This window comes from Xylocopa sonorina, chromosome 15 (genome assembly GCF_050948175.1).
Source record: "Xylocopa sonorina isolate GNS202 chromosome 15, iyXylSono1_principal, whole genome shotgun sequence".
In the NCBI taxonomy this organism is placed as follows: Eukaryota; Metazoa; Arthropoda; class Insecta; order Hymenoptera; family Apidae; genus Xylocopa; species Xylocopa sonorina.
In genome coordinates, this window is record NC_135207.1 from 4,221,205 (window position 1) to 4,329,788 (window position 108,584).

The 108,584-nt window shown below is 50.0% G+C and overlaps 2 protein-coding genes across 4 annotated transcripts; one reads left to right on the top strand and one right to left on the bottom strand.

Moving 5' to 3' along the window:
• Positions 1 to 33,953: 33,953 nt before the first annotated feature.
• LOC143430567 (uncharacterized) lies at positions 33,954 to 82,398 on the top strand. 2 transcript variants are annotated; one of them, XM_076906909.1, is made up of 7 exons: positions 33,954 to 34,442; positions 45,309 to 45,350; positions 64,226 to 64,316; positions 65,370 to 65,493; positions 81,217 to 81,391; positions 81,670 to 81,921; positions 82,125 to 82,398. In XM_076906909.1, exons 1-7 carry the CDS (start codon positions 33,977 to 33,979, stop codon positions 82,286 to 82,288), a joined length of 1,314 nt encoding a protein of 437 aa, XP_076763024.1. In that variant the 5' UTR covers positions 33,954 to 33,976; the 3' UTR covers positions 82,289 to 82,398. The 2 variants fall into 2 exon arrangements, with proteins under 2 accessions (XP_076763024.1, XP_076763025.1); XM_076906910.1 differs by having other exon boundaries at positions 81,745 to 81,921.
• A 3,544-nt stretch (positions 82,399 to 85,942) lies between these two features.
• On the bottom strand, positions 85,943 to 106,767 carry Daam (disheveled-associated activator of morphogenesis-like protein). Of its 2 annotated transcripts, none has more exons than XM_076906942.1 (12): positions 106,589 to 106,767; positions 98,309 to 98,416; positions 91,092 to 91,400; positions 90,803 to 91,027; positions 90,111 to 90,708; positions 89,754 to 90,028; positions 89,341 to 89,673; positions 88,772 to 89,247; positions 88,130 to 88,566; positions 87,920 to 88,047; positions 87,679 to 87,849; positions 85,943 to 87,605 (listed from the first exon to the last, which is right to left on the bottom strand). In XM_076906942.1, the coding sequence occupies exons 1-12, from the start codon at positions 106,625 to 106,627 to the stop codon at positions 87,339 to 87,341; spliced, it is 3,366 nt and encodes a 1,121-aa protein (XP_076763057.1). In that variant the 5' UTR covers positions 106,628 to 106,767; the 3' UTR covers positions 85,943 to 87,338. The 2 variants fall into 2 exon arrangements, with proteins under 2 accessions (XP_076763057.1, XP_076763056.1); XM_076906941.1 differs by lacking the exon at positions 106,589 to 106,767 and adding an exon at positions 99,197 to 99,309.
• Positions 106,768 to 108,584: the final 1,817 nt, after the last annotated feature.

The window sequence follows — 108,584 nt, forward strand, 5'->3', positions numbered from 1 at the left end:
TACGCCCTTTATTTGACTCGCCGTTTGATTTTCATTCGATAATAAACGAGGATGGCTGGTTGAGCGACGCGTATGCGTTTGTTTGGACTCACTGACGCTTAATTGCGCGATGCAATAGCGACGAGCAGTCGCCAATAGTCATTGACATTCTGAAAACGCGACAAACGAGACACTGCATCTACGAAAAAGCTGCCTCGAAGACAGACGATAAAGAGATCGTTGAATTTAAACAGCGAACCCGAAGAATCCAAGCTCGAGGATTCATTCAAAGCGATCCCAGCCTGAAGACCACTTGCGACTGCTCCCGATCTAAGCGTCAGCTCTGAAAAGCGCCGCCTTCTTCGCCGCTCTGTCATCGATAATCTCGACCGTGGGCAGCCCGTTTTCGAACGCAACCCAAGACCAAACAGACGAGATGAACCGTGGGCGGCAATTACGTTCCTCGAGGTGTGAACGGCCGATACAATGAGGAGGGGGACGACGGAAAGAAGAAGCTCGCGGCGGCAGGATCCTCCTCGAAGCAGTCAGGACGAGCGGCAGGCCACAGGAAGACCATTAGCACCGTATCGTCGACTGGCAGAAGAGGCTCGGTTCTAGCCTTTAAGCGCCATTTTGCTTTTCAATCTTCAGACGGGAATGCGCGCCCCCTGCCCACCCCCGCGTCCCAGTCGAGAGAGAATCGTTCGTCCGCCACTGTCACTAATTCCTCAATGTTCTTTTCTGCGGGGTCTAATGCCAGCTGGAGGCTACGCGGCTGCCAAAGCCAGGATATAATGCGCGTAGGAGGAGGGTGGTTCAAGGGAGAGGGAGGGTGGTTTTTGCGGAGGGTGGAAAACGAAGGAAGCCGCGTAACGCGCGCGTGTGTGACGAGCGCGCGCTGCTTCTGGACGCGAGCTGCGGGTGCTCTTCTTCTGTCCTCGTCTCGCCCGGACCAACCCTCTCGTTCTCACCCTCGCCTGGTCTCTGTCGCTGCGGCGCGAGGAACAGCGACAGACGCGAGGGCGCGTGCATACACACGGAAGGACTGACGGCCGAGAAGAAATTTTACAGCGCGACAATCCACAAGGTGCGGAGAAAATAATTGCAAGTTCCGTCAGCGACGAGGCAGAGCGAGGGAGGTCTCCGGGAGGCCGTTAGGGGCGCGCGAAGGGACAGAGACGGACGGAGCGGTTTCGAGCGCAGTTTTCTTGCCGCAGGAAGAAGCTGCCGGAGGGTTGGAGGCGCGGAAACGGCGGCGGCGCGGCGCGGAGCGGCGCAGCGCGCGATACGCCGCGTAACGCGCGCGACAGAGACGGAGAGATCCAATTAAAAATATTACACATTACCCGCTACACCGCTAAAATGTATTTACTGTTTAAAAGCGGCGGAGACAGAAGGGGCCCTGGCTCTCTCGCCTATACTCGAGATTCGCGCACATAATCCTCTCGCGCGCTCTCGCGCCTTCCTCTACTCGCGGCTAAGCGCGTCCACGCACACATTATGCGCGCTGTTCGCGTGTCACCGCCTACGGTGATGTGCGTCTACGCGTGTGTGCGCGTTTGTCGAGACGAGAACCACGCGTCGAAGTAAGCGAAGTCAATTAATTTGCCCCTCGAACCGATTTCGAAGCTCGATCACTCGTATCGATGATCCATACGATCGTTTCTCGCTCTTCTTTGGCTGAGGATTGAAAAATCTGCTTCGTGTCAACATCGAAATTCGAGATCTGGTTGGTGTATGTATGGGTTGAGAGTAGATTAACACCAATGATCAATTTCAGATGATTCGTGGAGAGTTAATACGTCCCTCTTCGTGTGAATGTCTGGTCGCGCGTATGCAATTCGAAGTAATGAAAATCCGAGTCGCGTGCACGGTCACTGTTCAAATCCAGCAGGAAGCGAAGTGAATTGGAAATGCGAGCTTCCTCGCAGACGCGTTGCTTTCTGCCGCTTCCTTCTCCCTCGTTTCGCGTTTTACTGTTTCGCGGATGCAGATACGTGCTGCAAACGAGAGATCTGTTGGCTTTGTGGATTTTTAGCAGCGTCGCTCGTCTTATTTACTCGATCGTCAATTTTCAAAGTCCCTCTCGCGGTACTGGCACGCTCAAGTGCGTGGCTGTTAGAAGATGAGACGTTGCCATCCTCCTCGCGATTCTTCTCGTCAGAATATCAGGGCGAAATTAAATCGACAAATGGCGTCTGCACAGCAATCGCGCAGTCAAACGAAATTTCTATCCGCGGCTGTTCGTTAAATAGCTCTATCTCCGCGCGTTTCCAGACGAATCTAAACTATGGATTCGTACAACATCAAATCAATTAATTTACACTGCATTAACAACGCGTGGGCACACGCGTGCAGCTCGTAATCGCGTCTCGTTAATCGCGTGTAACGTCAATTGACCTGAGAATTGGTCGAACTGCAACTGATAGTAAATTATATCGTTCGCACGAGTGAAAATTGAAACAGCGATGGCCAAAATGAACGATTAGAGTCCGCGTATGTTACACGTGAACGATGAAACGTCGAATTCCAGTCCAATGAAATGAGACTTATTCAACAGCAAGATAATTCTACACTGTGCGTCCCAGCAATATCACATCAGCGACAACATCGAAGGAAACCGAGCAAGAAGCTTCTGTCGTTCGAATAATAGGATTCGAACGCCATGGTACGCGTATCGCGAGGTATCGGTAATCCACACCGGAAGAGAACGTAATAACAGGAGGAGCCGATCGGGGAAACGAGAAATTGATCGCAATCCGAGAGGAGCCAATGAACCGATCCCACCGCGCTCTCTGTTCTCGTCTCTGATCGATTCACGAATGATTAAACCGCGAAACCGGAAGAACAGACAACAGGGGGGGCCGCTTCCCGATCTGCTGGCTGTCAAAACAGTCGACGCGTCTCGAACCGGAGGAAGGCGAGCCTGATCGATCCAGAATCCTTCTGGTGTCTCGTTTCTCTCGCGTTGTCGTCGTTGTCGCTGAGACAGAAGAAGAAATCCAGGAAGAACCGTGGACTCCGTCAACGAGATCCGATCTGAGAAACGGAACACCGTCGTCGTTTCTGCTCACGTCCAGCGAGTATCGGATCGATGGCCAGCGCCGATATTGAACGTGACATGTTTTGAAACACACCCCTTTTCATCGGTGCCCGTTTCTCGGTTTCTATGAGCGTATTTAGGAGGCGGTTTCTTCCCACGTGCTTGCCCAAGAAGGGATATACGTGTCGTGTTACCCGGTCGTGTTCTGTTGCGGCGCGAACCCGTGGCCACCGGAAGAAATTTTGACCGCCAGAAACCCGAGACTTCGATGGATGGATCCTTGCCTCACCATTTTCATCGCGATTCGCGCGTCATCCGCGACAGGATCGAGAGCTTCGATCGACTTCTGATCGAGTCGAGTCCATTGATTCGAAGCCGACTCCTTTGCTACATTTTGCTGTAAACCATGAACGAAGGTGATAACCAAGATCGAGATCCTTCGAGGAAATTCAATGGCTTAAAGATATTTCCTTTGAAACAATCCAATTGATCGTTACGAAGTGAACGATCGTGAGTTGAAGTTTGCGAGGCTAGAATCGCTTGATTCTCGAAGATTTTTCACGTTTTGTTTAAAGAACGTGTCGCGGAGTATTCAGTTTGGAAACAGCACGACAATGGTGTCCAACCGCGGAGCCAATAAAATATTCCAGTGACACTGGGTGTGTTCCAATACGTTTCAGGATGGTCGTGCGACCTGCCATGTATCCGAAGAGATCCATTTAAACGTCCCTCTCGTGTCCACGCCGGTGACATTACATATCCGGCCAGGTATCGTTTGAATAAGTTAATTAAAACAGGTACGGCTTTCGGTTTGGCCGAAGACAAAGCCGCTCACTGTCAAACCAAACCAAAATAAGAACCATTCACGACGGTCGTACCGCTTCGTGACACCCACATTTCGCTTGGAACGAGCCTCTTTTTGTCGGTGCGTGTCCACATTTATTATTTCCCATCGAGTATTTCGCCTCGCACAATTATCGAATCTGACACGCGCAAGGACGTTCCTTCAACGATCCTCGTGAACGCTGTCGTCGCGCGCTACCATCGACGTACTTTTTGCGATTGAAAAAATTAGAAAGTCCGTGTCCTGCGAACGCAAGGATTCTCTTCTCTGCGACGTGACTTAAGAAGCGAAGTTGCAAATGCAATCGATTTCAAAGGATCTCTCGTCCTCGTCAATTCGGATCGCGCGAGGCAGAAGCCTCCTGGCATTCAGGGTGGAACATCGCGTCAATTGTCGTCAAGTTAATGTCGGGGCATCAATTTTCGTATTGCCTTCGCTGGTGGCTGGGAGCAGCGCGAGCCGTAAGACGCGGTCTGAATAGGAAACGTGTCTCTTCTGGCACACGTACGCCATTTTTGAAAGCGAGGTGAAGTGTTCCATGGGGTGTCGGGCTAACACACTCCTTTTTGCATTAATTGAAAAAGCCGATGCCGCGAGATGCGGTGCAACATCAAAGAGACCTGTTTTCGCCGCACGGTCGCATCGGTGCAAACGAAATAATAAACAACATCTCGTTTCCGTTTCTAATGGGATGGCTGGGCTCGCCACCAGAGGAGCCGTGCAGCCAGAGATTCCATCAAACGCGAAAACTTTCTCGTTCCGCCACCCTTTGCGGGGCGGACAATGAAATTCCAGTTGGCCCCGAGTAATTGCGCCCCAGCCCCGTGTGTCGTATATCGAACTCATCTCCGCGCACTCGAAAGAGTTATTGCCTAGGAAAAAGTGGGACGAGTCGATCGTACATTGTTCCATTTTCTAACCAGGCGAATCCGGCTCCGTCTTAAATGCGCCTCACCGGCAGCCTCTTGGCTCGTTTGCCCGTTTTCTCATTTTTAGCCGGCAGATCCCGAGAACTCGCCTGGGGAATCGGATTCTCCCAATCACGGTGATCCGCGAAAATATTCTTCTTCTATCGAGTTCCGGTTGGACGAGCTGCCGCGTTGGACGGTGATGATCGCGAGGCGGGACAAGAAGAAGCGAGAATACGCGAGAAGAAGCGAGAAGAGGCGAAAGGAGGCCTCTCCTCGCCTCAGCATCGTGTCCGTCGGCGAAGAAAATTCGCAGGAGCCGTTAGAACGGTGCATCTGAGGTTGCATCGGGGCTGCATCGCGACTGGATGCGGCGTTCACAGCGTGGCGCGACGAGAGGAGAGCGGCGGCGGGGTTTTCGTGGGTGTTTCGCGTCTACATCGATGGGCACGAGCACCGATGCGTCGTGTGCAGGGACACTCGCACATAGCCTTGGCTAGGTATATCCACATGTTTCAACGTGTCTCTGCATACATTATCTTCCGTGGGGGTGACGTAGCGGCTCGGCAACCCCCTCGGCAGTGATCCGCAGCTCGGCGGCGAGCCATCCCCGCGTACTCTCCGCCGCAAGCCCCTTTTTTCGCGGGGCGAACAGAGAAAAATGCGCGATATAAAAGGAAAAATTTTTCTTTGCCCTCTGATTGGCGGTTGCCGTGGCAACACCCGGGCCACCTCGGCCTCTAATTATTTCCAGACACTGAGAATCGAACGAGCTCTCCCACGAGCTGCCGGAATAGCCCGGCACACACATTTTTCCACCGTATCCACCGTCAGCATCGCGTGGCACCGCGGGGAGGGCGAGGAGGAGGCTGAAACCTCCGCGCCCACCTCCTTCGCCTCACCTCTCGCCACCCTCTCGCGCACGCCAACCCTTTGCCCCTCGCGTAGCCTCGCCACTCTTCTCCTCTCCTCTCCTCTCGTCACCTCACCTCTTTCTCTCGCCTCACCCTTATTCCACCTCACTCCCTCTCTTTCTGCGAGCCACCGCGTTGCTCTCGAGGGTGTTGATTGTTGATAGTCGCACCACTACGCCGCGGGAGCGAGAGACAGAGGACGCGAGCCGAGAAAGAGGCACGCTGGGGGTGGGCCACCCCTTTAGATAGACGGATAGATGATAGACGCGAGGCTAGGTGGTCCTTACCGCGATTTAGAGAAGACAATCGGTAAGAGAGCATCGAATCGCGGATTATCGTCGTTCTGCCCTGTCACGCGATCCCTTTGCATCAGCTGCAGTCGATTTCGAACGATTCCATCTTCATCTCTTCGCAGGTAACTCCGAATACACGCGATGGCCTCGAGGGGGGTGGTTTATCGAAATTCAGAGTGTCGAAACGAGGTTGATACGAGGATCGCGATGAGGTAATAGACATGGTTAGCGAACTGACGCGAGAAAGTCGCGAAAAACAAATGAATTTCAGCGTGGCGAACAGCGACAACGGTACGTTGACATCGTATCCCTCTAATCAAACGCAATTTTCCGCATCAAAGCGAGACGGTTGAAAGTCCGCGCGAGCCGTGCAGACGATTCGTAAATGACAGAACTTTTTTACGCGGCGCATTTCCAAGCTGGAACATCAAAGCTGTTTTGTCGCAGCTCGTCTCGTCGGCTGGTCAGGTTAAAGCGCGGATGCACGGCTCGCTTATGGGAAATGATCAAGGAAACCTATATTCCTCTGCCAAAAGAACAGCGAGCCGTGAGAGTTTTTAATGGACGACAGGTCTGTCTAATGAAAAATTTCTTCCAAACGAGCAAATTGTCCGATGAAACGGACTGAACTATCCAACGAGCTTCTATTCTTCCACGATGAAAGACATCCTGGTTGCAACGTCGGGCCCTCGTCGAGATGTTCCGCGATGAAAAAAACCGTGGTGGAGAGAGACGAAAATAGAGAGAGAAAGAGAGAAAAAAAGAAGACGAAGAGAAGAGAAAATATCCTCGATCTCTCCCGGTCGGAGATGATAATGCGCGTTCCTTCCGTGTTTGCGAATCGCCTGGCTTCTCCAATATTCCCCTCGAGCAGCAACGAGGTAAACACCGGCAGTGAGTAAACGAAGTGCAACAACGACGTCGTTGTTTTCCCCGTGACGTGCTCGATCTCTCCCTGCTGGTGACGGGAGATCGTGGGTACGCGAAGAATCTGCCAAGCCAGGGCAACGTCGAGGAGGCGAGAAAAAGGAACAGTGGGAAATCGCGTGACGCGCGTGGAAACGCGAGCAACGGGAGGAAAGTGGACAATGCGATTTTTTTAGGCCTAACCGCGCAAACACGCCCATTGTCGACACGCGAATGGACGCGACGAGGTATGTCTGCGCGCTCAAAGCTCGCATCTAGGTAATTTTCGTCGCTCCTCGCAGCCGGTACCACTGTGGACTCATTGTCAGCTGGAAGAATGTCGAAACTCGCGGAACACGCGTCACCCTCGCGCGTCAACCGTGGAGAAGAAGCTACCCTCCGATCCGAAACGCAAAGACACTGGCTCTGTTTTCGATAGGCGACGCTAGTTAGGGGTTGTTCCTCCTCTCTGCTCGAGAACGTGGAAACCAAGATCCGAGAGCGCGTTCCGCGCGTCACCCCTCGCAGTCTGAATGCTCGCTGTTTGTTTAGCCAGGCACAATCGACGAGAGAAAACGTTGCACTTTCCACGAATACCAGTCGCAAACACCGCGATACCCATCGGCTAGGTGCGCGCAGGTATCCACGAGATTCCCCGTGAATGGCGACAGAAAGACTCTATTTTGCAGTGTCTCCGTGTCCATTCGACACCGTCTTCGAGAGGCGCACAAAAGGGACGATATAAATGTTTGATAACTCTGGAGGCTATAGGAGAGATCCAGGCGAACGATCTCGCGCTTTGTAACCGCAAAGTGGTCCGCGCGATTGTCGTCGCGGCGGGGAAAAACGCGCGGCGTGAGTGCGTCGCGCGAAGAGAAAAGACGAGGAGGGGTGAGAAAGAAGCAGAAAAATACACGCGACGCGGCCACCGTCAGGAGACAATTTCGAATTTCAAAATATCCCCACAAACACGATGGGTCAAGCGCGGATCACAATGGGCCGCGCGCGGCAAGAGGGGGTGGCGGAAGAATGGAAGGCGTAGGAATTGAAGGGAACATGAAAAGGCTCGCTGACAAGTTCTAGAGGCGCGGCTCCGTGGCTCGGGTTCTTCTCAAATTTCAAAACTCGATTCTTCGACAAATTAGCTCGGACATTGAGGAGGTGGCTGAACCCCTGACGGACCCGTTTTCATTCGATTATTCGCGTCCGTGGGACGTTGCCCGCGTCTCTGCGCGTCGGCCCGCGACCAACTCGAGTGGATAGATTGAAAGCGACCAGAGAACACCGTGTCACGGCCTTCTACCTGAGACAGTATCTTTGTGCACATACGCACGAGGACTCGATGGATTCGATACAATGCACCGAGGGAATCGAATTTTCGTAGTTTTTCCAACAACCATTGTGACTCCTCTCGATTCAGCCACATTTGATCATGTTTTACTTCGACGAACGACGAAACAGATTGTCATTCTATCATCCAAGGTGATTCCAGTGAAATTAAGAGGGTAGTTTTTTACGATTACCATCGTGGAATCGTAGAGAGAGGCAACGAAACGCGGAATATCAAGGAAATGTATTTTTCGACGGTTTCAGGTTGATGGAAATTGACAGCAATGGGCGTCGCGTCGACGCGATATGTCGATGAGAAAATTGAAAAATTGAATTTCCTCGCGCGACGTCGCTCGAGAGATTTCGAAGCCACTTTTGGATGCCTGGAAAGGACAGCTTCTTCTTATCGAATTTACGTCTACCGCATTAGTTCGAGCCAGCCACCGCTTTGATCTTCTCGGGAACAATTCGAAACACCGTGGAAAGGTGCGCGTCTTGAAGCGACGATCGGTGTACAGACCAAAGATTATACGAAGATCGAGGAAACTCTGATTGTCGTGTCTGCGCGCGGCTCGTCCCTTGCACCGTTAATTGCAGCAGCGAGAGCTCATCCTCTAACTGGCAATCTGCAGCGATGAATTCCCGGCTGGAAGGAAATCGAGCGTTATCAACCAAGACGAGTACAATTAACACCGAATATTCTCCGCTGATCGTTCACTCTGCCGGGTAGAATTGAAATAAATTCGGAGAAATCGAGACTGGCGAGTGCTCTCGCTAATGATTCCTCAACACGACGAGGTTTTTCGTTAGTTAAACGGTTCGTCGTAGCGCCAATCCGCATCGAACAACACACGTGCTGGCTCCGCCAGTAGATTAACGATATCGTTCTGGTCTACGTAAACGAGAATTGAACTGTTCTCATTGAGAGGCGAGATTATCGTCGGTGGTCGCAATTAATTTAGCGTGTATCGCGTAACGAAGCTCGCCATCGCGCGGTTTTCTCTTCGTCGCTGTATTTTTTTTCTTTCTTTTTTTTTGTTTTTCTTCCCTCCTTTTTTCATTTCTATTTTTTTTACATCTCTTGTAATTTGTTCGTTTTAATTAATTTCCATCGCGACGGGACGACGCGGCCACGTACAATTCGTTACTCTCTCACGCGCATTATATACGATGCAAATAAGCATATAAATAATGAAGCCGGCGATGCGCAACAATTTAATTACAACGTTCACGCGGATTTCTTCCCCCGAACTTACGTGGTGTTCCCGCCGCGGAACCGTGTAGGTACATCAGTAATTACGACAAAGACGCACAAGTGCTGCTAATGAACTCTTCATTCAGGGCCTGACTACAAATAATTTACATCCTCGGACGGAGGAGATGTAATTTCTATCACAATAACCGCTACCCGCCACCCCGCGGCAGTGTAACGCCTCGTCCGCTCGTAAATCGCGGGCTCTTACTGAATAAACATTCGCGGCCGGACTAATTGCGACGATGGAAACGAGATTTTCAACCTGGCTGAAATTTCTGTTCGACGGGACGTCGAAAATTCGTCGCTCCTCACGGAATTATTTACGACTTCGCCAAGGAAATCGTTCTCGTGGTGAAAATAAACTTTCTTGCGGTGCAAACGTTAATCAGACCTGTCGAAAATCGTACAGTTTTCACCACTACGGAACGATGAAAGAAGTGGGACAAATCTGGAAAGACAGCAGACTATTTCTTCGCTTGTTTCTGATCTTTTATTTAATCTGAGATTGTTGTCGATCTTTCAATGGTAATTATTTCATTTCGAAGAATTCGAGACGAACGATAAATGTTGCTCGATGAAAGAGGAAACAGAGAGAAACGACGGACCAATATTTTGCAATCTTTTTAGTCAGACGGCAAATTCTACTTAAACAGCCAGCAGGCCAAGTGGACGGGTAAGGTCTACGTGCCGACGGATCGCAACTCCCGTCGCGCGGCAAACGATTCTCCGTGCAAACTTCGTTTACCCTTCTTCGACTAAGATATATTAAATTTTGCGAAACCTCGTTTAGAGATTACTCGAAGAGGAGCATAGAAGTTGCCGCAGGCAACGAAATCTTCCGCGAAAAGTAAGCCAACAAACGTAATTACACGACTCGAATGATTTCTGAGAGCTCGTAGTAACGACGGTTAGAGTTAGCCTCATGAACTTTTTATATCGACTATAAAGCATGGAATCGTTGAAGATTTTCTGCCCTCGTTCGTAATCGGAACCGATAGAAGTTACTTCAATTTGCCTATTTTACGAGCACCCCTGCGAGATCACCCTTAGCGAGTCTGAAGGTCTGTCGAAGAACGAATCGAATTTCTGAAGTTCGCTGGTCTTCGTCGACAGGCCGTTTCCTGAAGTGACCGAAAATTGTCATATTTACGACGTATTCCATTATGCCACGGCGAGTTCGTGGCGGCGTGGACCGCATTGAAATCCCGCTGGACAAAAGTTGTGTGTCGTCGTCGACGTGTCCAAACATTGTCGAGCGCAGATGTCCCGCGGTCCCGGGTTTTTACAATAAGAAACATATCCATTCAGGCCGCGATACACGCGAACTTTTCTCGAAACGTACCGAAAAATATTCTGTCCCGCTGGGGTTGGACGTCGAGACGTCGAGACAGCGGCGAATCAGCGCGTTCATTCCGCGAGGAAAATCGCAATCGCTACACGCGACGCTTTTTAAGCGTCCCACGATAATCACGCGACACAACCAGCAATCGTGCCTTATATTTTCAACTCTATCGACAGTCTCAGCATGTACAGATATATAGTGCAAAGATACGAATGAAAGCGTAGAAAATTCAAAGCATGCGTATCCCTAAACGCGACCTTTCCCAGGATCTAGAAACCTTCCCTGAAAGCCCGTGAGAAAACGTCCCGAGTCGGGTAGGCCAGAGTCTACGAGAGATACGAAGAATTAAAGGAGAACAAGAAGAAGAACAAGAAAGGTGGTGAGAAAAAAATGAGATAAAAGCTCGAAAACAATTAGAAGAAGAGGAAAAAAAACGAAAAAAGAGACGACATACCGATGGAAGGATCCGATGGTGTATCAGGCGGCGATCGACGTGCCCCTTCGCGTGTATCGTCCGTGCGAAGGAAAGAGATAAAGGGAGGCGGGAGTGCGGAGGAGGCGATGCGATCGAGAGAAAGAAAAAGCGAAACCGGCGTGTAAACTGCGTAACCTGACGCCACGCGCTGGTGGCAAAAAACTAAACGCAGAAAAGGGCAGGAGCCCGAGTCCGTGACGGGGCAGCGATCGTGAACTATTTCGAAAACCATGGTCCCTGCGTGTACCACCGATCTCTCACTCCCTTTCTCTCTCTTTCTCTCTCCCTTTCACGCCTACCACCGGTTCCCGTCTCTCTCTCTCTCTCTCTCTCTCGCGACCTCTGTCTCGTTCCCTCTCGTCCGGTTACGACCCCCCTATCAGTTGCCACGTTTCCGTCTCCGTTTGTCCGTTCGAGCGAATTGGTATTATGGTGCGGCCCTCTCGAACGAACGGCGATGCAGTTCGATTCACGCGCGCTGTATTTACGCGCGACGCACATTTGCACCCGATGCTCTCGCAGCCCCGCGCGACGCGGGGCGCAACGACGCGCGTTCACGCGGAGGCGCGTGTGCGTGCGCGTCGATACAGACGCGTTAATGCATCGAGAAGGAGGCGGGAGGAAACGGTAAATTTCGATGGAAACAGAGGGAAAGGGACGCGCACGGGGTGGACGGAGCGAGGGGTGGCGTGGAGAGGGTGCGCGAGTTTGGAAGGTTGCAAAGGTATATAGAAGAACAGCGCGAGAAAAAGCACGGGGTGAGAAGGAAAGAGTGATAAAGAGGCTCGAACGGCGCGAGCGGCGGCAAAGAGGGGGTGAGGAGGGTAGGGACGAGAAAGAGAGAAGGATACGCGTCTGCAAAGGAGAAATCATTAAAAAAATCCGAAAACAAAGGAGAGGGGGCGTGCCTCGGGCCAAGATGGCCGTACTACTGGCGGCCCGGAGGCAGGAGCTTTTAATTAATGCAAAAAAAGCAAGGGGCGCGCGGTAGGAAGGGGTGGCACACCGGCAAGGGAGTCGGGTAGCCGTGAAGCACGACGCCTCCCGATTTCTCCAGGCCTCTCCCTTTCTCTCTTCCTAGCTCTCGCTCCTTCTTTCTCTTTCTCTATCCTTCTCGCACTCGCCTCCTTTATTTCCCTTTCTCACTCTTTTTCCGCTCATCGTGCACCGATGCGGTTTTCAAATAAAGTCGAAAATACCGATCGGCGATGCTCGAAGTCGTTCGACGCTATATACCTGGCCGCGCGACGCTTTCGTCGGCGCGAATCGACCGAACACAACGTCTCGCTTCACCTCGCCTCGCCTCGCCACGCCGATAATAATCGCGCTCGAAAGGGCTGCCTCTTTGCGTCGACTGTACCGTAATGGGGTAGATGTGTGCTTTGTGTACACCAGCCCTTCGGGAGTGTTACAGCTGGTGGGGATATCCAAACAGGAGGTGGGGACATTCGTAATAACTCTGGCTAGAGTCCCTGCCGCGCGAGGGACGCCCTGATCGCGATGAAAAATTACTGCTCGACGCCCCCATTTTTTGGAAAACCACCCCACCGTCGCGAAGTGATAGTCGATCGTGGAACGATCTGAAGGCGATCGCGTATACTTTCGAGGGTTTGGCGGTTGCGCGATGGTGAGCGTCTCTTCGCATGCAGGCACCCTTCCGCCCGCGCAAAAATCAACATGGCAGGGAGGACGCAGAGATGGCGGCTCTGCGGGCCGACTCTCGCTTCGTTTCGTTTTCTCTCGCCCCCTTCGTGGCTAGGGAATCCGATTATCAAATTTAAATGCGAAATCGCGCGGCCCGCGACTTAACCAGGCCCGAAAAGTAAGCGGTGGGACCGAGCGGGAGCGTAAATCGCTGGTAAATAACCAGCTAACGAGCCGACTTACGGGGGATTCTTCATCGTCGTCCGCGAAAGCCGGCGACTTCGCCGTCTCCCAATCTTGCGAACCGTCGAATTTGCATGGAATTGCTTGCCCCGATACGATCGACGGCTGTTTTCTCTCCCGTTGGACAACAGAATTCAAGACTAATCACGCGAAACAAGTTTTCTTTATCATTCACGAGCCAGGGATGAATGTTCTCCAGGCTGAAAATGGGGATGCTTGAATTGTTCGTGGGCGACGTAAACAGATGACAGGGTGCTTTGAAAAATTCTACATCCACTATTGCTAGCAATAATTTTAAAATGAAAGATTGTTTTGCGAAATGTACTCTCTGGTATTCGTTACTGATGGATAATAAAATCTGAGCAAATCGTTGAGAAAAAGCGATCATTGACATAAGTACTGCAGGAGAATTTGATACTAACTGATCTTTATTATAGAAAAATTTTTTCTTCCCGTGTGTAGCCTCAACTTTTCGTTGCGTAAATATCTCCGATATCGTCTGTCAATTATTTGTCAAAAAATGTACCATCGATAAAGTATGTATACGCGTATCAATCTTGACGAAATAAAATAAAGTGCTACGAAAACTGAACGCGCAGCGTCGATTTATACCGAGCGAATCGTTTTGAAATTGCTGCTACCACCCTAACAGAGGTTCCATCTTTCCTCGGAAAGGATTGCTTCGGAAGTATCTGAAAATTTTGTCCAATTGTTGCCGCGATATTGACGGGGACGCATTTGCAGGAGAACCATGTCTCCCTCGGAGGCGTTCCGGCGTCCTCCATCTTTCTTTCCTTCCGGAGGAGAACGCGTTCGCCGTATTGCGACCCTCGGTCTACGCGTTTACCATATACCATCAGACTCGCGGGGGTTGTTTTCACGTGACCATGTTCAATTACTTACCGAGCGTACGTCGGGATCGACAAGGGAAAGGCAAGACTTCGGGAGGAAGGTGGCTGCTGGCGTCGAGGGTTGGTAGACCGGAGCCATTAGTAGAAAAATATTTTCCAAAGGGCCATTTCGAGTGCGACTAGCGTAAACCCTTTAGGGCTGCTACAGAACGACGGGGGTTATAAATGACTTACGTGTCCCGTGCTGAGAGCTTAATGACAAAATGGCGACATCGCCAAGACGCTCGGGGTGAAAATGCTTGCGAAGTTAACGCCTTCAACGTCGTACAAACAGTATTATACGCGTGGATAATTTACAAATGGATATATTGAAATTAATCTATCGAAAGCTATATAGTAACTTGCATCTTGTTCTAAATAGACGGTGAAAATTTAATTCGTTTGCACGAGAAGAGGATCCGTTAGAGATTACGCTGAAGAAATAGAAGTTCGCAAAGGTTTCGAAGTCACGAAGCGTTGTTTCACCTCGCAAACCGTTTAATTTGTCGATAACGCTGGAAAATTAAGATACCAGCCGCGAAACCACCCTGCGCGAACTCTTAAGTAGAATCTTTTTTCAAAGCGGAGCATCTTTGACGCGGCTAGCCTTGGCAAGAACACACAGAGGAGCGTATGCATAAACGATGATCACACGCGGCGGAGGTACGCGCGTTCTCAAGATGGCGACTGTCGAGCCCCTCGAGTCGCGGAGGACGCCCACGGGGGGAGGAAGGATAATCGAATGCAAAAATAGGGTGCTCGGGGCGAGATGGTGCTCGCGATGAAAATTTCAAAGCGTGCCAGGCCACGATGCACGCGCAAATTGTTGCAGATACCATTAAACGTTAAACCAGTCGGTTTGACGCGACCCCCGGAAATAATGACGGTAGCGTACTTAACATATGCGCATAAATCTATTATTAAAATTCACGTCCTTTGTACTCGTAGCGTGACGACATTTTTATTTCCAGACCCTAAGCGCGGCGTACATATGGAGCCTTCGTGGAATCTGAGAGGCGCATTAAAATCGTCATCCGCCATCCATATGCCGTTGTGACTCTAATCATAGCTATTATCGCGAATACGCCACGACACCCCCGCCATCCACCCATCCTTTTAACCCGCGATCCTATTCTTCTCGCAATGCACGGACGTACAACGTTAATGACCCGAGGCGCGTTACCACCGACAAGAAAAATCATGACCGATGGAGGTGCTCGATATATATAACAGCATCACCTCTCCCCCTGGTTTAGTTTCGTTCTCCTTTCTCTAGGTTTACTCGCAATGGCGTGCTGTCAGTTGACTCATAAACGAAGACAAGGGAATCGTAAATTTGCGAATATTTTTTAGGGTGATGCGAATCGAACGGACTTGCGAGAGAACGTCGCGATGAATGATCGTTCTATAGCGACCTATGGCTAAGTTAACCACGGAAAGTAATATTTCGATAGCTTCGACCCCGTTCGTAAAATTCCGTTATTCCGTGGAAATGTGAAAGGTCATTAGATTTTCTCTTTCTAAGTGTACAGCAAGATAGAATCGACGTTATTTCTAGGATTGCGTATCGCAGTTAAATCATGGAAAAGTCTCCCAGGAGGACAAGCAACCGGGGGTGGAGGAGGCGGAGAAGGGGAAAGAGGGAATGTTCGTTCGCGGGATATCGAAGAGTACAACACACAATTTTCTTCGAACCACTAGCTCGCTACAAAAGATGTCTTCTGGTTCTGACAAGCATTCAGTGGAAAGGCTGGCAGGGGGAGGCAGAGGGAGGAGGAAGTTCCTTGCGGAAGCAAAAGGACATCGTAGGACAGCGTGCAGGACGACAGTGCCTTTAGGATTCTCGGACGAGGGCACTTGACAATGGCCAGGACGAAACGACTTTTCCTCGTCGGACCTTTGACAAGACGAGGCTCTCGCCGGGTATATACCGCATCACCCGCACTCGTTTTATTCTCGTCCACCCGCCCCCTCTCGAGCCTTTATTCCAACGGTAGAACGCGCTCGCAGAATCGCTGATAGAAATTTTAGCAATTTCCTAAATGGTTCCTTTCTTACGGAGAAATCGAGCGGTCAATTAAAAGGAAGGAAAAGGACCGCGGTCCTTCGTACGAAAATGGGGGCTGCGGGTGTCCCGCGCCCTCCTCCGAACAACGAATTATATTCCAAGTCGTTCGTCTTCGATTCAATGCCCTCGACGCGATTTCTGCTGTCGTTAAGAACCGATACCTGCCAAGAACCATATCCATCAATTCGAGATTATTCTCAGAGGAACCTCAGACAGATAAGACGTTGTCTTTATCTTATTTTCTCTAATTTGTATCCCAACTGTACATACTACATTTTTACGAGAGTATATCACGTACAAATACGAACAACAGTACTTGTATTTATACTTTCTTCGCTCGTCTACGCTGTAAAGTACGAGGAAAACCTTTTAACAGTGGACGAAAAACATTTTCGAAGTTCTCAAGGGCGTGGTGAAGAAAAATTGCCAGAGGGTGGAAAGAACGGTACAGTAATGGCTTTACTGTTTGCAGCCAACGGAGCATACAGCCATTTTCTATCAAGAGTTAGCTCGTTAGCGTTTAAGCGTAATTGCATCACTCGTAACTGGTGTGCCCCGAGGGGGCCGAATCGCCTTACAAAGTCGCGTGAGTCATTTTGATTGGATCCAGAAATTAAGGGTGGTAAAATGGCGGCCGCACGAAACTGCCTTCGGCGAGGAACCAGGGGCCACGACAATGCCCGGTATCAAATATCACGGGCGTCTTGTAACTTTTCTAATTGCAACCAGCTAACGAGTGAGCGAGGCGCACCATCGACGACAACAACGACGACGACGACGACGACGACGACGACGACGACGACGACGACGACGACGACGACGATGGTCTCATCGTTTTAATTTATAATTGTCGCTGATCTAGTCGACACCGTCCCGCCGATATTTTCGCACTCTCGATACGTTCCGACGGCGACAATTGCGCAATAATTATAGATTTCAAGTACGATCGTGTTTTCCAAAGAGAGATCTCGTTGGAGTATCGCTGAGCCGCGAAACTCGCTGAATCCCACGGATTGACGGATAGATTGGTTTACTCTGAATTATATTTAGAGCACGACTATTCTGAAAGTTCAACGGGACGCGAAATACTAATCGTCTTCCGTAGCTCGAGGCTACGCTATAAACCAATTTCTATTTCCTCGATGAGATACCTCTGTGCTTAGTATTTTCTTCAAGGATTCTGTAAAACGTATTGTTTAGAATTAGAAAATTTCGCTGAGTACAAGACTTGCAGAAGTCCGTTTATAAACGATAGAAAATGTTAAGAATGAAAGTAAGGCGAGGATAATCGTAACGAGGCACGACGCGAATCAGCTTAGCCCGTTTCCGATCTTGCCCCGTTGACGGGCAATCGAGCGGCGGAGTAATTCTCGAATTTAATAAGGAACTCGATCGAGGATCGTTAATAGAATGAACAGGGCGAACGGTGTCCGCGGCGTGACGGCTGAAACGAAGTAAAACGGGACGCGGCAAGACGTCGACGATTCGCCGATATCAACGAGATATCCTGGTATTTTATCTCATTCGATTATTAGGCACGCGGACTCGCGGCGTTATCGAATTTATTATCAATTTTCGGCGAACGGCAATTTCCTACGGGCAACGAAAGCCACGGGTTGCCGCTGCCAGTGATTCCCACCCTTTTTCAACCGGGGGACTCCATTTCTATCTCCAGTCGACCGGAAGTCTCGCGCGAATGGCTGCTCAGCCATTTCCGCACGAAGAAGAAATCAAATGAGCGAACGATGGAACCCGCCGGGTATTGGAAGGGGGGTGTTAGGGTGATGTACTAAAAAGATAGGCTCGAAGGAAGGGATAAGGGTCCCCTTCGGCACTCTTGCCGTACCCTTCCAATAATTTTCGAGAATGTTTCAACGTTTCTTCTTTCTCGCACTGTTTTCATTCCTCCTCTCCCCTCCTCGTCTTTCTCCCTTCGCTACCTTTTTTGCTTCCCTCGCGTTTGCACTTACCCTTTCTCTACTCCCGTACAATGCGTTGCGTGTCCGGTACAGCGAGAAATCCTTTTTCCCATCGTTAAGGATAAACGTCCTCGCCTTTCTTCGATCGACGTTCTCCATGCGCCGGACTCGCGAGGGCCACAGATTTCCGCTGACTGAGCGACGTAACGAAATTCACTTGCTATTGCTCCGTCATGTTCGCGATTTTTTACCAGCCGTCATTGGCTAGCTTCAGACACGTCACTCGGCCATTTCTCAAAATCGAAAGGCGACGTTCGTCATGGAAATAGAATGCGAGGAAATTTTCACGTCGAGGGAATTCGATTTGTATCTTTGATTCTCCATCTTCGATATCAATTTTCTCCCCTCGCGCTTCCAGTCAGCTGCCAGGGAACTAAAATCACGCGTGTCTCACGGACGAGTGTTATTTAAACAATCTTACGCGAACTTGGGCTTTCATTTATCCCGATAAAGGATTATTACTCGTTCCCAGTATTGCTCTTCGCGCTTGAATATTATCGTAGAATAACAGAAACTGTGTTGCACAAAATGTTACTCTCTTAATTCGTCTTCTTTACGGACAGCATAAAAAATTATAAACGTGTAAAAGGAGAATTTGAATAATTCAAATGTCAGCGATAGCTATGCGGAAGAATGTCTAGAAAATGTTATCGATATTAGTAACCAACAATTTCAGTTGCATCTGCGATTATTGTACAGCAATAATAGATACGTTCATTTCGTTGCACGGTTATTAATGCGTGTCGATTGCCAGTGAAATGTACTTCGTTAATTTCCCAGTGAGCGCAACATGAACATAGTTATCCAACTAGGGTATCCTCATCTAACAGGTCACGAATAAGCTACTGTGAACTTGGCTTTAACGAGAATATCAGACAGACGCGTTTAATAAAATTCATTAGAACAGGCTGAAGTTAAGTTGCTCCTCGTTTATTTCCGCTTAAATACAATTAAGGAACTTCTCGTAGCACAGTGTGGGGGGTGGGGAAATTGCTTTATTTGCTACGAGTGTCATCCGTCTACAGAGAACGCTTCGAGCAGTTCATATCGTTAGGAATTCGCTAAATACTTGGACACGTTTCGCGTTTCATCGCTTCCAATATGTTTTTCCTCTATTACGATGCTCGATCCGCACAACCGATGAACCAGAGTTCCGTTTGTCCGATTTGAAACGACGACGAGAAACTGTAGACGAAAATCAAGCCGACCCAGCGAGGGACCAGTCATTCAGTTTCCCGATCATTCAATCCTATCGCGATCAATACCAAACCCTCGGAGTATAAGCCTCAATGAATAACGAGTCGATATGATTTCGCGACAAAAACCCCAAAAAACTGCCAGTCGAGATACTCTCACGATATAAGCGAGACTGACTTCGTCTCGATATTCCATCATCGATAGCCAGCGGATCGACCAAGAGGTATGTATCGTCCTCACAGTCAATGATATCGGGAATCGTGCGCGAAGACGGTGCAACCCCGTTCCACCCTCTTGGCCGTTTCCTTCCTCCTTCGTCCATCCCTTATCTAGCCGAGTTACGAACTGGCATGAGAGGAAAATGAGAATGCGAATGGTCGACGCGCGTTTCCTTGTGCACACAGGTGCGGATGATAAGTGCGCGTAAATGACACACGTGTGTAGGCTTGGTCCGGGAGAAACGGGGTGGGTTTCAGATACGCCGGGAAGAGGGACGGCGCGAGATGGCAACGGAACTACCGGCGAAAGGGTGGTGTTCGTTGGCCAGCGCGGGGGGTAAGGACGCGGAACGGGGATGAACGGGGTGTTATGGCTGTGTGCGACGTGTGCGCGACGGGTTGTAGCGGGAATAGGAATATGAATATTCGTGGTGTTGGCACAGCCTGCGGGATATATATTCAGCAGCGAGTCACCCCGCCCGCGGAAAAAAAGTCGACAATGCACCGAGGGGTTGCGATTTAAATGCAGTCAGCGGCGATTGGTGAACCAGCGGGGTGGTAGGCGTGGTCGTCGTGCCTTATGATTTTATATGTAGCCTCTTGATAGCTCCAGCTGGCCCCCCCCTTACCTCCACCTCCACCGACGACTATCCGACACCCGACCCACGAAGTCATCCCCCTGCCCCGCTCGCGAGGAGTCTCTTCCACCCCCGCAATCGACGCATCGGGCTGCATCCGTTCGAATGCATAAAATACACGTAAGTGCGAGCTCTCTCTCTCTCCCTCTCTCTCTCTCTCTCTCTCTGGCTCGAGTGTAACGCGCATAATAGATGAAGAAAAGACCGGGAGCCTCCCCCTGTATACGTCTACGAGAGGGAAAATGGAAAAATATTTTTCCATTTCACCCTTCTGACGGTGGATACGCGCTTCTTGCCGGTGCTCAGACGTGCACACGTGACTTACCACCGCCCACCGTCACTCCACCTCCCGAGGGTCAGTTCTTTTTAGGCGTCCATGCAGACGGATTTCCTCTCCCCGTCCCCCTCTCGTCGGGGATTACGCTTTCCTGTAATGAGAAAATGTTCGATCAGAGAGAAATCGTTTCGGTTAGCTGCCGTTCGCGCGTGCATCGCCAACACGCGTTACACCGCTCGAATTGTTTTCGCGCCCCGAGTCTGTCTTCGTTAACGAGGGTGCATCGAACCGATTCCCAACACCGCCATCGAGACTCGACACCCGAAATCGGATTCGAGATTTCGTGATTTTAGGTGGGGAGAAGAGGTGAGCCTGGCGAATATCGTTCGAGTAACATCCTTGAATGCAAATTGTACGTTTCGATCCGACCGCTTGACCTCGAGAACGAGGTAACGTCCTAATGAATTTTCCGATCGTGGCGGCTCCCTCTTTTTCCTTGACGCGGATGTAATCTGGCTACAGATAACGCGGTCGAGGAAGCCACGAACCACGTGGCCTCGTCGCTCGATGCAGATTGCAGGCTGAGGATTAATAGATAGCGAGTGTCGAAGAGCCCTCCTGCTTCTTCTGTTTAGCTGTTTCAGCACATTAATATTCATACGGCTCTGAGTCCCCTGCACCGATCCTCCTTCGTCACGGGAACCTCCTCCGTCCGCCTGTCCCTTAGAAAACCCCCACGAGGAACCGTCACGTACGAATGTCGATGCAACCGCACTTTTCGAAATTCACCCGAAGTGCACAAACATTTTTCCCACTCTACCTGAGAACGGTGAGCATCGCAAAATCGCTGCTCTGTCAAAAAGGGGACGAGAGTGCGATCCTGAAGGGCCTGTCTGCGATCAGGCGCCATCGTGATTGTTTCCGCGTGTTTCAGATCAATCGAGACGAATCGATCCTCGCGCGACGATCCACCAACGATTCATCTGGCGTTTAAGTAACGCGTGTCTCGCTGGAAATGTTCGTGTTACGCGTAACGAAGAGTACAGTGCCGACTGTTGAGTCGCACGTTCGCGGAAAATCTCCCTCCCGACTTTGCATTCTTCGCGCGTTTTCATCAGGGGTGGAAGAAGAGTTACTAGCCTAACTAGCGTTCTTTCATGTATGGCACTACACGTGCTGAGGCCACTAGAGCAGAAGTGCCACAAGATTCTCAGGGTTTGTTAGTAGAGGCCTGTTGCATCTTCGCTAGCCTCGGGCCAGGCTGAAAAATCTCTGGAAACCCGGTTTCACGAGGGGGAAGAAAACGTCGAGGAGTGCCAAAAGCGACAGACTACTTCTTTTCCTCTCAGGATTCTCGAGACGCGCGTCCAAGATTCTAAACCGCGATACTGCTCGAGTAATGTCAGCTTCTGTCGAGTGCCCAGTCCCCTTTACGTTTCTCGTAAATACGAGCAATTCTCGTATGTTTAATCGTCTAACATCTTCTACTACGAACGATCCTAACGTAACGTCAAAGGTGATTACTGATTCTGTCACAAAATCGCCACTAATTAAACTTTTTATGTTTCTTCTTCGTCAAGAATAAAAACCATTTGACTGTACGCGATCGACCTAAGAAATCAACGAACGATCGACGCCCCCCAATCAATCTGCCGATCGATCGGATAATAAAAGAGCTGTATCATCCAGCAGCGAACGAAATTTCTGTGGAACGATCGCGCGAACCCTATTCAATCGTCTCCCACTTTCTAATCGCGCGTCGAAAGTCTCGTCTGAGGCGGATCTGCCGAAAATAGAAAACAGGAAGAGCGGCCATCAGCAACTCTCGGTCGCCTTTAAATGACTAATCAAGTGGTCGACCGTAATTACGTCTCAGCGAACCTGTTACGAGCCAACCTTCCTCCTCTCGAGTCCTTATCGCGTCAAAAGTATCGTCAGACGTCGATTCGCCTCCCATATGTCTTCGACACAAAGTTTGACGTTTGGCATTGACAGCAACAATTACAATTATCAAAGAAGAATCATCTACCCTTGGTTTCTCTAAGAGGTAAAAGATTGAAATCGTTCCTCTGCTACCATAACTCATATTAATATAATTAAACGATATTATAGCATTTTCATATAGAAATTACACGCAGTTTTAATAAATCCACATCCACCGCGAGCAACCTCGAAGCCTCGAATTCAAAAATCCTAGCTGGCACGCAGATTTCTCAGGCATCAAAGGGCGAAATGACGTTCACCGAAAACGTCGACGCGCTTAGGTGGGAGGCAGATTCGATGCATTCGCGCGTCCTTTTTTCCAAGGAACTCGAGGGAGCCGTGAGCGGCGCGCAGATTCGCACCTGGCCCCGTACTTTGATCTCTGGACAAACATGGCTGCTGTAATTTCGTCGTTAAGGGGGCGTGGCACTTGGCGATATCATCGGCGGTTTGCGATGGGGGTCGGTGCGAGCAAGAAACGCGGACTCTTCGGGGGTTCCGTTCACCCCTTAACGCACGGAGGAAGGTCCGAAACCGCGTTGGGGAGAGGACCACTGCACAGAGAGACGTGTCGGCTCGCCGCGTAGGTGGTGTTGGTACCTGCGCCGGGCAAGCATAATTATTTCTTAGCGGTGGCGCGGGCCCATTGCTGCAATTAAAACGGCGAAGAAAAAAGAACGAGATGCGGTAATGAGAGCGGTCCGGGGTGGTACGCGACGTCCCATTAGATATTCCGATGTGTAGCCGCGGGAAAATAAACCGAAATCGTTACGCGAATCATTATGGTCGGCCCTTTTTACCAGGCCGCCACGGCTGTGCGCGCTCGATGGGCGCAATGAAAATAATATCGCAACCCTACCCATTTCGCCCCCTCGAATCGCTACTAGAATATCGAAACGAGAAGTAAATGCGTCCCCTTTCTTCCTCCTTTTCTTCCTCCTTCCTCTGCTTTCGCAAGGACAAACAATGAGGAAGGGACGATGGCTCTTCGGACAGGCGTACGATTCTCTTCTCGATTACCGTCGCTGGTTTATACGGAATTAAATATTCGATGAGCAAATGTACGAGTCAACGAAGAAACGAAAATGATATCACTTGTCGTGTGTGCTTCGAATTCGTTCTCAATACGAAACGCGAACGATTCTTCGCGAGATCTTTGTCGAGCGACAATGAAGAGATTACCACCATTTTCAAGATTGAGTATCAAGCGACAAAGCAGAGTAAAGCGCGAAACGGTAGATTTTCGAATGGGAACCGGTTAGTTTCTCATCGCTGGAAACTCGTGACGTTATTGCCGTGACGAATTCGGGTGGCCGCCAGCGGCGAGCGAATTTCGAGGGAGCAAATTCGCGCGTAAACGAGGGCAGCGATTTAATAAGCGGGGAATCGTGACAGTCAAGGAATCGGTATCGAATGATTCCGAGCCATCCGAGCCCGGAGGCGCCCATGGGAACGCGTTGTCTCCGAATAGGGCCAATCACGCGGACAGAAGGACTGTGACTGTTGCCGTGTTGCAGCCTGGCCTTAATTGGATCGTATAATGAGCGAATGACGTGCCAGACCCATGGCCAATACCGGACGTGCTTAGACCGAGATTTGACACGGATGACAAATCGAGGCAATTGCTTCGACCGTGTGTCAAACGATATTTTCCACGTCGCCCATGAACTCTGACAAACTCCTTGGTCGACTTGAAAAGAATTGAATAACACCAGTTCAAATGTAATATATTCGAATTAGATGCCGGGGGTGGGAAAAATGTTTTTATTATACCTCGCCAAGGGTAGGATCCACCGTACTTGAATCAGAAAAGGGGAAACTCATTCAGCGTTTCATTTGGAGAGCGTTGCATCTCCGCAGTGCATCCAAAGCCGCAAATCGGTTCCTTTGGCGTGTCTGGAATTGCAGCCGCTAATCTCCTTTCAGACAAGATCGCAACGCGTAACCGCGACACGTAACAAAGAGCCCGGTTGAATTGCCTAAATATTTCGACAATGCGCTACAATCAGTTAGGGCAACGAAATCCCCATCGTGGCTGCTGAGAGCCAAGGAGACAATAAGAAACGTGGCGAAACTCCGCGAGACACCCCCTGGCCATCAGCGAACGCGTTAATTTCTCTTTCACGGTTCGCGAGGAGCTGCGACGATACAACACGGGGTGGGTCGGTGGGTGGTCGCGGAGGGTCGGGACAAAAAGACGAGGCTCTCGCAGCAGAAAACTCATAAGTATTTCCTCCCTGGATGGTTTACACGCCGGATTGGCATAATCTCTCAAATGTCTCGTTTCCAGCGATCGCGAACGATGTCGTTACGAGAGAGAAACGAGAAGGAAGGAAAGACGCCAGCGCCGATGTGGAGGTGTGTCGAGGCAACGGTATGCGTGCGCCTCACCTCTGTTCCTGCTCGTCTCTCTCACTCTCTCTCTCTCTCTCTGTGCACGCGCGTCCGTGTGAGCGTGTAAAATCGACGAAGCTCCGTCGTGGAAAAGCGATCCTTAAAGTTTAATATTTAACGAGGACTCGTCCCTCGCCTTGCCACGGCGTAGTCGACGGTCGTCGCGTTACTTCGCGACCAGCCCGTCGAAAAAGTCGTATTACGTAATTCCTTTTGAAGGCGTATCCGGTGCACCATTAAGGGCAACCGGCCGCGCGAGCGCGCCCGATCTCTTCGAACTTTGATAAATTCGAGAAATATTCGAGCCAGGAGGCGGCTGTTAACGGGCCGCTGTTCTGCGGGCCGCGAGCAGATCGCCAAGGCCCGCCTCGTCGATCAAAGGATTAACTCGGTCCGATTTTCGCTCGCCCGCTGGTCCACCGTGGATTTTTTGATTGAAAAATGCTAGAGGGCCGTGGTGCTCTCGCCTAGCCAGGTTAAAAGGGAAACGCGGCTTTTAGGCGAAAGTGTATCGCAGAAAAAATCGACGCCTCGCAAAAGGGAAACGAGTAAATAAAGGGATCGAGAAACGAGCCATTGACGTTGCTTGTCCGATTATTTCTAAGATCGTTGCAGTTCGATTTTCTGTGCAATATAAATCAATCGAAGAGGGGGAATCATCGAGGATTGGATGAGAATGTTCGTTTCCATGTTCGTTTCCTCATTGGTAGAATTGTTCCGTCGCGAATGATTCCCCTGCCTTTGCATTTGTCAGCGGGGAGGGGGCACAAATTTCATAAGTTTTGAACGTCAATTTTTGAACGTCAGCTCTGAAAGTATTTCACGTACGGCACGGTTTTAAAACGCGAACGAGCTCGGCGTTCAGTCGATTTCGAGATGGAAATATTAAAAGCGAGCTATTAAAACAATTTCGCGTTTGTCCTCGCGAAAAAGCGCGCGCTAAAGTATTTATAATAACTCGATGATTCCGGGTGAACGCGATGGACTATTAACGGGACGGAGTTGAGGAGGGGGTGGTCTGGCATCAACAATGATCAACAAATCACGCCTTTTTACACACTCGAGAAAAATTTCATCCGACTGCGCGCCATGAAATGCGAATAACTTTTACAGGAATGCAGACGAGGCGAGGTCAACAGCTTCGATGTCACTTATGGGCCCAGAAAGGGTGTTTCGTTCGTCGTGAATGGAAGCAATACGAGTGGCGATTTTTGTCAGTAAAAATTCAGGCGTACTCGCGACAAGTCTGCGATCTCTGCGTCTTACAAATGCTTTTTTCTCTTTCTTTTTCTAAGCAAAAGATGCGTGCGTGATTCGACGGTATCGCAGATGGAGCGAGAACGACGCGGCGGCGATCTTCGCGATTCAGCCAACTGTAGACGTGCAAAATGGAGCTCCCGAAGATTTCAAGGAACATTATTCTCCCCCCGGAAGGGGAGAATGAATTGACCGGAATTCAGTTCGATCCCCGGCGCGCAGACGGCAGCACGTTCAGAATTACCGACTAGATGCATGCTGCCATCTGTTGCAACCCCTGTGAACCCTGAAATTCCCTAGAGATTTTGAGAAAAATTACTAGATTTTCGAAAAAGCTACTTCCTCCCAGCAAGTGTTCGTCGCTGCGCGACAAGCGCGAGCATCGATCGCGATTGGACTCGATTTAGAGCCGCTTAGAGGCCTCTAATCGCCACCGTCAAGATGGTTTCGCCTCGTCGAAATCGGTAGGAATTCCTGCGAGAACTTTCGCGAAAATGGTGTACAGTTCTCGAGTCGTTACTCTAATAATCGAAGCAGACCGTTTTCGTTCGTCCTCTTAAACGTCGCGGTGGTAGAAAGATAAAAACGTCCCTTGCTATCACGGAGGTAAATGTCGCGTGGAATTAAAAATGTCAGCGATCAGACTCGCTCGAGATAGAAGGCGAACGGATACGCGGCTCTGCGGGATCAACCTTATTCCACGTCTCACAGAGGAGAATGCACCTCCGTGCGTCATTTAGACGCATTTAATGGAACGCATCTATCCTGGAGGAGCGCATAGAAACGGGGGATAACCAAGGCGCCGGTCAGAGCATTGTGAGAAACTCGAGTGCCCGTGGATACTCAAGGGCTCATGGAACGGAGATTAAGAGAAGGACTACCAGTTAGAGGCGATGACTGGCTGACTTTTTTGAGAGCCAGAAATTATCTTGTCGTCTTCCTGACGAGCCTTGGGTGGTCCCCGTACCATCCACTCGGAATACCACGAAACACCGCTGACCGTTAACAAATTGCCAGGGAAGATGCTTACGAAAGAATCGAGGCGAGAGTCGCGGTTTTACCGTTTTCACGCGAAAGGGTGCAATTTGTCGTTGATACGGTTACTTTCCATTCTCGTCGACTGTTGTATTTAATATTTAATCGACGAACGATGAATTTCTCTCTTTGCACGAACAATAATAATCCAGAGTGGCGCGCGGTTACGGCGTCCATCGAAGCCAGGATCAGGATCGAGATCAGCAGATTTTAATGGCGTCATATCATTCGCAATAGTTATTCAACTTAAGGACGGGCTAAGCCGAAAGAGATCCAGCTCGTTCGCGAAGACGTTCGCGAAGAGGGAATGGATGGCAGCCGCCCTGCCTTCGTAGAAGGATACTTAGGATTAATCAGGAATGGTGTAATTGAATTTAACGTCCGAATTGAGTATTTTCGCTTACAAAGAGCCGAAAGAGAACGAGAGGGGCAGGGGGCGAGAAGATGATCGGGGGTTGGCGGGTTGGGGGGAGATGGCGGAAGGTTTGAAGGAGCCTGGCACAGAACGAGGACGAGCCGTGTAATTGGAAAAGCTTCGGATTAACAATTTTGCAGGACTCGGCGAAAATGTTCCGGCGAAAAGAGGATTGCCGGAGCAATGAGATCCTTTCGTTCGAGTTTGCAGATAGGAAACGCGACCGACGAAGGGCACGGTCGCCGTTTATCGATGTTAGAAGTGGGCCTCTCCGAGGAAATCGGGTTTGAGAAATTAATTTACTAGCATTATGCATCGATCGAGGCTTCCCTTACTTGGGGCCACGTTGGCTGTTCCAAGAACGCCTTGGAGCGCGCGATTTTTCGGACATTCTGCTCGTCACCCCGTTCGATACACTGCGAACGAGTATCGTTGTTGCAAGAACTGGTTACGCGACGATGCATCGCATTTTGCTCGCGTATTATCATCTTCGATTGACAATTTCCACGTTGAGGTGTAAATTGATTAACGCGAGTAGGAAACGCGTGGATTGGTTAACGGAATTTCGCTTGGTAGTTGGACGAACAACGCTCCTGAAAACATAGATTCGCCGAATTTCCGGGCATCGTTCACCATGTTCCAGTTAATCCACGCGGCGAAACGGGAGCTCTCGAGCTACAGTTACATCGTAATATCGCGAAATTTCGAGGCTCCTAAAGCATTGCGACTAATTTCATATTTCCCAGCGGCGCTCGTCTCAAATTTCCTCTCGTACGGGGGATAAATGATCTCGACTACTATCGTAATTAGATAAATTAACAGAGCGTGAGTTGAGGCAGCCGTGTTCCGCGCGCGGGAACACAACGCGCGCCACGGGAACGAGAGTGGTTTGAGGTCTAGTTAACCGGAACTAGGATCGCTGCATAGTGCATCGACTAATTGTAAATAGCGCGAGCCGCGAAATAAATGCTCGTTAGCGTGCCGGCAAAAGGAATTTAATCAATTTGCGTTGCGCGTGCTTGCGGTGCAACGTTCCTACGTTTTCGTTTCATTATACAATATATCTGCGAGCGATTCGTCCTTTCTTCTCTCATCCAGATCATTTTAATATCGTTCTCATCGCCATCCCCCTGTGTCTGTCGCGAATGTTAATTGCCCAATCTCAACTATTCTCAACTTATTTTACATCTTCTCGAAGCTTCTGCTATGCTTTTCATCGACCCTTCCAGTTCCGCGAGGACATTTTTTAGGAGAGCAGACATAAACGGGTTGAACTCTCGCAATTTAGAAATTCCAGTCGCGCTAATTGCGACGAGAGTCGAGGAACCCAGCCAATACGATACATTTCCCTGACTTTTCCAACCGGGTGTGCCAAGCGTGCCCCCGCAGAGGCAACGTTCAGAAGCTTCTCGTTCAGAAAAATGCACGATCAGGGCGTGGAAGCGTGTGTGCCTAGTCGCCCGCTCGGAATCCTGCTGAAGGAGGCTTAAAAACTCGCGGAGAGAGCCGCGAAGATATTTGCTGTTCTGTATGCAGCTGATTCCCGTGCCCTTACACGACCACTGCCACCGCACAATGCGTTGAATTTAGAAGTACAATAATCCGTTAAGTTAAGGAGCGTAGCGCGTGCTTCATCTGGAGTCGTTGAAGAGAGCACGCGGTATGTAACGGGCAGCCCCCCATCTCACCCTTCCCAGCCGCGTCCGTTCCCAACCAGCCGCGGGATTCGCTCGAGTTCGAGCGTTTCTTTCGAATCCTACGAGATTCCACGGGAGTAATTACAATTTCAGGGATTCGCCGGCTTTTCGAGCCACGCGCTACTTAACTCGCGCCGCGAGACGTCGCGCTCGCGTGAATGGAGACGCGGGGAACGTTCCCATCGCGACGAAATTTTGAGCTCTCCGCGACCAGATTTTCTTCCTGCGAAGTCTCGATAAATGGTTCGTTATGCATAGTCTGTCTTTGTGGATATTTATGAGAAGATCGTTTTCTGGCGCTATTTGAGAGGAAACAAACGTTTGAATGAATCTAAGATTAACTTTCCATCATATTATATGATTTGAAGATTATTTTTTAAAGTCGTTTCTACTTATTATATTTCTGTGTTACTATATTATTGTATTTTGTTATTACATCGTACGCTTTGTGTCAGGAAGGCCAATTATAGTAATCGTTGTTTCTACTTTTTACATTAATTTGAAACATCGTTATCAAGTACAGTATCTTTGTCAGATACGATTAAAATTCCACTTTTGGAAGACTTTAATGTATCGTATCATCGGCGCAAAGAAATTCTGTCACGTTCAATTGATCATTGCACATTTTCTTCGTAGAAGCGTCAGAAACGGCACCCCTGAAAATGCACAACAATTTCTTAATAAAAGGAGCAAACAAGCGAGGGTTGGAAATGAAGAGGCCCGGCTCTTATACTTTTTCTTTCGCTGAGAAGATGAACGCAGGAGCTTCGAGATATTTTACTGAAACAAAGCAGCGAGCAACAAAACCTCCCACTTTCCCTTCCTGCTTCTTGCGTCTCGCGTTGCAAGAAGATGCGCCAGCTTTTCGTCCATGGAAAACAGCTATCTCTGTGTGTATTGTGCCTCTTTGGAGTCATTGCTGGCAAATGTTAGACGAGCGTAATGTAAGGGTATCGCTGTACTTTTCGTACACGAGGACGCCAGTGATAAATTTAGCTGACGACTCCCTTTTCCACTGAACACGTTGATCCAGTTCTTCTTTCAAGTTCGATCCTTTGCTCCATTCTTCTTCGCTAGTTTTCGTCTTCGTAACAAACAGTTCCTTACAAATTTGCATTAGAATCTCGTGAAACCCTTGCAAACAACCAATCTCGAAAACCAGACATTTCATTTCATCTGCTCATCTCACATTTATTATACGATGACGGAAAATTCTATCAGCGGGCACTCGTTGTCTGTGAGAATATAAGAAATCCACAAATTAGTGGATTATTGAAGCGTAAGTAAGACGTCCAAAAGAAAAGAAGAAAACGCAGAGACGGACAGAACAGATGAAGGCGGTCGTGGAGGAAGAAGACAGGGGGCGAAGGAGAAGCCTCGTTTTCGAAAAATGGCTCAATTTCTAGCGCGGATCCGACCGCGGGGCTCAGGACTCTTTCAAAAAAATTCTCTTCGACGCTATCAGGAGACTTGCCGGCGAAGATCATGAGTTTCCACACCCTTTCTGTGTTCGTACGGCCGTGTCAACCCCCGCCACGACGGCCGCCACCACCATCGACGCCACCAACACCACCACCACCGATCTCAAGTGGAATTGGCGGTGTTGAGCGTCACGAAAGGCATCCGAAGAGAGTAGACCTTAAGCCGGGCGGCCTTAAGGGCGTGTTTCCCCTGTCCGTTGTGGACGGGTTGAGTGATAAATCGATTTACGTCCTGGCCAATGAGGGTTGAAAGTGGCGCTATCTGATTGGCCCGTGCCTAGACCACTCCCCCTGTGTTAATAAAGGTTCTAGGCGAAAGCCGGTTTCACCACGCCACAATTCCCGTCTAAGGATCTCCGCTTCGCGATTCGCATCGCACTGGATGCCACGGATCGCTAAAAAATTTGTCAAATAGCTGTATCTTAATTATCCTTTAATCCTTCGCGTCTTGCTGACGAGTAACGAAAACTTTGGCATGTTGCCATTGAGTTACGCGATGCATTTCTCTTATATTAAAATACAGACCAAATTATAACTAAAAAATTCGACTGTCTCGATTAAAATTCTACTCTATAGTTGATCCATCCAAAGAATATAAAAATATTTCTCTTTCCTGTTTCAAGTATCTGATCCTGCAAGTAGTTAACCTCGCAACGATTTACGAACAAATCGAGCGCTTCCAGCATCGACGCCAATCAATTAACAATTCAACCATGCCATTATTCGAAGCGTCGCAACGATCCAACGCGAACAAACCAACAAAACGTTCAGTCCCGCGATCGCAACAGCGAGAGAGCCAGGTCGACGATCCATCGCGGGGTACCCACGACGGACCAAGTCCCAGGCTCCAGATCGAAGTCTTTTCCCCATGGTAAACCGGTCTGTCGTAGGCGTATCCGATCGAGGCGTCGACATCGGCAGACCCCACCTTCCCGTTGGTAACTAGGGCTATGTCTACCCGGCTGGCCGTCTCAAAAAACCGACCAATCCGCGATGCGAGTCGGCCACTGTCGGCGCGCAAAGTAGCGGAGGCGCCTTTGTTGCGAGGGGTCGACGACGAGCGCGGAAAAGAAGGACCGAGAGTGGGGTTGTGTGCATGCAGAAACGGGGAAAAAGGGAGGCAAGCCGGTGGCTGCGAGGGGAACCAGGCCCGTTCGCCAGAGCGAGAGAACGACTGACAGGACGCTCGAGGAGGGGGTTCACGCGGCGCGCCGGAGGGGGTGTGTGGGTCGGGTAAACGCCACCCTCCGCGGATAGGGTAGGTGTGTGGGTGCGTGTACGACGCACAGCCGCCCCCGGGGGTTTCCCTTCTTCGTTGGGTATCGCGCAGTCGAGCAACCCCGTGCTGCTTGCCAGCTCAGTTGCCCATCGCCGCGACGACGACACGGTTGCGCCACGACGACAGCTAGACGTCACCGTACCGGGACTACCCCGAGAAGAGGCACGTTGCTTCTCTCTCTCTCTCTCTCTCTTTTACTCTCTCTTTCTCTCTCTCTCTCACTCACTCTCACAGACACACACACAGACTCTTTCTTCCTCCCTTTCTCTCGCTCTTTCCCATCGCTGGTGGGTATTTCGGTTCGAGTTCGGGTCGAGTTTCGAGGGACCCGTCGTAGCAGGCACCCGCGAGAAGGGCCAGCCGTGAAACGCGACCACCAGTGGGAGCTCGTCGCACGCAGTTTAGTACTGGTCGGGTCTTCGTGGTAGCCGTGGTGATGCTGTCGGTGAACTGGCTCTCGCGAATCCGACGGTCCTCGTGATCACCCGGGCGCATCGATAGTTACTCGTTCGTGGACACGAGGTGACCACAGGAGGAGACGCGAGGAACCCTGAGGACCTGTGGTAAACGAAGTGCCGACGTGGGAGCATGGGAGAGGACTCTAAGCGCGCGAGCAGCGAGGGAAGATCGACCGTTCCGTCGATCGTGGCTTGATTCGTAAACGGGCGAAAGGGGATCGTTCGACGAGTGCCTTTCCAGTTCCATCGAGGAGGATACAGCAAGGAGGAAGACGACTCCCCGTTGTCCCTGAAATTCAATCCTGCCCGCGCGAGAAGAATGAAAGGAAACGGTTCCACGAATTTCCATGCTCATCGCTGAGGTCCGAGGAGAGTTTTGTTCGGTGGCCAGGAGCGATGAATGAGACCGTCACGTGCTATCGGGATAGTGAATAGAATTCCTGGACAGAGATAAGCTTTATGTACCGATTGTCTTCGAACGAGCACGGCCTGGGCGGGCGTCTATGCCGGTTTGTTCTCGCGGGAATCCGTACCTGATTACAACGAAACCGCTATTCAACGAACGGACTCGAGGAAAGTGTGAGGTTAGATCGCGTAGTTTAGAGACGGTAGATGTGTTCAAGTGTGAAAGGAAAATACACGGGGTAATAATACGATCGCTGGGAGGAGAGGAGCAGAGATACGCCTCTGAAATCGCCGCACAGGTTTGCCGTCGCTCGCTGGAAGCTGCCCTGGAGTTTCGTCGCTCGACCGAGGATCGGTTGCCACCTTTACAACGAAGATAAGTTGCGAATACACAGCACAGTAAGCTTCCTAACACTTCCCCACGACCGAGAAACGTTCACTAACGAGACATTACCAATTATGGAGATCTATGAGAACACTTAGGACCGCCGACGGGTCCATCGCAGTCTACTCTCGATTTTCGTACAAAAGATAGTTTCGTATATTTTTCAAAATCGATCGAATCGACCGACTAGCAATCAAGCTTCGTAGCAGGCCTACACAGTAGAAATCAGCATCGAGTCTAAGGAAACTATCGAAATCGACCGCGACTGCTGGTCGCAAACCGTCGGATCTCGAGCAAGCATTATGCCAAGGCCTAGCCGCGAAACTAGCTTCGTTCGTTTCTACCAATTTGCACGGCCACGCACAGACGCGACCCGTAATTTTTAATCACGCACGCGAGCATCGAGCGGAGTCCCGACAGAGCCCAACGAATTCAGCCTTGTCTGCTCGAGGTGCCCCAACCCCTCGTGGAATCGCTTAGAAACAAAGTTCCTAGGAATCGAGCAGTGATTCCAGTGAGTCCGAGAAAGCAACGAGCAAACTGTTCGAAACAACGATAAACCTGCGAATCTGTCGTCTCGACGACTCTACTCGACATGCTCCATTAATCTGCGCGGTAGCCAACGGGAAACGATCGACGACCCTCTGTGCATCGTACACTAAAATCGCAAGTGGACGATGCCTGTTTGAACGGGTGAACGCGATCCAGAAGAAGAGAAGAAGAACAGTAACAGAAAATCGCAACAATGCCGCAGCGATCGCCGTTCGCGATCCAAGAGCTGCTGGGGCTGAACGGTACCGGAAATGGAAGCGGTACCGATCGCGGCTCGCCCCAAGGATCACCGCCGGCCGGCGTCTCGGCCGTCTCGTACGCGCCCACGGCGCCTCATCACAAGCTATGGGACTACATGCCCAGCCTGACGAATCATCTGGGCAATCTCGGGAATCTTGGGAATCTGGGCAACCTCACGGCCTCGCGGATGGCCTACCTGAATGCGCAGGCGGCCGTCGCGGCTGCCTTCCTGCCGCCGCCCCACCCCCACCCCGCGCACCACGTACCGCATCATCAGGTACATCAACCGGGGCAACTTCCGGCCTCACCGGCCGGCGTCAACGTGCATCCGGCTGCACACGCGCAGCACGTACTTCCGGGCACCGCGGTCACCGCTAATCATCATCAGCACAGTCCGAATCAGCACACGCCACCTCACGGTGAGTTGATCCTTCGTACGAGATCCATCTCTCTCTCTCTCTCTCTCTCTCTCTCTCTTTCTCTCTCTCTATCTTTCTCTCTCTCTATCGCTCTTTTGGACGCGTTCATCTCAGGGGTGTCTGCAAGGATGGACATCCCGTGGCACGAGCGAGAGGTGCTAATTAGCGAGAGGTTTAACGCGTGCGTGGAGAAGATTGTTGGATCGTTGAATGGACTTAATGATTGCGTATCGATGGCATGGGGTGAACGCGTAGGTAGACGCGATTTAATTGCGAATGTCATCGGTTAGTATCGCTACTTTTCACTTTGTTTCGAAGGTACGAGGTGTGTTTATAGATCCTGTTGCCAGCAACGCGCAACGTTACTCTTAGTCGCGTAATTTTTATAGACCAGCGGATTGTTCCGATATTTAAATGCCAGTAATGTATAATCGACCCCGCGTCTCCATCGCGTTATTAATTATTCCCGTTTAAAGGGAACTACACAGCTTTGGCACCGGGGAAACAGTTCCGTCGCGAATTTCTCATTGCTTATTTCCAACGGACCCGGGCGAATAGCGTTCTGCCGCTTGGCGAGCGTAATGCGTCATTATCGTTAAAACTCGCCCCGTTTATTTATAGATGGCGATTAAGATGACATTGTTTCCATCACATCGTTCCGCTCGCGAGACGTGGCCCATTGTGCTTCGACAATTATAACCGTATCATTTATTCCACGAATGGCGCCTCTAACTGTTTCTTTCATTCGAGGAACGCGGGCGCGGCAAGGGGGTGGTGTCGTGGCGAACGAAGGGGGGGGGAGTAGGGTAGGGGGTGTGCTAGGGCGCGACGAAGAATTGATAATTAATTTTACACACTCATTCAATTTTAACACGTTCGTTAAGACCTATATCTCGACGAGGCGGACGAAGGTAGAAACAACCCCCAACGCCTTCCCGTGAAACGAAATAAGGATCGCGTCTCGCCGTGGTGGTATCGTTAGCTGGCTGCCGCGCAGCTAGACGCGGATCTTACAATAGAAGTGACCTGCACATTTCAACGAAAAGACTGGAACGCGTTTGGTTACGCCGCTATACAAGTCGCGTTTCCTTTCAACGCGGTGCTCCTTGCGCGGAGTCTAAGCGGGCTCGACCAGGGGGCAAGAAAGACGCGAGAAACCAATTAAAACGGCAGCCTCGATTTGCCAGCCATTGATCCCAACCCGTTAACGAACGTCCCCAACGCGTTTCGTTACGCGAGAGGCGACGACTCGCGTATCCGCTGTACGACGACGGGTCGCGACAAAACGCATTGATCGGACCAGTCATCGAGATTGCGTTTCAATCTTTAGACAAGGATGAACCCGCGACCCTCGCGCCGTCACGAACGTTCGGGTAAATTAATAGGCGTATCGTCGCTCCCGCCGTGAAACGAGCACTTAACGTGCCACTTACGGCTATCACTTAACAGAGAGCCACTCAAGATCGTGTTACCGAAAATCGACGCTCACCTTTCCTACGCGTATCCACGTGCGAACTCTCCATTGTGCAGAGAGTTTTCGCCTCGTTTCTGGGGCAAACACGTACGATGGTACGCGCCAGCTGACCTGGCTTCACGCCTCGTCAAATCGTTCCCGTTCGCTTACGCGCAAACAGCTTCGATCGCTTGACCAGCTGCGAGGTGCGACAGATTTTGGGGAACGCGACGCGCAAGGTAAGTTTCAGAGGAAACGGAGGAAAATTGCTGGCGATTCGTTTCAAGGGGGGCATTCGACGTCAGTTAGATGAGTCCAAGAGAAAGAGCGAGGCGGAGTAAAGGGGTAGGGTTGTTGGGGTGAGTGCACTGTGGGAATTGAATATTTTTGTCAGAATAATCCCTAACGTTATGAATAATTAGTGGTATAATGAGTTGAGTGTCGGGCAGACCTGCAATGTCTCACCAAAACACAAAGAAGCTCGACAAAACGTAAAAATGGCCGTACTCCGGCAAACTGTTCTCAACCAGAGCGGAGAGACTCCCGTTTTTATTCCCGTGAGAATTCGATTGACCTTCCCCTTCTGATTATACACCGTTCAAGCCTTAATCTAGTTGTTAGTCAAGATACCAGTTACGAAAGATTATAGAAACTACTTTCGTCCAGCAATTGCTTCAAAATCGTTTCGTTAAAGAATAATTAACTCTGAGCGTCGTCGATCTTTTACAACGCGGCAAGTTCGTAACAATAGCGAAGAAACTTCGACGAGAAGAACCGAGAATATCGTGAAAAACATTGAACGAAAAAAAAAAAAAAATGGACAGAGTTCTTATAAAAAACGATATTACCGTAATAACACGATATCGCGAGCAGAGCGTAGATTTTATCCGTCTAACAAATTTTGAGAACGATTTTCGGGTGTCGGGTTCCCGGTGCAGCACAAAGGATCAGCCCTTCCATTCAAACGTCACTCTAGCACCTCGTCTTACAGTACAGCATTTATTTGGCGCACTTCATTCGTTCCTTTTTGTCTTAAATCTTAGTTGGCGGACTTAAAGACGAGAGCACAGACCAACCGCGGGCCAACTGCTCGATTTGCCCCCGATAATAATTATATCGATCGCCGTGAGATCGATTACGCCTCGTGTCGTGACGCTGAAAATCTCGCAGGACTTGTCACGTGGGTACGGCCATTTAAGACCGCCCGGTTCCACCCTCGATTAAGAATCTTTTGTTCCGCGCGCATAATAGAGCCGACGAGCACGAAAATTTTTACCCAAGTAGGTTCTGACGTTGTTCGCGCGCGATTCGTGGAAATCGGGAATCTTTCACTTTTCACCGTCGACTGAGTGTCGCGTTGGTTTTTCACGCGCGATTCAATGAGACGCTCGACCAGGAGGAACGCGTCTGTTGCACGAGTGTCTGCTTGTACGCGCGTAATATGTATAAACAGACGGTGAAAGAAATTGGTGGGACTATATTTCGGTAGATTAAGTAGTAAATAGACGGATAGCGCGGGACAATGGACGCTGTGGGGGATGGTAAATGGAGAACGCGATCGATTCGCCTGGCACCGCGTTAATCGGTGGCGCGAAGGGTGGAGGGCCGAGATGCAGGAACCGTGCGGATCGCATTGTCTAAAAATTCCGAGATCCGCGCCGGTTCGCGTCGAGCCTTTGCCTTTCCAACGGCTTGTATAGGATCTCGTCTCTCGCCTCGCACCGCTTTTTCGGTTCGTTTGAAGTTGGCAATCAACTAGATTGCCTATCAACGCCTGAGAAGTCTCCTTGCGCACTCCCGTCGGTCCACTCCTTTTCTTGCACTCGCGCTACCACCACCCCTCCTTCTCTATTACACCCTCGCACACGGCCACGCGACAACGTTGTTCTTCGTTCGTTTATTCGTTTCTTTCCTCCGCGTTGCGTGCTCGTTTCCTCTCTCTGGCGATCTTCTGCGTTTTCTTCGTTGCCTCTGCGCCCTCCTTCTCACCCTCTTCGACACCCACTTTTCTTTCTACCACCAGTGTCTTTTTCTTCTACTTTCTTCCGTTACCTGTCCAGCCCTTACCTTCTCGCTCGACGTCGTTTGTCCTGGTAACGCATCTCCGCGAACGATTCCGCAAAACGCGACGCGCAATCGGTCCACCATTGTTCCCGCGTACCCCTTTCATTCGAGGGACGACGAAAACGCACGGGTTCTCGCGCTGCTGCCATTCGAAGGATACCCGGTTGTAATCGTTGACCATTATTTTCTCTACGTGGGGCGATTAAACGGGAGGCTCGCGACGTTCTCGAGCAATGCCTCCTGTTATAAGTTCGCGCGAGATCGACGATTAACGCGCCTGGATCGCGACCCTCGAAGGACGTTGCCGGATTATCGGCAGGGTTAAACGGCGGGTGAGGATTCGCGTGGTCGATCCGTCACGCCCCTGACGGGGACGGTTTTTGCCGGTGGAAAGTCGTGGAACGAGAGGGAATAAAGGAAGGGAAAAAAAAAGAAAGGAGAAACTCTGAGCTAGCCGAGGAGAACGCGGAGAGGCGATAGGAGGAGTGGGCGGGTGAGGCGATGGTGGAAGCACGGATAAGGGGTGCGGCCTGTAGGCGCAGGTCGATACTGATTAGTACTTCAAAGCGGCTTGAACGCGAGCCCCACGCGCTCCGCATCGACGGTGGATTTGCGACAAAGCAAGCGCCGGCACTCGAGCAAAAAATCTTGAACAAATTAGCGGATTATGAATCCGGCCGGCTTTGTTTCCGGGAAAGTGGTTTGCAGACGCGTACAAGAGACTCGCGACACGAATACGTAGCCGGCCCTACGTTCGCGCGCCTATCGCGCCTACTGTCTACGTGTACACGGCCGATTTTGCGCGATCACGTGTGAGTAAGAGCCGCTGCAATTCAAATTAGCCTGGCAGGCTCGTTGAAACCGATACCGCGCGGCCGAGACGAGAATCGTGAACGGTTTCCACGACGCCTCTTGCCCGGGCCACTCGAGCATCCCCTAAAAATTCAGCTAACGGTCCAGCCACGGTCCTCGTCATGCTAATGCACCTTCCACCCCGTGGCGCTATCGGAAACGTCTGTACTCGTGCGCGAGGGACTTCGAGATGATCGAAAAATTGCGAGAGAAAAGAAACACAGAGGGAAATTCAAACGAATCCTGTCCATGATCGAATACGCGCTGTGTGGACAGTTAATCGATTCGTCTCGAAGTGAGAACGTATCTCAGAGCTGGCTAGCAGACGCGGTGGGTTATGCAATTGTGAATGCAAATTAAACGAAATTAAACAGTTAATTAAAGTACCGGCACCCCCCGGGAGAAGTTAATTGAGATTCTTGGGAGATTTGTCGCGCGGAATGTCTTAATTTAGTCCCTTAAGCGCCCTAACTCGCCTTAACAACTTAGAATAATTGGATAACACTGCCAAGGTATACTCGCCCGTCAGAAGTAGGAAAATTCAGTCTCTCGCCGGGGCGAGAGGCGACTCTTTCCCTTATTCTCCCTTTTATACCTTTTTCCTTTAAACGCGTCACGATTCACCTGCATACTTGCTCGCAGCAATATTCTCTAGCGTTCCCTCCCTGTGCCTTGGCTTCGTTTACGAAGCGACATGTGCGGGGCTTGGTTAATGACCGCGTAATCCGCCACTTTTACGGTGAACTTCGAAAAACCCACGACCTTGGAACGATCGTAGAGCTCGTACTCCTGCCCCTGCACGCGTACGTGCGAAAGAAGAGACTCTCGCGTTCCCATCGATCGGCTGACCAACAATTTCCCGGCTCGGTCAGAGATGATTTTCTCTCATTACGCTCTGCCCGCGGTGTCAATCATGCGACCCACCCTCCGCCTAATCGTGTAATCCGCTCGAACAAACCAATCCCGGAATGCTGGATGCGAGGAAAATCTCTGCCCTGATATTTTTCGCCCGATTGCGCGGGGAAAATACAACACAGTCGATTCGAACGCGTACAACCAGTCCCAATCTATCATTATCGTTATCAATCGAGATACGCGCGCGCAGAAATTCCATCGAGATCGTTCTCCCGATTCGACGCGCGTCTCGAAACGGTAACGACAAAATTAGCACGCGATCGACGAACGAATCCACCCTGCGAACGCGATTAATCACCGAGAGGCAACGACAGGCGACATTTCGACGCGAGCAACGCGGCGCGCGGTGTCTATCTAGCGATATCCGGCTATCGCGTAGGCGTAATCGTGACTCAATTATTTAATTTCGCGGAGCGATGCACCAGGGGGGTGGCCCGTGTGCGTGCTCGATGGAAAATCCGTGGACGGGGCACGATTATCGACAGACAAACGGTATCGATCTACCCCAGCGAGCAAAGTCATGCGCGCTAACAGGCTGGGTAAGCATGTTCCACCATAGCGTGAACTCGTCGACGTTATTTCAAGGCGGCACGTAGGCGTACGTAGACAAGGGAAACGACGGTGCGCCGGTACGTAACGTGGGTACGCGCGTGTATATATAGGTAGAAGACAGGCTAGTCGACTATCAATCGGCCTTTTCGCGGGCTGCCACTCGGCTCGTAAATTTTCACCCTTTGACACGCGCCTAATACGAGCCCCTTCGGGGGCTACCAGCGCGAGTGTCGCACGATGGCGCGCAGCGATGCTGCCGGGGTGGACGAGGCCTGACTAACCCCCGCGGGAGCTGCGGGACGTTAATGAAATAACACGGGAATTAGTCTCGGACATTACCAGCAAACTATGTCCATTAACGTGTGCCCCGCTCGCAGTGCACACGCGTAGCCGTGGAAGTTGCTCAGCTCGATATTCCGCCATCGAGTTTCCGGCCACCGTTTCTGCCAATCGTGGCGGAACCGTGCGACAGGATCGGTAATTAGCGACGCTCGATCGGTTGGATCGCAGCTGGGTACGTTGTCCTCTCGATCGAGGCCCAGCGCGTCTCTTTCACCCCCTGAAAATTAAAGGAAATTGAGTGTAATCGCAGTCATCGAGGATCCGTTTGTCACCAGCGTTCAGCGATTTCGTCAGTGGTCCACACTGTGCGTATCGATCGCGCCCTCGTGTAAATCGGGACAGGGGTCGACGATGGTTAACATTGAACGAGACGCTGGCGCGTCACTGGGTCAAAGTAATTGAAAATACTGGCCAGACCCTCGAGTTTCGAGACGCTTAACGCGGACTACGTTCTATATGCCGCATCACGTCCCTCACCCTCCACGTGCACGTAACTAATTTCACACTCTGGCTGAAAAAAAGTGGAAGGCGTGGGCGCCTCCTCGTCGAAGAGTCTCTTTTGTCTCAGCGAACGTCCCTCCAGGAATTCTGGTATAAATCTCGCTACGTCACTCGGTTCTTTGCTTTTGGTAACGCGTTGCGTCGGTCACGAAAGTGGCTTCAGTATGGTCAAACTCGAACAAGTTTAACTAGGAACAATGGACGATCACTAATCGTTACCTTCTTCAACTGGACGGGAATTTACGTTAGACGAAACCGACGACTGATGCTGGGGAGCAGAAAAATATTTGCATCGACCCATTTCGCGTACAAATGAACGTTCGTCCAGAGGCGAAATTATACGGTTCACCGTGTGATTGGACAACGCCGTTGTCGACTCATCGGAATTAAAGGCAAAACGAGCTGTGTAAATCGATGCGTCCAATCAAACGTAATTTAAATTGTTGTTCGAGTAAAGCGAGCCGTAAATAAGCTTAAATGATCTTGTTGCGCTTGGAAAGGTTCGTCGTTGCAGATTCTCCTCGTACATGTTACGCAGAGATTACGATACACGAATGTATAGGGTTCCACGTAGTTATCCGTAAGAGATTCGCGCGGATCGGTTGACCCCGTAACGGGTGGAGGAAGAAAATGGTCGCGTAAAGGGACAAGGCGTTGGCGCAACGTATCGCCGCGTCGCGTTCGCGCGTTTACCTCCGGATGCGTGCGTTAAAACGCGGCGGTGCGCACACCGTCGCCGCGTAACTTGGGTGTACGTGGCGTGCGTGTATACCGTTGCTGGCTGGTGTACCGGGCTTTCAAGCGAACGACCGTAAGTCGCTCAAATTGGTATGGATTTCCAGTCCAACACCTCGATTGTCCCCTGTGAAGAGTGCTTCGCGAGCATACATGAATTCACGCCTGAAACACACGCGCGCCGGTAGTCCTCCGGCTTTCCCTCTCACCCGTTTCCTCTCCCTGGCTCCTTGCTCGCCTCTCCTTCTCGCCCTAACGGGTAGTCACCCCGTGGGTTCCTCCACCTCTCGCTCCCGCCCTGTCGTCCCTCTCGCACCGTGTGGAGGAGAGTCGCGAGCAAATCTTGCCGGTGCAACGCTATGAATGGGCACACGGGAACGCGCGGGCTCAGAGGCGTGTGCACGCGTGTATACGTGGCGGCAGCCACGAGGAGGAGCCTTGATTGCGTGCCGGTGAATGCGTTTCTACCCGTTCTCTCTAAGTAGCAGCTCATTCCGCGATGCTTGCTCTCGCGACTTGGAAAACGAACGTACCTTCTACGCGGGTAGCGGAGCAGCTCTTCGAGCCTACGAGTGCGTTGGCGCGTGCGTGCGCCCTTGCCACCGTTTTACACCGGCGGCGTCTTCCTCGCACCCCGTGCAAGCCACCAGGGTGGCCTCTCCGCGCGATAGAGTTTTATTTTCTCACCCACCCGTCCTCGCCTCGCTCTTTTCACCGACCACCGCGATATTCTTCCTTTTTGCTATTTAACCCCGGTAATTATTTGTCGTCGAGTCAGCAGGCCCGATTGCAGAGTGCTCGTTACCTACCCTGGGCCATCGAGAACGTCCCGACAACCACCGCCCCCCTCTAGCGCTCGCGAAGGCTAATTACTCGTCTCGCGTCTCGTCTAATTCGGAAGCCCGTCGCCACGATTTGGACCTCGTGGCTGAATATTTTTACACAAGCTGGCCGAGCAACTCCTGGAAGGGGAGGAAACGGTCGTCGAGGTTTCCGACTCGACTCCGCGTCGAAGGAAATTGCGGTGTTGAACGGTCCTGGGACACGGTCTCGACCGTCCCCTGAATGGGCGAACGGGAGAGCAACGCGCATTCGGTTACGGGCAAGAAAGAGGCTCCGTTGAAGAAGGCGGAGGGCAGAGGGAAAGGACGTCTTTCAAGTAGTAACCACAAATCCTAGTATAATACTAATAGGCCCATAATGGAGTCAATAGGGCTTAGCCGCGCGACGACAATGAGATCCTGTCAAAATACGCCGGGTAACACGAGACCTAGGAAGTGGATTTTTCTCAATGGAGGGGCCCCTGTCTTGTCACCAGTGGCGCGGGCCGTGCCGCGGTATTGTCGAGTTTTCAAAAAAATCCGAAACCTTCCACCCGTCCACACGATTAGGGTTTAAGTTTCACCAGCGAGCCGGGGACATCGGATTCCGTGAAAGCCGGAACGAGGAAAGCAGGAAAAGCTGAATAATGCCGGGATATAATGCGCTCTGACACGCGTCCGTTCTATAGCGCTCTTAAAGTGAACATCGCTCTGATCTCGCGATCTTGCGACCCTAAAATGTATCCTTTCCCATTCCTCTCGCTCCATCTCTCTCTCTCTCTCTCTCTCTCTCTCTCTCTCTTTCTCTCTATCTTTCTCCCTAAATAACTGCAACGCTTAACAAAATTGCCAACGTTCACGCGAGCGAACGGTGGCCCCGCTTGAACGAGCATTAATCACCGGTGAAGTATCAACGGAATCCCTGCTCCACATTCGCTCGCTCCTTACCGCCGCTCTAAGGCTTGTTAAGCGTTCCGACGGCGTAGCATACTTTTCTGGGTTAATTTATCAAACAAACGCGCAAACTCCGCACAAGCTCGGCATCCCCATTTTAAGACGGCGGCTCGTTAAAGTCGTTTGAGGGTGGAGTCCCGCCGCCCCCGTGGCCGCTGGCAGCCGCCAACGCGACTACGACTACTACGAACCCAACGGCGAGTTTTCGCTATCCCAGGTACACCACCCGTACACGCGCGCGCGCGCGCGGCCTCCTGTTCCTGAAACGCGAACTTTGCGTTCATCTCCCGGCCCCTCTCACGCTTGCTCTTTATCGCTCCATCGACCGGAGCGAACGAGCCCTAACCTTCTTAGGAACGCGGGAATCTTTTTCAACCCCTGTTTTTCAACCCCCGCGGTGCGGTCCGTGGCAACGAGGACGACTTTATTAGAAAATGGCCGTAACGAAACGTCTTAATATATACGCCTGGGATGCCTGAAAAGGCTGCTCGTCTCCGCGTTTCACTGTCGTCGAGCGACCTGCCTGGGTTTTGAGGGAAAAAAAGAAATAAAAACGCAGCGCGGTCGTCGGCCGCAGGTGCGTCGACAAAGTGAATCAGAATCCCGTGCGCGATTAACGGGCGGATTTGTTCTCTCGCGCGTTGGGCAATTAAATCCGTAGGGACCGCGCAACTAACGAGTGAAAACTTCAACGCGCGAGCAACGAACCGACCCGTCGAATACGAACATCTGCGCCTGGCAAGGATCGCGAGATTTTCAAAATTGCCTCTAATTACGTAGTATCGTCGTCGCGGCCCTGGCGCGCGAATATTTGTCTCCCATTCGGCGGGAAATTATTCTGTAATAATTAAAATCGTACGCGTCATCGCCAGCGCGTGCTTCCCACTCGTTCAACATTTCCGTTACCCAACTGGGATACACTCGCATTGAATCGTTTAGGATCAAAGGTCTCTAATTTAATTGAACGTCTTCGATTCCGCCTTAACTCGGTAACGCGAAATTACAAGCTTCGTCGATAATCATTCTAACGAGGTGACCCAGGTCACGCCTGGTCCCACGTGAAAAGGGGCCGCAATGTGTGTTTTTTTCTTTTTCTTTTTCTTTTTTTATCAGATTTTAATTAATTAAACTTACGGTTAATTCTCGTCGAGTCATTAAGGGTAGCGCATTCGAGGCGAGTCATAATACGCATATACGTGTCTCACTCCGGGTCTCAAAAGCCATTGAAACCGAATGAAAAATGTCTTACTAGGCACTAATGAAATAATTGTCGAGTTAATTTCGCGATGTCATTAATCAGGGTTGAGCGTCGAGGCAGCGACGCACCACCCGTGCGCCACCCCCTTCGAAACGCGTTCCACAGAATTCCAGTTAATTTTTAGATAAAATTTCATATCGCTATTGCGCACAACGCCTGCACTTCATTTTCTTTTTTTTTTTTTTTTGCTTACTTTTCTCACTTTTTCGCATCTCTCGATCCTGGTATTCGTTAGCATTCGTAGTGAATAATTATTGCAGTCTGTATTTTCCAGTGCGATTTGCAACTCGAGATACTCACCAAAATTTCTATGGAATGCTCTGAACGTTGCATGCAATGTACTGATTTAAATCGCATTTTTAAACACTGCTTTCTTTTGGATACCATTGTTGAATAGAACGATGCAATTTTTGTTCCAGGTTTCTCCCAATCGAAGAGCTCGTTTTCAAACACCAGTCCAGGTAAAGATTTACCCTAATAATACTCCAATGCGCAAAGCCATATTTTAGATTATCGTCTCGAAGTTGCCTTCGGAATTCAGTCGTCTCAGTGGTTTCACGAGTTCGAAAAGAGAGGAAGAACTCAATTCCGCTCATTTTCATTCAGACGATAGAGAACACTTTTTAGAATTTTACAGGCTGAATCCATAAAGACGCGCAAACAACCGTGCAGAGGTTACGACGCTTTTCGCTCGAGTTCTTCTCCGCAGTCTACTTCCGGCGATGCACTTCCCAACGCTGGCGTTACTCGATATTTATCGGGAATCCGATGCGCTCACGAATGGCCATGCACTTCTGAGGAACATGCGCCAACTTCCAAGGAGACTTTACTCCTTTCGTTCGAAGTCGAGCGGGCGAACCGTATCCGTGTTCCTCCTCTGTCGTCGCGGTGAATTCTCAGGCAAGAAATTTGCAAAATTGAGCGAAACGTCGACTGCACGACGATTCGTAAAGACACAGACTCCCATTAGGGTACCTAACGAGTATCTCGGTCGCGATGACAGGGCTACATCGTTCACACGATGACGTCATGCGGCGAAGGACGAGCGGGGAAACTGATTACGTATTCATGCCAGCGATGATTCCGATTTTTCCGAGCCATTAAGCGCCTCTTGCTTGACCTGCAAAGCAATGTCGCTCGAAACAAGAGACGACAGGTTGGAAATGATTACCATGGATGAGCTTAGCGTTTAACGCCGCTACCTCGCTCCACGCACAGTGGCAGCAGCGGTGGCTTCGTCGTGCATCTTTATCGATTCGACATTCAGAACTTTTTCGAAGCGTTCGTGTGGCTCGAACAGGACGACGGAAATTAAATATCGTCGGTGGTTCAGCCCTCGCAGGTATACACGAGCGATCGTGTATAATTCCTCGACGGTCCCAAGTTTTCCCGGCGTGGTCGATATTAAATTTCTTGTCAAAATATTTCGAGAAATCGAGGGTGCCGGCCACACCCACCCCTATTCGATCGCTAATCGGTAACGGGAGACTTTCTTCTCCAGAAACACGATTCCTCCTCCACGCCCGCCGCTAAACTCAGAATCGTTGCTCCTGGTCGATCCATAGACACGATTCTTCGAAACCCACCCCTGAGACGGTCCTCTCACTAGACGCCAGTCAATTACAACGGAAGCCACAGTTCGAGATACACGATCCACCCAAACCCCCGCTTTTACTTCCTTCGAACGAACCGCGAGACACGCGAAAGAGTTGGCGAATGACGAAAACGTCCCAATTACGAGGGCAGCCTCTCGGCTACGTGGAAAGAAACGCTCGCGAATCCCTGTTGAAAGTGCGTCGTTAAGACGACACCACGGGGAGGGGCAGGGATTTTATTGGCCCGCGTTTCCGTTGCGTCAGCAGGAAAACGAACGGTTTGCCGTCAGGATTACGAAGGATTCCACAAGGAACCAGAAGAAAGACGAGGAGAGAGAGAGAGAGAGAGAAGCGTCTGTAACGAGCAGCTTTCCGACAGAATTGGTTGTTTTAACAACTGCGCGCCACTTTGAGCCCGCTATAGGCGAGAGGAGCCGTGTCGAGGGACCGTGGAAAAGGGTACGAACCGGAGACGCGATGGGTTGCTGGCGGATTTGGGTACTGGGCCGGGTGACGAGGGGCAGGGGGCGGGAAAATACGCGGTTTTCGCGAGGACACGGTCGCTGAGGTACGAGCCCCGCGTAATAGTCCAATTTGCCGGCAAAGGAAAATACCGGAGGATTCTGGGGAGCAAAAGGAGACTGGCGTAGCCCCCGGGGTTGTACCAGCGACGTTCAGAAAAGCCGGCTGGAAAATTGGAGACGCGGCGAAACACGGGCCGAGGGAGAGCCTTTTTCCCTCCGTGGAGGGCCTGTTTTCCGCCAGGGTGCCACCTACTTTCCCTCCGCCGCCTCGGTTTACGAGCTGACACGATGTCAATTATACGCGCCGCTGTGATAACAGAAAAACGCTGGTCCGAAAAAATGGGCAACGGTGCTTCCGGCTGGAGCGCCCCGTATTGTGCCGGATATTTCTCGCCTCGAACGGGGTGAAACACTCCTCCTCTCGCGTTGGAGAACAGGCGCCGCCACTTTGCCTGCGAAACTTCGTCCGCGAGCGAGTGAGAACCGAGATCGTTAGACGGACTCGAGTCTTTAGAACCGCCGGTTGGAAGACGGTGGCTGAGACTTTCCTCCAGTGAAAAGTATCGTCGACATAATATAGTCAGCGTAAGACGGTGGCAAAACGCCACCACGGATCTTGTTCTCGAATAGGATTAATTAACGTAACCGAAATTATCGATTGAAATTCATGGACGAGTTAAGAGGAAATTAACGAGGATTCATCGTGGAAACGAGGAGGGAAATAATAGGATAAATAATCCCGTACAGAGTTCGCTGCGTCGAGCTGAGACGGGACGCTCCCTATCGGGTCTCCTGGAACCTTCAGCCGTTACGAAGGTATTCCTGGTGTCCGATCCAATCATCTTATTTCCGGCGATATCGATTTCACCGCCCGCTAGAAATTTTCTCGGTGAAAAGAAACGTCTAAGACAAGCCGATGAAGTGACTGGCTTGCCTGAGAGGAGAAGCAGCGGGACGGGTGGTACAGGCAGAGGGGGTGGGAATTGAGGAGACGGCGGAAAGCTTATGTAAATGCTTTAAATTGCGCTGCCAGGTTGAAGGAACGGACGAGGAAGCGGGTAGAAAAGGCAAGTGGTGGAGTCTCTATAATCAGAGGCAGCGGAAGACAAAGTAAACGAGGTCAGTAAATGTGAGCCACTTGCGGCTTTTTTTAGCGCGGCGATGAAGCAAATAAACTTGCCGCTAATGCCTTCGGTTAAGCTGCACGGTTAAACGCTGGGCGGGGACGATACGGTGAATTCAGGCGCGATAGGTATCAGCGGAAACGAATGGAATAAAATAGAAAGAAAGCACGGATAGCGCGGAGGATCGCGCAGGGTGTGTTCGTGCGCGCGAGCGCGTGGAGAGAAAAAGGAAGGGTGAGAAAGTCAAAGTTGAGGGCGACGAGGGTTCGTAGGAAAACCGGGGAGTATTTTTCTTGGATGAAAAACGTAGTGCATTGAACCGGGAAGGAACAGGCGGTTGATTAATAGGACCGCTCGAGACGGCAGCTTTACAGTCATTTTTGTCGTAAAGGGCTCGATTTCAAAGAACGATATCGGCTGAATGCTGGGCACCGAACGTTGTTGACTATTCGCGAAATAGTACGCGCGCGACGCTCGCTCGAGGAAGCTTGAAAGCCCCCGCTGGCTATTACGATTGAAGAGTATTTGCCGGTGAAATCCCCGGGTCGAACAGTAGGAAAGTTTCCCGAGCGTGGATCGAGCCTGAGGGTCGAACTCGTCTCGCTCGAGCAAAGAGAGAGGCCCTGGCCGAATACCTGCTACTCAGGTTGGATTACTTTTCTCCGCGCATCGGAACGCGGCTCGTGGACGAGTGCGCGGCGGCTGTTTCGTAATTAATTGTCACTCGTCGTTCAAGGAGCGAAAGGAAGCTCGAGGAAACAATTTAGGTGTGCTCGCGAGAAACTGTTCCAACAACGTGGAGGGGGAGGGGGGTGGTGGCAGAGGGGCGGGGTGAGAAGAATCGCGAGGGGTTAAGCGACAAAGGGGTTAACCAACGATTTCTCGATTCGTCGCGAAAGAGAGACGCTCCACGGTTGAACACGCGCGTGCGGTAAATCGGAGGAACGCGCTTCCTCCGCGCGGGTCCTTTCTTCGCTTTCTTCTTCTCGTCACTCGTGACCGATTGTACCTATCATAGTGGCTGCGAGGTGCGTGTGTGTTTCCATACATCTCCTTTCATTCGAGAGACTCGAGGAGAGAAGTGGGTGGACGGTGCTCGCTGGGGTGTCGCTAAAGATAGACAAAGAGGAAGGGTTGAACGGGCGCGAGGTAAAGCGAGATGAGACGGACGGGGGACGAGAGAGGTGGATAGTCGGGGCGAAGGAGAGAAAAAAGAAGCGAGAAAGCGGTGGTGTTGCGGGCGGTGAGAAGAAGCAGATGAGAGAAAAAGGAACGGGGTAGGGCGATGAAAACAGGGGGCGAGAAAGGGGTATAGAGGAAGAGAGAACGAGAGAGAGAGAGAGAGAGTAGGAGAAGGTAAGAGAACGAACGAGCGAGAAATGGGTGCCGAGGGCTGCCACGTCGGAGGAGGTAACAAAGATATTAATTAAGAATTAACACGCGTACTGAAACCGCCCTTAATTAGTAACAGTCAGTGCCTGGAGCAGCGGTTTGTCTGCAGCGAACCTGTACCACCGGGTGCAGGGTAAACATGGGGAATGAATTGTAATCAAAAACATGTCAACGGATAACATATTGATACGCGAGGAAATAATTTTGCTTAAAATATTCTGTAGGCGAAAATTTGAAACGCTGTAGCCGCGACTGGGGTGGCGGAGGAGGAGGAGGTGGAGGAGGGTGGAAAAGAAAACGGTGGATTTCGTTCGATCGGTCCGCGATCGACGCGCGTTGGGCGCCGCGCACGACGATGGCGTTTACATGAAACGAAGTTTAGAGGCGAGGATAAAAATAGAGGCGAGCGAGTCGCGCGACGAAGGCCAAACGACATAAAGGAAAAGCCTTCAAACGGTTTTCACTCGTGTGATGAAACATTTGCTTTGATCGCTAACTGGAGCTCATTAGCACCGGTAATAACGTGAAACGGGTATACGACCGAGAGGAAAATCTTAGAAGCGGGGCAAAGTACGGAAAAAGAATTTCATTTTAAAGCTCTAGCATAAAGACACTTCGCATCGACTTGCCACGCTCTATCGATGAGAATATCTACAAGTATATCAAGGCATACACGCATATCTGTTCTCATCTAGTAAGTAAATAGGATGAATAGTTGCAGAACTCTATTGATCGGTGTCCGATCTTTCTGCTATCGATCGCGAACGAACATCTGCTCTGCGTACCATTATCTTCCTTTTTTCTTTCATTCGCAACGAGACACGCGAAGTGGCGACGTGTCACGTTCAGAACAGACCAGGAGAATCGAGGAGCGAACATCTCTAGCGCTACTTACATTCAGAGCGCAATTATAGCCGGTTAGAATGGAACCCTTTCTAATAACCGGTTAAATTCATCTTCCGCATTGAATGGCGGCGGAAGACTTTGAGCCAGTGAAAGGACGCTTATTTTTAATAGGAACTCGTTACTCTACACGTTCTTAGCCAGTGAATTTAGTAGTTCCAGCGGCTTTGAGCACGGCCAAAAGCGCTCGCGCACCTTTAATACCGCGTTCTGAATAGAAGTCATTAGCTTCGCTACGCTCGCGATCGCCCCGTGGTCCCTACAAAATTTTCTTACGACCACGAAGAGAAAAAGAGATCTTTGGATCGCGGTAAAGAGGACAGGAAGCAGAGACACGGAAGGAATTTTAACCGCGTTCCCGTTCTCGTTGTCCTTTCGACGCGTGCCCATTGGCCAAAGCCAGAAACACGTAGCCGGGTATCGATGCGTGTGTACCTATTGCGTGTGGAGCACGTGAAATGGTGACGTCACCGGCCGGAGGCCATTTTGACTCAGCTGGTCCCGACAAAAAGCGGCTCGAATGGCAGGACGCCATGTCCTGCGAGCCTGACAATGCAACGAACAATGATCTCTGCGCTCGTGTGCGCTCCACGAACTCACGGAAATTCGTCGCAACGACTAACACTCTCGTGGAATTGCCAATGGGAGACCTTGCTAGATTAGAACGCGGAAAGTTTCAACCCTTCCTCAGACCAATGCTTTTCGAACGTGTCTCCAAGAAGAAAGACGAATCCTGAAAGGATAAAGCATCGCTACGATCACGAGGGAACGAGTAGGAAAAACAGGGGGCTTGATTCGTAACCGGGGAAATGTTTTGACAGGAATGGGCGTGGAGGTGATGATGGTTACGATGGTATAAGAGACCAGCGACGGTCGCGCGGGGTTGCGAGCGGTACGTTTCCCTGCGAGGATCAGACGATTTTCGTTCTTTCTTCGTCGCGCCCCGGGACGGGTCTGAGAGAGGGTTTTCGGTTTCACCGGTGGCACTTTAAAGCGATACAACTCGCGGACGAATAAATATTATGCGGCTGAAAAATGTGCTTTCGAGCACATCCAGGCATCCTCGACTCCTTGCGGCAGGATTGTGCGGTTGAAAAGGGTAGGCGATGGGGGCGGTCGCGGGGGTGGTTGCGCGCGCGAGAGAGGAGAAGCCCTCTCGCTGCCGTTCGCTGCAGATACAGTGGCTACATTGTGGGTTTAGAGGCTCATTGTGCGACGCCAGCACCGGGCATTGTCGTCCTTTTTCGAGGGCCGGAGATTCACACCTTTTCACCGGTGCGATTTTCCACGATGGGCGCGTTCCATTGAGCGGAAGAGGGCGAGCCTTCCGTGCCTAGTGGAAGGGATGACGGATCGACGGGGGAGGGCAGAGAGGAAACGAGAGAGAGAGAGAGAGAAAGAGGGAGAGAGATGGGGAGAGAGGAACGAGAGAACAGATAAGAACTAACGCCACGGAATACGGAAGCTCGTAGGATCCTCTCGCACGGATTTATCACGCGACACGATGGGGTTACACGAGCGTCTTTCTTTCGACCGGCGTTTCGATGGGTCGGTTGAAATGAGAAAGACAATGGTGGCTGTTTAAAACGGGGTGTTGAGAATATGAGAGCTCTTCTGGATTAAATTTCTTATGGTTCTACGTTTGAAAGACAGCTTTAGGAGGAGTCTTGCCGGCGGGCTGTCGACGCGTTCCTTCAATTAAAGAAAGAGATCATCGCTTTATCACGCGGTTGCACGATGATGGTACGCGACGCGTTATAAGGGGCGTCCAAGTCCGTTAATATTCGCAGGCTCGAATCCGCGTCCCCGCTGTAATCGATGCGGAGATCGATACCACGAGCGGTGCCCAGGCTGTTCTCTCTGTCGCGTCCACCCTTCCGTAGATCATCCGGGAAGCCGGTAATTGCACTAATTTCAATGAATTTCCTTCGAGGAGCGGTGTATCCGCCGAGAACCTCATGAATTTGTAAGCAAAGAAATCTGAAAGCTTGCCAGGTCTCTCCTCTGGAAGGGACAATTAGACTCTTCTCGTCGGCCTTGAGGGGAGTCAACGAGACGTTGAGGAGTTCGTCCGACCAATCGTTAAGTTAGTGCCCGTCCCTTCCTTCGCTGACGACCTTTGTCAAGATTAGAGAACTTCCCGCGCGACGCTTCAAATAATGCCACCATTTACCAATTCATACTCGCCCCTGCACGACTCGCCTTCGACGTTACTCGTTTTACAGACAGAGAAATTTCTATAATCCTGAAATCAATTCCTCCCACCCCCTTACTACTGGCTCGCTGATTCTTCGTTGTCTGTCTCCTGTTCTCTCTCTCCATCGCGTCGGACGTTTGTTTCGTAACAGAAGCAATCGAACGCGCAGACACTCCAAGCTTTTGATACACCAGACACGACTGCTGAAAGAACAGAATTTCGCGGTGACAGTGGTGTGGCAGGGCGACGAGTAGTTTGGAAACTAAATTTAGGTCGACATGTGCGGACGTAAGTTTGTCTGGCGCCAAAGAACAAAATATGTAGTTGGGCCAGGAAAATATTGGGTTACTTCGAAAACAGCCGGCAGTCAACACTTTCCTGAAGCGTTGCATGTGTCTCGCCGACTGGCTGGCCTTTTCGTGGCCGAATTAAAAGTAACTCCCAAGAGTTACGTACCCGTCGTGGCGTCTCTTGTTCGCGCGCGAATAAAGTTGGCAATTTATTAACGCGATCCCGGCTCGATTGTCGCCGAAGCAAGAAGTCGAACAATTTCCAGGGGCGAACGCGATACCTGGCGCGGTGTTGAAGATCTGTGAAATCTGCACAGTCACGGGGCGATTAATTGCGTCATTGAGCGAATTGTATTGCCGGTATTATTGAATCGCGTATAGCCCGCCACTCGGAGCATAATTATGAAATCATTCACTCGTGGAACAATTTCAAGCCGTGGAGCTCCGCTTTTCATTTAATTCCCGATGTTTAGTCGGTCTATTTTCAAAGGGTGCTTGCGCTCCATTGTTAACTCCGCGTCACTGAATCGGTACGAACGACAGAGCCTTCTTTGCGTCCCGCATTGAAACACAACATTACGCAAATTATGCCGAATATTGCGCGAGCCGCGCGTGACGTGCTGAAAATCGTTTCGCGGCTCGAATACTTTCCTCTGTCCTCCATCCGGCGACAGACCACCGATCGTAACGATCGCGCAACGAAACACGTGTCGCGGTTCGATAAGCAACATTATATTTTCGTCGAGGAGTGACGGAACGTTTGCTTGGCGCTCTCCAATTATTAGAACCCCAACCAGTGCTGTAACAAGTTTGCGACCCTCGCGTCTCCATTGAGCGCGGATTTGGGAGGGGTTCCCTGAAAACTCGCACCGCCGCCACCGCGCGTTACATGATCGCGTGCGACTCTTATGAATACCGTAAATTTTACGCGATGTTGCCGACAATTTCGCCGGGCTATCAGCATAAAATCCACTATCCCCATCGAGGGGGGGTCCAGCGGGCTGTTCGCGCTAGGTGAAATGAAACCGGTAGGACGCGCTGGCTCGATTTAGTGGCTCGCGTCGGCGCGACTCGCTGTCGCGGCTTCGATCTCGATCCTCCGGGCCACCTTTTCGACAGCGTACCGCGCGATTGTAGGCGGCTTCCACGGCGGACAATTATTCACCGGCGGTTCGGCCACTTAGTTGGCGAGCGCTCCGTTAACGAGTGAGTTTTGTCCCGTCGTGTCTGGGATTCTTTCGCGATTCTCTAATTAAAAGCCGCCGCCGCTCGTGGCCGCGTCGCGAGCGTTTCAGGGTTTTGTGACGCGCTAATAGTCGCGGCTGGAGTGGCTCGAATTAATTTGTACACATTTTTCCCGCTAGCCGGTGGATAGTTTTCCCAGCGGGCGTTGCGCTTCAGAAAGAATTCGTCGTTCCTCGACGGAAAGCCGCGCACGGAGTGCACCCTCGCGATGCGACGACCGAAAAAACGCTCCCTGTTTCCCCCGGATACGTGGTCGTGGAAATAAAGCGGAAACGACACGGCGTAGCCCTGGTATCGACGTCCCTGTACGTCTGGGCTGGGCGGGCCAGCAGGTTCGCTAAATATTCCACGATGCCTGGCAGCAATTTCAGCCGGTCATCGGCGTAAAGTCGATGCTCATTGTAAGCCCTGGCTGGTTCACGAGGATGCTAGCAGACAAGAGTACCACCGACGGTAGGTGGACAGCCAGCGAGGCGGGGGGCGTGGGTGGAGGTTGCTGGGCGAGGGCACCAGAGAGTGGAGTTAATGGGGACGAACTGTAGAAGTGGCTATAGTCTAGAGCCGTGTTAGGGCCAGGGCCATTAAGCTTAATGACATAATGAAGTAAATGGCTGTGCATGCCATGCCACGCCGGAGACTATAGCTTATAACCGCCGGGCCTCCACCCCCGCGCAATATACCGCGTGCCAGGAATTCCTGACTTATGCCGGTACTGCCCAGTCGAAAGGGGTAGCTAGAGCTATAGGGTGCACACCCCGCCTCTCTTTCGTTCGCCCTCTTTCTCTCTCTCTCTCTCTCTCTCTCTCTCTCTCTCTCTCACTCTGGTACTTTTCTCCTGTCCTTCTTGTTGGAACGTTCGGTCTCTCTTTCAACCCTTCGACTACGAACTGTATCCACGTCTTCGTCGCTCTTTGTCTCTCGATCGTTGTATCTCTCTAGTCAAGTGTCCCTGTTCGTCTATTCTACGAAGTTCCTTCTGCTGCTGGTCCGTATATTACGCAAGGGTTGCCGTGACGCGTAGTTGCACCGCACACGTGCTGAAAGCAAATTTGGTCCGGGGATTGCCAAGGCGTGAACAGAGTTTCTCTCTTTCTCACTCTTTCTCTCTCGCTGTCGGTCCTTCTGGTCGTTCGTTTCGGGTGCGTCCCTCGTTTTCCGGGAGACGATTCGCTAAAAACCGCGGTCTGCCGCGTTGGTACGCGGCGGTGGCGCGGTGTCCGCGCGCGCCTTCTCTCTAACCCTCTTGAATTCCCCGCGAGGACTCGTAATTATGCGTTTCGTGTGTCGGCTGGGCAGCGGGAGTAAGGTCGCTCGCGCCTCTCTCTCTCTCTCTTTCTCTCTGTGTGCGTTAAGTATTTAATGTAATTTAGTAAAGGCGAGGTGGTAGACAGCGCGAGAAAGCATCCTCGCGGTGAAATTGCGTGACTCATCTCTCTTGTTTGCAAGTTCCCGCGTGCTACTACTTTCCTTTCACTGGATCCGTGGCCTTTTCTGCCCCGCCCCCCTCCCGTCACTTTTAAGAGCATCGCTCGCGAGGAACGCTCGCGCGTTAATCACGCCAAAGTGCCTAGCGCGTCGTCTGATAGCAGCAATTTCAGTATTAATTGGACGCGTGAATGGACCACCGTGATCTATCCCTCGATGTTCAAGCGGAACTCGCCCTGGTGGCAATTTTCTGCTTTCACTCTATTCGCAGTCGTACCCAGTCGCGATTCGAAAACGAGAACCACGCTAGCTTTCTAAAATTTCTGAATACCTCATCCGGATAGTTCTCGATATGGTACACAAGCATTTACCCTGAATCGATGGAAGAATTACCCTGTCCGTTTTTCTGATGGACAAGCACGGAGTCCTTGAAGATCCTACGACGAAGGACTATTCGGTCACGGGCACCGTGGAACAAAGTACGGTCGTGGGGGTAAAAAAAACGCGTTGTTTTCGGGCAATCAACACTTCGCCCATTGTCCCTGGCTGGCACCTGAATGCGTGGCCATCATAATATTCACACCATTCGCGGAGGGTTCGAATTTCGAGCATGGCCACCGCGGCCCACTGAGAATGGCACGGAGAGGCTGGCGCGTGAAAACACGTTTCTGACCACGAGGTGTGAAGCACCGTGGAAGAAAAAGGCACGGAGGAACCGTGCAGGGTAGTCGAGGGTAAAAGAGTCGAGAAGCGCTTCCGAGAAATACGCCCGCGAATTCGTTATTCTTTTTTCTTTTTTTTTTCTCTCTCTCTCCTACGGTCGCGTCCTATTCATTAATTATCGCCATTGAAGGGGGCCAGGGCCTCCTCTGATTGTAAGATCCGGGATCGATGAAACGCGTTTCGCGGTAACCGTGATTAAGCCGTCGAGTTTTCGCGAAATAACCGGTCGGGAACTGGTTTCACCGGAGAACTTAATTACTGCTGTATTATGCGCGCTCGATGCGCGAATCGGTGGCTCGAGAAACAACGTAATTCCTGCTGCTTAGAAGAAAACTCGTCTCCCGCCGTGCCGTCCTCCCGAACGTTAATTATACATCTTCGTTACCATTGTCAGCCGCGAAACCCTGTGACTGAAATAATTATCACCGTCTATCCTCGCCAGCCATGCAACCCTGCAATTTTAACTTGTTAACGATTATTTCACGGGCAACACGTCATCGCCAGGCACACGGGACGGCTTCCATTCGAGACGCGGACGAAATTTCATTGATCATGCCAGAGAGTGGAGAAACAAGAGAGGGGGAGGATGAGGAGAATAAAAAAAAGACGCGAACTAAGGCAAAACGCACGAGGCGAATCGATCAAGTCTCCAGAGAATCGACGATCGAACCAGCCAAATTAATTCGACCCCGAAAACATCGTCGAGGCATTAGCAGCTTACCCTAAGCTGCTGCCGGTCTGTTACAAGTGTTTTACAGCGTGTTACATGGTGCAGCAAAACTACCCGGGGTTGAGGGTCCCTAATCTACCGAAACATCCCTCGGGATGTATCCAAGCATCGACTGCACTCGGATACGCTCCATTCGCCCTTTCGGCTATGTAAACGACCGCGTTACATGTTTCACGCGCTCGATAAATAATTCTCAGCCTGATGCATTTTTCAAGTGCGCTGGTATTTCGCACGGGTGTGCCCTGGGGCCCCTGTAACGAGCGTTCGAGGCGATCCGCGAATAGCGAAAAAACCTTGGATCTCGTCGAGTTTCGCATGATTTCGATACAGCTGCTTCCATCGATTCTTCGTCGTCGCAGAACAAATGTTGCGTTATTATCGAAAAAACGAGAAAAGTAAAAAAACGAACGCAGCTTGGTTGATGCTCTCGAATTTGTTTTCGACACGTACGCGTCCGAGACCGAGGTTTTACTTTCCGTCAACGCGATAAATTCGCTGGAAACTAGCGTTGCGTATTTCACGACGATTTAATAGTTCGAAACGGCAGCCGGGACGGCGTATATTATTTTTACTTTTCACGCGCTGATTCGTGCGAAGGATGGGCACAGCGATGTCGAGGCTGGCGTATCAAATTGACGCGTAACGTCGTTTTCGCACGCGGGAAGGGTGCTGCGAGGCTACGCAATCTCTCGTCACGGTTTACGGATGCGACCTACGAGAACCACGATCGCCAATCGATTGCACTCTGTCAAAGGCGAAGCTACTCAACGTGAAAATAATTAATTGCCAGGATCCCTCGAATAAGCAGTACTCGTTAACGTCATATAATTCGACACTGATCCACGCAGTCTATTAGTGATTACACACGTTCGAACGATTATCACGTCGACTATTCAATTCTCCGTTGGCTTTCATTCGACCAATGCCAAGAGCGTTCTCTCTGGTATCTAATTTTTTCCAACAACGAACGCGATACGTTAAACACGCTGGTAAATTAACGTCCGCGAGGTTAATCATTACGGACTCGTCTGTCCTATTTATGTAGTTTCCGTTGTAAAATGGCAGCCAGGCCGGAACGGGGAGACCGCGCGTCTCGCGGAGCGGGTGGCCAAGGAGACGGCGCGGCGGAGTCGTCTCATTCACCCGGCGACGAGGTAATTTCTCCCGATGAATCCACGAAAGGGCATTTATCCGTTCTACGGGCCGCGAAAAGGGGCGGAAACGAATTTTCAATTACCACGCACAATGGCCCCCGGGTAATTCCCCGGGTTTAAAACGTCTTCGCGGCGCGCTGCAGGCGCGGGCGCGACGCGATGAAAAGATTTTCAAATTAAATTTCGGGATTAGTACCCTGGTTTAATACGGACAAGTGACGGCTGAAGACGTCCCAGGGGTGTGCTACGTGCTACCTTCGCCCTCCCCATGGGATCGTCGTGTGCACACGGGACACTGTGTAACGACCTGACGACGTATCTGACCCACCCCCGTAACACTTCGCGCGTTTCCATTTGCTCGATGTAAACTCGTCGTTCCGCAACTCCCCCTTTTTCTGTGGACTTGGTCTAGCTGGAGATCGAGTCTTCTGTGCCCCGTGTCCAGTCGAAAGCAATCTTGGCTGGTCACGGGTCCAAAGGGCTGGAACCAGCCCTATTTAATTCGTCGAGCAAACCATGCGCGATACATTTCTTGTTTAGCTGAGTGTTTTGGGTGATTCGTAAGGAAGTATATCGATATTTTTTACTTTGTGTTTAAACGACGATTGGCTGGATGGTACTTATACGTGAAATTCATTGAACGATCGAATGTTTGTAATAAGAGAGCCATATTACTCATAAGTCGCGATTATCGTACGGTTACTCCACTTACAGTTCGATGTTTCACCTGTCCTCAGGGACCATCGCGAAAAGAAGTTCTGCTGTTCCTTTATCAGGAACAGAAGGGATACGTGACGCGAGATGGACGTCGTACTCCGGGTGTTGCGCGAGGTTAAACGCGACTCTCGATCGGCAACGGTCAGAGGCGGCATCGGGCAGGATTAGAATATCAATTATCGAAGAAACACAGGGCCCCCAGGTTCCAAGAGATTCTATTAGGTGCGAGTAGTCTGGCGCAAGGCAGCCAGCCAAGCAAGGCCACGGGTTTAAGGTCTTAACAGCTACTAAAGCGAAAGCTCCTTCTGTCTCGCTCTTAAGCACGGAAAACAAGCCGTGTTAGACGAAGGGGTGTATTGAGGGCCGCCATTGGCTATCCACGCTCCTTTATTGCCGGTTGCCTGGTAACCGGCCTGCCACCGACACACACCGATGGCAACCACCCTGCAACCACCCTGAAACCCGACAGCGCCGCGCACACCCTCGCTTAGGAAACCTCGCAACCACCACCACCACCACCATCACCACCAACGCGTTACCGTTTCTCTCTCTCTCTCTCTCGTCACCCTCTCCCGCGATGCTCCACGAGCGAACGTGCCCACGCTCGCACGCATATACGCATATACGCACCCCCAACGGCTCTCTCGGCCTCTCGTGGCACGCGCACGCACGCACGCACACACCCCTAACCCTCGTATCATCGAGTCGTGAACGCGTGGGGACGTGCGATGGAATCTTCGTGTAATCGCTCAAGGGCCGCCGGTGTGTGGGTACGCGAAACAACCCCGCCAAGGCAGGGAGTGTACGTTCGCATGGCGTGAATATATTTAGCGAGGAAACTACCACTGTTTTCGCGCGAGAGGGTGTTTCGAGAGGCTGCCTCTCTCCGGCCGCCTCTGTGTGTGCACAAAGTCTGCGCTCCTGGCCGAGTAGACCACAAAGTTTTCTCTGAAGCTGCTGGATTTCTTCCTTTTATCGGCGCTCCTCCGTGGGGTGGATACTTTCGCGGATGATTGTGTCCCGCTGGTCGTAATCGCGCGTAGGACGATCAGGGCTGGCGAGAGGCGGGGGATTTTTCAAGTTGCTCGGAGGGGGTTGTGTCTCCAAGTCCTCGCTTAACTTCGCCGCGTTTGATGTACGCTTTCGTCGCCGGCTGTAACTTTCGAATTGATATACTTGACGCCCCGATGGGAACGCGACGAAATTTCCATCGCAATTTCCCATCGAATCCTCGTCGACTCTCGAGACTACCACGTTCGAGGATCGTCCCTCTGTTAACGATCGCGAACGGGTTTGGCGTGCGTTTTGACGCACAGATCCAAGTCGCCTAATCGACCTCTTCCGATGTCCTACGTCAAATCGAATAAAACGAATGCTGGTCGATTCGTTGCTACAACCACATTTACAAGCACGTAATCTTGCCAGTTCTCTCGTCGAGAAGATTAAAAACAATTGCTTCTGAAGTGGCTGTACGCGCAAACACGGCGTGTCTCCCTAGCCGTACGTCCCGAGGGAGGTCGCGACATCCCACGATATTCGAGGGCACTACGAACGGATTAGATTCAGGACAAATTAGAGGAGAGAGGGGGAGAGAGAGAGAGAGAGAGAGATAGGTTGCTTGCCTGGAACCCGGGAATATATCGGGGGTAGAGGGCAAACGTGTCCCCGCTGGTCCCGTAACAGCTAACTGGATTTGATTAATCGATTCGGTTACAGCCTCCTACTTAGCCATCCTGACGCTTCCTGCCGCGTCTAATATCGATCATTCTCACGCGGATGATGCCTCGCCGAGCCTTCGCGACGGAAACGAGACATGGCTGAGTTATGGTGTCGCGCGATCACTAGCCTTTTACTCCTTTTCCACGATTATACGTGGCGATCGACTCGAGGAGCGTTGTGTTTTGCTTCGAACGGTTTGTTGTAGAGGAAATCGAGCTTGTTCGCAGTCTCTTCGTGTTAGAGAAGAAATTTCGATCGAGATTCCTCGCTGTCCTCGACGAGTATATGTTTCGTAGAAAAATAGAAGAGTAATTTGAAACTTCGTAGTTGCGTTACTTCCTTCGATTTATTTTCTCTATGTTCGACGAATGGCGAATAAAATTAGACGACTTGGCGTGATCGCCATTTCTCCATTTTTTCTCTATTTATTCCATTTTCACCACGTCATTAGCATCCACGGCAGCCACTTGCATCCACGTCCTCCGACATGCGAGGCGATTGGTTCGGTAGCTCACAGTAAATAAGCGTACTTAAAAAGCTGGGAGCAGGAAGCAACGCGAAGCCGGGGTGGCGTAAAGAGGCCTCTCTACGATCTTGTAAAACAATGCATCGCGCGAACTCTGCGCTGGGTGTCTTGAGCCTGCACAGTCGAGCTTCAAATATTTATTTTCCATCCGAAGTTCGCCGTTTTACGCACACAGACAAGTCGTTGCGTAATTTCCCCAAAATATCAAAGGATTAAAATATTTTACGCGACTTTCGTAACACTTAATTCATTATTATATTAATTATATTATTCTTTTCACTCGTCGTGCGGTTATTATTTTGTTTCAGTTAATTTCGTTTAATTCTGAAGGAAACACCGTTTCGATCGATACTGGCGAGGGCGTGTTACACCAGTTTCGGCTAGATTGATTTAATAAATAGAGCAAAATTTATTTGACGCTCGACTCGCAGAAGACTCGCTGGCGGACTCGGTATAGAGAGGCGCGTATATGCGCCAGGAAGAAATGTTGGATAAAATTAAGCCGGCACGCGAGAAATTTGCTTGAATCGACTGAATGTGCGCGACGCTTCCTCATTAAGTTCTTCGTCTTCGTGACGACCCAGCGGAAATACTTTCCTCGCCGTCGACCGTGCCAGAGACGAGAGCAACGTCGACGATAGTTTTCGTCGAACAACTACGTACCACAGACGGTTCGAAGCTGGAAAGTTCCTGGCGATGATATCGCCTTGAATGCGGCTCGTTCAGGTAATCTACTGATCTCGTCAATAGAAAAAGAAGAGAAAGAAAAAAAAAAAAAAACAACACTGCGAACGTTGCACAATGCACTTTGGAGTGTGGAGAACGGCACGGTTTTCATTTCTGACTGGTGGCTTTCCATTTTGAGCGAGCTTTATCAAACGACTAGAAAGCTATTCCCCGCGCTTTGGCTTTGGGGAAACGTTTTGAAAAAGCAGTAAAATGCAACGCGAGCGAGTGCACGAGTGCGGAAAGCTCGAATGCGGGAAGAACAAGGAAGAATTAACAATGCTTTTGAAAACCAGCCTTCGCTGTGCCGGCGTGCCATGTGTTCTATGACGCGAGCGCGAGCGCGCGCGCGTGCTCGCGTTCACGAAGCTGCTCGACTCGAAAATCGTCGAAATCCCTCTTTCTTTCGTTCCCTCTCAAACATCTCTAAGCTTTCTCGATGCTCACACACTCGCGAAACTAGCTAAGTTGTGGCTCTTTTCTCGCAAAGGTGAAAGACTTTATTTACCGCGTCGCTCGTAACAATTCGTTGCCAGATTATTTTATCCACACCCTTCTGTGCGACGCACAGTAGAAAATAGTTCCACTTAGGGTATTCATGTGCAGCCAGCTAACGAACAATCCGTTTGTTCCTCGCGAGTGCCGCGAAACAAAAGTTGCAAATCTTTCCTGCGGGGGTGGTGGTTCTTTCTCGAATTCATCCGTTGTCCTTTCGCGAACTGCGTTTCACGCGTTCCCTTATTACATCGTTCCAAGCGAGATTCATTCCGTCGTTCGCGACTAACGTTAATTTCCAAAGCGATGGGAGGGAAAATAATTTTAGCGGGGAAAAAAAAAATAGGCGGCGCGTGGAATAATCGTGCGCGCGTGGCTGCGTGACGTCACCAGTGTGTTTCGTGGGTCCAATTAGTCGAAGAACACGTATAATTGGAATTAAGCTCTTAATTAATAGTTAATTAGCTGCCGGTAGTAGCGGCACCAGCGGCTGGCAGCGGCAGCAACAACTGTAGTAACGAGTTAGCCCCGGGGAGAGGGTTTCATTGTGGAGCGGCGCGCGCCACGGAGACGGCTTTCGCTCGTTAATTCGAAATTAATTTATAATTGATAATTATTTTTGGGTCATGGTTCCTGTCCGCCTGTCCGCTCGACGAACCTTTCTAATTTCCTGCCGCTGCAGCACGCGGAAAATTGCCATTTACCACGCGACGCACGCGCGAGTCGTTAAGTCGCGAGGCAGTGCGTTTGAAAAACGAAGAAAAAGTGTTTTCCTTTTTTATTCCTCTCCCTCTGTATCGTTCTCGCGCGCTGTTAGGTCTCCCTCTAATTGGGGAAGTTAGATTTTTTCGACGAAAATCGCAACTTCCTTTACCCTTCTGTATTTCTATTTTCTATTCTTTCTTTTTTTTTTTGTATCTTCCACGGTAAACTTTTCCACGACGCCTGGAACGGTTCCATCGAACCGCTCGAAATTCCGTTAACGGTAATCAATTTTCCAGATATTTCGCCGGAATATCGAGTGTCAAGTCCCCGCTGCGACAGTCGATATCGCGCGCGGAAATTGTGTTCCGAGTTTTTCCTAGATCGAGGCGCGTGCATCCTCCGCCCCCGTTAATCGCGTTCCTTTTCTTTATCCCCCTTGTCTTTTTTTCCTTTTTATTCGTACCAACTGGATAATGCTTTAAACGCGAGGCCCTGCGGACAAAGAGCCGAGCGATAAATGGAAAACTAGAACCGCATTACGTTTCTTAGTTGCGTGTCGATGCTTCAAAGGGTGAAAATTGGAACGCGAGTGCCGGACGAAAATGTTACGAGAAATTTAGGTTCCGCGAAGGCCCTATTCCCCGAGTTTCGATCCATCGTAACGTCACACCGACAACCTGATTTCTTTGACTCGCCAAAAGAGCGCGAGCCTCCTAATCCGCCCTTAAAAGCTTCGTTTTCCTTCGTCGACGCACGCGTTGGAGCGCGTAACGAAGGGAAATCGAAGAGGCGATGCGTGGACTCGCGGAATCTCTCGTTCCGTATAATTTCCATGAATACGCGTGGTTTCGATTCATTGGCAAGTCAGATATAATGGGTAATTTGATCCGCGATATACGCGCGGCGCTCGAACAAAGCGGCGTGTATAATTATCAATTACAGCCAGTGCTATGAAATAATGAGCTTCGAATCCAACAGGATCCGTTCGACCGTGTTTAACGATTAACAGTTTCGAGGTGGAAAAGATAGCGTGGATCATTCGATCTGTATCGCGTTGGCCGCAGCGTGTCACTAACTTTAAGGACATTATATTTGTCGTCGCATGCAGTCTGCTCGAGTTTAATGAATTTCATGATCCTGTTGCAGGTGTCGGGCATAATATCGAGTCGGGGAAAGACTTCACGGTCGACGGCCTCTCTGGTTTCAGTAAAAAGAAGAAAAAGAAGCGCCGTCATAGGTGAGTGTCTCACTCGAATTAGAACCGTGCTAGTCGAATATTTAAGTTAATGTTATTCCCACCCCCCCACATCGTTGCATCGAATTTTTCGCCGCCTCTCATCCAGCCGACAACAGTGCGCCCGCCATTAATTCCGTTTGGCGAGGGAAAAAAAAAATGTTGACTGGACCGTAACGCGAAATCAGCGCGATAGAAACGCGAGACACGCGTGAATAATTAATAATCACTGGCAAAATTTTCGACGCAACGTCGAGAGCTATTCTTCCGCATTTTCGCCTGATTATATACCGTTTTGCGCGAGACAATCGTTCGCGTCCCGTTGATTTCCGCGTCCCGTCGATAATGATAAATTTATTCCAAACGAATATGTATATCATTTTAGACTTTTCACCGTGTAACCAGCGTGGCAGCCCCCGCCGCCCCCGATAATGAGTTCCCAGCTATTTTCAAGTGACAGACAACCCGGAACGCAATCACCGTTCCCCAATAATTGCATGCTAGATGGACCGAATTCAGGCTCAAATTGCTCGTTAAAAAATATAATTATCAGTAGAAATCGATTCTATGGAGGCGTTCGAGGTTACATCGGTGACGTTAGACAAGCATTTGCCGCGTGACGCCCGGCGCGAGAGATTAAACATCGACTGTCGCGACTCGATCGAGACGGGGGGGTGTGAATGAAAAATTATTACAGTTCGCGGATTGGAAATTTCTCGCGTCTCCTGGCGAATGTTTCGCGTTCGAAAATTTTATTAAATCCGTTTTAAATCCCACGGAAACGGACTAAGGACGCATTTATCGCTGGCCGATTCGTTCGAAATTCGTTCCACTAAAATGTATGGAACTCAATTCTGCCTGGGACGCTGGTAATCGACGAAATTGTTTCTCCGCTATTGTCCAGGCGACGAACCTGTTTCTCGCGGGCATTTTTACGCGCGAAATTTCTCTCTCGCCACCGTGATTCGTTCGCGACTTACCTCAGCCGTGTGTAAGCTAGCTTTAAGGGAAAAGTTGTAATGGCATATAACTAGGTTCATACGGTTGTTGCTCCAGGACGATCTTCACGTCCCAGCAGCTGGAGGAGCTGGAGGCAGCATTCAAGGAAGCCCATTATCCGGACGTGTACGCTCGCGAGATGCTCAGCCTTCGAACAGATCTGCCCGAGGACAGGATACAGGTGAGCAGAAAATCAAAAGACCTATGAAATACGACCTTCTGACCTACGAATCGGATGGGCCCCCGATACCGCCAGTTCCTTGTGTAATTCGCGACTCAAAGATATCGCGTTTCGTCTGCGTGGTTCCTCGTAAATCTGCTCGAATTGATCAAAGGGCCTCTTTAACCACTGACGTCCAATTAATCTCGACGCGACAAAAATCTCGCGCGATTAAGAAGCCAGGCAACGGCTCGAACGTGTAATCTATAGTGTCGCGCGATTACGAGGCTCTGGGGGCTTGATTAAATTAATTAATGCAAAAATGGGAATCGTCCGTGGAAACAAGGAATGGAAAATGGTGTGTAGTAAATGCGATTAAATGGGTCCATTTTCAGCCGCGAATCGCGTGAATTACAACGCGTAAATTGAAAGTGGTTGCTTTCAACGAGGGTGCAACGTTCCACGTGCTCGCCTCGTTTTCATAGTTTCGCCAAGTTTAATTAACACGCAATGCGATTCGTTTCAATTGAGCTGACGAAGAAAAGTTTCGAAAGATGCGACACCGTCCAGGCGAAAATCCTTGCCCGTTGCTGAACGGTACGACGCTGTTGTACAGTTTCAACTCGCGATTCGCTATTCAAAGCCACGATCTACATTAACGATATAATTTTGTTCGTGAACGAGAATTAACAACGCGCCGCGCGTTCTTTGAAAATTGAACACGTCGCTCGCGAGGATCACGCGGCACAATCAGCGAAAATATAAAGCCCTAATACGTTTTCATTCAATTAGGTGGCAACGCGTGTCGTTCTGTCGTTGAAAATTTCGCGCCCACCGTTACAACGGGGGTGAGAACGCTTTTTGCGCACGGATTTAACGCGATGTCCGTTCGTCAAAGGGAATCATTATCAATTAGCGTGCACACGGTATTACGTTCGTATAAATTACCAAGCAATTAATTCCATAAATTCGTACATTATTAATATAATGATATGTCAAAGAAACCGTCTAATTTCAACCCTTAAACAGATTGATCGAATAGCATAACGTCGAGGGAAGTCTATCATCATCATTTATAATAACTTCGACTAGCAAAACTATGGAACCCTTTCCTTTTTACCACTTCAGAGATCAAACAACCTCGCTCTTCTTCGATTCAATTTGCTTACAAATGGCGCGCTACCGTTCGCGCTATAATCGGCAATAAATCACGAATAGCGAATTAACGAGCCGTTCTCTGATTGAACGAGCCGCAGAGCCTTTCCTCCATCCGGACGTAAATTGCGGCTCGTTCGATGCCGCGGAGATATCGCGCAGAATTATCGACAGCATCCATATAAAGCAGCGAAAGAACAGTCGCAAATGAAAGAGGCGAGGGGGTGCGGCGGTGGTTAGTTGTCGGGGGTAGAGAGAGAGAGTGGCAAGACCAAAAGGCGCGACTGTAAAAGGGAGAATTTTCCCGGGCTGACGGTTAGTTACCGCGAACCCATGGAGTACTAGGCTGAGATAGGTTTCCGCATGGCGGACCCGGGACAAGCTTGCCTCCCCCTCTCCCTCCCCCTGTTTCACTCGTCCCTCTTCCTCTGGTCGCGATTTAACCCCCTCCGTCCACGCTGTGCAGCCTTTCTCTTCTCTCTGTCTCGCGTTTCTCGGTCCCTCGCAGCACAGCGTTTCCTTTTTCGCGAACGCGTCGAAACGCGGCGAGCGTTCGCGCGAGGAGCGCGTTCCGCGGGAGTCCTGTTTCTCCAGAAAACGGGGCGCGAGTTCGCCAGAGGACACGTGGGTTCGCGTCCACGCGTGTCCGTTTCACAAGCAACGCGAGGACGCACGCGAAACGGAAAGTGTTGATTGTCGTTTCGATCCGTAACTTCGAGAGATGAGAGTGGCAGAGAGGTTAGGGGCTGAAGGGTGGCAGAAGGGTAGCAAAGGTGCCGAAGGAAACGTTAGAGGAGATGACACAGAGGGCGTAGAGAAGAAACGACAGGGTTGAGAACGATGAAGACGCGTTGGTTATGTCGAGAGGTGAGAAGAGAAGGACCGTAAGAAAGAGAGGGAGGCAGTGGCGAGCGCGAGGGTGAAAGGGAGCGCGAGAGGGAAGGGTAGGTAGGTATATAGGTAGGCACGGTCGAGTCGCGCTTCACGGGGTTGTTGAAGCTTCGTGGCTGAAGCGTGCAGTCGCGTATACAGAGCGAGAAAGAGACTGAGTAAAGAGAGACGATGGAAGAGAGAAAGAAGCATAGCGAAGTAGAGAGAGAGAAGGAGGGATGGAGAGAGAAAGAGAGAGAGAGAGTGAGTAGCGGCGCCGTGGAACGACAAAGCGGCCATTGCAGGATGGGTGCGGTCCCGCGGGCCAATCAGAGAGACGAGTCGCGGACCGGTCGGCCAATCAGGCCGCGCCTTCCACCCGTCTTTTGTTTCTAAATTTGCGCGCGCGGCGGGGACACAATATAACGAGCGCGCGGGACGAAAAGAGGGGTTGGTAATCGTTAACGGTGATATTTTTGTGTGGGAGTGCTGGCTTTCTTCGTTTTCTCTCTGCCTCTTCTTTCACTCCACCCAACCCCCTGGCATTTCCTCGTACCTACGCCGCGCGATCCCACCCCGTGCCTATCCATCGTCTACTTCCCGCCTGGGCCTCTCTCTGTCCGATTCGTAGCCGGCTGGATCTCCTTCCGCTTCTCGAACTAGCGCGCGCGTCTCTCCATCGAGCTTCCTCGCGTCCCTTGCTCTGTTTCTGCCTGTTCCGCGGCCACTCTCCGATCCCCTATTTCTTTCCTAATTTCTTTGTAGCTCTCCTGTCTACCCGGGCCCTTTGTCTGTCTGGCGTCGCGCTCGTGTGCGCCGCCACGGCGGCGACGCGTGTCGCGGAACGACGCGAGGAAGACCGCCGCGGCCCGGCCAGTTTTCATATCGATTAGGGCCATTTTGCGCCGCTCTATGAGCTCCGTCATCGTGCTCCGCCGTCAGGCAAAACGTCATCGATTTTTCCGCCCCGCCGCGCGAAACGCTGGACACGTTTTGTACGCGGACTTTCGAGGAGAAACGAAAAATATAAACTAGCTCGTGAGAACTACACTACTCGGAAACGATCCCTCAGCTAGATAAAAAGTTTCGAGGGGCCCAACCGTCCGTTCGAACCGTAACGAACCGTTAAACGCCAAAACGAGAGACGGCCGGAAGGGGCTGCTTCCGCTATCAAATGAAATTATCGTGTCTACTGGACAATTTCACTGTGCCTCGTCGTCTGTCAGGTCTCGCGCCTTTCAAGTGTTATTATTCGATTAAATCAATGGGTTCCGCTAGGCCTGCGCGAACAAATTAATTAGTCATGCCAACGCGGGCCCACGCCACTCGAGGTTTCGCAGAGTTCTTCTACGAGTCTTCTGACGCGGACTGGGTTCAATCAGAAAAATACTGAGGAAACGGTCGCGTTCCCTTTGACGAGACGTTGCTTGATTTTTGGTATTGAGAAGCTTTCTCATTTCGAACGGGGACAAAGGAGTACAAGAAGAATGGAAAGCGTCTTCTTTGAACGAAGGAAAGCGCTGCGAGTATTTCCTCGTACTCTCCTGGCAGTGAAATGAGAAACTTGCGAGACCCCTCTACCCGCGGTAGGTATATTCATTCCGTGGACAATGGGGATCCCGAAAATATACAGGGATTTTTAATATACTTTAGCCTGTCGCGATAACGTTTGCGTCTCGGTGTGGATCGTAATAACCGTCGATCCTCCGCTCCTTGAATTGATCGCGTCGCTTCCGGGGTACCTTTCAGAGCTCGTTACACGTCCAACGCTGACAACGCGAAGAAAGAAAGGCTGGGACGCTCCCGCGGTGAAGTTAATCGAAATGTCTTCGCCAGATCTCCTGTCACGGCTGCTCCCGTAATTGTACACGTGATTCACGCGTGCGGCTACATAATTGAGAGTCCCACGACCGATTCCAGCTCGCGGAAACGAACGTTCTTCTTATTAAAACAGTCCAGCGCCAAGTACGTTCTTACTGAAGCCAAAAAAATTTTCCTCGCTTTCGTAAAAATTACTTCATAATCATTCGAAGATATTATGCAAGATTTTCTTAATTTTTTACCAATCGCAGTCAGTTATTCTGTTCGCGAGCTGCTTCGAGGGTTCGAACAGAAGTCACTCGCACGTTCAGCTCTGTCGATACGAATGAAAAATTCTCGATAGAATTCTTGTCGCGTGATCGTGAAAGAAACTCGACGAGATCCAAGGGGAGCGTTTGATTTCCAAATTCACCGGTTCACAAGAAGAGGAAAGGACCGATCGAGTTGACTACTCGTTATCGTGATCGCTCTCGCGATGAGGCTGCGTCTGATTGGTGCACGGAATCGCGCACAAACGGACGTAATTTCGGTGGTCGGAGGGTTCACGGTTTCTTATGGGGGTGCGAAAATTACAGGCTGCCTCGCGCGTTCTTCCAACGTGATCGATACATATACATATATACATATATATATATACATCCCACTGTATATTCTCGCAGGAGGGAGTCCCGCCTCGCGAAGTGTTTCGGACAAAATGACACCACGAATCACTGTTCAATTACCATTTAATTCCAGCGTCGACCGCGCGTGCGGCCGTTTAATAAATCGCGTCTGTGCAGCGCCTGGTGCGCGATGCTGGGAGTGTCCTATTATTAATCGTCGATCGCGGTTGGGATATACGATTTTAATTTGCCAACGCGCGCGGCCAGTTCCGAAGCGAGGGGGATGAAACGAGCGAGCGTGACGGATCGGCTCGAGTGTACACAAGGCAACAAATAGCTGGGCAGAACGAAAAGGAGTCATCTTCTTCGAGCAGGCGGACGTTTCCCGGTTGAAGTTATCCGGGTAATGAGGCCCGTGACTCCCACGGGCTCGTTCGAAAAAACAACACGCGGTATCCAAGCCATAAGCGGCCCATTAGCGAAGAATTTTGACGTGGCTCACACAATGGCGTTGCACGAGCTCGTCGCGAGAGGAACGGAAAGCACGGCTGGCTGGCTGGCTGGCTGCGTTTCACTGAAAAAAATTGACTTCAAGTAGCGGCGAACGGCTACGCGAGACGCAAGTCATCTGCCAGTGTGCCCTCTCTGGAGGGTTCTCAGCCAGGAGGCTTCCACGTTTCCTTGACGAAGGTTCCACTGAAGGAAGCCCCCTTCCTGACAACAGGGCCCCATTGTCAGTCCCCGCTTCAACCGAGGCGCCATTGAGGATTCGTTAAAACGGCCTGCCAGGTAGGGACGCGTAACCAGGAACGCGAGCCTTCGACATTTCCTTTCGATCGTGCACGATCATTCCCGGCCCTTCGCTTGATACATTTCACAGCCGCGTAATTACTGCTTGGAACCGTCCGTTCGTGAAATCGGGTATATATATATACGTGTACGCAGGTATATATAATTTAGAGGTCCGTGATTAAATACGTGGAAAAAGCACTTCGAACTACGCTGCTGCTGTTGGTTCAGTTTAACTTGACTCGTCGAAAGAAAGCAGTCTTTATTTTTTAACGTTTGTTACAACGCGTTCTTTCCTGGTGGAATTAAAAACGTTTTACTAGCACAGAAATTATGGCGTACGAAGGTAGACGAAGGAGGATAAGTATCTCAGTTTCTCGCCTGGTCGTTCGTTAATACGTGAGTTACCGCCACGTTGCTGGAATACCGTAAGAATAACTCGTTGGGCCGAACAAAATGGCGTTCCTTCCGGGAGCCTTTCAAAGCGGAGCCCGGGCAGCGTGAAGCATCCCTCGTAAAGCCAGCTAAGAGGCTCGTTCGAATTCGATCTCGCTCGACAAAGATCCTCGATTCTTCAATTGCTTTCGCCCAGTGTCTCCACGAGGAACGGTTCGTTCTTGCTACTGAATTATGTGAGAGATTGACCCAGCTGTAAACGAAAGGTTCCCTTTCTCAACGACGCCGACGAGAACGGCGAGGACAACGCCGTGAAACAACCGACAGCAATGGAATGGAAAACAAAGATGTCTCCGATAACTTTGAACCTTCCACTCCTGACGACGGTAACAGTGTCGACTATCGCGAATCTTCCGCTTTCTAATTACTTCGAAATTGAAAACAGCTTCTCTGACAAGTCCCGTTTAAAAACCTTGATTTACTTGCGCCGTTCTCGATTCGCTGCGAGGGATGAGACTGTGCAACGAATGGAGAAAAAGCGCGCGTAATTCGCAACAATAAATCCCCGACGTCGGAGGAAATCGTCTTGAACAACGGGAACGATCGCCAAGGATAAGCAGAGAAATTAAGGGCGTGATTCGAGGAGGAAAGTAATCGTTGAAATGAAGCATAATCCCCGAGGGGGGACATTAGGAATTTTCATTTTTAATCCACTCGTCTCAGCGCACAATTTGCCAGGCGAGAGTGGCGCATTACCGGACGACAGGAACAAAATCGTTCCGCTTCCCTCTCGACCGCTACCAAAATGGCTCGCGACAATCACGTGTCGTCGTTGAAGACGCGTGTCGGCGGTCCCAGCGACTCGTCTAGCCCCGCGGTTGCTCGCGGACGAATGGGATCGACGGATACGCGGGGCTCCTCGATCCGTTCGGTCGTTCAGACCGGATGGACAGGAAGAAAAGGGAGGAAAAGCTGAAAGTTTGGCTCGTTTCGAGGATATAATCTACCGCGCGAGGAGAAGAAAGTAACGAGGAATCGAGTTACGTTCTCCACCCTCCCCGTGCGGCTGGCTCGCTCCTCTTCAACCCTCTTCCGCTCTACTTCGATCTTTCTTCGGAGCTCCTCTCCGTCCATCGTGGCCCTCGCACACCCGCAAAGAAGCCCCGGCTAAGAAAGGGTAATGGCGCGGAAACGGCTCAAATGACCCGCGAATTTTCACCGGACGAGACTTCCTACTTGCGTTTATGTTTAATAGGCGGCCAGCGTCGTGAGTCGACGTAAATCCTGCAGGGGGGTATTATCATTCGCACGACGGATTTATGGTAATTTCCGACTCGACTCCAGGCGGTAATCTAGTCCATCGCGTCGAGCGTGTGGTAGCTCGTTCGCAAGGTTTCAATCATCGACAGCGTTTCGATCAATCAACCGTTTCCTCTGTTACACACGTACATAACACAATAAATGTATATTCGACTCGCAGAATGGGAAATTGATTTTGTTTGCTTTCAAAATCTGTTTGTTTTCCACAATTACCAGCCGACCGATCGAAATTATCCACTTTGCGAGAGGCTGTCTTGTTATTTCGCCTTGGACGGGGCAACGATCGGCTGGGTCGGTGTTTTCTGAAAAATTCTGTTCCTTAGCCGCGGACGGGACACGACAGGTGGATATCCTGGATAAAAGGCTGAGAAAGACTCCAGTTCGAGTGCCTAGAGAAGACGTTAACACGTTCTAAAGGCCGCGCTAACGCTGTGTAAACACCAGCGAGCCCTGAAATTAGCTCTCCTCGGACGGGTAAAATAAATATTTTCGCGTCGGACCATCGTTAACGGATTATGAAAATCCTTCCTTTTTTATTGTACCTGGTGGCTCAACTGGAGAGTGTCAGCGATGATTCGATTTCAAATTATATCGTCGTTCGTAGAACAGCCTGACGCGCGTGGTGATTCGTGCTTTCGTTGGTTTCATCCTAGCGCTTTCATATTTTCACGTACAATTTTTTCGTTTTCACACTGCACAGATTGAAACGTCCGCTGGTCTGTGAATCGTGGAATTCCAACGGTAGAAGCAGATGTACGCTATCGAATTAATATCAGTGGTCGTAACTCGTGTAAGAATCGAACGAAACCAATAGGCCAATAAATTCCAGGCATCCGTCGAATGAATCGCGGTGCTAGTCACTTAATTAAATTTCCCCGGACTGCGAGGGCAGCTGAGAGCCCCGAAAGGATGCGTCGCGTGCTCGAGCCAGGATCGAGGCGTGATTACGCATAGGCCTCGGCTAGAAAATCGTGGGCAGGAAATTTCGTGGCTGGTCCCCGCTCAATTATTGATTTTGTCTTTTCGATGGCCACGTCCGCGACAGGAAAGCGATGCACGCGCACACTCGCGGCGAGTGCCGTCTACGCACAAAAGGGCGGCCGCGTGTGTGCAACCAAGCCGGAGGGGGTTACAAAGCTACGAACGCATTAAATACTCGAGAGCGCAGTGTCCTCGGATGAGCTTTACGTGTGCCAACACGCAAACACCGCGCGTGCACGCACACACACACACGCACGCATGCACGCCCACCCACGCACAAAGACAGAGGCTAAATTGATTGCGTCTAAAATCCAACGAGCTTTCTCGGCTTTTCGTTTTCAACCGCGAACCACGCCGGCACCGAGTGCGAAGATGGCGACGAGCGACCTTTGTGGCGCAGCGACGAGTGCGTTTCACAAAAATATAACCTCGCAAAGAGGCTTTCTCTTTTCTCTCTCGCTACCTTTCCCTCTTTCACCCGTGCTCTCTCCGCCCTGGCCTTCCTCTCTTCACTTTTCTCTCTCTCTCTCTCTCTCTCTCTCTCTCTCTCTCTTGTCGTTGCCTGCGAGTGCATACGTCTCTGAGAACGGATCGCCCTCCCTTCCGATGGCTTGGCGACTCCGTTTCGCGTCTCGCCACCACGATAAATAAGTTTCTCGCCGAAAAACGCCGCGATCAGAAAGGATTTTCCGCGCCCCTGACTCGAGCCGAGTCAATGGAGTCCAAGGAAATGCTTGTCGAAGAAAATTCCGGAGAAACGAGACACCCTCCAAGCTCCAATCTTTCAAAGTGACTTTGACCGAGTTCCGTTTGATTTGGGAAATTCTACGCGAACGATAACTGGAAATGAAATTGATCCGTCAAAGTAGAGTCGTACCGATGTCTACTTAAAAGAAAGAAAAGAAAAAACTACCCTTCGGACGGCTCGACGAGCGATGGCAAATAAGACTGTTAATATAAAACACTGGGCGGATGCTGATCAAAAGAAATTTTCAACGCACCAGTAATCGTGAATCGTGAAACGATTCGAAAATATGCCGATTTAATGGAACGTGTAATCTCGCGTGACCGCTTTTTAGATTCCAGGCATTTTTACGTATAATGGCGCGCAATTACGTGACAATCCCCGGATTTTCCGCCAGTGTCGGATCCAGTGTGTTTCCCGGAACTAATTGATCGCGAACCAATCGCGGAAAAAACGTTTCGTCCCGTTGAACAATCAGCTTTTTTTCCCATCGAAACAGTCGCCCCGCTGTGTTTCCACCCCCCCGTTCCGTCGCTGTCATAATTGTCGACCAATCGAATTAAACTCGAATTATAGGATTCTCGCGTGTGATTCAGCCGCCAACAATTCCCGCTGGGGTGGAGACAGGCGATCCTAATCCCGTAGTAAGAACCAGCCGATCGTTCGCGCATAAAAGCAGCCCTAGTTCCACGGGTGGTGCACCAGCGACCTTCGAATCCAATAGACCGTGGACCCTGCAACCCTCGTAATAGGGTTCCGTGGCCGGTGGTGGCCTCGAGCTCATGAATTTTCTATCGGTCGTCGCCGAATGATTAAATGATCTTCACCAACAGAGGGTGGGGCCCTTTGACTTTTGCGTGTCTAGATAGACACTGACAAGTGGCGTTCACCCCCTCCAGTGACACGGATAAGCATCCCCTAGGAGAGGTGTTGCAATATTCGACGAAGCCACGTGAAAATTTCATCTCAATGAGTCGTCCACGCAATCTTATTTTGAATCGAAATTTCAGTCACTTTCTATGGAGGAGGATCGAGAAATCAGGCTGGATGGTTCACGCGTCAACCGATAATTTAGCGAACGACTGTATGCATCAGACAGTTTCTTAGGTCGATGATTCTCGGTAGCGAAAGGAGGCCGGTCGGAGCTCGTAAAACCGGCGGCAAACAAAGCGATGAATTCCGGTTGGCCGCGTTCCACCCCAAAAATTGACCAGGAACGCGCATCTCGAGTGTACCAGGCGCGCGGCGCAGCCGGTGGCGCGCGAGCGCCCCGACTGGCAAATAAATAAGGGACCCTTTCTCTCTCTCTCTCTCTCTCTCTCTCTCTCTCTCTCTCTCTCTCTCTCTCCTCGACGGAAATCGGGCTCACGGAATATCTAGCAATTTGGGCGTCGTAGGATTGTCAACGGGACCGCTTATAAATTCTAATAAACCCCCGTTGCGCCGCGGCGAAATCTGAGAGGGAGGAGCGGGGCAGCGGTGGCAGAGCCGGTGGCGAACGTTGGATGCGGATATAAATCTCGACTAACCGAATTAAGTTAGAAGCATGGTCCGAAGTTTCGCCACGCCCTCGTCGCCGATGAAACGCTATCGAGACCCGGAGTCTGCGTGGTGAAAACTGAGGCGAGACGTGAGAACTGGGAACAGGTCTGCGTGCACCGGAAGTGGGATAGGAGTCCGTGAATCGGAGACGAGCAACGTCTTCGTGTTAATTAATGCGATCTCGACCGGACTACTCTCCAAACCGAACTGGAAATTAGTCCAAGAGAGCTTTTGGCTGGTGATATCGTTGCTGGTCTCTTATCCGCAATGCGTACACGCATTATGTTCTTCCAACTTGCAACTAGACGCGAATCCTTGAATATGGCGCCTCGCACGTTTGCTTCGACCACTGTGCGACGCGATGTACTTTGCACGGTTGAATACGGAAACCATCGCGACCCCCTGTCTGCGTTAATGCAGTCCAGAGCTACTGGATGTAAACCACGACCAATAAGACTTGGATAATAACGTTGGTTAGCGTAACAGCTTGGATAGGGTTCCCTGTTCCGTGGAATTGATCACCCCAATCAGGTGATCCTCCGGTAATCAACTAATCGATACCTGGTGCGGAGGGAAAATTGAATCATTCTGGATGGTTAACTTGGGATAACACCTTTTGAGAACGATGTAGGAATTCCAATATCTCGTATTATACGTGCGACGTAATTTTGAACCTTAGAAACGTCCAACCCTTTATCGTAGGGAACAGTGCATTGGGAATTACCATAGGTTCTCCATACACGATCAGGGACTGGTCGTAATCGAAATTCAGTTTATATTAATTCACTCTCCTTCAGGGGGAACTTGTCTAGTCGTCGAGGCTAAGTCATGATTAACGCTGGGCACCCTCTTCGTGGTCCTTCGTCCAGCAAGTGTCCCACCTAATGATCCATCCGGCGCGTGCCACTTCGCAGCGTGGGGTCCATTTCCGCGGACCCCAGCCAGTCGATGACCGACAAAGACGACGGGACACGGTTGTTCGCGCATTCAGCCGCAAACAAGTGACAGCGTTTTCCTGGAATTAATGCGACGTCCTCGCAGGTCCACCACGAGAGCGTTACCTATCGGTGGAGATTAATTGGTTTAGCAGCCGACTGGCTTCGCTCGTGGGAATCCGGAGAACCGTTAGTCGCGCTGGCAATCATCGTACATCATATCAAACGATCCGTACAAATATTTGATATAGCACGAGTCGATGGTTTCGTCGAGCGTCGTGACGGCGGCAACGACCCGTGTCACGCGCTTACGACGAGTCTTCTTCACCAGCGGGAGTCTTTCTTCGGATAGAGCTATCACGATCCCGGAGATACTTGTCTCGAGGATCCTCCGCGGAGTCGAAACACGATCGTGCTGTTGCGACGCGCAGGATACCGAAGGGGGTGAATGAAGCGACGAGGAGAAAAAGGAACGAAGGAGAAGACGCGATGAGTAAAGCGTGTTTAATAAGTACGTAACGGGCACCTAATACATCCTGGCATCGGTTTGAGCTTTGACGACACGGGTATCTCGCAGGGGTTGGATAGAGATCGCGCGGCGGTGGGGCGGTGATGCGGTGTAGCGGAATAGGGAGAACGAGAACTCGATATCTCATTATCGGTCGATCGTAAATTGAAGTTACCGGTGGGGAGTAACGAGATCTCCAATTATCCTTGGGACAGTATCAGCTTGCGGGGTGTGTATAGGTGTTAGCGCCGCGGCGGCGACGACGATTGGGAGGAGGACCGTGTTCGCCGATAGATCGCGTAGTTCTTGGTCCGTCCATCCAGGAGGGGGATGCACGGATTGCGAAAAACAATACCCAGCGAGTTCCTGAGAGAAAAATAACGGCCCCGTTTCCTCGCGTCTTGTTGCAGCAATTCCGCTTCCTCTCGTTCTCGCTTCGCCCACACCCTCCGCCTCCACCCCCACCCATCTTGCTAGCCGTTCGTCCATCGCGCGAGGTATTCCTGGCGGCCGCCTAGCTGCCTCTCTTCCCAGTGGAAAATCAAAAAGCTTTCGGTTAAGTAGACCTTCGAGGACCCTTGTCCTGCTGGTACCTGACGGCGACTCTTCAGCCTCAGTTTCAATACATCGCGCTGGCATCGAGCTCGAGTGTTGCAGCAAGAAGCAGGCAGGTGGGTGCCGTCGTCGACTTGTCCTCTCTATCGGTGTCTCACCCTCTCCCCTTGCCATTCCTCGGATCCGCTCCCCCCTGTACCGACACACAACGCTACTCTTCTCGTTCTTCTTCGACGCCGCGTTCAGTTACTCTCTTTCGTCTGATCGTTGGCTATCCGTGACTCCGCGGCCGTGCCACCCCGCGTATCGATGTATTGGTAATCCATAGGAACCCACCGCGGGTCTTTCTGTTCTCCTCCCTAAGCGCAGCCACCCCCAAGGCATCACCCTCCTCGCTTCGCCTCATCTCGTATCTCCTCCTGTACCAACACACTAACCCGTCTACTAACTTGGACGCCGTTGTAGTATTCGCCTCGAGTCCTTCCCTCGATCTTCCTATCGATGTCCTTCTCTCCATCGCTGTATCGCTGGCTCCCTCTGCCTCCCTTCCATTTCTCTCTCTCATCTCTCTCTCTTTACATCCCTCCGTGTGCTTCCCTCTCTGCCCCTTTCCACTTTCCCTCGACTCACCCCGCGTCACACTTTATATATATATGTATATATATATATCGGCTATCCCTCTCTCTTTATTCTCATTCCCATTCTCATCCTCTTGTTTTGGTCCAATAGTCAGTCGCCGGTCTGATCGATGATACGCCAACAGCCAGTACTGCGCATGGCCGACTAAATACAAACTCACTCCTTATTATACCGGGTGTGCCAATAAAGGGGGTGGCGGGCCAGAGAATGGGAAGGACGCGGCGGCCGCGGGAGGGGCGGTAGGCGAGGAGCCCACCGTCGGAGTTCTCGCTCCTTCGAGTCGACGAACGCCGCGCCATAAAGGATCCTCTTCCTCCTCGTTGCCGTTGCTGCTACCGGCTGCTTCTGCAATGCAGCCCCCCTCGTACCCCCGTTTCTCGCACTCTCCCTCTTCCCAGCTCGCCCCATCCCCCTCTCTCTCTATATATATCAATTCTGCCAGCGGTACTTCGCTGTCTCTTCGTCTCCTTGGTAAGCCATTCCAAGATGCCGAAGGATAATCCCGGTACGCGATTTCCGATCTCGAATACCGCCTCGAACGACTCACTCGCGACGGACCTGGGTGTAGTTTTCACGAACTCGTCCAAGTCTTTCTGTGGACCGTTCCCCAGCCTCGTTTCCGCGAGTTCCAACCCTCAAAAGGGGTGTATCGGCGCTTAGGTCACTGTGGTTCATTGTCGTTCCTTAGCGGTTCTCCATCTTTTCTTAACGTTCACGATATCTTTATCAGTAGAAGTTTTAGATACTTTATTCGCGGTTACGAAGAAGATACAGCCTGCGTTCGCCTGGAAGTAGAAGTTGAAACAGGAACTGGAGAACGGTTCGAGGACGGGAGCAACGGAAGTCGAGGGACATTCGAATTCGATTCGTGGTACGAATCATTGGGCGTGATCGACGTCGAAAAATCGCACTCGAAATCGAACAACAATTACGCTTTGGACAACCTGGACGATCGTAATTTACGCGCGACGTGAATGAAACAGCTGTCCCCGATCAGAGAGATTTCCTGCAGGATCCTCATCGTTCCGCGCGACCATTACAATTTCCGCGACGCAGCGCGAATCCCTCTCATTCCTCTGCGTCCTACTCTCTCGCCTCTGCTTTTCCGCTTTCATCTTTCCGGGATGACGGACTACTACGTTTGATTATGCGGTCCCTGGCTCTGAATCGCGAAACAGTCTCATCCTGGACGATTGACGGACCGTCAACGATTTCGCCAGGAGAAAATTATAAAACGCAATCGCCCACTGTGTCTGAACTCCAGTCTGTCGTAGAATTAACGCGAGCTTTTTTCGAGAAAGGTTGGGACACGTGCCATAAATTGCAGCTTCGAAGAGATCGTGAAAGATCGTCCTCGTTTTTTCTTATCCAGGAAACGGGAACGTTCTTCGTTATCAGATAGATGGGGCGCCATTTGCATGACGCTTGGAAGGCGAGGGAGAGAGGGAGGGGGTCGAAACGCGGGAAAAAAGAGCGGGCGGCCCGTTCAAACCTAGGCGGAAGATAATTTCGGGGTGGCAGCGCAAATTGACAGGGCAACGCGTTCCCATTCATTCGAATTACGTTCCAATTCTGCCGGTGACTTTGGCATTGTTGCTACAAATTGGTACACGCCCTGGCCTCCGGTCCTGGGCCACCCCCGCGCGTGTTTCTGCCTCGCACACGCATCGTATACGCAAATGATGCGTGTACCGGCCTTTTTAAATAACAACCACGTACGATCACGTACGCCGGCAGCGACTGCGAGAAGAATGCGAGTAATAGACCGATTCGTGTCGGATGAAATAGTTTGCGCGCAGATTCGAACGGGGTGAGAATCGAATTGCTCCTGGCGTTGTTCCGCTGGCACTCACTTCGCGCCAGGCGACGACTATCTACCTCTTTTCTGAAATAAACAGAAAGGTAAATTTAATTAAATCAGTCTGATCAAATGTTTCCAAAATTTCTCCTTTTCCTCTTGCATCTCGTTACGAGTCATTCAAGTATTATTCTGAACGTAATATTTCATAAACAAATTGATCGCGTAGAAACTTGTGGTATAATCGGATAATTCTGTCACTGAACGACATCAGCAATGAAAATAACGCGAAGATATCTCGTATAAATAATTATTCATCATCCATTGCATAAGAATATCATTTTTCTGTGAATAACGTTGACAGCTGGAAACACTGTCTCAAATTGCAGATAAATATTGCAAATCATCACTGTTAATAAATACCTGGCTTTCCAGTAATATTCCAATTTTCCATAAATTACAGTCGAAGATTGAAAAATATTATTAAAAGCCTCGTACTCCGAAAGACTGATAAAAAATATACTTTCTTACTTTTTCAAGGAACAGTCTGCACGTTACGCTGTTACTAATCTCTCAGCCACGATTAGTTTACTTAGTTTAGGGAGGGTAATACGTGAAACTTGTTGGAAATCGAGCTCGTTAAAGTTGAAACTGGTCCGGGGTGGCGAGCGTGACCGAAGGAGCCGACACGCGGCTCCGCCGTAGGTGGTCCGATGATCAGAATCGTTAACAAGTAGCCTAATGGGACTCTGAACCGCGAAAAACGGGATAACAAAGCCCGTGCCGATCGTTTAAGCGTAATAGTTAACTAGGAGCCGGCGTGGAACCGCACGCACGTAACCGATCGCACGCCAGGCGGCTCATAGCGCTCCAATTAGGAGACAATGATCATTAAATGGACAAGTGAGTCAAAAATATGGTCGCTGAACTTCTGCCGGATTTAGGAACTTTGGCACCATAGCGAGCTGCTAATAGGTACTCTTCTGGTTGGTGCGACTTCTGCAATTAGTCACGGGTCCCCTCTTCCGGTTACCTCGTAGATGGCGCAACGGAGAGGCGAACGTAACGCTGTAAATTTTCTGTTACAGGTCTGGTTCCAAAACCGGAGAGCAAAGTGGCGCAAAACGGAGAAGTGTTGGGGCAGAAGTACCATAATGGCGGAGTACGGACTGTACGGCGCGATGGTGCGGCACTCTCTACCGCTGCCGGAAACCATACTGAAAAGCGCCAAGGAGAACGAGTCGGTCGCGCCATGGCTGCTAGGTAAGGATTGTCGAATGTTTATTCTACGGTAGATGCTTGCGAACGAACGAAAACATTAAGTTTTGCTAACGTCAGAGAGTTGACTCTTGAATCGTTACTTTTAACAAAACGGAGAGTACCGATAGAACCGCGGAGAGAGCGGATCTGAACATGGCTGCTCGGTTTTGTTAAAAGTAAGACTGTTGAAGGTGCCTCAGCAACGCTTAATGACCAAAATGCCCGGCCCTCGCAGAAAAGTATACAAGTCTCGACTTTGTTTTTCTGTTCGTCTCTGTCAGCTCAATCATCTAAGACGAGCAGCTTTAGTCAAGATATCGAAAATAATCAAGAACTGATTGACTGTGGCCCCGCAGGGATGCACCGGAAGTCAATCGAAGCGGCGGAGCATCTCAAGTCCGGCGGAGAGGACAGCGGAAACGATCACAACGGGAGTGGAAGCAGCCCCCATCATAATCATCACCAAGGAGGACCCACTAGCTCAGAGAGTGGACAGGAGAGCCAGGACGGTATGGGGCCTTCTTCGTCGACAGGTAATGACCTACCAACTCCAAACATTCTATCTATCCAAAGAACACTCTACCATGTCTTAACCTACACAACGCCTAGCGTTATCGATAGCTATCGATAGTTAAAGATTATTCGTTGAAATGAAACCGGCTGAAAACGCTAAAACGCTCGATTGCGCGTGGAATCGATGGATTACGATTAATCACGCGAATACTCTGTTTGGTAGGGATCGTTCAGGACACGGAGCAGCTAAGGAACGAGAGCATCGCCTGTCTGAGGGCGAAAGCGCAGCAGCATCAGCTCCAGTTGAGCCTACAGCCCACAGCTGCGCCTACGAGCACCTCGTACCCTGCTGGCCCCCAGTCGAGCACGCTTCACGCCTCCGTTTAATCGCCGTTCCGACATTCCTTCCGCGAATCACCAAGACCAGAGGACCTTGTTCAATACCTTCTAAAACAGCACATTCCGATCGATCGATCGTGGAAGAGTCGGTGACTCGATCTCAATCATATATATATATATATATGTATAGACGCGCTATACGTTCCCTGCGAGGAACGCTGCGAGTCATCCTTGCGATCGAGCCTCTCGAGAGGCGATGGAAGTCTTCTTGATCTCGAACGGATCGTTCCTCGCCTCTCGTCACGGAGCTGCGAAAACACTTGCGAGTCTAACAATTATCGAGTCCGATCTCGACGAATCAGGGTAAAACGTCTACGTAGGAGCTGCCTATTTGGGGACTGTACAGACGAGACACGCGCACTGTAATACCCGCGCGTGCACACACAACGAATACCAATTGCGAATACGTGCGAACGATCGCTCGCTAACGGGCTGCATCGTCGAAGCTACGATCGGTATCGCGACAGGGCCTACGCTGTTCTCCCGTTCAACGCGTCCACCTTCGACAGAGTCGACGAATCGAACGATACGCCGATCGCGAGGGGGGCGACGAGCGACGAGAATCACTTCGAGCCGGTCCTCATTCAACGAAACGGTGGCCTATGGACGGCCAAGTACAATGACGAAGCATCGATCGCGGAGCGACGAAAAGCTCGAGCCAATCCACCCGTCGACATCGGCTCGTTCGCGCGCTCGATCGAGGGCCCAGAAAAATCGTCGACGCTCGACGCGGGGACTCGCGACCGGGCGAACGAGTCGCGGGTGAATCGATCTCAAGTGGAGGACGAACAACTAATTAGGAGTTATAGCCGCTTTAAATAGTGCGAGTATAAATATATACATATATACGACGACGAGTGTGTGCTACATCGTGATTACGTTGACTACAGTGAGTCGAGAGAAGTGAGAAAGGGAGAGTATGAAAGAAAGAAAGAGAGAGAGAGAGGAAAGTATGCTTGCGTGCCTCGTGAATCGAACAATTCGCCTTTAGATGACCACTGAACGATTTGCAACGAAACATAGACGAACTTGATGAAATTACCACGACACGAGTGAGACGAATTTACGAATCACTGGACCCACCGTACACATCGAACTTCGATCTTGAGCGTGTCACGAGTGACGCGCTCTCAGGGTGATATGCTTTTCAGTATTGGAAAAGTCTGAGAGAATTCTTCGAAAGTCGCCGGTAAATTTGACAACCGCGCGGATTGATTGATCATTAAAAGATGGACGTATCGAGATAGAGTGTGCGTGTATGCGTGTATGTGTAAGTGGAGAAGAGAAAGAGAGAGTGAGAGAGAGAGGGTCTCGTGGACATCGCGAGACAGAGTGCAACGGAAAATGTTTATTAGCGAACACTTCCTATACCCAAGTACTTAAAGAAGACGTAACTGTTGTCAAATGTGCAATATGTCGGTATAAGTTCTAGCTCGATAAGGCATTATACTTTATTTACGGATACAACTACGTGAGGTGACGGTCAGGGTAATGGTGCCTCGACGGACGAGCAGAACGCTCAAGGCTGATTAGAATTGATCCTAGGATGCAACTAATGGGTTAACGAGAGGATCCTTGATTCTCTGTGCGCATTCTTCAACGATTCTAAACTTCTGATGCAAATAACACCAACAAAAATCCAGTTTCCCTCGATACGAAAGAATCGCTCTTATTTCTTAATTGGTTACACATAATTCAGAACAAGTAAATTCCACGAAACTTGGCACAGAGAATCGCGAGGGAGATGTAAAAAGGAACGAAGGATCTTCGAAGAGATAATATTTAACTATTTCCTCTCGTTTTGCATCCTAGGATTAAAAAAAAAAGACAAGCAACTCGCAAAGCACGCATCGTTCCCACAGAGGTATTTACGTGTAATTTTTATTCTTTCACTTGAAAACGAATTTCCGCGCCGCGCTGGCGCCGTTACCTTACCCCCGCCCACTGTATATAAATATATAAATACAAAAAGTATATATATATATATATAAATATAAATGCGAATATATGTGGTTACGAGGCATACTAAGTCGGACGAGTCTCTTTGCGGCTTTCGCGTTCACAGTCGGTCCCGTGATCGTCTCGATTCTCATCTCGTACTTATCCTCGAGCAATTGCTTTCCGATCGCGTCACTCTTGGACGTTTCGTTCGTTTTTTTCCTCTTTTTTCTTCTGTTTTACTCTTCGTTTAAACGGGGCGAAGTAATCCCCTCGTCGACTGGATAGGAACAAGGGATCTCGACGAGCAGAGGGCGTCGTTCGTCTTAGACCCACCGGACTATAACACGTAACATAACGCACTATAATTTAAACGAAACAATTACGGGATGAGGGTAACCACATTCTCCACGGAGGCAAGGGTGATAAAAACGAAGTAAAACGAAAAGTACACCGCTGTTGTTTGTGAGACACACACTTAACAACGCGCTTCGGATCTCAAGCGAAACTCCCTGTATCCGAATGCCCCAACGCATGCATAGTAGTCGGCTAGTGTATGTAATAAATAAAGTTTCTGAACAAAACGATACTGCCTTGTTTCCACTGTTTTCTCTACGCCTTCGTATACCGCGTATGATCGTGCTTGATCGAAATTATTTTACTTCGAATGTCCAAATCTCTTTGATCAGTTTTTCTAACAAGTTATTACGCTAAAGTTTTAGTCGAACGTATCGAGGGTTAATTAAAGAGGGGATAATACGCTTTTTTTCCCCGCGGGGATTACTTGAGAAAAGTTTCAGACACGTTGCGCGGACGTAAAAAGTCGTGACAGTAAACTGCTTTCTGCTTGCGCGACATTAACGATGCGGCAAGACTTTGTTTCATTAAGGCCAACAATTACGTCTAATGACGCCCTTGGATTTTTCAGGGGACGCGTTCAACTGCACTCGATAATTCTCATTTAAAAGACGAATTATGGGCTTCGATGTATTGTGAAATTTTTTCCCTACCGACAGTAATGGCATCCGATATAGAAAGTCCTTTGACGCGAAGAAATAATTAAAAGTTTATTAATTATAGTTTGAATTTAGACTGCCGCGATATAAAAATAATTTGCGGCCTAAATTTTTAACGAATGCGTCGAACATCGTTAATACCGTTCGCATTTTATATCAAGCTTTCTCTTCATTTGTGTACTAACCGTTTTTTCATTCTCTCATTTTTTCATCACTTTTTATATTCAGTCCTTTTGGTCGTAAATTGCCGCGAATTTTTGTTAAAATAATAACGCGTTCCTCGTTACAAACATCACTTAGTAACTTTTTGGAACTGCATATAATTTTTTACGAAATTATAGATAACAACAGATTGAAAAAAATTATTACACAGCGTCCAGATTGGATATCATAGCGACATCTATGGAGTCGTAAGTAGTATAAGAAACAAGTCAGCCATTGTACCATTTTTGTCTGACCGTAACGTCACTTCCCTCAGAAACGTCGACACATTCTACTCATCGGTAACTTATCATACACCAGTATATTACGAATCGTTACCAGAGATGTTTTTGAGAACAAAATAAAAAGATCATCAGTTTCTGGTGAAATTACGAATACTGAAAGTTACGTTAAATTAAGAGGAAACTACTCGCTACTGAAGCAAAAATATTGATGAAACGAAATGGAGCTGGAAAAACGCCAATGGTGATTCGAATTTCGTGTTTATTCGGTATATATATTTCTTTTAATATATTAGTATACATGTGACATTAAGGACGCAGTAATATATTAACTGGACAATTAAATTCTTGCCGGGTTACCAACCGCTGCAAAAACGAGACATCGATACTGAATATTTACAAAAATACAAAAGCTTACAAAACATCGACTACTATACAACGAACACCTGTCTAATCGTTTCAGTTTCTCTGGTCTACACATCGAAAACTAACACGAGCTCCGTCAACGACTTGGCGAATTGTCAACGGGTCCCTGGATAATCTATAGTCGACGCTTTATCGTCACTTTTTCTAAAATACAAAATCAGACTTAAAGGTTTCGCGGGGTTGAGAATAGAACGTCACCCCGATAGGCCCTATTGGTTTCTCAGTATGCGAAAAAACACGTTGCCGTCGAAAAGGGGAACATTGGGGATCCCAGTGTAAGAAAATTCATCGGAATACGACAAGTCAGAAATCACCCCCGCCCGTTTGAAAAATTCTAACAAAGTTCATCGTTCTTAGGATCGCGTTGCGTTTTCTCGATTTCTTTGATGCCTCCTGACACACACACACTTTGGTCCGTACGCTGCCTGTTCTTTCGTCGAAGTTTTGTGAATCACCGCCGTCAAAACGCGGACTACTTTTAACGAGCAAATGTGTAATGACTATATACAGAAAATCATCGCGTGAAACTCTTGCCTGACTCGTAACACAGACGCGTTCAAAAAATGTACAAAACACGCGCTCGCTCGCTTGTTCGAATTTATGACAGATTCAACGAAATATGTCGATTTCAGTCAACGTATACAATGTATAGAATCGAATCACTCAATGGAGAAAGATCGAAATGGATTGCCTTAAGGCGTCTTTAATAGTTCAATAAACCACCCCTCGAAATTCAATGATTATAACGCAACCAATACTCTTCGATCTTATTCCACTCGATTTTAAATGGAATATGGCAGATATGCGCCGATATGTAACATCAACGAACGAATTAAGAGATTCAATAGACAAAATCGAATGCACCTAAGAATTTCGACGACTGAAGGATTGAACAAGTCCCGCGACGTGCGCGTCTTATTAACCGCGAGCGAAGAATGAGGAAGACAACATTCGAGACGATTAATTAAACAGGAATCACATTCGAAAATAATACTACTTAATCGATGAAGAAACTTACGGAACAACGAAGCATCGTGGTCTTCGGTTTTCCCTCTATATACACGCTCCCTACTTGTATCTGCTACTTCGATTCTCATCTCTGTTTCTAGATTCCCGTTCTACCAACATTCCTGTTTCCTTTCTATTACATACTGATTAAATCGCGAGACAATTTCTGTGACGTTCACGCCACCGATTCTAATTTCATCGACGACCCTAATGTCGTTCCCTGGAGTCTTCCCTGTGCGCGCTGTGTCTACGGGATTCCTGACCGCTTGGCGTCACAGGACGACGCTTCGACCTCTTAAACTTCGCGATGTCCTCCCCAAAGACGTCTCCAGTTCGAAGAGCCGATATCAGGTCATCGAATTCACCCTTGTTATCGTTCTGTCCGTTGCTGTTCGCCTCGTTCTTCTTACTCAGCGAGATACTGTTCAATATTCCCTCGCGAGAGTTCTTTCTCTCCATCGTCCTCTTTCGAAGCTGCAATAAATTGATTGAAAATAAATTTAATTAAAAATTGACGACTTTAAAGGGTCTCTGTAGCTTCACTCACTTCTTGTTCTTGTTTTGCCCTGCGTTCTTCCTCCTCGATCTTCTTCCTCATATTCTCCACGTCCTGTCTGGCTTCAGCCAACGCCTGCAGGAAGTTCTCGAAGATCCCGAAGAACTCGTCCGGTTGCACGCCTGCTGAATCCTCGCCAAACAGTCGCACCGCTCTGTCGAACTGTTCGAAAAGATTTCAGTGAATTAGTCGAAGTAAAAACTGCAGAGTACCTTCTTAACTAGAAACCTACTCTTGTCTTCATGTCTTGGAACAAGTCCTCCGCTTCCGCTAGCCTACACGTAGCTTGCGCCTGGAAATCTCTCATTGCTGGCAAGAACATGTCTCCCTGAAGCACCTGAGATTGACCACGATGGAATTCTAGAAAAAGGAAACGAAGGAAAACAAAATGAGACTAATTGTATAACCAAAGAAAATTCAATCGTGCAAATGTAAAACTTACCTATTTCCCTCTGAACATCCTGAAGGCCATTCTTCAAGTTAGCCACTTCCTTTTGCAGGTCAGCCATGCTGACTCTAGCCGCGGTTCGAACGTGAGGCATGTCCTCCTCGATGTCCAACACTTCTCTAAACCTAGACTCTAAAATCTGTACCAGATAATGCAACAGAGTTGTGCCTTTGGAACAGGAGGACTTCGTGTCGACTAGACGGTTCAGAGACGCCAAACGGAAGCCACAGGCGTTCCCACGCGCGTTTCCGCGATTCACATAGTTCCCCAGGGCTAGGACCAACTCCAGGAGCTTTCTGAGTCGACGGGACCTGGCGACCTGTCGACTGGCTTCGAGAACCGCGCGCATTCTTGGCGTCAACTCCGCGATGCTCGCGGCGAACTTCTTTTTGTAGTGAAGAGACCGCAGTCTCTGCTCGTAGTGCGGCACTCTGAAACGTACGCGTCAGAAAATATTCTTCCAAGTGTCTACGAGCAATTTTTAATCGCAGATAGATGGTAAATGGCACTCGAAGTGCACCAGATACCTTATCAACGTTCAACGATATATTTGCTAATCGTCAACAAGAATATGCGACGCTGTATCTCTTCGAAAGAAAAAACGAAGAAAGTAGGAATGATCTACAAGCTACGTACTTGGATATTTGGTACAAGAAACAGTCAGCCCTGTTCTGAAGCTCCTTCTGATGCATGTCCAGTAATGCAGCTTCCTCAGACGATGGGATGTACTTCAGCAATTGCTCGACCATGTCTATGTGCAGAATGTTCTGTTGGTCCATCGAGAGGATTGTTCTGGTGATCTCGTTGTCGGACATTTTCAATTTCGACAACAGGATTGTACAGTTCTGAGCTCTTCTTGAATCGATCACTGACATAGTTTTCTTGTTCTTCCCCAGTGTCCTCAGGTCCTCGATCGAACCCTCCGTGGACACGCCGTTCTTCTGATAAGCGCAGAAGATCTTATCGATGGACTCCAGATCCATGACGTTGTAGAGCTTCGTGTCGTCGAGCTCTGACCATATAGTCCCCTGCAGCTTTTGCTCTGGGATCTTCGACCAATTGAAGGACTTCAAGGGATTACTTGGTTGAGGAACGTTCTTGATTATCTCCATCTAGACAGATTTATCCTTTGCTGTTACTGCAGTCTCTGTTATTCGAAGAAATTGAAATATATCGAAGATGTTGGGGATTAAAAGTTGTCGTACCTTCATTGGAGGAGGAGCCGCGGGCATCAAGCAAGGTGGAGGCGGTGGTGCCAAGGGTGGAGGCGGAGGCGGCGGTGGCATCGGCTTCGCCTCGACTTTTTCCAGAACGTCGTCCTCGACGATCTTAATCGTCGCTTTCGCGTCATCAGGCAAACTTCCAGAGGCCACCAATTGTTCCAGGCGTTTTCTCTCCGATTTCTCGTTGTTTATCTGCCGCGACAGCGTCTCGAGATTGTCTTGTAACTCTGAAATCCTCTGCTTGGTCTCTATGTGCATGGACGTCTCCTTCTCGAGGCGTTCCTTCACCCTCGCCAGGCTCGCCTCGATGTCTTCCTGGAAAAGTATGTCAGGCCACGGATGAGAATAAAGTCGCTGTAACGGTCTCGATTTGGCGAGACAACGCGATTAATTACTTTCTCCTGCGTCCTTAGATCCAACTCTTGTTCCTTCTTGGCCAATCTGGTCGACATGTCGGAATTCTCTCGCTCCAACTCCTCCGCCTTCTTCCTGGCCGCGACCAGTTCCTCTTCCTTTGCGAGCAGGTGGACAATTTCCTTCACGTTGATCTCGATCGGCGCCACGTCTGGATTCCTTATGGTGCCCGTGTCGTTTCCTTCCGACTGGAGAACGATCTGCTGCACGATCCGATCGAACAGCAACCAGTGTTGAGGGTGGGAACCGTAGTCGACTGAAAACCGCGGAAGAATCGTAAGAATTTTTTTGGAATAAAATTACGATTAATTAGAGAGAACAATTTAACATCATCTCACGTGGCAATAAAAGGCAATGCTCCAGCAAGCTCAGTAGATGAGGATAAGCGGCAGTGTGGCTGAGTTTCCTCCTCAACAAGTCGAACATCGCAGTGGCGCTCTTCGTATCGACGTGTTCCTTCTCGAACTTCCTCGCCAGCTCCTTCTCGTCCTCGTTCCGCACCATCTCGAAGAAATCCAGATGCCTGTCCAGCGTCTCGTTCTCGTATTTTCTGAGCTTCTCGATGATCGGTTGTATACCAAGCATCAGCAGCTCGTATCTCAGGTGCAGTCTGAACTCGAGCGTCACCTGGCCGGGTCCGTAGTTCAGCACGGCGTTGATAAACGACATGATCGCCGTCTTCAGGGACAGATTGTCCTTGTAGATGCCGAAATTCTTGTCCAGATCGTTTATTATACTTTGGAATCGCGTTCGTTCGGAATGGTACTGCTGGAAGTGCAGCATGGCCTCGAGGACCTTTCGATGGCCGCCTGGTACCAAGCAGACGGCGCCCAGGATCTCCAGAACGGAGATCTTCGTCTTGATGTTCTCAGTCGCCAGCGACTGGGATATCGTGTTGATGGCAGTCGGGTGCGCCAACACGTGTGCTCTTCCATTCTGTAAAAAAAGCCCATTAGAATCTTCGTAACTGTTTTCATACGTTTCGAACGTTTCAGACGATAGTCGAGCGAATAGTCGATCGAGATCTCACCGAATTGTTCATCAACGCCTTCAAGCATCCTATCACGCTCGTGTGCAGATTGCTGTTGGCCGCTTCCGCGTCCATTGTTCCAAGGACCTGCAGCAAAGCATTGAGACCGTCCAGCTCTATAAACCTAAGCACGAAACTATGCGGCTGCGTCCTCAGAGCAGTCTTCAGGGCTTCCGTCTGCCGCATTTGGTTCGACACTTCTTCACCCTCCTCAGGAAAAGGACTCTGTAATCAATGGGCGCATTGTGAGGATCGCGAACAATTAATTCATTAATCACAAAGTACTCACACTCGCTATTGTCCTCAGTCTATTGATATAATCCTCCGGGTCGCCGCTCAAGTCGGTGGTCCGCAGGCCACCGTTCTCCAACGTGCCGTTGCCTTTCCTAGAGCAGTATATCTGCCACTTTTTGTTCGCAGGAAGCGCCAGAACTGCCTGACGGTTGGCCTGGGTCAGGTCCAGCTCGTCGACCAATTCAAGGAACATCTTGTTCAGCTCCTCCTCGGCTGGCATCGGCAGGGTGGGCGTCATCGCTTGAAGCGTGAGCGTACCCGTGTGCTCCACAACGCAATACGTGATTTCCGGTGGCTCGTCATCCTGCGCAAGAAAGAACCGGAGAGCCTTGTTTTCAGTCGCCTCTTTATAACCGCTACTTTTACGGGCAATCAGCCGATTTTCCTATAAGCCGTTTCTTGCAGGATACCAGAAGAACGATAATCACGACGACGACGACGATGATGATGATGAGACGAGCAATAAAACGCTACCGAGTGCATACATATAGGAGGAGCGTCGTTTCCTAGTTTATTTGCTACTTTGTCAAACGTGACGGAATTTCGCTTTTTTTTTTAACAGCCGCGATAGAAAACGCTGGGAAGCGTGGAAAAGGTCACGGAATCGAGTTCAGTTGCTCGCCTCAAGAGACGCCGTGTGTTTTCGACGTTCCGTGGAAACCGATTGGATGGGAAGACGATCGAGGGTATGTAACCAGGTCTTGACCTTATTGAAGACGAGCCTCGGCATTAAATCGCGGAGCCGACTGGTTGTCGAGATGCCGCCGATGAACCAACTTCGCATGCGCACAGTGCTCGAGATCGATGATCGTACGAGACGCCACTCGATTCAGACTTGCGTTAGACAGTGTGACTTCGAAAAATCTTTGGTCCATTCGAGTACAATGGAACTGTACGACTGTTTAGTGAAATTTAAGTTCCACTGTATTCGAATTTCCCTTGTTTTCCTGATTCACGGGTACTATTAATATCCAGCGCTGTACACATTCCTGTGTCTCCTTCGCTCAGCCTCGAGGAGACAGAATCGGCGGCAGCAAAGGTCAGGGGACGACTCAGACACTGGATTCCTGAAGTCAGCTACAGATTTTCATGGAACTTTGTTCTATGGAGCGATGAAACTTTGAAATTCGATAACCCTTCTTTTATTTTGAGCAAAGAATCGATACGATGGACTCATATTTTAATAAATGAGCTGAAACCACCCCTTCTTTCTACAGATTTCAATGTACATATTTTAATTCGAACAAAATTCCATAAAAAGGGGTCCCACTTGGAATAATCAGCACTCGTCTCAACACGTGCTTCGTTACGCTCCAAGCACAGCACGAGTGGCACGAACGTATAAAAAAACCTGAGCAGTTTTGTCTCACACACACAGAAGACCGATCGACCTGCACGGACCAACCTACGCAGGTATGCGTACCCGGCTTCAGGCACTTTCACACGTCACTATGGAATTACCTATTCGCATAGTCATTGATTTATCCCTCGTAACTATCATCCTACTCAAATATTTACCGTTCGCGATATTATTCCATGGAAATTAGAAATTCAGACGACGTATCAGTCTCACGAACTCGCTTCCCTCTTATCAGAAAACAATATAGATAGAAACATGCCAAGACAATCTAAAAGCTAATGTGAACGACCACGATTATCGATAACGGTACTATAACTAATACTTTGTCAACGATCACGTCTTTCGAATTGTTTGCATTTCAAATTTCTCAGCCAGATCCGCGATAGATACCATCGTACGAATTGATTTATCGCGTGCGTGGATAACAACGATCGCTCTGGCTGACAATGTCGATCGCCTCGATCCGTTTGCTCGTTTCGCGATTCCCTCCGCGACTTCCTTCGGCCAGCAAAGTTCAGCATCCGCGGCGAGGTGAACGCGATCGAGCACGTTCACGCGTGAGGTCAGCACGTGAACGCGAAACAAGAGGACACGGGATAAACCGTGACACGCGACCGCCTGCCGGCACGCACACGTGAGCCTCGAGCAGAAAGAGGTGAAGGAGGTCAGCCGGTTCGAAGACTGGATCCGCGCGCGGCGTTTACGCGGCCTGGCTGGCTCTCCTCCTCGTTCAGCCACGTTCCTCGCCAGAGGAAAGTCTATCCGCCGTGACGAATGCGTCGCGTAAATAACGCGGATAGATCCCTTGGCGAAGAATCGAGGCGATAATGTCCCGCGGGCTAGCGTCTCTTCGCTTTGGGTAGCGCGACTCGCGCGCTGTTCACACGTGATTGGATTTATGGCCGCTCGCCTGGGAACCGTCGTGAAAACGCACGGTTCCCTGGGATAAACTTTATCAACCTCCTTCCGCGCGATAGCATTGGTTTCGTTCAATGAATCTTCCCGCTGAATCGTCCAAGCCATCTTCTGGTCGTGCTTTCTTTTTCGCGAGTATCACCTCTTGAGACTAGAAATTGTGGGACGAGTTAATTAATCGAGGCGAACCTAGGTTTCCCCTCGAGCGTTTTCTAACTCCTTTGAAGCTTCGTCGACGCGTCTGTCGCTAATCTACAAATAAATGCAAGTACTCGGAGGATAAAACTGTGGCTGTTCTTCCTACATTCGCCAGTAGAGAGGCTGTACCGCGATAATTTCTCTTGCTTCTAACGTTTCCTCTTCTTCCTTCTGGACATTCGTTCGCAGAGTGAATAAGAATGATCATCGTTTCTGACGAACGATCCATTAGACGGGCAGACAGGAAGCGTTGGAGAATCCAGATGCATAATATTGCTATTCGTACACTGATTGGAATCTAATCGAGTCATTTGCGAGGAACGGGTTCATTGATTATCGAAGAATCGGAACCGAACGCGAGTCCAAAACGTCGAGCCAGGGAAGTCTACCGTTCGACCGTGCCAGGTAGCTGATTAAAAACGCAACTAATCGTAAATGCCGCGCGAACGGCCAATAAATGATTGCACGCAATATGCAAATATCTCTCCTGAATCGTTTCTGCTGGAAATTTATAACGGATGCGATCCGTGGCACGACTCAGGAAGTAACTGCACAAAGTGACCCAATTTGACGCAATCACGTATTCATCGTGCGCACGCGATGCCATTTATAATCGTCCTGCTCGAAACGAAAGCGAAACATGTGCTGTACGCGGTCTCGTCACGATCTCGTCTGGACGATCACTTCCTCGCGATGTCCATAGAATCTAACCTGATCCTCAAAACGGACCATGGCACTCGACTTCTCGCTGCTCTGAAACGTAATTCACTTGAATTCACGCTCGCGTAACACCCCTCGAAACGAACAGATTTCTGGTTTCGAACAGCGCGTCTCGAAAGTTAAGTTTTCCCATCCGCTCGAAACGGAGTCCGCGGAACTGTTTCGCGCGCAGGTCGTTTCAGGTTTAAGGACACCCACGCGGTCCCGTGGGCGGCGCGTCGGGTAGGTTGTCAACGTGGTACGGAAACGTATTAAGCGCAATGAGCTTTGCAAATATGACATATTGCCTTCTCTCTGTTGGTTTTTCTCCGACGAGCTGATACTCGTTAAAAACCTGTTTGATCGAGCGAGCAGAGGTTGCGAAACAACGAATACGGTATAGCCAGGGAATAAATTGCTCATTGTGCTCGCGGAAAAAGATGAAGTCAATAAACGCGGGTCCATATGTACGATTCGCTGGTTGGCAGCGAACAGCGTCGAGTTTTTGCACCAGAGATAGAGGATCTTTCGAGTAATCGAAGTAATTCCGCGCGATCGCCAAAGAAAGCAATCACGGCTCACGTTTTGCACCGCGTCCTGTGGAAATCGTGCAGGCATGGGACGCGAGTGGAACAAATGGCCGACGGAGAACAAGCGTCGGCGATCGGATCGCCCCCGCAATTAGCGCATGTGTTCAGAAGTGGGCTCGCGGTAAACAGACGTACAGTTGATACGATTCAAAGGCCTGGCAAGAAACTCCGTGGAACGTGATCGTGTCAAACCGGCAACGGCATTACCATAATTTTTTCTTTTTTTTCTTCTTCTTCTCCACTCCCCGCGAGGAATCGACCTCGGAGCGATTCCACGAACGACACTTCTTGTCAAGCCATCCTCCCTTTTACGAGCTGCTTACACGCCGCGGGACAAGTGTTCCTCTCTCGTTTAACTCTTGGCTACTTCAAAGCTCGGGCGAGAAATGCCGATCTAAACCTCGCACGGCTGCTTAGGAGGGTAATTTGAGTGTCGTAAACGCGAAAATTGTGGTCGAATTCTTCCGCGGACGTTGCTCGAGAGGATCATCGAGTCTGGTAAAAATTCAGAGCCCCGTGGCATTAGAAACGCGGTGCGAACCGCTCGAGCGGTCGTTCCGTTCGATAGGCGCGAGAAGAAACCCCTCTTCCGCCATTGCCATGTGCTTTTCGCGTGCGAGCGGGTATCATACCGCTCGCGTGGGTACGCTCGCATCTCGCGTCGTCCACTTGAACTCGAGAGGCAGTCGCAGAGGCGGCCAAGGCGGACAATAAGAAGGACGAGCGATAAAGCGGCTGCGAGAGGCAAAGAATCCAAAACGCCAGTCAGAACGGCGCGGTGGCATGCGAGCCGAGGCGGCGGACGTTCGAGTTCGACGCACCCCCGTGGAAAAAGCCGACGGTGGCTTGCGCGTTTCCGTCGGTTCCCTCCATTTTTCTGCTTCCGATTGGAGCACGGCGGCCGTGTATAAATTCTTGAATCGTCGATAATTGAAAGCGTCGCCGCGAGACGCGAAAAAGAACGCCGTGGTGCACCCGTGAGTCACACACGAACGCGATATCGATCGTTTCCAGACTTTCCAGCGCGGCGTACGCTACCTTCTATGGTGCATTCCATCGGATCTCTCGTTCGACAGATCTGCCGCTGGAGAGCAGAGAGAAAGAGAGAGGTGATAAAGAGCGAGTGGAAACGAGAGAGAGAGAGAGAGAGAGAGAGAGAGAAAGAGTGAAACCACTACAGAATTCTCGAGGATGCTGGAAATACGATTATGTTCACCGTAGACTACCTGCCTCTCTTTCTCTCCTTGGACACGCCCTGCGGAGCCGCGGCGGAACCAGTGACCAGGGTTGATCAGCGTAAAGGAATCTACGGGTCATAGGATTCCCTCAAGGACGACTGGACGAGAATCGGAATGGATTCCTCGTGGAAGCAGACAGACGCTTCCTTTTTGCCTCGATTCTATGAAACGACAATTCCACGGCCGCCCATGAAACGCGAAAGAAGTGTTTCCAAAGGTGGATGGCACAGATAAGGAAGAATCGGTTGAAGTGCACGACGAGAACGGAGCGCGATGTCCGCGCTATTGATTAGAATCTACATAAATTTCCTTTTTACTGTGTCTCGCGATCGCAGCGTGGCTGCCATCGAATCGATAATTCCGTAAACAAGCTCAGCACTAAAGTCAGACTTGAAATCTCGCTCTGCATTCTAAGCAAGTTGTTACGCTGTCTGCAAATGTAAAGACGTTACGCTATCGATGCGATTTTCAATCGATCGAGCGGCATTCGATGGTCGCCTTCAAGCTCCATCGACTCTCAGAAGGACGTCCGATTTTCTCAACCCTATCGAGGTCAGACGTTCGTGCTGTCACGGGTCACGCAGTCAAAGACCCCAGGCGGTCGGATAATTTGTATGAAGAAGATGCTCGCTGGCCTGTGACAATGCCACTTTTCGTTCAGGGTGCGTCGACGGAACACCTTTCGCGTGTCCTTTTCGTGCACGCCCCGCGATGGTCATTGAATAATTTATCGTTTAACGGCGACAGGAAAATCTATGGTTTTCATTTCGAGCGGAATCGTCCACGGAACAAGATATATTGGATGTCTTCTGGCTGAGTTTACGACCGCTGCAACTTATCAAGAATCGATAAAACTACGAATGAGAGGGGCGGATTTCACTGATCCATCCTCGCGATCGTCCGTGCGCATTCGCGCGAGTCTGCATCACCGTGCAACGCTGTAGGGTTCCTTGCACCGAATATAATGGGTCATTTAACGCGGAGAACGTGCCAAGCGACGCGGAGGATCGTTCGAGTAGATATCCAGTATCTGGCGCCACTTCCGGCGGCTCTCAAGTTCAGAGGAGATCGTGACTGATTTATAATCCATTCGCATGCAATAATTGCGTGCGCGCTCGCAATGCAGCCAGGAACCTAGAAATCCGGCTAATCACTCAATCTTTAATACTTTCGATTCGATACCGATTCGCCTTTCTCTTCTGGAGCGATACCTCACCAGGCCTCGTGCCGCGATATTCCCGCAGATTCGCGTGCCTCGATTAATCTAATCGACTATCTCCTCCTCGTGCGCACGCGAGTTCTTTCTCAAACCGCGTCAAGATTCGCGACTCATTTTTACAGAACGAAGAAAGTAGCTGATCTTTCCCTGCCGATTATACAGAAACCTCGACTCGCGATCGCATGCACACCAGGTATGGCCAGGAACGTTCCATTTCGGGGTCGAAAATTCCGGGAATGTCGACGAACGAATCTCATCGAACACGCGATGGTAGTCGCATACGCGAGGTTTTTGCATCGCGGATGTCATTCGAGAATGCTTTGCATTTATGGGTGTGTGCCTGCCACGATAATTTAATGCGGCCTCATCTTTGTCTCCTGCGGGAATGCGAACGTTCCGGACCACCAGTCTTCTTGACGCAACTCTTCGAGATCGTTTCGGCTTGTTTCCACCAGGGAAAACAACCGCGCGTGCTCGCCTCGCTCTCGTTTCAGCACCATTTCCACCTTGACTTGCGTAACCGCTTCCTAATGACAATCGACTTCGTGGAAGTACGGTTAATCAGTCCTCGTTCGGCTCGCTCGACAAACTCCCGATCGATAGAATGCGGAAACTCGACTGGCGAACGCGAAATCGATTCTCGCCGTTCGTCGTTAATCGCCAAGTCGCTCGACCGTTTCGCCGCGTGCTTATTTTTCGATATACCAGCGCTGTTTGCGGAATCATTAACTATGATTAACGGGGGATTTGTTTGCCTCGCGACTCGAGGGAAAGTCTGTCTCTCCATCGACCGCCTCGTGCTTCGACGACAAAAAGAGGCGAACGTAGACGCGCTTAATTCTTCCTTAACCCACACACGGATACCTCTACCAGCGATAAGGAACGCGATGCCACGGACAAATTGTAGAGTAACTCATAATTGGCTCGTAATGGCCGACTTAACTTGGATAATTATCAGATAGAGCTTCTAATTGAAGCAATTCGCAGTCTTACCTGAAGGCAACCGCAGAAGGACTTCTTCACTCGCGATGGCATCGTCTGGCAGCGGCCCACGAACTCCTTCAAGGGTTGTGGACTCTTCACTGGACAGCTCGGAATCCTCTGCGAATCAGACAAATCAGTTTCAATCATTCGATCGAGTCACGGTTTTTCTGATACCACGTTGGTCGATCGACGTCCGCGTTAAGTAACCCCGCTGAGAAATCGAATCCGGAAGCAGCAGTAAGCGGAGTTAACGTTTCATCGCGGAAATGCGCGCCCCCGACCAGGGAAAAGAACCGTGCATCGACTTTCACTCTCCTTTGTCGCGTTATAAATTCTTGCGGGACCTTAGGGTAACTTGTTACGAAGCCACGGACGTAACACTGCTTTTGTGCGACACCGTGTCGTAACCGTAACCACGTTGCTTATTGTACGTATTATAGTTCAGTGTACTATTCATTGTAATCTCAGCGATCGTTCTCAAAAGTTAAACGATAAATGAAGTATAATATATTATGTCATTTCGTGGCTACAAGACTTTACTTAATACCAGCCAACGAGAAGCTTGTACAACTACGATGCAATCTGTTTCTCACTTTCAAAGTTATCGATTGAATTATCTACTGCTCGCAATTATTCAGAGAAAATTTAGTTTTATGTCTGTACAAGATTGTATAGAATAGTAATTTAGTCCGTCGATGCTCTTCATTGTGCATCGATTCTTGGTTTCTTTGAACCCTAAAGTTCAACGAAAATGCGTCACGGGACTCTGATGAATATTGCATTCGACGCATCGTCCATATATTTAACAGTGACACGTTCGTCAAAAACCTTCGTACACATAATAATGGAACTTTATTTCAATTATAAATGTAGAAACGCAAGTTTGCGATCACGTACAGCGAAGAATCTCGACTTGAGACTGTCCTGTCCTGGTTCAGGACAGGACTCGATCTCGTCGTGCTGATCGTTGGCGGCCATGCGGACGACGAATTCACCGTCAGTAGTTTCTACCCTCCTTAATGGACAACTGAGGGTTGAACGAGCGGCCAAAGGCGAAGTCTCGATCGCAATCTTGGCCAGCGATCGATTTTACTGGGGAATTTCACTTTTCTCGCGAGCGAAGCGCATTCGAGCGCCGACACCGGCGAGACTGCCTCTTAGCCGACGAGCCTCGAAGAGACTCGTGACGAAAACGAGGTCGAGCCAACGCGAGTCTCTCTTATCGCGGCGCCGATTTTCTTATCGCCTAGCGCAAAAAAAAATAAAGAGCGCGAATAATTGCTGCCTGCAGGCTATTGCACAGGTACGAAGCTTATCCAACAATGGCATAGAACGGATCGTTGCGATGAAACGAGTCCAGTGTCTGGAACGATTCAATTGTACCATGAAGTGTGGATACGTAGATAGCTGTAGATACGTTGAAGTATAAAATTTTGGATTCCGTCATCGATGGAAGGAGAGATAAGAATCGGCAACGACCTGTTATCAATGTTCCCAGTGACTGGACATTTTCGACACATGTTACCCTATTATCAAACGCCTGTTATCGCGCACTATGTCAACCGTGTACGATGGTGATACACGTTTACGAGGACGGATCGATGGTACATCGATGAAAGACTCGTAGAACGTCGCGATCAATCATCAAGAAAAAAGGTGTTCAAGGAACTTAAAAAATTTATGGTACCCTCTATGCACTACCCTCGTTGCTGCGCTTCTAAGGCATCGTTCACCATCGAAGGTGAGCGTTCGTACTTTAACACCTTTCTCTTGGAAAGCACAGTGGTCTACGCGACTGCGTATGGGAGTATCCAGCTAATTCTTCTCCATCAATTCAGCGAGTTTCCGCGTGACTGACGTTTCCACGTAGCTGGGACAGCGAGGTGCCTTTTATCGTCGTCGAGGAACCGTTGCCCAGGGATAATCGTAACCTTCTACGAGCCGTATTCTCGATTCTATGCAACGAGAATGTGCACGCGCACGTCTGTCGTTGTTCAGCGTGGAACCATTCCAAATGGTCGACTATCCTAGCGGCGTTTCGTTTCGTCTGGCCACATGCAACGATTATGGGTTTTGCGAAATTCTTCCGCCTTCGAGTGTGGAGCCTTTCGTGGCGACTCCGCGTCTCAGACTCGTTTGTTCCATTAAGGAAATTACTTCGACGTTACTCGCCTTAGCGATATACGCGCGTGGTTCGCGTTTCGATCGGTATGCAGGTCGATCGACGAAATGTAAGAGGAAAAAAAAATGGTTATCTACGAACTAACCTGTACGCCGCTCCGATTGGGGAAGACTTATACTGGCACGAGTACGTATCGAATGGAAATATTCCCTAGTTAGAGCGTTACTCAGGGACGATTTACGAGACACTTTTGTAAACAGGCTCGGCAAGGTTGCTCGAATTTAATCTACGGCTACCAAAATCGTTTCCTCGCGCGACATCCAGACACGCCAGCTTGTCACAAGCTATTGATTCGCGATTGTAAATACGACTGGAAACAGTGGCTCTCAAATAGCGAGCAATTTCGTTTCGGCTATAAATAACGTGGCTGTTCTTTTATTCATTCCGAAGCGTTGCGCAAATATTATGCAATCGTTCGAAGACGAATCGAGCACCGAATAACTCGACTGGTGTATATACGCGAGTGCAAATATCAAAATAATTGGAAAATATCCAGCTGAACCGAGTGAATCGACCCACGGAATTGCCTGAAGAGTAATTCACGTAATCGTAAGTAACTATGGTGCAACGTATTGGCGCAATCGTTCAATTTGGGAAAAAGGCCTCGAACCGTCGTGCAATTCGATGGCATTTGATGGGCGAGAGATTAATCTCAGGTTTTATTAATCGACGGGGGACGCGAGAAATCGCGGATGATCGAACCGTAGGCGGCTTTTCACCGTAAGATGGATCGTATCCTCGATAAATGGCGCCTCGAAAGCGCGATTTCTGCCTCGATCCGAGCGAAACGAGGCCTCCGCGAGGCGCAGGTGAACTTTCGAGGATCGCGAATCGTACGCACGAGATACATGGTATTCGAGTCGACGAGATGAGGGTCATCGTTGAATCATTCAATTTGCTGTTACGATTGCTGTTACTCAATCGAACAGTTCGATGTAACATTGTATGAAAGTGTAATATCGAACGCGAATTCAAACTTTAAACAATTTCATTCAGATAGAGTCTATCGATTAATATTAAGATCGATATGTATCTGCAAGTTTTGTCTGCTTTTTCGAACGAAACGACGTAAGAGTGACAGCCAATTTTCCTCGCTGATTCGTTGAAAAAAGCGACAGCGATTGCTTAGGCTACGCCTGAGAAATGATCGTCGTATAAAAAGGTACTGTTCATTGAGCCGCTCAACTTTTTCTTTGATCTTTTGAACACGCCGTGAATAATCTAACAGCTGAGCAGCCTGTCAGGGGATCTCGAAAACAGACAATGAGCGAGAGATGTGTGTCAACTGGATTTAAAAGCGCATTCGCACACAGTGCTCGCAGATAATTGTTACAAAATTTATGTCGTGAGTCTGTGCATACGAGATGAATTGAACATAATTCTGTTGACTTCCTCTTCGTTTCAGTCTGAAGAATTATGTTCCGAATGATTTACGATTTCCAAACACCGTGTGCGTAATTGTTGGTCGAAGAAAGACGTCTTTCAAAACCATTCTTTCCTTTTCTCTTGTTTCTCCTTGAGCTGTGGTTTCTGACTGAACCACGTGGCAATTCAAGAGACTTGAACAAGAATCACTCTCAAAGAAATAAAACAAGTTCGACGCCAAGAATTTTTAAACGCTACAAATTCGTTGCTTTTCAATATCACTCGCAAAACTGCATCGATTAATAAAGTATCCACGATCAAAGACTCGTCTCACGGTTACACGCGACCAAGTTTCGACACAGCGAATCCACGCGGTTAGAAAGCCAGGAATGAAAGCGCACTTTTTCGATCGTGCATTATTACACGTCCAATTATGACATTAACCTTAGAAGGGAAACCTCAGGCTGGCGCGAGATTCTAATTTCGATCGACGGTCAGAGAATAGCGAGGCGCTGATTTATATTTAGATAGAGCGGTGCACGAAGAGGATGCGAGCGGGCCTGAATGGAAGCGTAATATTAAACGAATACGTTCTCGCGGCACGATTTGATTCCAACGTGATCCACGTGACGTGCCGTGCGATAAAATGAAAAAAAGACGCCGGCGTCGGCGACGCGATGATTTATCCGCGGGTGTAACAGGCAGACGTCCATGTTTGCACGCTGGAACGGTTCCGGTGCGATCCCTCAGGAGTCGTTCGCGTTCGCGCAAATCTCGCCGCGCTACCAAGCGAAAACCGGAATCGACCGCCTCGCTCGAGCACCGACAAATTTCCATTTGGCCATCCATTAATCCACGTTTCCTAATATTTCTATTAACCAGCCGGGTAGCTGGTGGACGGGGTGGTACGCGAAGCGAGGCGAGTATCGTGTCGAATCTCACGGTACCGGTTATCCGGTCCCAGTAGCTATTCCTCACGACCACCCGCCACTAGAAACCCCGACGTTAAACGCTCTCGCGTGATTTGTCATCGTGGGCTGGCTCGTGCATCATTCGAGAATGTTAATTGCGAACGGCGTGCTGAGCACAGCCTGTACACGTGATTACTCTTATTTCGAGGCTGCGATCCGTGCTCGACGATGCGCGGTTTTGGTGCTCGAAAAACGAGTAAACGAAGCTACCACTTAATAGAGGTATACCGTACGAGCCTCCTTAGTCTCGTCATTGTTGTGTTAATCGCGTTATGATTGCCGCAACCGATCCGCGGTAATTAAAGGTTCGCCATAAATGATTAATGAGAGCGAACGGTTTTGTCTGTAATTCAACCGCGCAACTTGACTGCGAATCAAGATGTACAACTGTATCGTTCGTGGATTAAATTTCACGCTATCGTTACGAACAAATTCTGTTATTGTTCGCGAATGCGTCTGTCCATGCGAGGGGTTGCGCCTCCGCCTCCATCTTTCTCGCTGTAGCGCGTGATGAGTTTGTTGTGACGAGAATAAAATTGAAATAAAATCGATCCTATCGCGTCTGACTGTATAATTTCATCGTCGAGACAATGCTGGGAGCGACGATCACCTGTCGCTTCGTGCAATCGTTATCGTTATTCGGTAGCGATGCTTGCCCGCAGCAAACGACTGCGACGACACTCGCGATTAGCCGTGGGCAATGATGTACGCATCTCGCGACTGAAAACGTTGAATCGAGATCGAGTCGCTTCTTCTCGAGCGTGTCGTTCTTCTCGTTAACCGTGCACATGCACAGCAACGAGTTTCGTTACACAAGGTGGATCGATAACTTGGATCAGAAGAAACTCGGACATCTCCATCCAGAGAAATTTGCACGACGCTCAGATGTCATTTCATGAGTGGATGGTTTTCAAGGTCGCAGCTATTTTTTTTTAAATCGCCTCCCATAATCTTGCTATTCTTAGTAGGAAAGGCGGTCGACGTTAACGACGAAGCGGATCGACTCAGATGACGCTCGGAAATTTAAAGACCGCAGTTTCGACGCTCATTGACAGTTAAAATCGAGAGATAAGGATTGCGGGTTTGTTTACGAGGTGATTAAATGAGGAACGAGCTAATTAATAGATACAAGTACAGATATACAAACGTAAAAACTCGAAACCATCCGAAGCACGCAGGCTTCGTTCGATTCCACAGAGAGACACGCAATGTTTACTGGTTCGTAATGCGATATTTTCGAGTGGGACATTTGCATGTGAAACTCCACTTCTGACACGGTAATTTCTCTGTCTGTTTCCATGGCTACGCGTCGAGCCAGATGAGAGCCTGTTCCTGTTGCAGCGTGCACGCTGTTTACGCGTTAAACCTCGGGACCAGCGCGTTTCGCATCGAACGATGTGTTTTAACGTTAAACAACAAAACACGGTCTCTTTCATGGAGTCTCTTCGCCAGTTCTCGTTTCTTCTCGTAACCCATAAAAGTGGTCGTAAGACAGTAATAACTAGTACATACATCGAAGCAGATACATCTTGGCCTGACTACGGATCTTTACGATGGAAAGCCTCGAATGCCTCTGTTACGATACCAGAATGCACCAAGGCGAATTCCATCTGGGAGTCCTCTTGAATTCCCGGTTGATGAAAATAAACGCGCAACGAAATTCTCCCCCTTTCTCCTCGCTGAGTAAAACACGAGTCGTTCCCATTTCCAAGAGCAACATTCCCGGTGGCTATTCAAGAGGAATCGCGCGCGAAACAGGGAGAAAGCGATGAGGAGCGAGGGATCTATTCTACGTGAAACGGTGGCGATACGTGGCGCTCCGAATATGGAACGTATCGATCGTTGGGCATCGATAAGAGAAGGGCGTCGAAAAAGTTTCACTGGCCAAATATCTTCGGTGAGAGTCCTGACCAAGGAGAAAGAGAGGCCGTTCGTTCGAAACGAAAGAGAGGAGGCGATCAAATTCAGCTATTTTCCATCGAGCATTGTTACGCACGCGTTTCACCACGCTCGAGCGCTCCTCCGTAGATGGAAATACCCGCGGAACGGTATCCACGTCCTGTCGCGTGGATTTCGTAACGCGGGGGAAAAATCGAAACGAGGAATGTAGCTCGCGAAGAAAGGGAATAATAATAATGGAAAAGTAGACTTCGATGGTGAAGCATAGCCGGTGGAAGTTGGTCGAGTCACTAGGCAAGGACAACGGCCTGGTGCAAGGTACTTTGCACCTGAACGCGTGCACAGGATACGAATAGATGCGCAGCCGGCGAGTCGCGCGAGGAACCGTTCGAACGCGTTGGATTCCGCTTATTCCTGCATCTGCTCGTATAAATCTTAATTAGTCGCGGATGCCTGCGATGGGGAATGTACCTTGACGAAAGTGTTGAACCCATCGCCGTCGCCTGAGTCACGATTATCTCCGTCGAATTGGTGTTCGATCGCGGAAGAACGCGAGGGGAGATAATAACGTTCGTTAGCCCAGTTACGGCTAATTAGTCGCGTTTCGCGGTATTTAATTGGCCGTGATCGTCGCCGATTCGGCAAGGACGTTGTTCTCGCGCGCAGCTAAACCGCCACAGAGCAACGGTACCGACGAGGAAGAAATAAACGCTCGCTGCTTCTCATTGCCACTATAACGTACCCTACGCGCATCGGAAATTCATTTCACAGTTTCACTTATTTATAAGAGCCAGGTAATAGATTCTCAGAGCTCTTCTCTTTCGATATCACGCTCATTGTTAACGGGTCTGAAATAGAATCGCGGGAATGATTTCTCTTTTCCCGATTCGATTTCCATGCTCGGCTTTCGTGGACGCGTAACGAAAAGAAAAGAGGAAATTGTTCGAGTAAATCACCTCAAGGACGATCGAACCGCATCGAGATTCCGCAACGCGCCATTTGCGAAACGAGCACGGAACACGACAACACCGTCCCCCCGCTCGATTCAACGAGGCGACTTTTCAATCCACGCGCGGCTCATTAACATGTAGGCTTTCGAAACGCGGTTGGAAAAGAATTTCTAGCCGCGGACAGCGTTCCGTCGCCGCGAGATTTTTACCGCGTACCATTGACGGCGGCTCTCGTTCCGCTGCAGGTGATTTCAATGCTCGCGACGGCAGGAACCGCGCTCAGCGTTGTCTTAGAATACGGCAACGGCCGACGCGAGCCTCTGGCGATTCCTGTGGCAAAAACGATCGAGTCTGGGCTCGAACCAGTCGATCGTAACGAGGTAATCGCTAAACATCTAGCCGGGTTGTGTCTAAGCTGGGCAGAAAGCGCGCGAAAAAACGCGTAGAACGCGATCATCGACGCGGATAACCATATACGAATGCACGTGCTATTACAGGTTCAACTGAGCTCTTTCTATCTGAGGAAAAATTCCCGGTGTAATTTACACGAGGGTATCCGCGCGGTTGTTTATTAATCGACGGATTATCCAGTCGCTGACCGATCTGGCGAACCTTTAATCGCCGGAAGTGAGCGCCTATCCGTTGCGTGCCAAGTGATCCTACTCTCGAGAACCGCAATCTTCCCTTGAAGCATTATGCTTCCGCTGCTGGCGGAAACTGGCGACAAAAAACCGCGGACGAACGGCTCGTATCTTCGCAGGTATCAGAAATTTTGTTCCAGCGTATCGAAACATTCGTTCGTTACATTATGTTCGTTGAATCGTTCTATGCACGCGCGCAGAGCTTCTCCCTGTTCGTTACGCGATTGTCAGATAATTGTTCGTAAAAATACGTGGATAGATTGGTGAGCCAGCAACATTACCAAATTCAGCTTGCCCATCTTCTCGAGCACGGTGTCCATCGTGGCTGTCGATGGCGAAACTCTCCTTGAAAACGTCTACCTTCACGATTATGTCCGTAACGGATCACTGTGCTGCTCGCGATCAATTTTCCTCGGGACGATCAAGATTTTCCCACAACCACTGACGCGTTACGCATATCCTGTTCCTCTAACGATGCACAACGTGTTCGCGATTAATTTCACCCAGGCTTTTCGATTTCATTCGCAGGCGTACACGGTGAAATCGTAGCGCGGATCGCGTGGAAACCTCTACGGAACCGGCTCCATGGAAGAAGCCACTGATCGAGTTAATTAATCCACGGTTTTGCCGAGGTACCGCGCGCTGGAATCAGGGCCCATCGGATCTTTTCTCGCCAGAGCGTGTGTATCGCGTGTATCCTCAAAGCATCGCCGCTACTCGAGACGTCGAATCGATTCGATCATTCCTTCGAACGCGTCTGGAAGTCTTCTCTCACCATGGTTTGCTCCGATTCGATCCGATCGATCAAGTTCAAGGCGCGTAATGGCGAAACGCTGAGTGTATCGAGAGCTCGAAACGCGGACCCGTCTCGTGACGAGCGTGGAACGCGAGAGGATCGCGGCTGCGGAACCTTCTTGCTCGCGATTGTAGGTTGAACTGCCAGGTGAAAACACAACACCTCTCAACCTGCACAGGTGCACACTGAGGCCTCCCGGCTGGCCCCTGGAAGGAAGGGGGGCCTACTTGTGCTCTCCGGTACTGTGTTCAGCACCGATACCTTAATCTCTGCCTGGCCATCCGACCGATATCGTTCGTCGTTTAATGCTTGCGTTGCTCGCGTCACTGGAACCGAACAGGTTTCCGGATATCGCTGGGAAAAATCGTATCGCGATGTATCGCGTATTTATATCGTTAAAAAACGGAAAACATCGTTACTCGTAACCGTGATTCGTTACGTAAAAGTATTATCTTTAATGCTCGATGATTGTTAATAATAACAGGAATAAATCTACATCGCAACGAACAGCCTATAATTATCGGATACCATTTGAAAACTCTGCGAGAAGCTTTTCTTCTTCTTTATCGAAGTGCTCGCGAAGTTGCGTGCGATAAATACTTTGAAAACGTAAGCTGGCGACTTTCAGATTTTTCTGGACCGTCCCGTGGCCACTAATTAAACGGAATTACGGCTATGTACAGACGGTTCGTTGGGTCTTAGCGTTGGACAAACTTAATACCAGGTTTAACGGGGCGCGTGTTGAAGCGTTCGCGTCGATAAAGTTTTATTGCTCGGTCGAATACTTTCCGTTTATTACACGGGGCTGAAGGTTTCGACGGCGCGGCAGGCGTCTCTGGATTAAGTCGGTCGGGATGGGCGTGAACGACCCAAATTTTACGCGACTCGGCAGTTTTCGAGTTTTTTTTTTACCTGGCCGCGGCCACGACGGGCGAATGTTTATACAGGAACGAGTGCAGGAGGACGTGCAATTTGTCCGCTGGGTTAAACGTACGTGCCCCGGTGCCATTAAAGATACCTGGCTAAATATTGCTTCTACCTCGAACGAGAATTCGCGTATACGAACGCGTGTAACTGTGAACGAGAGCCAGAAAGAACGCGCGGCGTGCACCGGATTCGAGTTTTAAAATACACGCGGCAATTATACGACGACCAAATGTTTCCCTTTGGCGCGAGCATCGATGCGGGCGCGCTATTCGCCGATAAATCTGCTGGCCGCGATCGAAACCAGGTCATCGCGCTACCGAATCTGCGCGAGGTGATCCTCGCGCGACGCGGGAATTCGTGATTTCGCAAAGGGACCAGGCTTCCTGGAATCATCGTGACACCGTTACAAATTCCCTGGATTCTTCATTTAACAGAAGGAAAGTTTTTCGCGGAAGCTCCCTCAAAATCGCTGAAAATTCCAGAAAAATTGCTGAACCAACGGAAGGCGAAACACTTTCGTACTCGCGACGGAGGAAAAAACCTGACGATGTCCA

Coding starts and splice junctions, on each gene's coding strand:
- LOC143430567 (XM_076906909.1), top strand. CDS start 33,977: ATGCCGCAGCGATCGCCGTTCGCGATCCAAGAGCTGCTGGGGCTGAAC. Junction 64,317..65,369: donor AAAAAGAAGCGCCGTCATAG/GTGAGTGTCTCA, acceptor TTGTTGCTCCAG/GACGATCTTCACGTCCCAGC. Junction 81,922..82,124: donor GGGGCCTTCTTCGTCGACAG/GTAATGACCTAC, acceptor TCTGTTTGGTAG/GGATCGTTCAGGACACGGAG.
- Daam (XM_076906941.1), bottom strand. CDS start 99,277: ATGGCCGCCAACGATCAGCACGACGAGATCGAGTCCTGTCCTGAACCA. Junction 91,028..91,091: donor GACTGAGGACAATAGCGAGT/GTGAGTACTTTG, acceptor CATTGATTACAG/AGTCCTTTTCCTGAGGAGGG. Junction 89,248..89,340: donor CGGCTCCTCCTCCAATGAAG/GTACGACAACTT, acceptor AAATCTGTCTAG/ATGGAGATAATCAAGAACGT.